Here is a 123,174-nt window from a genome sequence, read left to right as displayed (position 1 = left end):
CATTGATTTACATTCACCTCTCACAAACTGACGTGTACAGTGTAAAAACACAAACTTAATAACCTTAAAATACATAACCTTAAATTACTTAAGTATTAAATGTAACCTTTATCAAGGCGAGTCAATTAAGAACAAATTCTTATTTACAATGACGGCCTGGCCAGTGACGACTGGAAGTAGCCTAAGACAAGTTGTAGTTTTGTCAGACCCCATGCACAGGCAAAATGAATATGTCCACAGAGTAGGGGAATGTCTTGAGGGGTTTCATAGTCTACTGGGCTGAGTGGGGGCTTCCACTTGGTCAGGTTCTTCTGTACAGAGCAACTCCCCAAGTGTGCCTTTCATTTAGACAGAAAACATGGCTACTACAATACCCACTGGGCCAGGCACACCACGTCATTTCAACGCAGATAATTGCATAATATTTGGTTGTTGATCAATGACATTACAACCTATATTCACCCACTCAAAAAGACAGCCAAAAGTTAGTTGAATTTCCAATGTGTTATCACTATGCTTTCAACCATCTAACAGCAAAACCCAATTCCAATGGAAAAACAATGTCTGATTTTTGGTTGAGTCACCCAAATGTCTATCACTACGCTTTCAACCATTTAAAAGCACAGCAAAGTTCAAATGGGAATACAATGTCAGATATTTTGTTTATTTTTACAACAGATTGTGTTATCTAATAGCAGAACCAAATTACCTGGATTGCAGTTGAGATTACATTAAAAGTACATGTTGCAAGTGATCAACGCTGTTCAAGATTCTGGCAGATTATTACAGGAATTGTGAAGATCTCCACAGACCTGCAACTGCCTATGCATGCTACAGGTAACTGCCAAAATAAACTGAAACATAAAGTGTCTTAATAGGGTATTGGGCCACCACAAGCCAGAACAGCTTCAATGCACCTTGGAATAGATTCTACAAGTGTCTGGAACTCTATTGGAGGCATGTGACACCATTCTTCCATGAGAAATTCCATTATTTGGTGTTTTGTTCATGGTGGTGGAAAATGCTTCCTCAGGCGCCGCTCCAGAATCTCACATAAGTGTTCAATTGGGTTGAGATCTGGTGACAGACGGCCATGGCATATGGTTTTCATGCTCATTAAACCGTTCAGTGACCACTTGTGCCCTGTGGATGGGGGCATTGTCATCCTATGGGGGCATAGCCATGGGAGCCAAAATAATGGCCTGCCCAGCATTTTTATACATGACTCTAAGCATGATGGCATGTTAATTGCTAAATTAACTCAGGAACCACACCTGTGTGGAAGCACCTGCTTTCAATATACTTTGTATCCCCTCATTTACTGAAGTGTTTCCATTAGTTTGGCAGTTACATGTATCTTAAACATGCACCCTTTATATGATTACATAAGAACAAATGTAGAGTTACAGTAACCTCAAAATGTGGCCATGGACGTGTTACTAATTTGAATGTTACATTAGTTTGTAAAATAGCCTTAACTTTAGGCTATCTACTGTATTACAAAAGTAATATTGAATTGTGTTTGGTTGACAACACAACAAAATGTCAACATTTGAAGGAGATGTATCTTCTGCTTGGATAGTTCCATATGTGCTGACTTAGTCTGGCTTTAATTCCAGTTTGTCTACAAATTAATAATTGATATGTTGGATTCACGTCTCCATCTCAACCAAAAATGCACTTTAAATCAAGTTTGCTTTGATGTAGTCCTATTATTTGACTTCGATTTTTGGTTGAGATGGAGATGTGAATCCAACATATCAGTTATTAATTTGTAGAAAAACTGGAATTAAAAGACAGTGGCACATATGGAACCATAGAAATATAATGTTTTCTATTTCTATGAATGGAACTATAATCTGGGCAGTGAGCTGAACAAATAGACATAATTTATTTAGAAATATAACAAGTTTTTAAAAATCGCTTTTTAGTGTCTTAAAACAATAGCTTTTTTGGTAATCATAAAAATACACTTCAATCAAATCGTAGCCATATAACTTGACACCTAACAAAACATTCTGATTGCCAGCATTAAATATGTATTTGTTTCTATGTTCATAAAGCTAATAACTTGAAAATGTGCAGGGTCCTAGCATTTTGGGGGCCCCAAGTAAGATTTTTACCCACCTCGCAGGAAAAACATTTTAGTGGCCCCCCACTTGGCTGGCGGAGAGAAAAATGTGCTACTTTGAAGTTAATGTCCTGCAATTCGACACATTTTCCATGGGGCATGGAGAAAATGTTGCAGTGTTAAAGCAGATTTTCTGGAGGTCAAGGCCTCTGGGCACGTGCCTTGGGTGCCCGGTCAGTAAATCGGCCATGTGGTCCTCTGTAGCTCAGCTGGTAGAGCACGGCGCTTGTAACGCCAAGGTAGTGGGTTCGATCCCCGGGACCACCCATACACACAAAAAAATGTATGCACGCATGACTGTAAGTCGCTTTGGATAAAAGCGTCTGCTAAATGGCATATTATTATTATTATTATTATTATTATGATTACAACAAGATTTAGATAGCTGGCTAGACTAACTTACCTAGCAATCTATAAAATATTAGCTGACATGGGCTAATTGATTGACTGTCAATGACTGACATAACAAGAGGAAAACTATTGATGCACCACCAAATTTCGAAATTGCACATTGTGTATTCTACTATGCTATCTCTAAACAGTAAGTTGAGACCCCGACTGACTTGATAAAAAAATAAAAAATAAATAAAAACACAAGCCACAGTTTGGTCAGCCCTGCTGTAGATAGATCAATTATCCAGTAGGTGCTGCCCAGCCTGTAGTTTCTTTTTCCTGATAGTGGACATAACGTTGAAGATCTGACGTTGTTTTAAAGGTACAAATTCAACATATTTTATACAAGGTTTGTCTATGTTGAAATTTGGCTACTATGATGACATAATCCTGTGGTTGACATTTCACACTCAAAACAACAGTGGATTACTTTCTTCAAATCCAATGTATTTTCCACGTAGATTCCACATCACAATACGTTGTCTGTCCTGTCCTCAGGCTTTGCTCTTATCAGGAGGATCCTCCCGTATGTCCTCCAGCTCCACCGTGGTCTCAGGGATGTGGTAGTCTCCTGCCACCAGGAGAGTCTGGTCCATCACATCTGTCACAATGAAACCATGCCCCACCACACCCAAACCCTGGGTGGAGAGCACCTCCACCTGGCCATGTCCCTGTCCCACCCCAACCTGGGGAAAGCCCACCTGGCCCTGGGTAAGGCCCACCTCTACCCGGCCTTGGCCTACCACACCTTGGCTCTGAGTTAAGCCTACCTCCAACTGGCCAGGCCCATGCCCCGCCACAGCCTGGTTAAAGCCCACCACCATCTGCCCTTGGCTGGACACCACCTCCTCCACCAGGGGCTGGATAACCACCCTGAGGATGTCACTGGCTCCTGGTACAGTTCCAGGTCCAGACACACTGAGTCCAGGTATAGGTCCAAAGACAGGAACAGGGACACTGGGTCCAGAGACAGGTGCCGACCCCTCAGGTGTCCCCTTCTCAGTGGGTTGTGTTGGTGAGGGGCTAGTCTCATCCTCCTCCTGCAACCCCTCATCCTTTACTATCAGGTTCCGTAGCTTCCTCTCCCGTGGGTTGTAGTTCTCTGTACGATTGTGGACCTGAATATGACGTCGTAAGTGGGCCTGGAGGAAAAGAGAAGAGACTTCAGTATTCAATTGACATTTTATACAGCTTAATTTATCCCCTCAGTGGCTGGGTGAGCATTAAACATGCATGGAAATTTGAGGAACCAAGCTAGCATACTGGAAATACATGGCCTACCTGTCTGGTGAACTTGTAGCCACACTTTTCGCACTCAAATTTCCTCATGCCCTGATGGCGACGCACATGGACTCGGAGCTGCTCGATGGCTGGAGGATTTAACAAACAAGACAATAAGAAAACAGACAGTAAACTTGTTTTGTTGCATTTTGTTCAACTAAAGTCAGGATGGAATCTTTTCAGGAAGCAAACTACTGATTAGATTAAAACATGACAGAAAATATTATTTCAACTGAAAAGGTAGTATGAATCATATCATCAGTGATGCCACAATCTCTTGTCAACCATGACAGTTCCTCTCTCACCCTTGAAGGTCTTGCCACATATCTTACAGCAGTGGGGGCGGTCGTCCTGGTGCTTGCTGGCGACATGGCGGAGCATTGGGCCCTTCTCTGTGAAGCGCTGGTTACAGAACTCACAGCTATAAGGCCGCTCTCCCGTGTGGGTGCGATGGTGCTTGTCAAGACTGGCTGGAATGACATACAAACACACACATAGGCATTGGCACAAGCACAATGTTGAGTGTTGGTATAGGCAGTGTGACAGCTCACTGGATGTTAACATGAGAGTTTATGTGTTAGTCTGTGAGACAGAGTGTGTCTACTCTATCTAAATGATATCTATGAGACTAAATCATACTATATGATCTGTGCAGCTATGTTTGTTGTTAGAAATTGGTGTGTCCTGCTATGGTATCTGCAGGGCCTAGTGAGAGGATGGCAGTTTTACCCTGTGTCCGGAAGGTCTTCCCACAGAGGTGGCACTGATAGGGCTTCTCTCCAGTGTGAACCCGCAGGTGCATGTTGAGGTTAGCCTTTTGGGTGAATGCATGGTTGCAGTACTCACACACAAATGGACGCTCGTTTCTGAGAAAGTAAGACAAACAAACAGGGACATCACATTATTTGATACATTACGTCACATTATACGACAGTAGGCTATATCGGTTGCATCAAACAATCTAGAGCCCCCACGGTAACAAACCCCTCACCCACTACCATGCCCAGTCTCAGCCCCACCTGTGAATGGCTTTGATGTGCATCTGCAGGCCGTTTCGACTGGATGCTCGATGGCCACACTCTTCACACACAAAGAGCTTCTCGCCGCGATGCTTGGATGCCTCATGCAGACGCACCTCCGTTTTAGACAGGTAGGCTTTGCTGCACAGAGAGCACTGTGGGGAAAATTCATCACAGGTTAGAGGGTGATCAGCAAGCAAGCAGTCATACATCTTGACAATAATGCAGAAGCAATAAAGGTTTGAATACATGAAAAGGCAGACCAATTAACACAAAGGCGAGAGAGAAGACTTACTGCATGTGGTTTGGGTGCACCATGGATTTTGATTTCGTGATTTCTCAAATCTTTTTTACGCATAAACTGTTCCGAGCATGACATACACTGAAATAGATACAAGATCAAGTGATAATATAAGTCAATATGAGTTTGATACAAAATAAACCAGAGAGAGAAGTCTTAAAATGTAAATTAATGACATGTTCAAAAGGGTTGGGGTCAATTCGGAATGTATTAATTTAATTTAATGAATTTTAATTGGCCACACCCCAAAGGAAGCAGATTTTAAATTGAATTTGAATTGGAGGAAGTATAATTGAAATCAAAGCAATTAAAACTAATTCAACTGAGACGTTCATTTGACAAATATTTTATCAAAAGGATATGCCACTTATTAATGCAAATAATACACATACCATTTCAAATATTAGTTTGATTATTTTTATTTGACATTAAATGTTAGATTGTTCCCTTCCATATTGCAGTGTTTGAACTAATGCAATCTGGGAAATGTATTTTTTCTGATATTTCAAAACAAATTGATGAATTATTATAGACAACCCACTACATAATCTTACAATATTTCCAGACCACTGTAATTAATTAAAATTGTTTTAGGAGTTTTACAAATGGAACTGTTTCAACCTTATGCTACAGTACATGGTATTGGTAACCATACACGATGTCAAAATAATCATTACTATGGTGATGTGTAGAATAAATAAACAATTAGAATTTTATTGAATTAAATTATACTTATTTTAACTCAAATTCAATTAAAATTATGCTTATTGTGGTGTGTGGCCAATTCAAATTCAAGAATTGGATTGGAATTAAAGAGCAATTCGCAACTCAATTCAGACTTGACCACAACCCTGATGTTCACGGTACTGTGTGCTTGTTCAAGGATGTGAGGTGGTAGGTGCTGGACCTTATTAGGCATTTCCCCTGTATGGGAGACCGTGTGCAGACGTAGATCCACCACTCTGTCAAACGACATGGGGCATTGAAGGCAGTTGTGCACCTGTAGTAACAACAAGAATACACACATACAGTACATGAGGGAAACGTAAGGTATTGTATAATTTAGGGCACACAGTGTCAAAATGTTTTACAACCGAAAACGAAAATATGCATTTCTTATTGGACAAGTCATGGTAGTCCCTACCCTTTATACTCAGTTTTCTTCCTTTTGGTGCGGACATTACTTTAGTCTGATCACTCACCGCTTTTACTTTTTCACCACATTTGCAGTTCCGGGCCTGGTGGTCCAACAGATTCTCCTTCCTGTAGTACCTCTTCCCACACTTAGAGCATGCAAAGGGCTTCTCACCCGTATGACGCCTGGTGAACAGTGGAAGAACATAAATAACACACTAACACTAGTCACTCAATAATACCAGTCTTTTCATTACTCAGGTCTCTCTTGCAAGATATTTTTTTATCTCAATAGGACCAACCTTTAAAAACAAAGATTGTATAATAAAGACAGAATCAATGTAAAGTCAATGCAATGTGATAGCAGTGAGTTGCATACCTGTTGTGTACTTTGAGATAGTACTTGCTGAGGAAGGTCTTTCTGCAGGTGGGGCACTGAACAGAGCCCTTTTTGGAGCCCTTGGCCGCCCCTTCACTGTTCTCTTTATTGACAGCTTTACCTGGTCCTTTACGTCTGCCTTTGGGGCTGGAGGTGGTAGTCGGCTGAGCATGGGGCACATACTCTTCATCAGTGTCCTCATCCACCCCCTCCATCAAACCACCATCATCATCGTCGTCATCATTAGGCTGCAGATGAGAATTAGCTTTGTAGCTAAAATCTGGTACAATGCCGGTGACCATGTCTGTTACCTGTCAAATAAACAAATACAACAAATCATCATCTCTATTGTCATTCATCACATCTTCTGGCCCATCCACCTGCAACTGCATCATCCATCATATTGTAGCTATAGCCTAAGCACTTGCAGTAAGGTATAGGCCTACTGCAGGGGTCGACAACAGGCGGCCCACGGGCCAAAACGACTGTAAAATCACCAGGAATTCAGCAAGAAATATGTTTAATTTTGGAAAACTGTTCCCAAGTATTCCCACAAATAAAAAAAGAGATGTGATTGTGTCTTAATATAATCAAGGTATGAAATTATTGTATTTGAAAATACAATCTCTTTTTGGGCATAGTCAATTTGCAGTGTTTAATATTTTCCGGCCCCCCGACCATCTGCTCTGACAAAAATCGGCCCGCGGCTGAATCTAGTTGCCTACCCCTGACCTACTTTATAGTTCTAGTATAAAACCTACAAATCTGTAGGCCCATTCCCTCCTAACTTATTCTTACATTAACACTTTAGGATAAGGTTATGTATTCTAGCCTACCTCTGTTGTATCTGTAGGCTGAAGGAGGCTTTGTCCCTCGTCCTCAGCCCCATCACTTCTATCCATTAGGCTGATAACTAGTTGTGGTGCTCCCCTGATGGTAGTCCCCTGGGGCAGGAGCTGTGGCCTGGGGCCCTCTCCAAGCAGTCTTCTGGAGACCTTCACCTTACGCCCAGAGCGAGTTGTGGTGGCGGTTGCTTCCGTTGGATCCTTCTTACTTGAGCCACTACTAGGGGTTTGGGATTTTTTGGGCCTCCCTCTTTTTTGGGGGGGCCTCCCCCTTTTTAGGGGGACCTTGGTTTCCGTAGAAGTTACAGGTGGGATTAGGCCATCATCTCCAGCCAGAAGATCTGCAGACTGAGGTTCTTCTGGAGAGACTGTCCCTTCTGTGGCAAACTGCTGACAGAGAGCGAGCGCATCTGGTACACATAGGCTGTCTGCAGCCTGTTGCACATTCTCCAGATTCAGAGAGTCAAGCTTCAACTCCCCTGTGTAGAAAAAGTCTAGAAGCAGTTCCAGGCCGTCAGTGGGGCACTCCTCTGGGAGGGAGACCTCCTTAACCACGGTAGTGGTTGGCTCAGATTCCTGGAAAAGCTTACTAAAACAGGCCAGGATGTTGCGATGGGCATTGTACGCCCTCCCATCTCCTCCTACAGTCAGCTTGGCATCACAGAACCAGCCGAGACCCCTCTGCTCATTCAGAAATGACAACACCCGTTGGGCATGGGAGCAGCTCACCTGTGTAAGCATCTCTCACCCTTGACAGTAGATTGCTGCTTCTCAAGGGACACTGGATTCAGTGTCAGAGTTGCTTGAAAGAGTCAGAAAACAGATGACAATTGACAAGAAAATAATAGAAAATAGGCTACTGTCTGTAACTTCTATTAATATCACTAGGCTATTAGTATTCTTGCAATTGTATTGCACTCTTAAGTCTTAACTACAGCATCATCAGTCATTTATAATGCATAGTCCAGACTTCAGATACATTATTAGCTAGATATTCACTTAAACCTGGTATGGGACATTTGCACAAGGGGTTGAGTAGTACTAAATATACCAACACATATGGCTATATGAGATAATAATACTGAAATAAATAGAATTTGTTTAAGATTAGACAAATGCATTACTCAGAAATTAGTAGGTAGGCCCCTAACTAGCTACGCACCTCGACGTTTCCGACATTATACAGACGCTCCCTAAGCTCTCATCTGTCCAGTAGAAACAACAGAGACGCGACTTACCTTTTCAGGATGCTGGCAATCGTGTCACTGCTATCAGTTTTCGTAATGGTGCATTGAATTTAATATCATTTTTTAACAGTTATTTTGACTAACGTATCAGGAACATGTATTGCGTTATGTCTCGTCCAGGCCAGGCGGTAGGGACCGGATGTGACGGTTAAGCTAGCATCATGCAAGCGCGCTAGCTAACTAAACAAACGCTGTGAAATTGAATGGTGGGTAGCATGTAAGCATCACGCTCAAATTACACGATTGTGTAGTTATATCATTGCATTATTTTGGGTTTGACTAACTAATTATATTTCGAGCTAATGTTCCCTTTGAAGGATGCATGCTTAGCTGTCTACGCGAACAGCTGAGCATGCGTGAACTCCGTGAAGGTATTCACTGTCCATCCTGTTTTATCGATATCCCCCACAAAAAAATAAAATAAAATTGGGCGGTCTAGCTTAGCTACAGTTCATATTTTGTATCCAGGTCGCGTGAATGTAATAAATGCCTATTTTAGGTATCTGTAACTAAGGTAGGTAACTGCAAAACGAACTTACTAACTTGGAAGCAAACGCTGTAACCGCCGCTGTGGGATACCGGTTGGCCAAATAATTTACTCAGATGGCGTCTGGCTGGCTCACATGGTGAAACCACTAAGCTAGCTAGCTAACAGTATACTGTAGCAAGACGATTTGTATTTGTTCGCTATAGAGGGCCTCCAAGCATATTTTTGAGAAGCTACGGAGAGGTACTGCTTGGGATGCAACCTTCGTCTTGCTGATCGTGGGATATACTCTCCAATACAACAGTAACGTTTGTTGGCTAGCTAACTAATGTAACAAAAGCTATCTTAGCTAGCTAACCAGAGGTTCATTGACATCACAGTAGTATTGGACAGCAGCTGTATTCATTCACCTTAGCGAAGAGAAGTTCAATTTGTTACTACTAGTAGTTAGTGTGAGCTAAGTTAGCTAGCTAGATAACTTACCTAGCTAACGTTTTATCTATTTACACTAACGTTAGCTAGCTAACAACAATCAATGTTAGCTTGCCTGCTAGTAGAGTATGTACAGCTAGCTATATCGATGCTTGCCCATTGCATTAGTTGTGTTCATTTTGTACTGTTCTCTCTCCAGGGTTCCCCCCTTACATCTTAATTGCAGAGGGAAAGCCATAAGGAACCATGAAAGTGCACAAAGCTCCCCCCAAAACCAAACAGACGTCCAAGAGGCAACAGTGTAAGGACAAGTGGTTCAAGCCCAACAGAATTCCCCAAAACTCAAACTCTTCAAACCTCAGCCCAAGCACTGCCATGGCCAAGCTAGAGCACCACGTATCTAACCTTAGAAAGGACAAGCCTAACCTGAAGCGACTGAAGAAGAAGGCCAAGGCTGTGTCCTTCAGACAGGTCAAGACTCCGGCGGTCAGGGAGAGGACCCCCTCTCGTCCCCTGACTAACGGGGGAGCAGGTGGACCAGACCAGGGCAGTGACTCAGACGAGTCCCAGGACTGGAGCTCCTTTGCCAAGTCTGTTCTACATCAAAATGGTGGAGAGAGTATGGAGGGCCAGGAGAGTTCTGTCTCAGCCAAAGCAGCGCCTGGCAGGATAGAGGAGGAGGCTTTTGTTCACTGTGCAGAGCGAGACTACATCCATAATCGCACAGTGCTGGTCATGCAACAGGGTCAGGTATTTACGCAGTCTTTTCAGCTACACTTTTGACTTTTCAGTGGCAACTACACTCCCCGCTATAAGCTACTTCCTGTGTTTTTCACTAATGCCTCCTGCCTTCAGTGTTGTGTTTTGTCTCCTATAAATGGTATTATTAATTTTGTCCATGCTGTGGGGATTAAAGTTATTCTAAGTAATCTTGATCTCTTTCTCCTGCAGACCCTGTGTTTTAGGGGGAAGTGCCTTCTGTCATGTCTGTACGGTCGGGTGGAGGTGCATGGTTTCACCCTTGAGGAGGGTCAGCAGTCCTACCCACTGTTTTCCCCTTCCTCACATTGCCCCCTCACCGTCACAGCACTGGGGGACTCCCCTAACCCCAGCAAAACCAAGAAAGCGGGACGTCTAGAGGCCAAAGCCATTGTCCGCAAGTACCTCTCTACAGGTAAGGAGAGCCTTTGAATGAGACCATCCACCCTTGAAATTATTTGCATGATACTTTCGTCAGCTGCCTTCTTTTAGTGATTGTTTCCAGTTATAGGCCTAGTTAGATCACCCTTGAGGGAGTAAATTGTGTAGTTTTGAGTTTAAATGCTGCTCGTTTGTAAGGTTGCTCCTATCTTTATTTTCTGTGTTTTGTTTAGAGACACGTAAAAGGTTGTTGAGCGAAGTAGATTCAGACTCCTGTGTGATCTTGCTGGAGCCCCTGGACACCCCTCTGACACGGTTCCTTGCAAGTTTCCCAGACCTCAAAGAGCTGTTTGGACTCAGTTCGGTGGGTTGACTCTGATAATCCGATGTTGTCATCTATCTACAGCACGTTACTACTGGCCTTTTCATACAGACTTTTATTGTACAGCCCTCTTCTTTGTAGAGTTACTGTAAAGCACCTTCTGATGTAAAAATGGCTTTATAAATACATTTGATTTATTTGATTGATAGAGGGACATCCGAGACAGTTCAGCCATGCTGGACACTCCGCTCTCTGGCCTTGGCATGATCCCACTGCGGAAAACGGCCGAAGGCATGGTTATGTCACAGACCTACAGGGAGGCTCTCAACGGCCTGGTTAACGCCTGTGCAGGTAAACACACACACAGCCCTGCTATCTTAAAGAGAAGCTGAACCCAAAAAATGACTTCTTACTAATTCTACTGCCAACATTGACTACAAAGTGTAAATAGTATAATTTTGGTCATAAAGTCAGTATCTTCCAAAAGGGAGGTTTTGCGACATTTATGGAAAACTATTACGCTCCTAAATGAGGGTTGTGTTTTGATTTCAATCACGCCCAGTCTTGCCCACTAACGCAGGATGGTAATGCTTAGGGAGAATTGTTATGCACGGCGAAACGGTTGCGCTGAGTGTGCTCTATCTAATTGTAGCAGCAGAATCAACCTACAGTAAAACCATTAGCTTGAAGCGCCTCAGACTTGTTTACATGAGACAACAATATCATTGCGAATGTTATGTTGAAAGAACAAGACTTGGTGTTTATAAAGGCTTTGGGTTTTTTCCAACTCAAACATCCTCACATTCGTTAGCATCACAAACACAACTGTCATCAAAGATACTGATACCAGAGAAGGTACAGAAAGCAGGAAATGCTCTGAGCTTTGTAGTCTTGACCAATCACGTTCATATGCTGTGTCACCAGGCCGCGTTCAGCAGGACACAATCTTTTGCAATGTTCAAATAGAAATATGTAATATAGAACAAAACATGCCTCTCTGACATGTAGACCAGGCAATCATGTTGGCTCTATTCATTGCATTTCTATCTGCAACGTTCAACAACGTTTGTCAACTGAACGTGGCCCAGGTTACTAAGCCATTTGTCATGCGTATGGTGGCTGTGTGGGATATTTCAAGTAAAGAGCACACAATGTTAACGAACATAACACACCCACTTCAAACTCGCATTGCTTCTAGCATTTCTTAATGAGGACGTGGAAAAGTGAGGCGAAATTAGTGAGTTCAGCCCCCCTTTTAACATGACGAACAGGTCCCCTTCAGTTATTTTCTATAGACAAGCATGTTATGTTTCTGTTGTATTCCACATGATGGAGACCAAGATATTTCAACCTGATGACCTATTGACTGTTTGTTTTTCATCTACAGAAGAGCTAGATGGCTGTCCAGTTATTCTCGTATGTGGTGCTAAGAATGTTGGAAAGTCCACCTTCAACCGTCACCTCATCAATACCTTACTTAACCAGTGAGTAGTGTGTTTTTGATATGTTTGTTTGGTTGAAAGGTTCTGCAGTGATACAATGCTTATAGCAATAACCCACCCTGTGTGTCTGTGTGTGTGCAGCACTGCAAGTGTAGAATACTTGGAGTGTGACTTGGGCCAGACAGAGTTCACTCCCTCAGGTTGTCTCTCCCTGTCTACTGTCAGAGAGCCACTGCTGGGTATGTATTGTAACGCCTTCATTACAATCATGTGTTCAATACATTTTAGTGCAGTGAGTAAGTGAGTTTCCAATGTTTTCATTACACATGGCAAATACACTAGAACTACCTGTATTTCCCAATATTTTCATGGGTCCTATTAATGTTTGGGGTCTTAACTAATCCAAACTAACCCTGGTCTGTCTGTCATGTTGTTTCCAGGTCCCCCCTTCACACACCAGTGGGCCCCAGAGCACATGATCTTCTATGGCCAGTCGTCCTGTGAAACAGACCTGGACCGCTATCTGGAGTCCCTCAAGTCCCTGTGGCGCTTGTACAACAGAGAGACGCCCATCGTCATCAACACCATGGGCTGGGTCAAAGGTCAGTAACACAGTTTCCTGGCAACCTGGGGACAAAATTCCTACATTTGTTCCAAACTGCCATGTTCATGTATAGCCCAATCTTTAAAAAGAGGGGAAAGCAAGCACACATTTAAACAAATAAATAATGCATAGTAATTCATACTTTTATCATTTTCATACTGCCATGTTATGTGCCTGCTTCTTCAGGTTTTGGCTTTCAGTTGCTGGTGGACATCATTCGTCTCTTCTCCGTCTCTCACGTGGTGCAGCTCAGTAGTGGGGATAAAGTCATGTGCCGCCAACTCACCCCTGAGTTCCTGAGGTCATCCCATGGCTGGCAGACACACCCTCCTGTCCAGTCAGCTCTGGGGGAGGACAACTCTGGAACCCATCCTGCCCAGCGGAGTTACACTCTATTCGGTATTCACTCAGAGTTTGAAGGAGCGGGGCGCTCGGGCGAAATGTAAGAGTCCTAACAACACAAAAGCTTTCTTGGTTGCCATGGATATACATTTTTCTGCTGAAGGAAGATACTTGCCCTTTTGTTTAGAGAAAAGACAAACCCACTCTGCACTTCTTGCCAGGAACACTTGTTCATTAAGCTGACGTATCAGCCTTCGTCTGAACTTCTCTTACCCTTTTCTTGCCCTACTTCTCTGACTTCACCTCTCTCTCCTCTGCTGTTTGTGTTATTCTTCCGCAGGAGACTCCAGCGCAGCAACGAGCAGCGTGACCTGGCTCTGCTGGGCTACTTCAGCCAGCTGCAGTCCCCTGAACCAGCCCCTGTCAGACCCCTACACTGCTTCATTCCCTACCAGGTAAGAAATCTAAATCACTTTTTTAAGAAGAATGTTGCCACAATCGGAAGCTCTGATGCAACCCATTCTGAAGTGTCGTGTTCCGCCGGCCTGCTTGCGCCAAATCAGGTTTATTTATGATAAGCATAGGATTGAACTCTAATGTTTTTATCGTTAAATGCTAATTCCACTACGTCCATCCCTTGTCCTCTCCTTGCAGGTTCCCCATTCAGCAGTGGCTGTGGGTGTGACACACTGTGAGGTGGCACCAACTCACGTGCTCTACACTGCTAATGCCAGTCTGGTGGGGCTGTGCTGTCTGAATGAGAAGGTATCAGGCAGGGGAAGCCCAGTACTGCTCTCCCAAACCCCTGTCTGTCCCTGTGTGGGCTTTGGTACGTGTATATAAACTATTACCTATATACACATTATCTCTCAGTCTTCTGATGTTTGGTAACAGGAATACATGTACACTACTGTTCAAAAGTTTGGGGTCACTTAGAAATGTCCTTGTTTTTGAAAGAAAAGCCATTTTTTTGTCCATTAAAATAACATAAAATTGATCAGAAATACAGTGTAGACATTGTTAATGTTGTAAATGGCTATTGTAGCTGGAAATGGCTGATTTTTAATGGAATATCTACATAGGCGTACAGAGGCCCATTATCAGTAACCATCAGTCCTGTGTTCCAATGGCACGTTGTGTTTGCTAATCCAAGTTTATCATTTTAAAAGGCTAATTGATCATTAGAAAACCCTTTTGCAATTATGTTAGCACAGCTGAAAACTGTTGTGCTGATTAAAGAAGCAATAAAACTGGCCTTCTTGAGACTAGTTGAGTATCTGGAGCATCAGCAATTGTGGGTTCGATTACAGGCTCAAAATGGCCAGAAACAAATAACTTTTTTCTGAAACTCGTCAGTCTATTCTTGTTCTGAGAAATTAAGGCTATTCCATGCAAAAAATTGCCAAGAAACTGAAGATCTCGTACAATGCTGTGTACTACTCCCTTCACAGAACAGCGCAAACTGGCTCTAACCAGAATAGAAAGAGGAGTGGGAGGCCCCGGTGCACAACTGAGCAAGAGGACAAATACATTAGAGTGTCTAGTTTGAGAAACAGACGCCTCACAGGTCCTCAACTGGCAGCTTCATTAAATAGTACCCGCAAAACACCAGTCTCAACGTCAACAGTGAAGAGGCGACTCTGGGATGCTGACCTTCTAGGCAGAGTTGCAAAGAAAAGCCATATCTCAGACTGGCCAATAAAAAGAAAAGATTAAGATGGGCAGTCTGGGATGTGGCTTTTTCTTTGCAACTCTGCCTAGAAGGTCAGCATCCCGGAGTCGCCTCTTCACTGTTGAAGTTTCAGAAGAAAGTTATTTGTTTATGGCCATTTTGAGCCTGTAATCGAACCCACAATTGCTGATGCTCCAGATACTCAACTAGTCTCAAAAAGGCCAGTTTTATTGCTTCTTTAATCAGCACAACAGTTTTCAGCTGTGCTAACATAATTGTAAAAGGGTTTTCTAATGATCAATTAGACTTTTAAAATGATAAACTTGGATTAGCAAACAACGTGCCATTGGAACACAGGACTGATGGTTACTGATAATGGGCCTCTGTACGCCTATGCAGATATAAATCTGCCGTTTCCAGCTACAATAGCCATTTACAACATTAACAATGTCTACACTGTATTTATGATCAATTTGATGTTATTTTAATGGACAAAAAATTGCTTTTCTTTCGAAAACAAGGACATTTTTAAGTGACCCCAAACTTTTGAATGGTAGTGGATATCAAACGTAGAACAGTAACAGTTTGGCATCTCCACATGGATGACTACCTCCTTGGATGGATGACAAACTGGTGAGAGCAATCTATTAAGTAGTGTTTCTCTCTGTTCTGCAGGTGTCCTTCGAGGTGTGGACATGGCACGGGGCCTGTACTTCCTTGTTACACCTATAGCTCCCTCAGTCCTCCGTCAGGTCAACTGTCTTCTGCTGGGGGCTGTCCCACTGCCCAACACCCTCCTCACAGGCCAGGTAAGACGAGAGGATACCTCCCACACACTAAGCACTCTGAACACTGCAGCGTCGTACTCTCTGCTCCTCAGTCCTCTGTCTTTGTTTGACTTTCGCACACGAATATCAGCTATAATAAAACATGAAAAACTGTAAAATCACAACTGCCCCAAACTATTCAAATATTTTTCAGACTGATTTGTTGTCCTGTTCCTCTCCATCGGTGTAAGCTTTTACCTATCAAGGTATTTGGGTTCAGTCACTCATGCTTGCTTCATCTTAGTCCACATCCTCTTTCTGTTACAGACAGGAATTGTGGGAGAGCCTCCCTACGTCACAATGGACTACAGCTTTGAGCTAACCGGGGCCGGGAAGCTTCACGTCTTCAAGGGGCTTGCAAGACCTGGCCAGATGAAAAACGCAAAGTGATTGTTTTTGTTTTTATGGTTTCACAGCAAGAAATCAGATTTTGTTTTGTTTTTTTTGTTTACTGACTTCAAACACCAAGGCCAGAGTCAAGGCCGTTGAATGTACAGAACAGAAGAGAAGGTTCAGGAGACGGGTGGACCGTAGAGTTGGCGTGAGTGATTCGAGGCGTACTCGCGCTCCAGACCAGACTCTTGAAGACGGCCCAGGCTGTGGAGGTCAACTCCCTCTTGTATGCGTCAATTGGGTTGACCTTGGTCTACAATAATGACATCATTTTTGGTGGCGATATTCAATAGTTTAGGATGTTAGAAACACGTTCAATCACATGGACAATATCTAGACATGCAGGTAAACCTCCGTCTGCATCTGAAATGGCGCCATATTCCCTAGTGCACTGGTCAAAGGTAGTGCACTAATGTAAGGAATAGGGTGTCATTTCAGACATACTGTGTTTGTCTATTCCTTGTGGGTGACATTTCAGACACATACTGTGTTTGTCTATTCCTTGTGGGTGACATTCCAAAGCCAAGATTGTACACATGATCAAATATAAAAAAAAATTGATATACTTTTTGTTGTTGAAAATGTGAGCTTTTCTTGTCACTGTCAGGACTTCCTAAAATCTGTTTGTTAACCTTTGGTCTTTTTAAATGTGGCCCATCTTATGACCTGTCCCTAGCAGATGTGGTATCACGGTTAAATGTTCGAATTTCCATGTCATAATATACATAGTCTTGAAAAGTGGTTGGAGGACAATGTGTGAAGTTATGAATCCATACCCCCCACCCCCCAGTAAAAGTGATGATAAACAATTTGAGTTCATGTTAAATGTCTGATTTGGCCATATTACAGATTGATTCACTCTACAAGTGATATTAATGAATAGCCTGGAGTAGGACATGAAAGTGCTTGCAGGGGTATTCTCTGACAATGAAAATCATTAAAACAAAAGAAAATGTAATGTCACTTGCTCAACAATCCATCTATAGTGCTATTGGATAACACCTGTCAATATAGCCCAGAGCAAAAAAAATTAGAAACCTGTACACACATTGTAACTGAATGGTAGTGCACTACGAATTGTTACACAGTATTCCATCCATGTCTTATTTACCATAGTAGTGGCTATAGATGCTTCAAGTAACATCTGCATTTCTGAGAGTACTAGACATTGATTTACCTATTTATTCATCTGACCTTGGGACAAAATATGAACTATGGCATTGATGGTGCGATAAAGGACCGAGTGGAAATGAGAACTACAGGCAAGAACTGTTACCAGTCCTCTCTTCTTTTTTTCCCATTTTGTTTGTCTTTCTCTCTTATCCCTTCTGTTCCATCAGGACTTGTTTGACAGAAGTTCGTAAATAAAACTTCCTTTAAGTTCTTTGTTACTTGGGTGTGTAGGATCTTTGTGTCCTGAAGAAGGCAGTGATTTACAGGGTCACATTTTTTTCTCTTAACTTTTTATGGGAGGTTTACGTTTCAAGAAACCTCATAGTCATACCAGAGTGGATCATACAGTGAAAGGAGATCCAGTGTGGGAAAAAAGTATTTAATACCCTGCTGATTTTGTACGTTTGCCCACTGACAAAGAAATGATCAGTCTATAAATTTAATGGTAGGTTTATTTGAATAGTGAGAGACAGAATAACAACAACAAAAAATCCAGAGAAACGCATGTAAAAAATGTAATTTTTTTATTTGCATTTTAATGAGGTTAATAAGTATTTGACCCCCTCTCAATCAGAAAGATTTCTGGCTCCCAGGTGTCTTTTATACAGGTAACAAGCTGAGTTTAGGAGCACACTCTTAAAGGGAGTGCTCCTAATCTCAGCTTAATAGCTGTATAAAAGACACCTGTCCACAGAAGCAATCAATCAATCAGATTCCAAACTCTCCACCATGGCCAAGACCAAAGAGCTCTCCAAGGATGTCAGGGACAAGATTGTAGAACTACACAAGGCTGGAATGGGCTACAAGACCATCGCCAAGCAGCTTGGTGAGAAGGTGACAACGGTGTGATTATTCGCAAATGGAAGAAACACAAAATAACTGTCAATCTCCCTCAGCCTGGGGCTCCATGCAAGATATCCCCTCGTGGAGTTGCAATGATCATGAGGAATCAGCCCAGAACTACACGGGAGGATCTTGTCAATGATCTCAAGGCAGCTGGGACCATAGTCACCAAGAAAACAATTGGTAACACACTATGCCGTGAAGGACTGAAATCCTGCAGCGCCCGCAAGGTCCCACTGCACAAGAAAGCACATATACAGGGCCGTCTAAAGTTTGCCAATGAACATCTGAATGATTCAGAGGAGAACTGGGTGAAAGTGTTGTGGTCAGATGAGACCAAAATCGAGCTCTTTGGCATCAACTCAACTCGCCGTGTTTGGAGAAGGAGGAATGATGCCTATGACCCCAAGAACACCATCCCCACCATCAAACATGGAGGTGGAAACATTATGCTTTGGGGGGTTTTCTGCTAAGGGGACAGGACAACTTCACCGCATCAAAGGGACGATGGACGGGGCCATGTATCGTCAAATCTTGGGTGAGAACCTCCTTCCCTCAGCCAGGGCATTGAAAATGGGTCGTGGATGGGTATTCCAGCATGACAATGACCCAAAACACACGGCCAAGGCAACAAAGGAGTGGCTCAAGAAGAAGCACATTAAGGTCCTGGAGTGGCCTAGCCAATCTCCAGACCTTAATCCCATAGAAAATATGTGGAGGGAGCTGAAGGTTCGAGTTGTCAAACGTCAGCCTCGAAACCTTAATGACTTGGAGAAGATCTGCAAAGAGGAGTGGGACAAAATCCCTCCTGAGATGTGTGCAAACCTGGTGGCCAACTACAAGAAACGTCTGACCTCTGTGATTGCCAACAAGGGTTTTGCCACCAAGTACTAAGTCATGTTTTGCAGAGGGGTCAAATACTTATTTCCCTCATTAAAATGAAAATCAATTTATAACATTTTTGACATGTGTTTTTCTGGATTTTGTTGTTGTTATTCTGTCTCTCACTGTTCAAATAAACCTACCATTAAAATTATAGACTGATCATGTCTTTGTCAGTGGGCAAACGTACAAAATCAGCAGGGGATCAAATACTTTTTTCCCTCACTGTAAGAAGTCACACTAGAATTATGAGGTGTTGTCTTTTTGTGTCCTGAAGATGGCAGTGTTGTTGAGGTTTATTTTTCTTATTAATCAACATTAACCTCAGTCCTAGGAGATTTTATGGGAAGCCACACGAGTATTATGAGTGTATGGACACAGTTTAGGAGCCTAATGACAAACACACATTTTATAGTCTGCGCAGATTGAGTAAACCCAATAATTTCAAGTGATTACACAGGTGGGACTCAAACAATAAAGACCCTAAATTAGTCGCCCATCCCCTACACATCTGCATGCATGTCTCTTTACAAGAAAGGCTCTTGTCTTGTATAGTTTTGTGGTCATTGATTGTTTTGACTTGGAAGAGGGAACAAGGACTCATTGTGAGCATACTGTACATTCACATACAACTGTGGAGACTTGCTAATTTGTTGTGGGCCATTTATATCATCAACCTATTTGCCATCTTGCTTTGCTTTGTTTACCATTTCCCTCCCCTTTGTTGGGGATGGGAGCATGCAAACAACTGGAGCTGCATTGTGGTCACGTCATTCTTTTAGCTTTGTCAGGGCAGACATCTTTCCTGAGAGTCCCATGCAACCCAATGGGAAATCTCCCAAGATGGAGGTCCCACCCAGACAGTCCAAATAGAGTCTAAAGCCTGGGAATAAACACATAGCATTTGTCTGATGAAATCTGCTGCTCACACTAGTAGACTAAACCATTGGGCCGTTTGTCATGATTAATGTAAATGGAGATTGGTGTTAATGTGGAAATAGAGGAATGCATTTAGTATGAGGGCATGTTCTTCTTGCCCAGTGGTCAATCCATCACAGTTCAGCCTAAGTATGGTTTAGCCTTCTTGTCTTGTAATGCTGGTGGCATTGGCACCGTTGAAGTCAACGGTTTACAGTAAACTAGAGATTTGTCATCTGATTATATAATTTCCCACCACCCACAAAGGGACACATGGACTGATATCTGCCTTTTCTTTAATTGAAACAACTGACCAATCCTTCTGCGTGGAATCCCTATACAACCACTAATATGAATAAAAGGCTTAGGACTGAAAGGCCTTCTTGAGTCTCGAATGTCATCTAAGAGAAGTGTAAAGACATGAGAGGCTAGATCATGCAGATTCTAGGCTTTTTTGCTTGTGAACCATTGGTCAATCTTGGGAATAACCTTTCCCTAAACCAATCTGCCTAAATCGGAATGGCATGTGACTGTGTGAACTACTGGCTTTCAATACAAACATCCAAGCACAACAAGAAATTATTGTTAGTTTCAAAGTGTGCATAATAAACATAGAGACAATGGGTATGTAAGGGGGTACGTCATAGCCCACAATGGCAACTTCTGTCCCAAAAGTAGCAGAGTCCATGGGAATCATGGACTAATCATGGAAATCAAATATAATATTTTGCTAAAACTAAATGAGGCATTTTTTCAATGTAATTTCCAAGGCCAATCAAGTAAGGGACAATCAATCAAGGGACAATTGCATGCATCAAATGTATCCATTGCTATATAGACCGTTAGCTAAAGCAGGGGCCTTCAACGTTTTCTTGCCATGGACCCCCTTTCAGGCAAACCAGTGACCCATGGACCCCATCATACGTTAGCAAAACATTTTGTCTTGTCTTATCATCAGGTGAATGATAATGGCAAGGATAAGTAATCAACATTTAAACATTTATAGACTTGGTAGATAGATTTTTATTATTTTGACCTCCCCACATAATTGGAAGAGGAAGTGTAAACTCTAACATAGCCTATTAGCTAAGAAAGAAACAAGATATTCTCCTCTCTTTTAATGATTTATTCTGTTATTGCTAGAGATATTCATAAAAACTTAGGGGAAAGTTTTTCCTGAGTTAAAGGAATGTTCTTCTTTTTATATACACTACCATTCAAAAGTTTGGGGTCACTTAGAAATGTCCTTGTTTTCCATGAAAACATACATAAAATGAGTTTGAATAGGAAATGTAGTCATTGACAAGGTTAGAAATAATGATTTTTAATATAAATAATAATTGTGTCCTTCAAACTTTGCTTTCGTCAAAGAATCCTCCATTTGCAGTAATTACAGCCTTGCAGACCTTTGGTATTCTAGTTGTCAATTTGTTGAGGTAATCTGATGAGTTTCACCCCATGCTTCCTGAAGCACGTCCCACAAGTTGGATTGGCTTGATGGGCACTTCTTTCGTACCATACAGTCAAGCTGCTCCCACAACAGCTCAATAGGGTTGAGATCCGGTGACCAGTTGACTGCTTCTTCCCTAAATAGTTATTGCATAGTTTGGAGCTGTGCTTTGGGTCATTGTCCTATTGTAGGAGGAAATTGGCTTCAATCAAGCGCCGTCCACAGGGTATGGCATGGCGTTGCAAAAATGGAGTGATAGCCTTCCTTCTTCAAGATCCCTTTTACCCTGTACAAATCTCCCACTTTACCACCACCAAAGCACCCCCAGACCATCACATTGCCTCCACCATGCTTGACAGATGGCATCAAGCACTCCTCCAGCATCTTTTCATTTGGTCTGCGTCTCACAAATGTTCTTCTTTGTGATCCGAACACCTCAAACTTTGATTCGTCTGTCCATAACACTTTTTTTCCAATCTTCCTCTGTCCAGTGTCTGTGTTCTTTTGCCCATCTTAATCTTTTCTTTTTATTGGCCAATCTGAGATATGGCTTTTTCTTTGCAACTCTGCCTAGAAAGTCAGCATCCCAGAGTCACCTCTTCACTGTTGACATTGAGACTGGTGTTTTGCGGGTACTATTTAATGAAGCTGCCAGTTGAGGACATGTGAGGCATCTGTTTCTCAAACTAGACACCCTAATGTATTTGTCCTCTTGCTCAGTTGTGCACCGGGACCTCCCACTACTCTTTTTATTCTGGTTAGAGCCAGTTTGCACTGTCCTGTGAAGGGAGTAGTACACAGCGTTGTATGAGATCTTCAGTTTCTTGGCAATTTCTTGCATGGAATAGCCTTAATTTCTCAGAACAAGAATAGACTGACGAGTTTCAGAAGAAAGTTATTTGTTTCTGGCCATTTTGATTCTGTAATCGAACCCACAATTGCTGATGCTCCAGATACTCAACTAGTCTCAAGAAGGCCAGTTTTATTGCTTCTTTAATCAGCACAACAGTTTTCAGCTGTGCTAACATAATTGTAAAAGGGTTTTCTAATGATCAATTAGCCTTTTAAAATGATAAACTTGGATTAGCAAACACAACGTGCCATTGGAACACAGGACTGATGGTTGCTGATAATGGGCCTTTGTACGCATATGTAGATATTCCATAAAAAATCAGCCGTTTCCAGCTACAATAGCCATTTACAACATGAACAATGTCTACACTGTATTTATGATAAATTTGATGTTATTTTAATGGACAAAAAAATTGCTTTTCTTTCGAAAACAAGGACATTTTTAAGTGACCCCAAACTTTTGAATGGTAGTGTATCTATCTATCTCATATATATATATATATATATATATATATATATATATATATATACAGTGGGGGGAAAAAGTATTTAGTCAGCCACCAATTGTGCAAGTTCTCCCACTTAAAAAGATGAGAGAGGCCTGTAATTTTCATCATAGGTACACATCAACTATGACAGACAGAATGAGAATTATTTTTCCAGAAAATCACATTGTAGGATTTTTTATGAATTTATTTGCAAATTATGGTGGAAAATAAGTATTTGGTCAATAACAAACGTTTCTCAATACTTTGTTATATACCCTTTGTTGGCAATGACACAGGTCAAACGTTTTCTGTAAGTCTTCACAAGGTTTTCACACACTGTTGCTGGTATTTTGGCCCATTTCTCCATGCAGATCTCCTCTAGAGCAGTGATGTTTTGGGGCTGTCGCTGGGCAACACAGACTTTCAACTCGCTCCAAAGATTTTCTATGGGGTTGAGATCTGGAGACTGGCTAGGCCACTCCAGGACCTTGAAATGCTTCTTACGAAGCCACACCTTCGTTGCCCGGGCGGTGTGTTTGGGATCATTGTCATGCTGAAAGTCCCAGCCACGTTTCATCTTCAATGCCCTTGCTGATGGAAGGAGGTTTTCACTCAAAATCTCACGATACATGGCCCCATTCATTCTTTCCTTTACACGGATCAGTCGTCCTGGTCCCTTTGCAGAAAAACAGCCCCAAAGCATGATGTTTCCACCCCCATGCTTCACAGTAGGTATGGTGTTCTTTGGATGCAACTCAGCATTCTTTGTCCTCTAAACACGACGAGTTGAGTTTTTACCAAAAAGTTCTATTTTGGTTTCATCTGACCATATGACATTCTCCCAATCCTCTTCTGGATCATCCAAATGCACTCTAGCAAACTTCAGATGGGCCTGGACATGTACTGGCTTAAGCAGGGGGACACGTCTGGCACTGCAGGATTTGAGTCCCTGGCGGCGTAGTGTGTTACTGATGGTAGGCTTTGTTACTTTGGTCCCAGCTCTCTGCAGGTCATTCACTAGGTCCCCCCGTGTGGTTCTGGGATTTTTGCTCACCGTTCTTGTGATCAGTTTGACCCCACGGGGTGAGATCTTGCGTGGAGCCCCAGATCGAGGGAGATTATCAGTGGTCTTGTATGTCTTCCATTTCATAATATTTGCTCCCACAGTTGATTTCTTCACACCAAGCTGCTTACCTATTGCATATTCAGTCTTCCCAGCCTGGTGCAGGTCTACAATTTTGTTTCTGGTGTCCTTTGACAGCTCTTTGGTCTTGGCCATAGTGGAGTTTGGAGTGTGACTGTTTGAGGTTGTGGACAGGTGTTTTTTATATTGATAACAAGTTCAAACAGGTGCCATTAATACAGGTAACGAGTGGAGGACAGAGGAGCCTCTTAAAGAAGAAGTTACAGGTCTGTGAGAGCCAGAAATCTTGCTTGTTTGTAGGTGACCAAATACTTATTTTCCACCCTAATTTGCAAATAAATTCATTAAAAATCCTACAATGTGATTTTCTGGAGAAAAAATATCTCAATTTGTCTGTCATAGTTGACGTGTACCTATGATGAAAATTACAGGCCTCTCTCATCTTTTTAAGTGGGAGAACTTGCACAATTGGTGGCTGACTAAATACTTTTTTCCCCCACTGTATCTATCAATTTAAACATTTTGCAGTAAACTATTTTTTCACAACCATCCATTTCATAAATGGGAGATGTGAAAAACATGCTTGTATTTGGTTCTACCTTGGGTAGGGTTATCTCAAAAATGTGGTGGCCTTGCCACAAGCCTATTAGACTAGAGCGTAAATTTAGGTACTTTCCACCCCTATCTTAGTGGTCGGTCTTGCGACAGTAGAGGTGAGAATAGATCATTCTCAATTTGTCTGTCATAGTTGACGTGTACATATGATGAAAATTACAGGCCTCTCTCATCTTTTTAAGTGGGAGAACTTGCACAAATGGTGGCTGACTAAAGACTTTTTTCCCCCACTGTATATATATATATATTGTTTGTTTTTCATGGACCCCCTGCAGTACCTCCATGGATCCCCGGTTAAATGCCCCTGAGCTATGGAATGTTTCCTGAGCTAAACAAATGTTTGATTGAATGAAAAGGTATCTGAATTTTGAAACATTGTTTATTGTTTAAAGTGAAACATTGCATACTTTTTCCTCACTGTCAATTTGTTACAATAACCATGTTTCCATACAACCTTTTGGTGAGTAAAGTAGCCTACATGTCAGATAAAAAATCTCACGACAGGACTGATGGAAACAACACATTTGTAGGTAAACTTTCCGAATGTCAAAAAAACAAAATATGGGATCCAAAGTGGGATCTTTTTGTGTCTTTAAAATTAATTATGCGATAAATGGTGGTGGAAATGCCTTAATGCGCAAATATTGATATAATAACCATTATATCCATCCAGGACATCTACAGGTGTCACAGGAAGGCCAAAAACATAATCAAGGACTTCAGCCACCCGAGACACGGCCTGTTCACCCCGCTACCATCTAGAAGGCGGAGACAGTACAGGTGCATCAAAGCTGGGACCGAGAGACTGAAAAACAGCTTATATCTCCAGGCCATCAGACCGTTAAATGGTCACAATTTTTTACATTTGAGTCATTTAGCAGACGCTCTTATCCAGAGCGACTTACAGTTAGTGAGTGCATACATTTTCATACATTCACCACTAGCCGGCCTCTGCCCAGTTAGTACCCTGCCCTGTTACTAGCCGGCTACCACCCTGTACTCTACCCCAGGGTTTCCCAAACTCGGTCCTGTTCGATTGGGTTCAAGTCCGGGCTCTGGCTGGGCCACTCAAGGACATTCAGAGACTTGTCCCGAAGCCACTCCTGCATTGTCTTGGCTGTGTGCTTAGGGTCGTTGTCCTGTTGGAAGGTGATCCTTCACCCCTGTCTGAGGTCCTGAGTGCTCTGGAGCAGGTTTTCATCAAGGATCTCTCTGTACTTTGCGCCGATCATCTTTCCCTTGATCCTGACTAGTCTCCCAGTTCCTGCCGCGGAAAAACATCCCCACAGCATGAGGCTGCCACCAGCTTGCTTCCAGACGTGATGCTTAGCATTCAGGCCAAAGAGTTCAATCTTGTTTTTTTCAGACCAGAGAATCTTCTTTCTCATGGTCTGAGAGGCTTTAGGTGCCTTTTAGCAAACTCCAAGCCGGCTGTCATGTGCCTTTAATGAGGAGTGGCTTCTGTCTGGCCACTCTACCATAAAGGCCTGGTTAGTGGAGTGCTTGCTGCAGAGATGGTTTTCCTTCTGGAAGGTTCTCCCATCTCCACAGAGGAACTCTGGAGCTATGTCAGACTGACCATCGGGTTCTTGGTCACCTCTCTGACCAAGGCCCTTCTCCCCCGATTGCTCAGTTTGGCCGGGCGGCTAGCTCTAGGAAGAGTCTTGGTGGTTCCAAACTTCTTCCATTTAAGAATGATAGAGGCCACTGTGTTCTTGGGGACCTTCAATGCTGCAGAAATGTTTTGGTACCCTTCCCCAGGTCTGTGCCTCGACACAATCCACTCTTGGAGCTCTACGGACAATTCCTTCAATGTCATGGCTTGGTTTTTGCTCTGACATACACTGCCACCTGTGGGACCTTATACTACACAACTGATTCAAATAATTAAAGCTTGATGATGAGTTGGTTATTATAATCAGTGGTGTAGTGCTAGGGCAAAAAACTAAACGTGCACCCAGGACCAAGCCCCAGGACCAAGTTTGGGAAAGCCTGTGCTATACCCGCACTGTATCTGCGAGCTGTTGGCTAGAGCAGTGGTTCTCAAACTTCTCCTCGGGGAGCTCCAGCCATTCCATGTATTTCAACTATTCTAGAGCTAGCACACCTGATTTAACTTGTCAACTAATTATCAAGCCCTTGACTAGGTGAATCAGGTGAGCTAGTTCAGGGTTACAACTACATTGTGAAACGTCTGGGGGGGGGGGTCCCCAAGGAGAGGTTTGAGAACCACTGGGGTAGAGCGCATGTGCCAAGACCAGAGTGGCACATTGGCTATATAACACAACATTTTTATTGACAAGACAAAGCCATCACTAGCACGTTAGAGGCTGCTGCTGCCTATTGAAATCATTGGCCACTTTAAGAAATGGAACACTAGTCACTTTAATAATGTTTACATATCTTGCATTACTCATCTCATATGTACAGTGAGGGAAAAAAGTATTTGATCCCCTGCTGATTTTGTACGTTTGCCCACTGACAAAGAAATGATCAGTCTATATTTGAACAGTGAGAGACAGAATAACAACAAAAAAATCCAGAAAAACGCATGTCAAAATTGTTATAAATTGATTTGCATTTTAATGAGGGAAATAAGTATTTCACCCCCTCTCAATCAGAAAGATTTCTGGCTCCCATGTAAAAAGCTGAGATTAGAAGCACACTCTTAAAGGGAGTGCTCCTAATCTCAGCTTGTTACCTGTATAAAAGACACCTGTCCACAGAAGCAATCAATCAATCAGATTCCAAACTCTCCACCATGGTCAAGACCAAAGAGCTCTCCAAGGATGTCAGGGACAAGATTGTAGACCTACACAAGGCTGGAATGGGCTACAGGACCATCACCAAGCAGCTTGGTGAGAAGATGACAACAGTTGGTGCGATTATTCGCAAATGGAAGAAACACAAAAGAACTGTCAATCTCCCTTGGCCTGGGGCTCCATGCAAGATCTCACCTCGTGGAGTTGCAATTATCATGAGAACGGTGAGGAATCAGCCCAGAACTACACGGGAGGATCTTGTCAATGATCTCAAGGCAGCTGGGACCATAGTCACCAAGAAAACAATTGGTAACACACTATGCCGTGAAGGACTGAAATCCTGCAGCGCCCGCAAGGTCCCACTGCTCAAGAAAGCACATATACAGGGCCGTCTGAAGTTTGCCAATGAACATCTGAATGATTCAGAGGAGAACTGGGTGAAAGTGTTTTGGTCAGATGAGACCAAAATTGAGCTCTTTGGCATCAACTCAACTCGCCGTGTTTGGAGAAGGAGGAATGCTGCCTATGACCCCAAGAACACCATCCCCACCATCAAACATGGAGGTGGAAACATTATGCTTTGGGGGGTTTTCTGCTAAGGGGACAGGACAACTTCACCGCATCAAAGGGACGATGGACGGGGCCATGTACCGTCAAATCTTGGGTGAGAACCTCCTTCCCTCAGCCAGGGCATTGAAAATGGGTCGTGGATGGGTATTTCAGCATGACAATGATCCAAAACACACGGCCAAGGCAACAAAGGAGTGGCTCAAGAAGAAGCACATTAAGGTCCTGGAGTGGCCTAGCCAATCTCCAGACCTTAATCCCATAGAAAATATGTAGAGGGAGCTGAAGGTTCGAGTTGCCAAACGTCAGCCTCGAAACCTTAATGACTTGGAGAAGATCTGCAAAGAGGAGTGGAACAAAATCCCTCCTGAGATGTGTGCAAACCTGGTGGCCAACTACAAGAAACGTCTGACCTCTGTGATTGCCAACAAGGGTTTTGCCACCAAGTACTAAGTCATGTTTTGCAGAGGGGTCAAATACTTATTTCCCTCATTAAAATGCAAATCAATTTATAACATTTTTGAGATGCAAGTTTTTGAATTTTTTTGTTGTTATTCTGTCTCTCACTGTTCAAATAAACCTACCATTAAATCAGTAGGGGATCAAATACTTTTTTCCCTCACTGTATATTTTATTTATTTTTTATTTAACCTTTATTTAACCAGGTAAGCCAGTTGATAACAAGTTCTCATTTACAACTGCGACCTGGCTGTATACTGTATTCTATAATATTCTACTGTATTTTAGTCCATGCCGGTCTGTCATTGCTTGTCCATATATGTACATATCCTTAAATTCCATTCCTTACTTAGATTTGTGTGTATTGGGTATATGTTGTGAAATTGTTAGATATTACTTGTTAGATATTACTGCACTGTTGGAGCTAGAAGCACAAGCATTTCGCTACACCCGCCATAACATCTGCTAAACACGTGTATGTGACAAATAAAATGTAATTTGATTTGATTTAGAGTTGAAAATGTATGGAAGTCCATTCCCGCCACCAAAATAACATACACATGTCAATACTATCTCAACATTTCTAGATGCGTAAGTCAACATTTTGAGATACAGTACTATCTAACATTTCCGAATACTATCTAAAATTTTTGAGATACTAAGTCAAAATGTCGAGATACTACATATAGGATATGTTTCCTCATTTGTTGCAATTTCCATCTATCCACGTTGCAGAGATCAGCACAGCATGGCCGGCTGGCGAGCTGACATTTGCCCCAACACTTTTGATTCGGTTTAATAAAACCTATTGACACAAAAGCATTGAAAAGAGGGAGAAAGTACTGTTGTTTAGACTGATTTGCTTCATGATTTGTCAACTCGTGCACAATTAATCTGTGCTTCAGTCTGACGAACTGTAGCCTACTGATAACAACCACAGCTGCAGGTAGCCTAGCGACGCCTATGCACTCTGATCTCCTCTGACCAGGTGAAACGATGCAGTAATGCCATGTATTTATAGCATAAGCTATGTATTTATAGCCTAAAATATTTGTGTTAAGAGAAAATGTGAATGTGATCAAATTAGCTTTATATTCAAACTTCGGGTGGCTAGGCTACTTAGACCTTATCAATCCAAAATGATTGACTGGAAGTAATTCATCAACACACAAGTGATGGCATGCTGTGTGAGTAACTTTGAAATTACAAATGCAAAAGTCTACATGATGCAACCCTGCATAAAGCAAGCTCAGCCCTGTTAGTTATATTGTCCAATCGCAGTTGTTGTCTATTTTTTTTAAAACATATGACCTGACTAGAATAAATCTGGACCCATCATAGCCCATATACAACTGTTTTACAGCTGATTTATTCTATGTCATAGGTTGGTTATTCTATATCAGGGTCTGGAGGTTGGTTAAGTAGCCTACCAGATCATTAAAAACTCTGGGGACCAGGAAAACAACTCAATCAATTTTCTTTGTTAGTATCTGGTAATGTTGACTTACATTTTTTTTAAATGGACTTAGTATCTGGACATTTTTAGATAGTATCTCGAAATGTTCACCTATGTATCTCAACATTTCGATTTAGTACCTTGATATTTTGAGATGGTATAAAAACAATTTTTCGTGGCGTGAATGAGCTTGGTTCCCTAGCTGCAACATAGTGCCAACTTTTAAAAGGAAAAAAAAGAAGGTGGCATTAATGAATGGAAAAGGCTATTGATGGTTGAAAAGTGGAGGGACAGACGACGAGACTAGGCGGGGAATTATGTTTCCATCTTCAAGTGCCTTGCCGAAAGCAATGAAGAAGTCAGTGGCGGAAAGTTGCAACAGAGGAGCCCGCGTGCTTCACCCATGCAATAACGGATGATTAAAACAAAGCTTATCGTGAGCGGGTTAGAGGGAGGGACTAAAGCTACGGTGGTGATTGGACAAATATTATATTTCGGACCTGGACATCGAAGAGAATGGTTTTCGTGCAACAATAGGTTACCGCTGCATAGCGGAGTAAACAAAAACAGCGGCGTTCTAATGGCCATAATGCAGAATTTACCTTTTAGTAGGCGGTGTTTATTACTTGAATGAGACCTATTCTCCACCAGTCAGCCATTTGCCTGGGAGTCATACGTGTGACAGGTTAGTTAGTCACGAAAGGTTGGATTACTATTTCAATGCATTGTTTTTTAACAGGTTGATTGCTCTCAAACTGATCTACAGAGAACGTCTTGCACGAGCACGGGGGGGCGTTCCAATGTAGAACAACATAATGTGGTCTACAGGAGCTACGATAAAGATGATGCCACCTGGGCGGAATGGGGAGTGATAAAATGGCAAATTCAAGTTAGATTCAAACTTCAAGACAAGACCATCGGAATCTACCACCATTCATTGAGAACAGACATGAAGATGACCAAACATTGATTTTGGCGAATTTTCAGCATAAGAACCAAGAATAGGACCTAAATGGTTCCAAACAAGTGGACCATGAATTCAGTTCTACAGCACAAGTCACCGCAAAGGAGTTGGCTTGGTCTCCGACTACGACTGAGTAAGTAGATTCTATACTCAGTCACATTTCTCTTCTCTCTTTAATAAATAATTCATAATCACATGTATTATCCTTCCATGTCTCATATGCATGTACTCATATGATTTGATGTTAAAGGATTGCCTTTCCTGGTATGCCCATTTTAGATACTTAGATTTTTTTTACAGTCTTGTCATCTAGGCTATTCCTTTGTGGAATAATTTCCGTGCACTGGTCAAGAGTCCTCCATTAGCGTGTTTCATGTTAATTATAATTGATGTAAGAGAAGTGCACATACAGATTGTTTTATCCCTAGTTTAATAAAGTATGACTAGTGCTTACAGAGGATGGATGCTGTTTAGTTGGTCTGAGAAGACATTAATCGGAACCAGACTCTGATAGAGCTTTGGCCAAGAAAGTCAAAGTAGGGTTAGCCTAGGTAAACAAGAACACCTTGTCACTTTGGCCCAAGGGCACCAAGTCTTTGCTTGACACAGTTCAGTTTTTGAGCTGGTCAGCACCAGTTTACCAAGGCAAGTAGCCAACACCTCCCTAAGTTGATGCCTTTCCTTGGCAAATGACCAGAGGAGGGATGGCCGAAGTATTTTGGTCTCCGATTTGAGCTAAAGAGGACTTGACGTCACCCACGATGATAGTCTACTGGGAAACAGTGATGTTAAAAGAAGATGAATTAGATTAACCTGTTTGTAGATCTCCCTTTAATATTATTTATCGCATTTCCCCAAAATGTTTGTTTTGGCCTGCCAGCACACCTTCTCCCAAGCACACGTCTGAGCGAGCAGGTTAAGTTTGCATTGGAAAACATTCTCGACTTCAGTCTACTAGATATTCTTTCATTTATACAATTCTGCAAAAAGCTGATTCTTACAATACTGCAATGCAAGTATTTTCCTTTATCCTAATGCCCTCTCGTTCACCCTTTGTCCTATAGAATGTACATCCAGTATATGATGGTTTCCATGAGTGACTGTGGGTTTGAAGTTGTGTAGCCTAATTGGTTGTCTCAACTGTCAGTGTTCCAGGTCTTAAACCTCTGCATTTAAACACACTGGTCTAATCTGGGACCAGATGTCTTGTCTGGATGCTCTGTGCACAAGCACAACAAGAAATATACACAGTTAATTATGGATAGAATTATGAATGTACACATAGGCTACACTATATTATGGACAAAGTGACATAATCTATGATACCTGTGTGTGTGATTGTAAAGTCACCAACAGTGTGGTTTTAGTGAAGTCACCAACAGTGTGGTTTTAGTGTACGATGTAGAGCCTGGAGGGGACATTTGGAGGTTCAGTCAGTGTTCCACGCACAGGAGGTTGGTGGCACCTTCATTGGGGAGGACAGGCTTGTGGTAATGGCTGGAGCGAAATTAGAGGAATGGTATCAAACACATGGTTTCCTTGTGTTTGATACCATTCCATTTGCTCTGTTCCGGCCATTATTATGAACCGTCCTCCCCTCAGCAGCCTCCACTGGTTCCACGCCATGGGACATAAAAGGATACTTTGGGATTTTGGCATTGAATCCCTTTATCTACTTCCCAAGAGTCAGATAAACTCATGGATACATTTTGTCTCTGCATCCAGTATGAAGGAAGTTAGAGGTAGTTTCGCAAGCCAATGCTAACTAGCGTTAGTGCAATGAATGGAAGTCTATGGTATCTACTAGCATGCTAGCAGCAATGCATTTGTTTTTGGGTGTCAATTAAGTACCTTACTGTGATTGTTTTAAATTACAATGGTAAAAAAAAAAGCTTCTTAGCAAAGAGCAATTTCTCAATAAATAATTTTGCTAGGACTGTCTGGGAGTAAACTGAAAATTAGCTGTTATTGGCAGAAAGTTTTATAACTCTTTGACATTGGTCAATTAACTAATTTACCTCCTGGTGATGTCACCAGGCAGGCCAAAACTCCATCCCACCAAAACAGGCTGAAATTTTGAGTAGGATCTATCTGCGGATCGGTGTGTAGTAGTGACAATCTACTACACACCGCACCCACCAAGTAGTGCCACGCGAGAGTTGGGTTCAATAGGGTCTGGCTCCAGCAGATACAGTATGTGTACTAGCTAGCTAGCTAATGTGTACTAGCTAGTGTGTTTTAGCTAAATAGCTAGTGTGTATTACCTAAATAGCTAGTGTGTATTAGTTAGTGTGTATTAGCTAGATAGCTAGTGTATTCTAGCTAGCTAGTGTGCATGTAGTGAAGTAATGCTTATATTGGCGTAATGCTAGTGGGCGCGGCATGTACTTTTACAAGTACCCTCTATGGCAGTGGGCGCGCCGTGTGGTTACTGCAGTCCGCAGATAGATATTATTGGACATTTCAGGCAGTCTTTTCAAACAGCTCTTACACTAAAGCGCCATTATCATTTTCCCAGTATTATTCCAACCTCATAGTGTGGAAATACACTCACCAGCCAGTTTAATAGGTACACCACCCAGTTCACGGAAATGGTTCGCTCCTCCAGACGGTGAGTCACGTGGTCGTGGCTTGCTATATAAAACAGGCATCGAGACATTCAGTTATTTTTCGAATGGACAAAACAAATGACCTAAGCGACTTTGAGTGTGGTGTGATCTTCGGTGCCAGGTGCGCCGGATCCAGTATCTCAGAAACGGCCGCCCTCCTGGGCTTTTCACGCACGACAGAGTCTAGGGTTTACCGAGAATGGTGCGACAAACAAAAAAACATCCAGTCAACGGCAGTCATGTGGGCAAAAACAGCTTGTTGTTGAGAGAGGTTGAATGAGAATGGCAAGAATCGAGCAAGCTAACAGGCGGGCCACAAACAGATAAATAACGGCGCAGTACAACAGTGGTGTGCAGAAGGGCATCTGGGAATGCATAACTCGTCGGTCCTCGTTACGGATGGGCTATTGCAGCAGACGACCACATCAGGTTCCACTCCTATCAGCTAAAAACATTGCCTGGTCCGACAAATCACAGTTCCTGTGACGGCAGAGTCAGGATTTTGTGGAAGCAGCATGAGTCCATAGACCCATCCTGCCTGGTGTCAAAGGTACAAGCTGTTGGCGGTGGTGTACTGGTGTGGGGAATATTTTCCTGGTACACGTTAGGTCCCTTGATACCAATTGAGAAATGATTGAACGCCACAGCGTATCTGAACATTGTTCTTGACCAAACCCAATAGAGCAACTTTGGGATGAGATGGAATGGGCTGTTCGCAGCATGAATGTTCCATCTGCAGCAACTGTGTGATGCCATCGCGTCTTCATGGACCAATATCCCTGTGGAACGTTTCCAACACCTTGTAGAATCCATGCCCCGAAGATTCGGGCTGTTCTGGAGGCAAAGGGGAGTCCGACTCGGTACTAGAAGGGTGTACCTAATAAACTGGCCTGTGAGTGTATATAAAACACAGGAAAATCACGTTTTGACTGCACTTGGCCTTTAAGCTAGTCTTTAAACACACTGTCTGGTGTAATCTGGGAGCAGATGTCTGGTCTCTTTTGTGTTTGGGGGTCACTGGCTCTTGGCTTGTGACTCGTTCTGGTTTCAACATCCTCCTTTGGACACGTGTATGTCTATTGTTCCACTTTTTCTCCAGTGATTTCCTTTTTCTTCTCCTACTTTTACTTTCCTGACACTTGCTGCTGCTCTCTCTGGTCTAGTGGTGTTTTGTTCTGTTATTTCTTTATTTTTGTATCTCCTTTCTTCCACTGCAGAAAAGGATTGACCATGGGTATGTGACTGTGACTGTTTAAACCCATTGCTTTATCTTTGCATGATACCGATCTGTTCCAGAGCCTCCAAAGTTTGTGACTACCAGTGTGTCCATTTCCTACTCAACATAGGTCCGTGTAACTGTGTGGAGGAACCCTCAAGAATGTTTTGACAGTTGAAATTGATGCATTCAGTTTAAATTGCCATCTAGGTGCTCTGACAGTCACCCCCTAATGTCAGGAAAAACAACCTATGAAACAATTTATTAAAAATTAAATGTTGATGATATGACTGATGTAGCCTGCCTACCAAGTATTGTGGCAAAGGTGGTATGGTCGAGTCGGCTTGGTTGGTTGCTGTCTCTTGTCTCTTCCTCCCTGCTCACTGTGTCACTCGCTCACAGTACGGCCCCCTTACCCCACCTGCTAAAACAGCACCTCTCTCCCTCCTCTTGCGCTTTATCAGCTCCGGTTAATAAAGTATCTCGGACCGGGTCTGGATCTGACCAGGTCTATACGGAACGGGTCTAGTTGTCCTCGGGTCCATTCGGAACGGGGCTCTGTATTTCAAAAATGTATTAATGCATATCGGCTCCGGGCAGTGCTTAATTTGTAAATCGGAGGTGCCGTAACAAAAAGTGAGCGCGAAAGGGGGGTGACTTGGGGAGCTCTGAGGTAGAAATCACCTTTATAATAAACAGTAGAGTAGAGGCACTTACAGAACTTGCACACACGGGGAACATTTAGGTAACCTATGGTCCGGGGAAAAAGTGGCCTTTTTATAAATGCATTTCATGCAATTCTACATCATTTTACATGACTGGAGACTTCGGCAAAATCTTTTTTAATACCGCACAAATGATTGAAATGACCGGCTACTTTGACACTGACAAACTGAGAATCTGAGATCAATAGAAAACGACCTTGAATCTATCAATAGCATAGGCCTAGGTGTGTGGAGATGCATATTGTAGGCTACAATATGAGGAGGAAATTATAGTCCTAAACATGCTTTCCTGTTTTACTGACTCACCCAATGATGCGTAGCTCACTCTCCGGTGATGGCCGACGCATTCGTGCCAAAAACCTATTTCTCGCTCTTGTTTTACTTTGGAAAACAATATTTGGAAGTTGATCAAATATGTTGTTAGCCTACAGCAGACAGTCTTCTCTTTTCAGCAGGAGCCAATTTGGTTTCCAACCGGTGTATTCCCTGCGATTTGTATTTGAAATATTGCAAATGGCCTGTTTTGTCAGCATGCTGTTCACTGACAGATTTGCCGCGCGTTCCCGACTGTAGGCTATGCATGCCTTCTTATTGTGCTACACACAATCCACAGCTAGGCAATTAAAATAAGCTATTGATCCTCTGTGGCTAAATTATGGGCATTTTCATGGTGTAGTAGGCTCTTCTGAATTATTTAATTAATTTTGAACAGACAGCAGTTATTCTATAACTTTGGCAAATGTATTTCAATTTATCAGGGGTGGTGCAGCTCCTCCAGAACCCTTCGCGCGGCTATGATTCTATAAAGAAATAAACTATGAAGTGCGCTGCTTGAGAGATGAGTTGCAGGCTCATGTCTATCAGAGCAGAGAGCGGGAGAGCGATCATATAAAGTGAATCTTTCTTTATTTTTATTTTATTTCACCTTTATTTACATTTACATTTAAGTCATTTAGCAGACGCTCTTATCCAGAGCGACTTACAAATTGGTGCATTCACCCTATAGCCAGTGGGTTAACCACTTTACAACATTTTTGTTTTCTTTTTTTTTTTCTTTTTTTTTTTGGGGGGCTAGAAGGATTACTTCATCCTAACCCAGGTATTCCTTAAAGAGGTGGGGTTTCAAATGTCTCCGGAAGGTGGTGAGTGACTCCGCTGTCCTGGCGTCGTGAGGGAGCTTGTTCCACCATTGGGGTGCCAGAGCAGCGAACAGTTTTGACTGGGCTGAGCGGGATCTATGATTCCGCAGAGGAAGGGGAGCCAGCAGGCCAGAGGTGGATGAACGCAATGCCCTCGTTTGGGTGTAAGGGCCGATCAGAGCCTGAAGGTACGGAGGTGCCGGTCCCCTCACTGCTCCATAGGCAAGCACCATGGTCTTGTAACGGATGCGAGCTTCAACTGACGTGAGAGAACTTGGGAAGGTTGAACACCAGACGGGCTGCTGCATTCTGGATGAGTTGTAGGGGTTTAATGGCACAGGCAGGGAGCCCAGCCAACAACGAGTTGCAGTAATCCAGACGGGAGATGACAAGTGCCTGGATTAGGACCTGTGCCGCTTCCTGTGTAAGGCAGGGTCGTACTCGCCGAATGTTGTAGAGCATGAACCTGCAGGATCGGGTCACCGCCTTGATGTTAGCGGAGAACGACAGGGTGTTGTCCAGGGTCACGCCAAGGCTCTTCGCACTCTGGGAGGAGGACACAACGGAGTTGTCAACCGTGATGGCGAGATCATGGAACGGGCAGTCCTTCCCCGGGAGGAAGAGCAGCTCCGTCTTGCCAGGGTTCAGCTTGAGGTGGTGAGCCGTCATCCATACTGATATGTCGGCCAGACATGCAGAGATGCGATTCGCCACCTGGTTATCAGAAGGGGGAAAGGAGAAGATTAGTTGTGTATCGTCAGCGTAGCAATGATAGGAGAGGCCATGTGAGGATATGACAGAGCCAAGTGACTTGGTGTATAGGGAGAAAAGGAGAGGGCCTAGAACTGAGCCCTGGGGGACACCAGTGGTGAGAGCACGTGGTGTGGAGACAGCTTCTCGCCACGCCACTTGGTAGGAGCGACCGGTCAGGTAGGACGCAATCCAGGAGTGAACCGCGCCGGAGATGCCCAGCTCGGAGAGGGTGGAGAGGAGGATCTGATGGTTCACAGTATCAAAGGCAGCAGACAGGTCTAGAAGGACAAGAGCAGAGGAGAGAGAGTTAGCTTTAGCAGTGCGGAGAGCCTCCGTGACACAGAGAAGAGCAGTCTCAGTTGAATGACCAGTCCTGAAACCTGACTGGTTTGGATCAAGAAGGTCATTCTGAGAGAGATAGCAAGAGAGTTGGCTAAAGACGGCACGCTCAATAGTTTTGGAAAGAAAAGAAAGAAGGGATACTGGTCTGTAGTTGTTGACATCAGTGGGATCGAGTGTTGGTTTTTTGAGAAGGGGTGCAACTCTCGCTCTCTTGAAGACGGAAGGGACATGGCCAGCGGTCAAGGATGAGTTGATCAGCGAGGTGAGGTAGGGGAGAAGGTCACCGGAGATGGTCTGGAGAAGAGAGGAGGGGATGGGGTCAAGCAGGCAGGTTGTTGGGCGGCCTGCAGTCACTAGTCGCAAGATTTTATCTGGCACCGCCGAATACAAAAGTAACCTACAATAACTACACAACAACTACCCACAACAGCCCACGATGCCTACCTATACTACTTAATAATATACAGCCCACGATGCCTACCTATAATACCTAACTACAATCTAAATACATAGTTTAAGCCTTACTCGACAAAGCCCAAGCTATGTATAAAGCCAAACTGGCAGACTGCAATCAGTAATGGTAATTAAGTACAGCAGCTACCAACCACCTAACGTTAATGCCTCGGATAATGAGGTTTGAAAAACAGCTGAATGGTGGCAGCTAGCTGGCTCAATCACAGGTACTCTTAAGCGTGAAATAACATTGGAAACAACTAACCACAGTTGCTAAAAGTTACCAGTAGCTACCCGCTAGCTAGCTAGCTAGCTTTGTTGGTCCAAGTAGTGGGTAAGCTAGCCTCGTGCTTCGCCGGGGTCCGCCGAATACAATACTTACCTACAATAATTACCTACAATAACCTACAATAACTACCTGAGTAAACTACCTATAATACCTAACTACAATACCTACCTACAATCTAAATACATGGTTTAAGCTTTACTCAACACCATATAAGAAGCCAAGCTTACCTCCTGCTAGAGAAAACACAACCTCTCCCGTCTCCTCCTGTTGCTTTATTTAACCAGGTAAGCCAGTTGAGAACAAGTTCTCATTTACAACTGCGACCTGGCCAAGATAAAGCAAAGCAGTGCGATAAAAACAACAACACAGAGTTACATATGGGGTAAAACAAAACATAAAGTCAAAAATACAACAGAAAATATATATACAGTGTGTGCAAATGTAGCAAGTTATGGAGGTAAGGCAATAAATAGGCTATAGTGCAAAATAATTACAATTAGTATTAACACTGGAATGAAAGATGTGCAAATAGAGATACTGGGGTGCAAATGAGCAAAATAAATAACAATATGTGGATGAGGTAGTTGGGTGGGCTAATTTCAGATGGGCTGTGTACAGGTGCAGTGATCGGTAAGGTGCCTGATGCTTAAAGTTAGTGAGGGAGATACGAGTCTCCTGCTTCAGAGATTTTTGCAAATCGTTCCAGTCATTGGCAGCAGAGAACTGGAAGGAATGGCGGCCAAAGGAGGTGTTGGCTTTGGGGATGACCAGTGAGATATACCTGCTGGAGCGCATACATCAGGTGGGTGTTGCTATGGTGACCAATGAGCTAAGATAAGGCGGGGATTTGCCTAGCAGTGATTTATAGATGGCCTGGAGCCAGTGGGTTTGGTGACGAATATGTAATGAGGACCAGCCAACAAGAGCGTACAGGTCACAGTGGTGGGTAGTGTATGGGGCTTTGGTGACAAAACGGATGGCACTGTGATAGACTACATCCAATTTGCTAAGTAGAGTGTTGGAGGCTATTTTGTAAATGACATCGCCGAAGTCAAGGATCGGTAGGATAGTCAGTTTTACGAGGGCATGTTTGGCAGCATGAGTGAAGGAGGCTTTGTTGCGAAATAGGAAACCGATTCTAGATTTAACTTTGGATTGGAGATTCTTAATGTGAGTCTGGAAGGAGAGTTTACAGTCTAACCAGACACCTAGGTATTTGTAGTTGTCCACATACTCTAGGTCAGACCCGTCGAGAGTAGTGATTCTAGTCGGGTGGGCGGGTGCCAGCAGTGTTCGATTGTGAAGAGCATGCATTTAGTTTTACTAGTGTTTAAGAGCAGTTGGAGGCTACTGAAGGAGTGTTGTATGGCATTGAAGCTCGTTTGGAGGTTTGTTAAGGGCCAGATGTATACAAAATGGTGTCGTCTGCGTAGAGGTGGATCTGAGAGTCACCAGCAGCAAGAGCGACATCATTGATATACACAGAGAAAAGAGTCGGCCCAAGAATTGAACCCTGTGGCACCCCCATAGAGACTGCCATAGGTCCAGACAACAGGCCCTCCGATTTGACACATTGAACTCTGAGAAGTAGTTGGTGAACCAGGCGAGGCAGTCATTTGAGAAACCAAGGCTATTTAGTCTGCTAATAAGAATGCAGTGGTTGACAGAGTCGAAAGCCTTGGCCAGGTCGATGAAGACGGCTGCACAGTACTGTCCATTATCGATCTCGGTTATAATATCGTTTAGGACCTTGAGCGTGGCTGAGGTGCACCCATGACCAGCTCGGAAACTGGATTGCATAGCGGAGAAGGTACGGTGGGATTTGAAATGGTCGGTGATCTGTTTGTTAACTTGGCTTTTTAAAAAGGCAGGGCAGGATGGATATAGGTCTGTAACAGTTTGGATTTAGAGTGTCACCCCCTTTGAAGAGGGGGATGACCGCGGCAGCTTTCCAATCTCTGGGGATCTCAGGCGTTACGAAAGAGAGGTTGAACCGGCTAGTAATAGGGGTTGCGACAATTTCTGCGGCTAGTTTTAGAAAGAAAGGGTCCAGATTGTCTAGCCCAGATGATTTGTAGGGGTCCAGATTTTGCAGCTCTTTCAGAACATCAGCTGTCTGAATTTGTGTGAAGGAGAAGCGGGGGGGGGCATGGGCAAGTTGCAGCGGAGGGTGCAGAGCTGGTGGCCGGGGTAGTAGTAGCCAGGTGGAAAGCATGGCCAGCCGTAGCAAAATGCTTGTTGAAATTCTCGATTGTTGTAGATTTATCGGTGGTGATAGTATTTCCTAGCCTCAGTGCAGTGGGCAGCTGGGAGGAAGTGCTCTTATTCTCCATGGACTTTACAGTGTCCGAAAACTTAGTTAGTGCTACAGGATGCAAATTTCTGTTTGAGAAAGTTAGCCTTTGCTTTCCTAACTGCTTGTGTATATTGGTTCCTAACTTCCCTGAAAAGTTGCATATCACGGGGGCTATTTGATGCTAATGCAGTACGCCACAGGATGTTTTTGTGCTGGTCAAGGGCAGTCAAGTCTGAGGAGAACCAGGGGCTATATCTGTTCTTAGTTCTGTATTTTTTGAATGGGGCATGTTTATTTAAGATTGAGAGGAAATTACTTTTAAAGAACAACCAGGCATCCTCTACTGACGGAATGAGATCTATATCCATCCAGGATACCTGAGCCAGGTCAATTGGGAAGGCCTGCTCGCTAAAGTGTTTTAGGGAGCGTTTGACAGTGATGAAGGGTGGTCGTTTGACCGCGGACCCGTTACGGACGCAGGCAATAAGGCAGTGATCGCTGAGATCCTGGTTGAAGACAGCGGAGGTGTATTTAGAGGGTAAGTTAGTCAGGATGATATCTATGAGGGTACCCATGTTTACGGATTTAGGGTTTATCCTGGTAGGTTCGTTGATAATTTGTGTGAGATTGAGGGCATCTAGTTTGGATTGTAGGATGGCCGGGGTGTTAAGCATATCCCAATTTAGGTCACCAAGCAGTACGAACTCTGAGGGTAAATGGGGGGCAATCAATTCACATATGGTGTCCAGGGCACAGCTGGGGGCTGAGGGGGGTCTGTAGCGAGCGGCAACAGTGAGAGACTTATTTCTGCAAAGGTGGATTTTTAGAAGTAGAAGCTCAAACTGTTTGGGCACAGACCTGGATAGTATGATAGAGCTCTGCAGGCTCTCTCTACAGTAGATTGCAACTCCACCCCCTTTGGCAGTTCTATCTAGACGGAAAATGTTGTAGTTGGGGATGGAAATTTCAGAATCTTTGGTGGCCTTCCTAAGCCCGGATTCAGACACTGCTAGAACATCAGGATTGGTGGAGTGTGTTAACGCAGTGAATAACTCAAACTTAGGAAGGAGGCTTCTGATATTTACGTGCAGAAAACCAAGGCTTTTACGGTTACAGAAGTCAACAAATGATAGCTCCTGGGGAGTAGGAGTGATACTGGGGGCTGCAGGGCCTGGGTTAGCCTCTACATCACCAGAAGAACAGAGGAGGACTAGAATAAGGATATGGCTAAAGGCTTTAAGAACTGGTCTTCTAGTGTGTTGGTTACAGAGAGTAAAGGGGGCAGATTTCCGGGCGTTGTAGAAAAGATTCAGGGCATTATGTACAGACAAGGATATGGACGGATATGAGTACAGTGGAGGTAAACCTAAGCGTTGGGTAACAATGAAAGAGAGAGCATCACTGGAGGCACCGATTGAGCCGGTCTCGGCGTGTATGGGGGGTGGAACAAAGGAACTATTTGAGGCAGTTTGAGAAGGACTTGGGGTTCTACAGTGAAATTGTATAATAACAACTAACCCAAACAGCAATAGGCAAGGCATATTGACATGGGAGAGAGCAATAAAGCTTTCACAGGTGTTATTAGAGAGAGCTAAGACAACAACTGGTAATGGCGATAAAGTTTGGGCTGATCTAAACATAATAAACAGGACAGGGTACCGTGTAAAGGAACAGTCCAGCAGGCATTAGCTGTGCAGCTGAGTGATCATAATTTCCAGTGAACAGCAATATGTGAGTCCGAGAGCAGTTCAAATTGGTGCTTCAGCACAGCGAGCAGGAAGCACAGTTGTAGTTTGTGTGTGCTAGTGGGCCGGGGCTAGCAGATGGATCTTCGTGGTCATCGCAACGGGAAGCCTGTTGAAACCACAGACGATTACGTCGGCAGACCAGTCGTGATGGATCGGCAGGGCTCCGTGTCGACTCTAGGAGGTCCCGTCCGGTTGACAGAGAGGTAGATAGCTGGGAGATGTGCCTGACTCAAGGCTAGCTCAAGGCTGATTAGCCAACAACAACGTTCATTTGGTTGCAGCTAGCTAGTTGCGATTATCCAGTGTTAATGGGCCAGTGATTCAGAGATTCCGGCAGAATATCCGATAGGTTCTGGGTCGATAACTCGCTGTGCAGACAGTGCAGACTGGCCGATAATAGTCCAGGCTAGAGCTGGCTGGTAGGTAGTGCAGGCCACGGACAATGGTGAAAACCGGTAACGGTGGCTAATAGCAAGTAGCTAGTTAGCTGGTTAGCTGGCTACTCCCGTCCGGTAGACAGAGCGGTAGATAGCCGGGGCTAGCTCAAGGCTCAAGGCTAACTGGTGCTACGGGGGCAGTGGTGATTAGCCTACAGCAACATCCTTTCGACATCCATTCGGTTGCGGCTAGCTAGATCCGGTGTTATGGTCCAGTGATTCAGTTATTCCGGCAGAAAATCTGATGTTCTGGGTGAAAACCGCTAACGGCGGCTAATAGCAAGTAGCTAGTTAGCTAGTTAGCTGGCTGGCTAGTTTCAACTGGAGATTCTAGATAAAGGTGAGTAAATAATAGAATCCGTTCCGCATTGAGTGAGGCGGGTTGCAGGAAAGTATATTTAGTAGAAGGATGAAATGTGTGATAGGAAAATATATACGTAAAATACAAAAAACTGGCTATTTACATGGACACACAAGAGAACACGACCGCACTGCTACGCTATCTTGGAAAATCTCATTCTAGTTCTAGGCGCGCTACTCACACAGCCATGGCCACACATTGGTCTGAAACAGGTTGCAGTGTTACGCAAACCATAAGCCCTTAGAATATCAGGCCCGGGCTGAAAATGTACTTTTTCACATTCCGTTTCTTTTTTCTTGTCAAAGTATTTAATAATTCCTTTAAAATGTTTTTATTCAAAATTATTGCGTTTTTTTTAACGTTTAATGTAAATTATCTAAAAACATGTAAACTCCGATTTGATCAATTTAGCAGGTACATCATTGATATTTTAAATGAATTTACATTTTAACTTCAAATTACTACCACAAAGATGGCTGCTTGTCCACCCACCGTCGAATGTCAACTTAAAAGGGGAATGTATATTCTATTATCTATATTTCTATGATTTCAATAGGTTTCCTACGGAAGATTGACAGTATAATTTAAAACAGTTTATATTACCATCCAAGTCAACATTCTCTGATGTGTGGACCTCCAACCATCTTTGTGCTACCATTTGAAAGTGGAAATCTCAATTGTATTTGTCCATTTCCATGTAAAAGGACCTATGAGCACCAACATGTGAAGTTCATAGGAGCACATCAAATATGGTGTCAAATGAAGGAAGAGTCTATATATATATATATATATATATATATATATATATATATATATATATATATATATATATATATATATATCACAGCTCAAAAAAATAAAGGGAACACTTAAACAACACAATGTAACTCCAAGTCAATCACACTTCTGTGAAATCAAACTGTCCACTTAGGAAGCAACACTGATTGACAATAAATGTCACATGCTGTTGTGCAAATGGAATAGACAACAGGTGGAAATTATAGGCAATTAGCAAGACACCCCCAATAAAGGACTGTGACCACAGACCACTTCTCAGTTCCTATGCTTCCTGGCTGATGTTTTGGTCACTTTTGAATGCTGGCGGTGCTTTCACTCTAGTGGTAGCATGAGACGGAGTCTACAACCCACACAAGTGGCTCAGGATGGCGAGCTGCGAGCTGTGGCAAGAAGGTTTGCTGTGTCTGTCAGCTTACTGTCCAGAGCATGGAGGCGCTACCAGGAGACAGGCCAGTACATCAGGAGACGTGGAGGAGGCCGTAGGAGGGCAACAACCCAGCAGCAGGACTGCTACCTCCGCCTTTGTGCAAGGAGGAGCAGGAGGAGCACTGCCAGAGCCCTGCAAAATGACCTTCAGCAGGCCACAAATGTGCATGTGTCTGCTCAAACGGTCAGAAACAGACTCCATGAGGTGGGGGTTGTGCTTACAGCCCAACACCGTGCAGGACGTTTGGCATTTGCCAGAGAACACCAAGATTGGCAAATTCGCCACTGGCGCCCTGTGCTCTTCACAGATGAAAGCAGGTTCACACTGAGCACATGTGACAGACGTGACAGAGTCTGGAGACGCCATGGAGAACGTTCTGCTGCCTGCAACATCCTCCAGCATGACCGGTTTGGCGGTGGGTCAGTCATGGTGTGGGGTGGCATTTCTTTGGGGGGCCGCACAGCCCTCCATGTGCTCGCCAGAGGTAGCCTGACTGCCATTAGGTACCGAGATGAGATCCTCAGACCCCTTGTGAGACCATATGCTGGTGCGGTTGGCCCTGGGTTCCTCCTAATGCAAGACAATGCTAGACCTCATGTAGCTGGAGTGTGTCAGCAGTTCCTGCAAGAGGAAGGCATTGATGCTATGGACTGGCCCGCCCGTTCCCCAGACCTGAATCCAATTGAGCACATCTGGGACATCATGTCTCGCTCCATCCACCAACCCCACGTTGCACCACAGACTGTCCAGGAGTTGGCGGATGCTTTAGTCCAGGTCTGGGAGGAGATCCCTCAGGAGACCATCCGCCACCTCATCATGAGCATGCCCAGGCGTTGTAGGGAGGTCATACAGGCACGTGGAGGCCACACACACTACTGAGCCTCATTTTGACTTGTTTTAAGGACATTACATCAAAGTTGGATCAGCCTGTAGTGTGGTTTTCCACTTTAATTTTGAGGGTGACTCCAAATCCAGACCTCCATGGGTTGAATAATTTGATTTCCATTGATAATTTTTGTGTGATTTTGTTGTCAGCACATTCAACTATGTAAAGAAAAAAGTATTTAATAAGATTATTTCATTCATTCAGATCTAGGATGTGTTATTTTAGTGTTCCCTTTATTTTTTTGAGCAGTGTATATACTACCGTTCAAAAGTTTGGGGTCACTTACAAATGTCCTTGTTTTCCGTGAAAACATGAAATGAGTTTGAATAGGAAATATATCAAAATGCATAGGAAATGTAGTCATTGACAAGGTTAGAAATAATGATTTTTAATATAAATAATAATTGTGTCCTTCAAACTTTGCTTTCATCAAAGAATCCTAAATTTGCAGCAATTACAGCCTTGCAGACCTTTGGCATTCTAGTTGTCAATTTGTTGAGGTAATCTGAAGAGAATTCACCCCATGCTTCCTGAAGCACCTCCCACAAGTTGGATTGGCTTCTACGGTCAAGCTGCTCCCACAACAGCTCAATAGGGTTTTAGATCGGGTGACTGTGCTGGCCACTCCATTATAGACAGAATACCAGTTGACTGCTTCTTCCCTAAATAGTTATTGCATAGTTTGGAGCTGTGCTTTGGGTCATTGTCCTGTTGTAGGAGGAAATTGGCTCCAATCAAGGGCTGTCCACAGGGTATGGCATGGCATTGCAAAATGGAGTGATAGCCTTCCTTCTTCAAGATCCCTTTTACCCTGTACAAATCTTCCACTTTACCACCACCAAAGCACCCCCAGACCTTCACATTGCCTCCACCATGCTTGACAGATGGCATCAAGCACTCCTCCAGCATCTTTTCATTTGGTCTGCGTCTCTTTGTGATCCGAACACCTCAAACTTTGATTCGTCTGTCCATAACACTTTTTTCCAATCTTCCTCTGTCCAGTGGAACCAAACCAAGATGGCGTAGCAGTGCGGTCGTGGTTTTATTCTGTGTCCTAGTGTAAATATCCAGTTTCTTGTTTTTTTTGTCTATTTTGTATATATTTCTCAATTTTACTTTTCATTCTTTAACTAAATATACTTTCCTGCAACCCGCCTCACTCAACGTGGAATGGATTCTATTATTTCTTTATAACTTTCATCAAGAACCTTAAGCTGAAACTAGTCTAGCTGTAACTGAATGGCTACTTGTTATTAGTCACCGTTAGCGTCTTCACCATTGTCCGTGGCCTACACTATCCACCAGCCAGCTCTAGCTCTAGCCTGGACAATTCGTCGGCCAGTCTGCACAGCGTGCTATCGACCCAGAGCATATCGGACTTTCTGCCGGAATCACTGGACCCTAGCGCCGGATCACCGCAACCAGCTAGCTGCAACCTGTTGTTGGCTAATTACCATTGCCCCATAGCAAGCACCAGTTAGCCTTGAGCTAGCCTCAGGCCCATCTCCCGGCTATCTACCGCTCTGTCAACGGGACGGGACCTCCTAGTGTTGACACTGAGCCCCGCCGATCCAACACGACTGGTTTGCCGACGAAATCGTCTGATGTGCTTTCAACAGGCTTCCCGTTGCGACGACCACGAAGATCCATCTGCTAGCCCCGGCCCGCTAGCACACGCAAACTACAACTGTGCTTCCTGCTAGCTGTGCTGAAGCACCAATTTGAACTGCTCTCGGACTCACATATTGCTGTTCACTGGACCTTATGATCACTCAGCTGATGCCTGTTGGACTGTTCCTTTACACGGTACCTTGTCCTGTTTATTCTGTTTAGCCTCAGCCCAAACTTTATCGCTATTACCAGTTGTTGTCTTAGCTCTCTCTAATAACACCTGTGATTGCTTTATGCCTCTCTCCCATGTCAATATGCCTTGCCTTTTGCTGTTTGGGTTAGTTGTTATTATACAATTTCACTGTAGAACCCCAAGTCCCTCTCAAACTGCCTCAAATAGTTCCTTTGTTCCACCCCCCATACACGCCGAGACCGGCTCAATCGGTGCCTCCAGTGATGCTTTCTCTTTCATTGTTACCCAACGCTTAGGTTTACCTCAACTGTACTCATATCCTTCCATATCCTTTTCTGTACATAATGCCCTGAATCTTTTCTACAACGCCCGGAAATCTGCCCCCTTTACTCTCTGTACCCAACGCACTAGAAGACCAGTTCTTAAAGCCTTTAGTCGTATCCTTATTCTACTCCTCCTCTGTTCCTCTGGTGATGTAGAGGCTAACCCAGGCCCTGCAGCCCCCAGTATCACTCCTACTCCCCAGGAGCTATCATTTGTTGACTTCTGTAACCGTAAAAGCCTTGGTTTTCTGCACGTAAATATCAGAAGCCTCCTTCCTAAGTTTGAGTTATTCACTGCGTTACCACACTCCACCAACCCTGATGTTCTAGCAGTGTCTGAATCCTGGCTTAGGAAGGCCACCAAAAATTCTGAAATGTCCATCCCCAACTATAACATTTTCCGTCTAGATAGAACTGCCAAAGGGGGTGGAGTTGCAATCTACTGTAGAGAGAGCCTGTAGAGCTCTATCATACTATCCAGTTCTATGCCCAAACAGTTTGAGCTTCTACTTCTAAAAATCCACCTTTCCAGAAATAAATCTCTCACTGTTGCCGCTTGCTACAGACCCCCCTCAGCCCCCAGCTGTGCCCTGGACACCATATGTGAATTGATTGCCCCCCATTTACCCTCAGAGTTCGTACTGCTTGGTGACCTAAATTGGGATATGCTTAACACCCCGGCCATCCTACAATCTAAACTAGATGCCCTCAATCTCACACAAATTATCAACGAACCTACCAGGATAAACCCTAAATCCGTAAACATGGGTACCCTCATAGATATCATCCTGACTAACTTACCCTCTAAATACACCTCCGCTGTCTTCAACCAGGATCTCAGCGATCACTGCCTTATTGCCTGCGTCCGTAACGGGTCCGCGGTCAAACGACCACCCCTCATCACTGTCAAACGCTCCCTAAAACACTTCAGCGAGCAGGCCTTCCCAATTGACCTGGCTCAGGTATCCTGGATGGATATAGATCTCATTCCGTCAGTAGAGGATGCCTGGTTGTTCTTTAAAAGTAATTTCCTCTCAATCTTAAATAAACATGCCCCATTCAAAAAAATACAGAACTAAGAACAGATATAGCTCCTGGTTCTCCTCAGACTTGACTGCCCTTGACCAACACAAAAACATCCTGTGGCGTACTGCATTAGCATCAAATAGCCCCCGCGATATGCAACTTTTCAGGGAAGTTAGGAACCAATATACACAAGCAGTTAGGAAAGCAAAGGCTAACTTTTTCAAACAGAAATTTGCATCCTGTAGCACTAACTCCAAAAAGTTTTGGGACACTGTAAAGTCCATGGAGAATAAGAGCACTTCCTCCCAGCTGCCCACTGCACTGAGGCTAGGAAACACTATCACCACCGATAAATCTACAATAATGGAGAATTTCAACAAGCATTTTGCTACGGCTGGCCATGCTTTCCACCTGGCTACCACTACCCCGGCCACCAGCTCTGCACCCTCCGCTGCAACTTGCCCATGCCCCCCTACAAATCATCTGGGCTAGACAATCTGGACCCTTTCTTTCTAAAACTAGCCGCCGAAATTGTCGCAACCCCTATTACTAGCCTGTTCAACCTCTCTTTCGTAACGTCTGAGATCCCCAGAGATTGGAAATCTGCCGCGGTCATCCCCCTCTTCAAAGGGGGTGACACTCTAAATCCAAACTGTTACAGACCCATATCCATCCTGCCCCTGGAAAGTTTTTGAAAGCCAAGTTAACAAACAGATCACCGACCATTTCGAATCCCACCGTACCTTCTCCGCTATGCAATCCAGTTTCCGAGCTGGTCATGGGTGCACCTCAGCCACGCTCAAGGTCCTAAACGATATTATAACCGCGATCGATAATATACAGTACTGTGCAGCCGTCTTCATCGACCTGGCCAAGGCTTTCGACTCTGTCAACCACCGCATTCTTATTGGCAGACTAAATAGCTTTGGTTTCTCAAATGACTGCCTCGCCTGGTTCACCAACTACTTCTCAGATAGAGTTCAATGTGTCAAATCGGAGGGCCTGTTGTCTGGACCTATGGCAGTCTCTATGGGGGTGCCACAGGGTTCAATTCTTGGGCCGACTCTTTTCTCCGTGTATATCAATGATGTCGCTCTTGCTGCTGGTGACTCTCAGATCCACCTCTACGCAGACGACACAGTGCCCTTCATTGGACACTGTGTTAACAAACCTCCAAACAAGCTTCAATGCCATACAACACTCCTTCAGTAGCCTCCAACTGCTCTTAAACACTAGTAAAACTAAATGCATGCTCTTCAACCGAACGCTGCTTACACCCGCCCACCCGACTAGAATCACTACTCTCGACGGGTCTGACCTAGAATATGTGAACAACTACAAATACCTAGGTGTCTGGTTAGACTGTAAACTCTCCTTCCAGACTCACATTAAGAATCTACAATCCAAAGTTAAATCTAGAATCGGTTTCCTATTTCGCAACAAAGCCTCCTTCACTCATGCTGCCAAACATGCCCTCGTAAAACTGACTATCCTACCGATCCTTGACTTCGGCGATGTCATTTACAAAATAGCCTCCAACACTCTACTCAGCAAATTGGATGTAGTCTATCACAGTGCCATCCGTTTTGTCACCAAAGCCCCATATACTACCCACCACTGTGACCTGTACGCTCTTGTTGGCTGGTCCTCACTACATATTCGTCGCCAAACCCACTGGCTCCAGGCCATCTATAAATCACTGCTAGGCAAATCCCGCCTTATCTTAGCTCATTGGTCACCATAGCAACACCCACCCGTAGTATGCGCTCCAGCAGGTATATCTCACTGGTCATCCCCAAAGCCAACACCTCCTTTGGCCGCCATTCCTTCCAGTTCTCTGCTGACTGGAACAAATTGCAAACATCTCTGAAGCTGGAGACACTCATCTCCCTCACTAACTTTAAGCATCAGTTGTCAGAGCACCTTACCGATCACTGCACCTGTACACAGCCCATCTGAAATTAGCCAGCCCAACTACCTCATCCCTATATTGTTATTTATTTTGCTCATTTGTACCCCAGTATCTCTATTTGCACATCATCTCTTGCACATCTATCATTCCAGTGTTAATACTAATTGTAATTATTTTGCACTATAGCCTATTTATTGCCTTACCTCCATAACTTGCTACATTTGCACACACTGTATATATATTTTCTGTTGTATTTTTGACTTTATGTTTTGTTTTACCCCATATGTAACTCTGTGTTGTTGTTTTTATCGCACTGCTTTGCTTTATCTTGGCCAGGTCGCAGTTGTAAATGAGAACTTGTTCTCAACTGGCTTACCTGGTTAAATAAAGGTTAAAAAAAAAGAAAAAAAGTCTGTGTTCTTTTGCCCATCTTAATCTTTTCTTTTTATTGGCCAGTCTGAGATATGGCTTTTTCTTTGCAACTCTGCCTAGAAGGTCAGCATCCCGGAGTCGCCTCTTCACTGTTGACGTTGAGACTGGTGTTTTGCGGGTACTATTTAATGAAGCTGCCAGTTGAGGACCTGTGAGGCGTCTGTTTCCTAAACTAGACACTCTAATGTATTTGTCCTCTTGCTCAGTTGTGCCCCGGGGCCTCCCACTCCTCTTTCTATTCTGGTTAGAGCCAGTTTGCACTGTTCTGTGAAGGGAGTAGGACACAGCGTTGTACGAGATCTTCAGTTTCTTGGCAATTTCTCGCATGGAATTGCCTTTATTTCTCAGAACAAGAATAGACTGACGAGTTTCAGTTCTTTGTTTCTGGCCATTTTGATTCTGTAATCGAACCCACAATTGCTGATGCTCCAGATACTTAACTAGTCTCAAGAAGGCCAGTTTTATTGTAATCAGCACAACAGTTTTCAGCTGTGCTAACATAATTGCAAAAGGGTTTTCTAATGATGACTGATGGTTGCTGATAATGCAGGTCTGTGAGAGCCGGAATTCTTACTGGTTGGTAGGTGATCAAATACTCATGTCATGCAATACAATGCAAATTAATTACTTAAAAATCATACAATGTGATTTTCTGGATTTTTGATTCCGTCTCTCACAGTTGAAGTGTACCTATGATCAAAATTACAGACCTCTACATGCTTTGTAAGTAGGAAAACCTGCAAAATCGGCAGTGTATCAAGTACTTGTTCTCCCCACTGTATATCTTAGAAGTAAAGCCTTTCATTTCTGGTCAAACAGATGGATAAAGGGTCTTAGAAAACATCTAACAGAAAAAGTCTTAAGGTATTAGAAATGCATCAAAACATAATAATGTTGAAGTTTATACCCTTGACAACTAATATCAACATTTGTTTAATTCTGCAGAAATGATTTGCCTTCTGTAAGTTTAAGAAATATTGTCATTCTGTTACAAAAACCCCACTTCTTTAAGATATTTTCTAATTTCTCTCCCTCATGAGAAGGGAGGATAATGAAAGTCCACAGAAATAAGTAAAGGCTAAAATGGGAAATTATAGTAGTCACAAACCACACAGTTGGGTCACCTGCTACTGTCCTTCCTTCCACTGGCATACTGTTATGTTCAGCTCATAATGGACAACCCCTTCTTCTCTCCCCATCCCCGTCCCGCTCCCATTTCTCTCTCTCTCTCTCTCTCTCTCTCTCTCTCTCTCTCTCTCTCTCTCTCTCTCTCTCTCTCTCTCTCTCTCTCTCTCTCTCTCCAGTTAATGTCACTTCTCCCGACTCTTACTGACACCTACCCATGAGCCCACCCTCTTTCCATTTACTGTAACCAGCATCCTCAACCATTGAGCACTGGACATCCATGGATGTTGAAAAGTATGTTTGGACAGCACAGTACAGTACACTGTTTTTTTGGGAAACTTGGTCACATTAGAAACGGAGGGAGATTTGACCATCGTTCTGTTTCGAAACGTTACATCCTGATCACTGTTCTTCAAGTAAATGTGTTTTTGTAAAATTTTCAGTGGAAATTGTTGAAATTAGTCCCCGTGCAAAGTTTGTTTAACTTTGCAGTCAATGGTTTTTGTTTGGCATACATAGACACATTAATATATATATATATATATATATATATATATATAATGTGTCTGTGTCATTCTGTTAGCATTGAATTGCCCATTCCCATTTTAGTACACTTGTCAGCCAAAACATGACACCCACCCTGTATTCAAGAGCATGCTGTGTCTCATCTGATAGCAGGCACAACACAAACACCTCCGATTATGTAAAATAGGGTCTAAGCTACAACGAATGCAAAAAAATGAAATAAAGGAAGTTTATGCGCTTTTAGATAATTTACGTTAAAAGTTTATAAATATTTTTTTTTTATTAAACTATTTTCAAGAAATTAGAATATAGTTTGACAACCCTGTTTTTAAGATTTTAAATTATATAAAACTCAACCATTTATATTTTACATTGGTATGTCATGGTGGGGAATGCAAAATAGGTCAACTTTGAGCACCTCTGTCTCCTAAATGTTTTGGCATTCAGGTCCAAAAAGTTACTTTCAGACCACTTCTACCATGGGCAAATGTGTACAGAAAGTCAAAAAGTGATTGAAATAAAATGGAATGACCCTATTAGCCTCATTTTAGATGGGCTGTTCTTCAGAGACCCAGACCTGTTACTGGGGGATCTGGGGTTTGAGTTACAGGTGACACAGCCTTTTACCCTCAGGGAGGTAGAGATACTCAACCTCTTTCAATCAGATTGGACGTGCGTCATTTGTTAGCAGAGACTAGGTTATTGGGTTTGACGATGCAGTTGTTTTCAGATTCTCTCATCAGAGTTGTAGTTTTGTGCCAGATCATTCTGATTGTCTATTAATTCATTAATGGAGCAATCCAAATTAATATGTGGTATAGGTCCTGTGCTGTGCTCAATCTGTCCAGCTGAGCATTTCGTCTTGTTTTAGTTTGGCCTGATTATGGGGGCACATAAAAACAGTTGTTTAATTACCACACTTTGGGTAATGCATTTCAAATGAGTCGATGGTCATGGTGACTATTAATTCTAAACCATCATCATTCTCCGCTGCTCTTGGAGAGAACCACACCCTGTTAAATTGGACCTGTGGCTTCCCTGCTCTTCAGAACCTAGTGGATAATTACAAGGGGCTAGCCTAAGGTCATACACATGGTGCTTCGTGAAGTTAGTAGATATTGGAGGTAATGTTTACCTCTGAGAGTGTCCCGCTATAAACACACACACACACACACACCCGCCCAAATGACTGTTTATCAACATTAGAGCCCTCCTGACAATAACCGTATATTCAGTCTGAGAATGAGTGTTTTGATTTCTGTGAGGATTTCAGAAGGTAGACGCCATGCCGTTTCAATTAAAGGATTCTTCATATCAACAAGCTGAAGAAAGCAATACCAGTTGTTTGTCCCTCTTAACTGGTGGTTTAAAGATGGACTTTTAAATTGTATGTTTGATAGCAATTCTCTCTGCGGGAATGAACACACACAGTCACACCCTTTTTTTGCGGCACATGAATAGCGGGGTAGCTGATGTACTGGTGTCTTTGATTGGGATGAATGTATTTTGAAAATATCTCAGTTTACAAATAGCTTGTCCTGTAAATGTTTGAGAGGATACATTTTTTTTGGGGTGTTTGTGCGAAAGGGAGGGTTGCTCTCTATAGCATATCCAGTGGAAAGGGCTGCCTCGCCAGCCTGTGCCAAGGCCTGTTGCATTGTCTCTGAACGGCACAGCACATGCTCATTGACGTAGAAGCACAACAAAGACCAGGGTGCAAAGTTTTAATCTGTATCACTACTTCTGCGTGTGGAGTCAGTGGATGTGCTGCTGCTCTTTATGAGCAGAGTCCATAGAAGGCAGCACAGGCCTGTCTCTGCAAGCAGCAGTCTGAATGCTTTCTCCTGGACAGACAAGCTTCCCGTTTCTTAATGTATTGGAGTTCAGCACACTTTTTTTTTTTTTTTTGTCGGAATGTTATTCTTAATACTAGATGTCAAAACATATTTTTGCCCCTGAAGGACGAAGCCATTGGATGTACTATATTTACTGTAGTTTGTGTCCAGATGCTCTGATAGGATAGGCCTCCCTTCACTTCCCTGGTTCTGCTCTTTGCAGCTGGCCTGGCTGGTGAAGAGTTAACCAGTCCCTCTATGATGGGCCACCTTTCTAAATATAACCCCAAACCTCCTCCAGATGGGCACGCACAAGCCCTTCGGCTCGACTGCACTCCCTCTGTCAACACTCTCACTCACACACTCCTTCTCCGGCACACACACACAGATACACTCCCCCAGTTACAGTTTTGTACCCGCATTCAATCAAACTCATTCCTCCTCAAGCTCCCCATTAATACTTCAAAGTTTACCGAGGAGATGATTCATATAGACTATATAGCTGGTAGTTAGTATGAGTGATTTCATTTTACTCCCCTGGACAAACGACTATTCAATATTGTGTGTTTCTCAACTACAAGACAACTGGATGGGCAATCTGATTGGATGTAATTTGCAGAATAATGACATGTCCCCTTCAAAAGACTGATATTTATTTAGAATAGGTTGGTGACCTGATTTGCGACATGATGAAAGGGATGGGAGACTACTCGTCTAAATGCCTCCTCTAGTAGTTCCTTTTGTTATGCTGCAGCAGGCACTAGTTCTCATGCTGTAGCCCATGACTGGTCTCATCATTAAATAGCAAGCAGCAGTGCGCTCAAAGCTGTTCCAGATGATTACCATATGTCTGCAAAGCCTGGAGCAGCAGAGCAGATCGGCTCCCATCCTACCCTCTAATTTCTCATCCCAAAATTGGACATTTGGGTCTTTGTGTGACATTGTCCCTCCCTTCCATGGCTAGCACAGTGCGTTCTCACAGTATTTCATTATATTTTCTTATTATAGATGTATACTAACAGTGAATCAACCTTTTGAGCGACGTTGAGAAAATGTTTTGTCAATAGATTTGATGACTTACTGGTGTGGTTTTAAACCATCCTCGATTTGCAGAGTGGAAATGTTCTATCTTCTGTCTGTGGCCTCTTACAAAAGGGCCTTGGTTATACTACATCTGTCTTCTCTCTCTGAGAAACAGTTCTCCAATGTCTCTGTATTGTACTACTGTACCTCCGCAGAAATAGCTGAACGTAGCCATCAGACTTGTTGCATTCATAAAAAAATAATAAATCTTTCCGGAGACAGAAAGCGCAAGGTTCTAGCCAGCCTAATTAATGCAGAAATATTTCAGGCTTTTACAGTTTGCGCAAAACATAAAGAAAGTTCTGCTCTCTGTGTAGGAGTATGTTTAAAAGAGATCTTTGTGTTGTCCAGTTAGAAAGCCATTGGCCCCAGACTGCCAATCCCAGCATGCATTGCAACTCACCTCTGTATGAATACATCGCTTGTCTGATGGAGTGGAATGGGTCGAATGCCCCCCTATCGTCCACACATCCTACACGGGCTATGACACTCAACAGCTTGTCGACTTGTCGCACAGGATAAGTTTTTGAAAGTTGGGAAAACGTTATCATGGATGAAGGAAGGATGATGACAACATAATTATTACTAGGTTGCAGTAACAAAGTACTTTTACCTTGGGAAGATGGAACTGTGAGATTTTAGAAGTAATCAAGGCATGTTTTGACGTCCACAGTAAAGTCAGGAGCTCAAGCTAATGGCTTGGAAGGGGACGATGGAAGGGGACTTCTCTTTGTTTGGATGCTTATAACGCCTTAACCCCTGGAGGACTGAAGGAGCAACAGGAAGAGACAAGTTACCAAGACCATGGAAAATGTCTTTAGTTGATGGTTTTGGATTATGAGGATCTGATGTTAGGTTCTTCAAGGAGTTGGAACCGGAGCACAGTTGGAGTTGAGGGTTTAGACCAGTCTTCTTCTGCTGGGTTGGATCTTCAATACAGATCCTGGAGGGCATTGATAAAACAGGTGTCAGAGCTGTCTGTTTAATGTTAGTGATCTGAATAACAGACTGTTTCAAACCAAGACAGTGGTTTGGTTTCTTCAGAGAGCTAATTAAAACCCAGTTTAAAATGGAAATCTTGACTCATTTATGCCCAGTTGGACCTAAAGTGAGCAGCTCTGGCGCATGGCTTGGAGAGAAGGTTCAAAGCAAGTGTTTAGTGGTTGAGCTGGATGAGGTAATATAGCCTAGTTTTGCAGGTGCAGTTTTTGAATGAAGTTGAATGAGCTATTGGCAGAGTTGAAGAGTTTGACTACATTGGAGAGTTGGAGTCTGAAGATGGATTTAGAGATGTGTTTGATGTAGGGAAGATGTAGGTAGTTGTTGGTAAAATAATGCGTAATGTCGGTGTGGCATTAGGGTCAGTCGACTACAGTGATCGGGGACAGGATTTGAGGGTTGTTTAGGTAAGGTTGAGGAGTTAAGGTCCATAGTTAGGGTTGAGAGTGAGGGAGACTTGGGGGTTGGTCACCATGTTCCTGTATTGGAGGAAGAGGGGGGCGTATGAGCTGGAGACCCTCCCCTCCTACCTCACCGAGCACGTGGCAGAGCACTACTCCTGGTCTTCCTCTCTGGACGTCATCCATGACCTGTGCGGTAAGTGTTAGGATCTATCATTTACATTTTACATTTTAGTCATTTAGCAGACGCTCTTATCCAGAGCGATTTACAGTTAGTGAGTGCATACATTTTCATACTGGCCCCCCGTGGGAAATGAACCCACAACCCTGGCGTTGCAAGCGCAATGCTCTACCAACTGAGCTACAGGGGACATCCTATCAAACAGGATAAGAAGTACACACATCCAATATATTCAAGGGCTGGACCATTGACCTAGCTGATTGTGTGGTATATGAGGAATAACATGTTCGTTGCATGCTAACTTCCATTCACACTGAATGGCACTGGCAAGAGGAATTTGATTCCATTGTAAGATGATCATGGTAACTGACTCTACAAAGCCTAGCATTTGACATTTACCATGAGGCCTATGATGTTGTATAATTGATCTGAATCAGCCACATTGTCATATGACACTGACCGACTTGAAGAATGAAATGTAGCCCGTTTCTCTGCTAGCAGATGGCGATGCCATGCCATGTGGTTATACATCAGAGATCTGACCTCAGCATTTCAGCACCATCATGGAAAGCTTTTTTTCCCTATTGCTCTCTTCTTCCGTTCAGTCCGTGGAAAGCACTCGACACTCAGTGACCTGGCATAGAGAGCACCTCAAATGAGAGTAGCCGTGAAGGGAATGGGGATAGGAACAGCTGCTGCTGTGGAGATGAAATATTTACCACAAAAGAAGGAGTGAGTGCATACTGTCTGGTTCCGTTCCAAATGGCACCCTATTTGTTATATAGTGCACTACTTTTGACCAGGCTCTAGTCAAAAGTAGTGCACTATATAGGGAATAGGGTGCCATTTGGGACTGACACTAGGACAGCTGAATTGCGTTATTGTCATTCTCCACTCAGTGCTTCTGCTTTTTGAAGCTTGAAGCAGCACAGGCTTTCTGCTTTCCTCCATCCACTGTCCTCTATGCCATTAGTGAAAGGGAAAAGGGATGTAATAACTTTGGGCTAGGGCTGGATACAGGAATGCTCTTATCCAATCGTCCCAGCCAGGCCAGCAGTTTCTTCTGCCTCCTCTGCTCTGTCTGCTGAGTCGCTGGGCAGCTTAAGGTGTCCGCAGAGCTGAGTAGGCCTTTGTGTTCTAGAAGAAGTGGAATGTCTGACTGCCACAGATAGAACAGAACGGCGGGTCTTTGATCCCCACCTAGTCCCACAGTCCCTGTAATTAAGCCTCAACTCAACTGCTACTGAAAACATTTCTCAGCTAGGCTAGGGAACGGGTTGCCTTGGGCCGGGGGCCTAGGGGATTGCACTCTTTATACATAAAAAAAAAGTCTCTACCTGGAACCAAAAATGGGTCTACTACAGGGTCATCCGAGGGACACTTTTTAAAATGATTTTAGGTAGCCCTTTTGTTTTCTAAGAGTGTGGGGCTGGGGCTGGAGGTATAGGACTGGGGGGCTTGGGCAGTCCTGTCCGTCTCCCCTTATCGCCTGGGCAGCAGAAGTACACACTACTGTAGCATTCCTTAGGCTATAATCAGGCCGCAGGCTCCAATAATGAAGGAACATACCTCTCGCTCTGTGCCATTTCATCCCATAGCACTTAAAGAAAATGCCCTGACACGGGATCAAATCACATTAAATAATCAACTGAAATGACCTATTGTTGTATGGTGCTGCTCAGTTAGACATTAAGGCCCTCAAACATTCTGCTTATGTAATGAATTATCCCCACATGACTCTCTTAAATATGGTTATAAGAGTATTATAAGCTGGTGCGCTAATACTCTTACTTTGGACAGAATTATGCTTTCAGTTTTGTGGCGTTTGGCACTTTGATTACGGGTCTTAGACTTCTCGGCTATGTCTCTTGCAACATTTGATTGAACTGAAAATGTTTTTCCCCTTTTCAGCTATGTTGTTGTACACTGTTGTCCAGACAGCCTGAATCTCACAGAAACAAATCAGTGAAATAAAATCTGTTCTATTGTTTTTCTCCATCCAAATAGTCATCTGCCCTCCACCGTCTGCCCATCTTCTGTTCTGAATAGTTTCCACTTGTTGTGCGCTGCTGGGGACTTCAGTAGTGGAGGAAGCACTGTGTTGCCATGTTTTAGATTTGTGTAATACCGTGTGTGTGTGCCACTACAGGGGTAAAACAACATCAACAGGATGGCTTTGTTCAGGCCCCACTGACTGCCACTAAATATGCTGCTACATTAATAACAGCTGGTCCGTGGTTTGTTCTACTGGAACAACAAGGCCCAGCCAGGCAGCCCAGGCCACCATTTCAGCTGAGTGTACAAGAGTACTTGCCTGGTCCCAGATCTGTTTGTGCGGTCTTGCCAACTCCTATGAAATTGGCAAGGCAGCACAAACAAATTTGGACCAGGCTACAAGAGTGCCAGGGTTTCAATAATGGTGGTGGTCTAATTAACACAAATCTAATTTTATTTGTCACATGCGCCGAATTCAACAGGTGTAGACTGTGAAATGCTTACTTACGAACCCTTTCCCAACAATGTAGAATTAGCACAAAAAAGGGGGGTGTAGAGTCCAGTGAGTGTGTATAGAGCTGGTGCAAGAGAGTCAATGCAAATAAAAAGGGGGTCAGTGCAAATATCAGGGTAGCCATTTGATTAACTGTTCAGCAGTCTTATGGCTTGGTCGTAAAAGCTGTTCAGGAGACTTTTGGTCCCAGACTTGGTGCTCCGGTACCACTTGCCGTACGGTAGCATAGAGAACAGTCTATGACTGGGGTGGCTGGAGTCTTTGACAATTTTTAGGGCCTTCCTCAGACACCGCCTGGTATAGAGGTCCTGGATGGCAGGAAGCTTGGCCCCAGTGATGTACTGGGCCGTACGCCCTACCCTCTAGCGCCTTACGTTCGGATGCCAAGCAGTTGCCATACCAAGCGGTGATGCAGCCAGTTAAGATGCTCTCAATCGTGCAGCTGTATAACTATTTGAGGATCTGAGGGCCCATGCCAAATCTTTTCAGCCTCCTGAGTGGGAAGATTCATTGTCGTGCCCTCTTCACGACTGTGTTGGTGTGTTTGGATTATGATAGGTCTGTAGTGATGTGGACACTATGGAACTTGAAGCTCTCGACCCGCTCCACTACAGCCCTGTTGATGTGAATGGAGGCATGCTCAGCCCTCCGTTTCCTTTAGTCCACGGTCAGCTTCTTTGTTTTGCTGATGCTGAAGGAGAGGTTGTTGTCCTGGAACCACACTGCCAGGTCTCTGACCTCCTCCCTATAGGCTGTTTCATCATCGTTAGTGATCAGGCCTACCAACATCATGTCGTCGGAAAACGTAATGATGGTGTTGGAGTCGTGCGCGGCCACACAGTCGTGGGTGAACAGGGAGTACAGGAGAGGACTTAGCACGTACCCTTGAGGGGCCCCAGTGTTGAGGGTCAGCGTGGCGGATGTGGTGTTGCCTACCCTCACCACCTGGGGGCGGCCTGTCAGGAAATCCCGGAATCACATATCCCACTCACATTTCCCATCCTAATCTTTGCCTCACACAGTGGTAGCGCTGAGAAAAGGTGTTTGTGATTTTATAGCAGATGCTCTTTAGTGTTAAGACACATCTTAACAATGTAATGTATTTGTAATGGGGCTTCTTGCTGGGACAATTTGGCCCTGATGCAGAGTTCCTTCCCAGTGCCTTCCAGCCTGCCTCCCACACTGACACTGAAATAAGCTCTGCTGACACATGCAGTGCAATACAGTGCAACACAACTCCGCCAGCCCCAGGCCTAGGAAACACCTTGTTCCCTGGCAGGGCAGCAGCTCACTGCTCAGCAGCTCTCCGTCTGCCATCTGTCTTTTGTCTTCTAGGAGACGGTCGACGACGGCCATTGCATAATAATTATCTTCCTGGCCTGGCCGTGGGTTATGTTAACAACAGCCCTCCCTCCATCCCCTTCAAATGAAAGAGGGGGAATAAACCTGAACAAACGGAGAATAGCTAAGCCTCAAACGCCCTATGTGCCACGGCAAAGCTCAGCAAATTGAACGCAGGACTGAGGCATTCTTAACATTCCTTATAAAAGCGTGCTTAAGGCTCGCAGCTAAACGTGCTCTTGGCTCTGCCTCTCTCTGCCTAAACATGGAGCTGTGCTGGTGAGGCTGTGAGGGTCTGAAGGAGAATGAGGTGATGTAATGTAAGGTTTATGGGTGAGTGAGGTAGAGGTAGTAGCCTGGTGGTCTAGTCTAAGTGCTTTATCCAATTCCTTTTGGCCATGATGTAGGCCTTTGGTTACAGCACACAGTATCGGGCCAGGCTAGTGGGTCTTCAGCCAATTGTGGCCATGGTACAAAATATCAAGTTTTCATTATTACGGCCTTACACATCCCTTTCTATTTATTGGTGTATAAAGGTTGCTTGCTTGCCACTGAATGCTGTGTCTTTATATATTGATGTTATGTCTAAGACTTTAGGCCCTGGGAGCTGTAGAGAGGGCAAGGGAAAGGCTGTGCAGACTGAACGCTCTGCTGTCTCTTTCATGTGCATCAACTCATTGTCTGCTGTCACATGTGGGCTTGTGTTGAGTGTGTGTGTGTGTGTGTTTGTTTTTGGCTTAATCAGCAGTGCTGAGTTCAGGAATTCCTGTTCATCAGAGAGAGCGAGAGAGAAACACACAGGCGGAGAGGGGCAAATAGGCAGAGAGCGAGAAAGGGAAAAGTGGAGTGCGAGGGGATAAAGTGATCCAAAGCAGGATAGACAGTGTGAGCTGGAGAGACGAAGGGGAAGACCGAGGGCGGAAAGAAGAGAGTCCCATAGTAAGGCTATGGGATACAAAGGGATAGGCAGCTAGCTATATGAGAGACAGAATAACATGAACTTCACAGGTGAGAGAGTGTTGCTACAGGGTGCGCGATCAGAGATCCAGAAACAGACCCCTGGTCGGCCATTACCTGGAGCTTGGGTCACTTCTGTGGCTTGGTGCCTCTGCGGACCTCGTAGTGGGGCTTTTCCATTTCCTCTGCACTGGCAGAAAACGGTTCTGCAGTGCAAAACAACATTGTTGCCTCTAGGACTAGACAAGTGTCATAAAGACTTGTCATTTGAGGCAAAGTGCCCCTGAAGGGGAAAAAAGCTCAATAAAAGTGTGTGGCTCCCTGGGCAGTGTGCTGCCTGTATACCCAGAGGGAGTCATTAACAGAGGAGGTGCTGGCAGAAGGCCAGGGTGAGTGAGAGCACGTCTCGGCTTGCTCCCAGGCAGGGCAGGAGGGACAGACTCTGGGAGGGAGTACCCCTGCCCTGCTGCCTGTAGTGGAAGAGCAACAGGTGTGTTTTGGGGGGTTTTAGTAAGTTATATCGCAGCCCTTGATCCAGACCTGTTTCTTGGCTTGAGTGAGGTGGGTTTAAGACTTGTTTTGTCTCATTTAAGAAGGTTAATAGGTACTTTTGAGGTCCTCTCTCTGTAACTCTCGGTTTGTACATGAGCTTACTTTTGGACTCAGAACTGGGTATGTTTTAGTTCCTGGTTGCTTCTGTGGTTTTGTGATGGAATCACTTTGAGATTGAGATTTCGTCAGTCTGTGTGCTTCTTATTCAAAACAGTTTTTGGCTGGCACTAGCCACTCACCACTTGTCTTTATATTGATTGTAGTTTGCTAGATAGGATAATCGTCTTCGAGCCTGGAGCCTGTTGTTGAACATATTATATACACAAGATGGAGTATAAGAAAGAGAGAGAGACAGTCGTCATTGTGGACAGGTCTGCTATTCCAAGGTTCTTGGAAAGTTATTGCAGTACAGCTCGGTCATGTCTGGACACTTTTGGCAACAATGCCTATCTCTCTGTCTCTCAATTACACTCTTACACCCTATAAATGGGGCATTCTCAGGCCTTATGGGTTTACAATATGTTTTGACACATTTACTAGGTCTATTTGTTGTTGATCTTCTACAGAGGTGTGTGTTTCTGATGGTCTTTCCTCTGCTGTGTTCCAGACGAGAAGCCTGTTCAGGAGGAGGACTGGGTGGTGTGCCAGCATCCTGAGTGCCCTGACCGTCGACAGGCCTCGAAGGTAAGACTCGCATCCTGGGATGGGCCGGTCAGTCAGGGATTATCCGTTTGAACCTGAAGGCTCTTTAGCCCAAATCATGGTCCAATAAATCTACAGTGAGGAGAGATCAGTGTGTAACTTTATTTCATTTGGACAGAACACTCAGGCTACATGAGGTCCAGCTTGACCCCATAAGACCCCTAAGTCATTTACCCCCCAGCCCCCCCTAGAGGTAGCCAGACTATTGAAGCTCTATGGTGAGGTCCTGCTACATACAACCTGATCAGAGGATTAGGGAGAGACTCCTTTTCTTCTGCTAGGTGTTAAAAGGGTGTGAGGCAGTGTGTCTGGCCACTAGACTGTGAACGGAATTATTCCTTTGAAGCCGCTGCTTTCTGAAAACGGGACCATAGCCAGGCAGCCAGATGAACCAAAGCAGTGTCTGTCTCTGTCTGGTCGCTCGGCTCTCCCCCAAACGGTCCACTTCACTGGAGCCCTTTCTCTCTCTCTTTATCTGTAGAAGCTGTATTTCACCCTCAGTTTCTGTGACTGAGAGCAACCGGCCCTCCCTTTCACTAAAAATGGAAATGATGGGACTGAAGTGAAAGAGGGGAAAATAATAGAGAGAGAATGGATGAAAAAGAGCACAAAGCTAGGGAATTAAGATGACACAGCACGGGGAAGGATAGTTATAGACAACAAGGCTAGTTATAGCAATTCACTATTGCAACAATGTATAAGAAAGTGAAGGCACAAGGAGAGCTGGAGAGATGAACCTGTAGTAGTCTAACCTGTCTCAGTCTCTCAGCCTCACTTCAGCTTCACACGTTATTAAGCAGATCCCTCCCTCCCCTCCTTCCCGTCCCTCCCCTCCCTCCCTCACTCCCTTCACTCCCATCCTCTCCTCCCCTCCTCCCCTCCCTCCTCTCTATCCTTCCCCTCATTCCCTCCTTCCCCTCCCTCTTCCTCCCCTCCCTCCCTCCCTCCCTCCCTCCCTCCCTCCCTCTCCTCCTTCCCTCATTCCCCTCCTCCCCTCCTTCCCTCCCCTCTTCCCCTCCTCCCCTCATTCCTCTCCTTCCCCTCCTTCCCTAATGATAGAAACACTACAAGCACTCTTCTTCTCCTCACTCATGTTATAACAGGCAACAAGGATCTTCTACAGGCCTTTTAGGATTTTGTTTGTAAAAGTTGAGCAAGAGCCAGTTAATGTACACATTGGGTGAAGTGTCTACATCACGTGTCAAACTCAAGTCCCACGGGCCCATTCAATGCAAAACGTTTTTTATTATATTATAATGGACCTACATTATACAGTCTCTTCACTTTTTCCAGGTTACTAAGAATCACGTAAACGAAAGCTAGATAGTCAGGGAGCATCGAAAATTCCAAAAGCGATGGATAGAGGACAATTTTTTGCTAACTTTGGCGGTAAGGAAATATTTAAAAAAATCAGTGCGTCCCTCTGGACCTTGGCAAAGACCGAATGCGGCCCATGGCCAACATTTGTTTGACAACCCTGGTCTGCATCGTGTGTGTGTTGACCTGTGCACCAGGGGGAGGAGGACATTTGGGACAAAGCCTGTCCAACTGACGCAACCTGTCTCCTTGGCCGAGGTCACGGGCTGACGTTATGCAAGGAGATTAAGACGAGGCCTGTTAGTTATGGGGACTGGACTGGGATAGGAGGAGGGGAGGAATGAGAAGCTCGCTGGTGACTGGACCGGGACGGACGGGAGGGAGGGAGGGAAGGCTTGTTTTCAACAGCCCAGTCCCAGCCTCAATCTCTCCCCCGCTCTTCTTTTTTGCTGCCTTTTTCTGTCTGATTTCCATTTAATCGTCTACATCACTCCAGTCGGTTGACAAACTCATACCTTTCAGAGGATGGCACATCAAAGCCTTCTTCCCTAACTTGTGCTTATGTTGTCTTCAGTTGGCAGACAGAGCAGCAGAGAAATATCCATGTCTCCTGTCTGTGACAGGTCTGGTCTTAGTCAGCAGGGGGCACTAATGAAGCAGGCCAATTATGCAGTCCCATCTCTTCTTATACCCTCTTGTTGAGTTTAACTCCAATTGCCTGCATTCCACAAACGTTTTAGACATGATTAGAGCTTTTTAAACATACCCTTTGTATTATATCCCATGTGGTTTTAAATAAACTCATCAAAGAAGCCATTTGACTCTGAACCGAAACATTCAACTTTTTATATTTCATTTTAAGAGTATTTTAAGGAGCTTGAACGATCCCTTTGAACTGAGCTGCTTTTGGCAACAGGACACGGGAGAGAGTGGTTCTATCCACTGGACTGCAGTCTCCTTCCTCACGTTATTTCTCAATTTTATTTGAAAGTGCTTGGTCTTTATAGCTCTTCCTTTGGTCCTACTTCATAGTATTATATCAGTTCCGTTCTGCGGTAACTCAGCTCCCCAAAGGCATTTGTGAGTCTGTTCCAGTCACAGCATGAGACATGAGCCCTGGCATAGCGTTAGTCAAGTTCACCTGTCCCATAATTCACTGAATCAATCCAGGTGTCCCAGTAAGTCAGGTACTGACACTACCTACTATAGCTGTCTACGAGTAGAGTCATCATCACATTACACAACACTACCTGTGCTGAGGTTAGCCTTAGAATGTGTTTCCAAAGGGTTTGCACTATAGTCGTATGAACCTAATTTGAACCTTGTTGTAGGTCTGTGACTGACTGACTTTTTCAGGCCGATAGCTAGGCCTTAGTTCTGAGTTAATACTGTCCTGACTGACTGACTAACTGCCTGCCTGACTGTGCTATAGGGGTTAGCAGCAGGGCCATGCATAGACCTGCTATGACAGTACTGTTGATATTTAAACTACAGTGCCTTGCAAAAGTATTCATCTCCCTTGGCGTTTTTCCTATTTTGTTGCATTACAACCTGTAATTTCAATGGATTTTTATTTGGATTTCATGTAATGGACAGGCTGTATCACAACCGGCCGTGATTGGGAGTCCCATAGGGCGGCGCACAATTGGCCCAGCGTTGTCCAGGTTTGGCCGGTGTAGGCCGTCATTTTAAATAAGAATTTGTTCTTAACTGACTTGCCTAGTTAAATAAAGGTTAAATAAAAATAAAAATAAAAAATACACACAATAGTCCAAATTGGTGAAGTGAAATGAAAAAAATTACTTGTTTCAAGAAATTCTAAAAAATAAATAATGGAAAAGTAGTGCATGCATATGTATTCACCCCTTTGCTATGAAGCCCCTAAATAAGATATGGTGCAACCAATTACCTTCAGAAGTCACATAATTAGTTAAATAAAGTCCACCTGTTTGCAATCTAAGTGTCACATGATCTGTCACATGATCTCAGTGTATATATACACCTGTTCTGAAAGGCCCCAGAGTCTGCAACACCACTAAGCAAGGGGCACCACCAAGCAAGTGGCACCATGAAGACGAAGGAGCTCTCCAAACAAGTCAGGGACAAAGTTGTGGAGAAGTACAGATCAGGGTTGGGTTATAAAAAAATATCCGAAACTTTGAACATCCCACGGAGCACCATTAAATCCATTATTAAAAAATTGAAAGAATATGGCACCACAACAAACCTGCCAAGAGAGGGCCGCCCACCAAAACTCACGGACCAGGCAAGGAGGGCATTAATCAGAGAGGCAACAAAGAGATCAAAGATAACCCTGAAGGAGCTGCAAAGCTCCACAGCGGAGATTGGAGTATCTGTCCATAGGACCACTTTAAGCCATACACTCCACAGAGCTGGGCTTTATGGAAGAGTGACCAGAAAAAAGCCATTGCTTAAAGAAAAAAATAAGCAAACATGTTTGGTGTTTGCCAAAAGGCATGTGAGAGACTCCCCAAACATATGGAAGAAGGTACTCTGGTCAGATGAGACTAAAATTGAGCTTTTTGGCCATCAAGGAAAACACTATGTCTGGCGCAAACCCAACACCTCTCATCACCCCGAGAACACCATCCCCACAGTGAAGCATGGTGGTGGCAGCATCATGCTGTGGGGATGTTTTTCATCGTCAGGGACTGGGGAAACTGGTCAGAATTGAAGGAATGATGGATGGCGCTAAATACAGGGAATTTCTTGAGGGAAACCTGTTTCAGTCTTCCAGAGATTTGAGACTGGGACGGAGGTTCACCTTCCAGCAGGACAATGACCCTAAGGATACTGCTAAAGCAACACTTGAGTGGTTGAAAGGGAAACATTTAAATGTCTTGGAATGGCCTACTCAAAGCCCAGACCTCAATCCAATTGAGAATCTGTGGTATGACTTAAAGATTGCTGTACACCAGCGGAACCCATCCAACTTGAAGGAGCTGGAGCAGTTTTGTCTTGAAGAATGGGCAAAAATCCCAGTGCCTAGATGTTTCAAGCTTATAGAGACATACCCCAAGAGACTTGCAGCTGTAATTGCTGCAAAAGGTGGCTCTACAAAGTATTGTCTATGAGGGGGTGAATAGTTATGCACGCTCAAGTTTTCAGTTTTTTTTGTCTTATTTCTTGTTTGTTTCACAATAAAACATATTTTGCATCTTCAAAGTGGTAGGCATGTTGTGTAAATCAAATGATACAAACCCCCCAAAAAATCAATTTTAATTCCAGGTTGTAAGGCAACAAAATAGAAAAAATGCCAAGGCGGGTGAATACTTTAGTAAGCCACTGTAGGTAGCTTGCTACACACTCGACCGCTGACCGAATTTCAAGCCATGCATGTTTGGATACCAGGCGGACATGCATACTCCATACAGGGCAGACTGGAAAAAAGGCACAAGTGGCGCACATGAGCTCCATACAGTCGTGGTGGGGGGTGGCGAACTTGACGATATCACGACAACTTGGGGGCAGTGGGTTCAGAACAACAACGACAAACTGTATACAAAAAAAAGAATGAAAGTTAGACCACCACCCAAAAGGGAACTTGGTGAGTGGGAGGGCAAAGGGGCAGGTGCTCGGGCACAAGTAGACCCCTATTTGTGCAAGTGACTGATTTAACGGCACCAGCAGCAGTCTTGGTACAGTAAGGAGATGAAGAGGCCAGTCTGAGCTCGCTCTGTGACACAGGTCTCCCACATATTCAGTTAAATACACCCCTCCCCCTCTCCATCACTACGGGAACGGGACAGGACCAGACAGGGCCCCGATAGGTGTGGGTTCCCATGGCAACGTGCCCCTCCTAGTACAAACCGCTGCAGGGAAGGTGACGGAATGGAAGGGAAAGAGAGGTGGGGCAGACTGGAAGAGGAGGACAGAATTTTCCATCAGCTGACTGACTTCTATTCTCTTGTTTTTTTCAATTTTTTTCTTTGGTTTCATTGTTCACTTGGATGGTTTTCACCTTTCTTCCTGTCCCTCGCATATTCATTTGATGACTAATTTCGCTCTGATGTTATTATTTTTGAGGAAGTAGTGACGCTATTTGGAAGTAATATTATCCACCCTTTAAAGCTAGTCACTAACTAAATAATTGTTGTCTGAAGGAATACAAAAACAACACAGAAGGTCACGCAGTCAGCGATTCAACAATAATATATAGCGTGACTGAAACCCAGGTATTGAGGTACAGATGTGTTAAGCCTTAATTCCTTACCGAGATACCTAATGATGCTTCCCTTCCCTGGCCTGCTTGGCTCTCCTCAGCCATGAGTCTGGCTGTAGCTGCCTCTTGGCACCGACAGATCAGAGGACTATTTAAAGCAGCTGTGCACATCCTTTTAATTTTCATACTGCTCTTTTTTTGTCCAGGGCTAATGAGGAACAGTCTGTTTTTGAAAAGGTATTGGACATGAGGGCAGCCAACACTGGAGCAAGATTTATTGATGTACTGTGAATAATGGGAGGTAGAATTATCTAGCTGTAACACGTGTGTGAGAGAGAGCATTTGCACGTGTGTATGTGCGTTTGCATGTATGTTGGCACGTGTGTTTTTGTGCGTGTGTGTGTGTGAGAGAAGGTGTGTGTGTGTGTATATGGGTATACCCATGTGCAAACCCTTTCATTTGCATTAAAAGTAGCCCCATATTCTACATGCTCAGAGCACTGTGTCCTGGTTGTCTTTGGCTGTTGATTTGTGAATACACAAATACTTCTACCATCCAGTAGGTCACTCCGCTATGGTGATTTAATATTGCTTGGAGCAATAAAATATGTACATAACTCACGCTAGATTGTCATCCAAATATTCCTCACAGCTTGCATTGCCGTTATATAACAAGCACCAAAATAAATATAGCTTAAGTAGACACGTTATGAGTCGTAAGGAGAAATGAGAAAGAACAGAGTCTCCGATCGGGGTTTCTTAGCAGGAAAAGGAAGGAAGGATGACCTCACTTTCTGTGTAAGAGCCCAGAGGAAAGTTTACCCTGTATGAGAAGTCAAAGGCTTTGTCACTAATGGCACCCTATTCCCTATGTAGTGCACTACTTTTGACTAGGGCCCATAGGAGTCTGTTCAAAAGTGGTGCACTACACAAAGGGAGTAGGGTTCCATTTGGGACTGAACCAGAACCACTCCGGCTGGCATGGGTGGGATTTCTGCTGTGGTGGTACTGTGATGTTAGCCTACCAAGCAGGATTTGGGCATTGGGATTGCTCAGGGAAAAGTAGGCTAATGGTTTTTCAATGTGAAGGACATAGAGAAAGTTAAGAGCAGTGTCTTTGATATGCCTGTTAAAGACTGGAACTCCAATCATCTTTACAGAGAAACCAATAATGCTAATGATAGCGTTCATTTCAAGCCATTTTCTTTTTTTCACCTGACATGATTTATTAAAACGTATAGAGCAACAGAATTAAAGTATTTCTACAGCATAGCCTACATCTCACTTCTGTGATAGTATGGGTGAATTGGCTGAGGACATGAAAGCATTTGCGATCTGGAAAGTGATTTCATCCCATAAAGCACAGGCCTACTGTATAAGCTCAATGACACATAGAGCACATTTGAAATACATTAACTATCATATTTTCCACTCCAGTGGATGTACTACTTCAGGTAGTATGATGTCCCCTGTAGCTCAGTTGGTAGAGCATGGCGCTTGCAACGCCAGGGTTGCAAGTAATCTTACAGTAATCTTACATTATGTCTACAGGCACACTCTGAGGGTGATTGAGTAAAGATAGTCTCTGGTGGAGGCTATAACCAAGCAGGAAGCCGCAGGTGACCTGCATACCTAGATCTAGTAAACAGTCTGCCTCAGAAGCAAGCTACAACAAGCTTTTCACTCCACAGAACTTCAACGCACAGTCGTCATCACCGATTAGCCAATCAACAGCATTTTGTCATACTGTATTTTTCCACCATTCTCTTGAAGTGATGATGGTAAAACAATGGGGAGTTTCCGAAGTACTCTCGTCTGCAAATCGTTTCGACAGTATTCCGATGGTAAATCGTTCTCAATGACAGTGGCAGATTTTATCTCCATTGTGTTTTTACTTGGTTTTCCTTGAAATAAGTTTAGAAAAATCGTCTGACGAAAGTAGGGACCCCATCAGTCTTGAGTAATTCATTTTCAATCATGAAAGGAGAGACAATCAATGATGCAAATGGGGGCAGTTATCAGATTCTAGTGCTCTGCTGCTCTTCATGGAGATACTTACCTTGCTTGGTAGGCTTGCATAAAAAAACAACCAATGTCACAGCAAAACAATGTCACACATAATGTCATTGAAATGCGGAAAAGAAAGGGGATGCCCCTGTATGTATAGAAATTAGGCCTAAGGATTTGACATGCGTGGATGTTGCGTGCCGATCAGTAGAATGTCGTGTCAGGAAGGTATTCAAAGCCAGAAGGAGGAATCCATGAGATGGTGATGCCAACCGCAAGCCACATGAGCCTCTTTGACTGGAAGCAGACAGTGGAATAACAGGAAGAGGGCACCTGACTGAACAACACCAATGACCAACCGACACTCCAATGGAAATGGCCTTGGGACGACAGGGAGTGAGGGACGACCAATGTAACTGCATGGTTCATCAAAGTCTTTAAAACGAGGCCCCCAGTGGCGAGATGATGGGTTGAAACAACATAACATAACAAATCCAAATCCCTCCTCGCATGTGAAGCTCTGCTCTTCTTCATGCCAAACCAAACTAAAGCCTACATGTGTAATTATTGGTTAGGGCTAATTTCTGAGGGAGGGAGTCAACAGGGCGGTTGAAGCTAATGAACTGTTTAAGAATGACGGTCTGTCTGTGCCTTCAATAAGAAAAGGACCACTGTTCTCTACAAAATCTCCCAAATCCAAAACATGTTATTATCGCGGATAAGATGAGTAATAGTAGGCGACTTTGTAAATCAGTCGAATGTATTCCCGAACCAAACTCACAACCCCTGGAACTTCCAGCAGAATTCATGGTGAAATAATGAGGCTATATTTATCCTTTTTATTACCCTTCTCACTTGCTCTTTACTCTCTACACACTTATTTTTCTCTTTGTTTTATCTCTTTGTTTTATCTCGTTGTCTCTTGAACTCACCTTGTGAAATAATTTCTGGACTTATCGGTCAGGGAGGGGTTAATGCCAAGGTCAGGCATCAAGGGAAGGTCACCTCTACACAGTACACACTCTGTACACAATGACATTGCCACTAGAAACGAATCCTTCAGGGTAATTGCATGGCTGCCGCCCCATCTTTTAAACATAGACTGCTGTAATTGAGGTTGACAACAGCGGGTGGTGGGGTGGGCAGGACACCCATACTTTGACTTGTTTTGAAGAGGAGAGATGAGTTTGGGCTTACCAACCGAACAGAACTGACCTCTCCCTCCCCAAGCTGTGCCTCCAGGCAGTCTCTCCAGCCTCCTGCAGCCATGGGGTCCTGAATAGTTTTTCTGAGTTGGCTAATTGTAGACTCCTCTAGGCTTAGGTTGAATGACAAAAGATCAGAGAGCAGTGTACTGGCCCATGTTTGTGGACAGGGCAGCACAGTAGACCTAGCGAGACATGGGTCATGAGGGGAGGCATTAGTTTTTGATATTTCAGCCACCAGCAGTTTCAACAGTATTGAGGTTAACTTCCATGTACAGGACGCCCATAGGATTAGAATATTCCAATATCATGTCATCAAGATTGAAATCATATACGTAAGTGAGTTACTTTAATCTGATATTGAAGTAAGCAAGTGCAGTTTTCTAACACTACTTCTTACACTGTTCCCTCCCATTGATAACTTATTTTAATACATAGGAGAGAACCACTAAAAACACCTCCCCCGCTCTTTTTCCTGTCAGCGCTTTTTAAAGCACATATACTCCGTCCTGTGTGCTACTCTCTGACCTTGTGCCACTGAGAGGTCAGGGGTCAAACACAGGGACAAATGGGAGGGAGAGGTGAATACGAAGCAAGATAGACATGAGTAGAGAGAACCATAGAAATTGTGTGAATTTCCGTTGGTAGTCATTCCATTTCTGTGAAGACAACCCAGTTCACTGAAGTGGTGACAAAGCTGAGAAACACATATTACAGGGCTCCCGAGGGGGTGGGAACATGAGATGTTTAGAATAAGGACTGGTTTCTATAGAAGTCAGTAAGTCAGTCTAGGATGTGTGTATGCTTGTAGGTCTGTGAGTGGAGGGAGAGGCTGATGGTGGTGTGGTGTGGTGTATTGGGGGGGCGGGTATTGCAAACACAGCAGAGGCAGCTCACGTGTTCATGCTCATTCTAGCCTCGTCTGTCAGGTTATCCTGTGGCGTTCTACTACCTGGGAGCTCCTCCTGCTCATAGAGGTCTAGGGACTTTAAAACACTTTCTCTCACGCTCCCTTACTGACGGATAAACTAGACTAGAGTGAAGCTTCCATCGAGGGTGGGATTTTAACTTCTGGTCTGCCGGCCACCGACCTACCGACAGTTGTGACCTTGGAAGTATTTGTCACTTTCCCATCGAAACTGAGAGCTTATTTTTGGGAACACACTTTTTCCCAGCACATTTTGTTTGCAAACTGGAGGTGAGTGATTGAGAACGTCCTACCCCTCTCACAACCTCTTCCACTGTCTGCATTAGTACTGAGGTTCAGTGAAAGGAACCCAGCATGTTGTGTTATTGTCTGGGTAGTTTATGGTTGATCTTACATTTGGTTCACAGCTAGGTGTAATATATAGGGACAGGTGGGAGAATGGTATGGCAAAGGGATATCATACCTGGCTGAGTAGATACACAGCCAGAGTGAAGTTGAGTGATATTTTGTTCCTCAGTGAGAATGCTAGTACAGTGCATCCTCTATTTATGTATTGACTTTTAAACTATTTTGTTCCTCGGGGAGCATAGATCATCAACAAACTTCCTTGAGCTTTTTCAATCAGCCTCCAAGTTCTCCCTATCTCTACAGTCGTGGTCAAAAGTTTTGAGAATGACACAAGTATTGGTCTTCACAAAGTTCGCTGCTTCAGTGTTATGAGATATTTTTGTCAGATGTTACTATGGTATACTGAAGTATAATTACAAGCATTCCATAAGTGTCAAAGGCTTTTATTGACAATTACATTAAGTTTATGCAAAGAGTCAATATTTGCAGTGTTTTTGTTTGTCCACCCGCCTCTTGAGGATCGACCACAAGTTCTCAATGGGATTAAGGTTTAAGGGATTAAGTTTCCTGGCCATGGACCCAAAATGTTAACGAGAGAATCACTGACATGATTGCAGCTGGTCCTTTTGTGGCTGGGCTGAAATGCAGTGGAAATGTTTTTTGGGGATTAAGTTCATTTTCATGGCAAAGAGGGACTTTGCAATTAATTGCAATTCATCTGATCACTCTTCATGACATTCTGGAGTATATGCAAATTGCCATCATCAAAACTGAGGCAGCAGACTCAAAAAATTAGTATTTGTGTCATTCTCAAAACTTTTGACCACGACTGTACACTTCACTTCCTGCTAGTGATAATGTCATACACACAGAAATCAAATGCAGAATTTGGGGGCCTTTAAGTCTCTGTTTTTTGTCAGACGTCGGCATATTCCACATCTGGTTCTTATATCAACAACCCAAGATCCTCAGCAGCACCCGCCAGCCCAGCCCAACCAGTGTCCCCCCTCTCCATTTTCTTCATACCAAATCTAAAGTGGCTTACAAACTATTCATTTCCAAGTCGAAATTGGAACTGCCTGTGTCCAAATCAGCAGTTAGCCTAATTTGTCTCTAGGAGCTTCCAGCAGCTCCCAAAATAATTTTATTTTTTCTCTCACTTCCTCCTTTTTTCGTCGTGCACACCGCCTTCCTGCCTATCTGTCTCTTTTCCTTCCCTGAAGCTATGGATAGGAAGCCTGGTTGCATCACAGTCCAGTAGAGCAGCCTAAGACAACGGTCAGTGCACTTGACTGCATTAGATCGGAGACAGACCAGCTGCTGGTGAGTGGGTCTTTAGTTTTCTCATGTGGTCACACCGATAACTCTTGATGTTTGTCTGTAAGAAAAAGTTGCCCCTCATTTTGCGATCCTTGACAGTTCAGTGTCCGGTGAGGCCAACAGCAAATCTGCAGTTTTATAATTGTTTCTTTAAAAATGCCTGAGTAGATACGGTATATCATATGGGTATAGGACAAAAAGGCTTGACTTTACCTTTTAGGGACAAAAGGCTTGACTTCAGGGTGGTCTGAGTCTCTTGCTAGTTGAAGTACTAGCCTATTTCTCAAGGTGTGGGTGTGAAATCTGTACATGTTTGTGCAGTTTACTGTACAGGCAAGGCTCTTCATGCTGCATGTTGAAACACGCTTTTGGTGGAATGTTTCCTTTGTAAAAAGAGCTAGGCTATTTCCTGTTAGGCTGTGTTCTGTTAGGTGGATGTCCTTCACGTTATCTCTCCTAGAACAGACAACTCACAAACTCTACTATACAACCACTGACCAAACACAGCTAATCAAATGGACCGTTGACCATTGAAGAAGTCAGGTCTTAGTTTTTGATACTGCGTAATCTTGTGATTTGTGATTTCTGTTGGAGAAGCAGTTTTCTGTTGGAGAACGCTATATTCCACACTTGTGTCAGGTCCCCTCTCTCTAGTCTGGACCTGCTTCCCTAGTGTACTCTCCAGAGTGTGTACATTTGGAGAAGCCAGTCCTCTCCTAAGACTTACAGTAGGATATGTGTCATAGGTTTGTCATCATTACGAAACACTCCATGTGGTTTTCCCCCAGTCTGCCTGACAACTCCTTAAAATACATATAAATAGATGACAAGTCACACAGTTTAGTTTGACCAAGGACTTTCCCACTGGTGTGATCAGCTTTTAGGCCTGTGGCTCTGGCCATGGCCGTTTGGTTGGGAGTGTTCAACCCAGCCTGGAAAAAATGCATCAACATTATTTGACTGAATTTAAACTGAAAAGCAGCAGGCATCTTCGTACAACACTGGACAAATTACCTAATCTACTTCACTAATACCTGCGGCATTGGCCTGAATGACATCATATCCTTTATCATATACAGTGAGGGGAAAAAAGTATTTGATCCCCTGCTGATTTTGTACATTTGCCCACTGACAAATAAATTATCAGTCTAGAATTTTAATGGTAGGTTTATTTGAACAGTGAGAGACAGAATAACAACACAAAAATCCAGAAAAACGCATGTCAAAAATGTTATATATTGATTTGCATTTTAATGAGGGAAATAAGTATTTGACCCCCTCTCAATCAGAAAGATTTCTGGCTCCCAGTTGTCTTTTATACAGGTAACGAGCTGAGATTAGGAGCACACTCTTAAAGGGAGTGCTCCTAATCTCAGCTTGTTACCTGTATAAAAGACACCTGTCCACAGAAGCAATCAATCAATCAGATTCCAAACTCTCCACCATGGCCAAGACCAAAGAGCTCTCCAAGGATGTCAGGGACAAGATTGTAGACCTACACAAGGCTGGAATGGGCTACAAGACCATCGCCAAGCAACTTGGTGAGAAGGTGACAACAGTTGGTGCGATTATTCGCAAATGGAAGAAAGCAGCGCCCGCAAGGTCCCCCTACTCAAGAAAGCACATATACAAGCCCGTCTGAAGTTTGCCAATGAACATCTGAATGATTCAGAGGAGAACTGGGTGAAAGTGTTGTGGTCAGATGAGACCAAAATCGAGCTCTTTGGCATCAACTCAACTCGCCGTGTTTGGAGGAGGAGGAATGCTGCCTATGACCCCAAGAACACCATCCCCACTGTCAAACATGGAGGTGGAAACATTATGCTTTGGGGGTGTTTTTCTGCTAAGGGGACAGGACAACTTCACCGCATCAAAGGGACGATGGACGGGCCATGTACCGTCAAATCTTGGGTGAGAACCTCCTTCCCTCAGCCAGGGCATTGAAAATGGGTCGTGGATGGGTATTCCAGCATGACAATGACCCAAAACACACGGCCAAGGCAACAAAGGAGTGGCTCAAGAAGAAGCACATTAAGGTCCTGGAGTGGCCTAGCCAGTCTCCAGACCTTAATCCCATAGAAAATCTGTGGAGGGAGCTGAAGGTTCGAGTTGCCAAACGTCAGGCACAAAACCTTAATGACTTGGAGAAGATCTGCAAAGAGGAGTGGGACAAAATCCCTCCTGAGATGTGTGCAAACCTGGTGGCCAACTACAAGAAACGTCTGACCTCTGTGATTGCCAACAAGGGTTTTGCCACCAAGTACTAAGTCATGTTTTGCAGAGGGGTCAAATACTTATTTCCCTCATTAAAATGCAAATCAATTTATAACATTTTTGACATGCGTTTTTCTAGATTTTTTTGTTGTTATTCTGTCTCACTGTTCAAATAAACCTACCATTAAAATTATAGACTGATCATTTCTTTGTCAGTGGGCAAACGTACAAAATCAGCAGGGGATCAAATACTTTTTTCCCTCATATACTGTATATACATCAAGTAACTCAAGCGAGCAGTAAAATCTGATAACAAATAAATAAGATAGAACAACACCTCACGGCACAACAGGGACTGTGAAGAGACATGCACACACACTAACACACACACTCTACACACACACACACACATTGTAATATTGTAGATTTGTAGTGATAGAGAAGTGAAGTAATGTTTTGTTTATGATGTAGGCTTGTTACATTTTGTTGTGATGTGGTTGTTTTAATCCTTTTTGGACCCCAGGAACAGTGGGGATCCTAATAAATACAAATACAATACAATTATCCTGTCAAACAGACACTTACCAGTCACTCAGCCTCAGGTGTGGGCTTGGACGTTTCGCTCTGCCAGTCATCTCCTTATTACAAATAGAAAACAAGCCTCCCTACAGTACAAGCCTTTATACATGAATCATCCCATGTGTCCCAGAAACACATGCACGCTCACTCTGCCCTAGCTTTGAACACTCCGACACAACAAGTGCCTCTGTTTGAAGAGGTCCATATGTGTGTTTGAAGAAAACCATTCCAAAGTAAAGGGAGGGGGTTAATAGGAGACAGACACGTCAGGCTGGCGTTGTGTAAGACCTCCTGCTTTAAAAGCTCCGGCCTGGTTCTGGCACTCTCTCAGAGCCCAGCTAGAGAAACGGACCGATGGCGGGAGAAGAAAGAGAGAGCGGCGGTACTGTTCTCCCCTGCCTCTTCTCACAGACTCGCCCAAGTTTTATTTATTGAAAAATAAATGATCAGATCTGGCCCAGTCCTGACCTGGCGCTCTGATCTATCCCTTTGATCTAATTTATCCATCCATCCCCCCACCTCTCTGTTTCCACCTAGCCTACCAGTCACAGACAGAACTAAAAGGGTACTCTCAGTGGTGTAGTGGTGCCTAGAGAAGTGGGTATACTCTAATTTTGCCAAACATTTTCCAAACGACCCGCCCAGCAAAGGAAAGGCTCCCTGTGTGAAAGATTCTATGAGAAACAGTGATAAATGATCAATCCCATATTGGTCTTTCACAGTCAGGCCAACCCAAGCTGTACTGTGCAGTATGATAATAGTAGGCCTACAATTGAAACAGATAATTGAGGCTGAGATCAGAAATTCATAGGTTTCTGATTTTAAAATAAATAAAAATCTGGTTTTTGCTGTAAGTCACACTTTTTAAATAGAACATCCAATTTTGTTGTTTTTCTAAGTCCACAACAATGCTTAAACCACATCAGGAGACAGCTTTTGAGGTCTTTTAAAAATCTATGAAATTTAGATTTTTAAGTGTACTTACCCTTTAATTCAAGTGGCAGGCACCTAGCACTGTTGTTTGGTTAGTGGTGTTTCTGTAGCACATGAGATGGAGTTTGCAAAACAAATGGCCACTGGATTGATGCAAGTAATCATGATATCATTCTGCCAGGTAGGCATAGGCTACTTTGTAGCTAGTTAACATTTAATTGAGAAGGTTTTTAGGAAGCCTTTCCATCTACCGGAAGACAGTTAGGCCTATAATTAGCATCACTATATTATTCCTGTTCCTTAATTGTTTGAAACCTGGACTTTTTACTTCATATATGAGGCATGTCTTATCTTGCTTCAAAGTAGCCTATAACATTTAACATTTTTTTTTTTTACATTTTTTGTCATTTAGCAGACGCTCTTATCCAGAGCGACTTACAGTTAGTGAATACATATATATTTTTTTTATACTGGCCCCCCGTGGGAATCGAACCCACAACCCTGGCGTTGCAAACGCCATGCTCTATCAACTGAGCTACATCCCTGCCGGCCATTCCCTCCCCTACCCTGGACGACGCTGGGCCAATTGTGCGCCGCCCATGAGTCTATAAAGACTTCCTTCTATGCGTTCTCCTGTTCTATTGGTTTTCTTTCAACTTTCTTTCATTGTCTACCAGCCAAAGGCTTGATCCTAGTCATATTAGCAACCCATGATAGTTGTTGCATCTCTCTTAATTTCGAATGAATATTTCCATATCTGGCCATGAAACCGCTCGCATGTGTAGTGCGCATTTTAGAGTGGGGTTTTCTGCAAATTGCATTTTGGAACATTTACACCGTTCTAGGCCTACCGTCGTGTGCACATTGCTGTACTGAAAATGTGAAGAAATAATAGTTTATCAGCATTTTAAGCTAAACATTCTGATCTGTTCCATCAGCCTTATTAATTGATATGGCGTATACCTCCACTACACTACTTTGATACGCATCCTGGGGATTAAGAAGTGAGTATATGCAATGCCCACTGAAAGATAAGTGGGTATGCGGCATATACCTGCATTTACCCTCCACTACACAACTGGGTACACTGAGGCTACATCGTGTAATGTTTAGGAAACCAACCTCTACAGTGCACCCATGGGGCCCCCAGTCGCGTGCTCAACTCCCAAGAGGGGCATAAAAATGTGTTCTCAGTAAACGGTAACTAAAAGTAATGATAGCCTAGATGGCAGGCCCAAGAAGTAGTTATTTAGCTGTCTTTTTGATGTAAAGCATACTCCCTGGGTATTTAGTGTTTAGCATTTGCGTACCAATCCATCATTCTGAATTAAAACCAGGATTGATACGATGTCCCAATAGTACAGCTAGCTGTAGCATTACGGTGAGTGCTGGCCTCCCAGGCTGTAGCTGTATATTTTTTAAGTGGTGTGGAGAGATTCTGCCGACGGAGCATGGCGACGGAGGCAGAGGCTGTTTGAGTGAAGTCTGAACACGAGTACCAGAACAGAACAGACCAGGATAGGAAGGACTGGGAAGGGTTAGAGAGCAGAGAAGCTTTTCAGGTCTGGAACATCTGCTGTGGCAACAATACTTTTCCTAGATCATAATCAATAGATAGATTTTATGGTCAGGGGGACCTGATCCTAGATCAGCACTCCAGAGAGACCTTTTGAACACAGGCCCTGAGTTCTAAGCTTATGAGTGGACTGAGTGCTGGTCAATAATGTGTGTTTGTGTCATTTTTTTGTCTATCAGCCTTTGTATACATGCTTCAAATGAAGAAGCCCAAAGATGCCGGGTTTGTGAGCAGGACAAGCTTGTGAATAAGTTGACATTATTGCTTTTCAGGGAAGGAGTATGAGCCATTAATATTGTGTACTTTTGTTGTTTACTTTTTTTCTGTGTTTGGGATATATACTGAACAAAAATATAAACGCAACATGCAACAATTTCAAAGATTTTACATATAAGGAAATCAATCAATTCAAATAAATTCATTAGGCCCTAATCTATGGAGTTCACAAAACTGGGCATAGGCCCACCCACTTGGCAGCCAGGCCCTGGCAATCAGAATGAGTTTTTTTCCAACAAAATGGCTTTTATTACAGCCGGTCTCAGTTGAGGGTGTGTAAGTGCACAGAACAAGCTTATTATTTGTACAAGACTGTACATGACTGAGTCCAACCAATCATTTGTGTGTGTGTGTGTCTCTTTTTTGTGTGTGTGTTAGTGATGACGTGTCATCCAAAGTCGGTAGACACCAGATGAGCCTAATTTGCGATCCAAGCCAGGGGTGTGTGTGCGTGTGAGTGTGTGTGTGTGATTCAGTACGTCTTACACATTCAAATGACTGATGATGGGAAGGCCTATCTGCTAAGGTATCTAACGCTAAAGGGTAATCTCATCTTCAAGTTGCCAAATCAAAGATGTCTAACATGTTAGGGCCTGGTCCTGAAGTAACCTTTAGTGTGGGGGTGGAGTGACGTTATAGTGGAATATTTCACTGAAACACTGCAGCACACTATCAACTGACTGTAGTGTTAACAAAGTCAATTACTGAAATTAAGGCTTTATTAGAGTACTACACACAAGTAGCCAAGTAGCCATATTCAAATGTCATCGTGACTGTTTGGTCTGTGCTCGACCTAGCTAAACACAATTGTCTGTCTTGACTGAACATGCGTCATAGCTGTTCAATGGTGTGTTGATTTAGGCTGCCTGTGATTGGCGTGTGTGTGTGTGTGTGTGTGTGCGTGTGTGTGTGTGTGTGGAGCAGTAAACGAAACACAAGGGCCCTATTTTCTTTTAGAATTTCTCTCAATAACCAGTCTCCTTCTACCAATATCCCTATTTTCCAGTGAGCACCACTCAATCACTCTCTCACACACAATGACATTGCACAGGCACTCATTGCAACATTCACTGACACTATTAACAACCTTGTTACACTACACACACACACACACACACACACACTCACAGAGGTTGGGATTAAGTGTGCTCTGGCAGGAGAGGCTGTTCAGATTAAAGCCAGTCAGTCGGGGTGGGGGACCATCCACGGTGGAGACTGGGAGAGAGACTGTTGTGTTTGATGCAGTGCTGTTGGCAGCCTGGCCCTGCATTTTATTAGTATTTTCCTAATGGCAAAGGGGGATGGAGGGGGATCAAACCTTATAACGCCGACCATAGTGTGTGTGAGTGTGTGATCCAGACTCCGAGGTAACAGTGCTGAATCACCTCAGGAGAACCCAGTCATCTCGAAGTGTGGCAGCTGTAGTCGGTGAGAGGAATGTTCATTCAATAGAGGTCTACCTCCCATTGATGGGTTGGAAGTTGGAATGTAACAACTTTGTTCACATGATTGTGTGTGTAGGCTACCACGTGTGTGTGTGGTATTGTGTGATGGCACCTTGGTAGTGTGTGATGGCGCCTTGGTCGTGTGTGTGGTATGCATGGCAACAAGTGTGTGTAAGCAGGTACCACATGGCAGTGATGGTGCTAAGCCTGAGCGAGGGGCGCAGAGGGGCCTGTGTGTGTTCACAGCTGTCAGAGGGCTTGAGTGTGTGTCGAGTGTGTGTGTGTGTGTGTGTGTGTGTCCGTGTTGCTCCAGCCACAATCACTGTTCCACCTTGAAACCCACCGCTAATCCCCTTTACTTGATAACACGCTTCTGGACAACACACACACACATCCATACTCCCAGCTCCCGATCCCCAGCCAGCTGTCTTTTGACCATCAGCCTCCCTCAAAGTCACAATCCACTCTAATTGGCCCATTAGTACCAGTCACCACCACCATCAAGTGTGCTGTGCTCTCATCTTCACTCTTAGGTGACCTATTGTTCGAAATACTATTACAACCTTGTATCAATCGCTGAGATAAAATGGTAACAGAACATACAAAATTTCAGTGACAAAGCCTTTGAGTCTTATCCTCTGAGTATGTTCATATTTAGTCTGTTTCTTCTTTTAAACAAAACTCTCAGACAGGTTTTGGGACTGAATGTGTGGCTTTTGGTCCAGGAGAGAAGAGGTAGAGGAGAGCTTTCCTCATCCGAGAGGCGACACATTTATTTGTTTTGGCTCGGCCAGGCAGCAGATATATTCAGCAGCTTTAGTCCCGACAGGAATGCAGCTGCCTGGACACCCGGCCCATGCTTGAGTTGTCGGTTACCTTGCTGAGCCTGCCGTGATCGAAATATGGCATTTGATTTGCTCCTGTTTCACCCGTCTGAACGCACGCACGCACACACACACAATGTCTGTCTCCACATTTCATTAACACCATGTCAAGTCTGTTAGTTCTGTGGTTGTGCTGAGGGAGTGCTGTTGGGCTACAGAAGTCTTGTCTGTCAGCTATTTGTGTTTTGCGTGTGTGATATGACTTCTGAGGGGAGAGGTTTGTTATTTCCAGGAAAACAAATTGAAAGCAGTACTCTTTTGATTTCTCCTGACATGCTCGTGTTGTTACATAGCACGATGCTATGTATTTTATTTAACAGCGAGAGAGAACAGAACGAAACATTCCAACCATGGATTAATATAACTAGCATTATACCATCACACCAATGTTTAGAATGAATGGAACAAGGCCTTTCTTTTAAGTTGCATTTGAATCTCCCGTCCAACAACCAGAGACATGCTCCATCTAAAAACATGAAAGCACCAACACACTTAACTTAATTGTGCTTTTGGAGGAGAGCATATCATGTGCCTATTACAGTAAACAAGGGCCATTCTCTCTCTCTCTCTCTCTCTCTCTCTCTCTCTCTCTCTCTCTCTCTCTCTCTCTCTCTCTCTCTCTCTCTCTCTCTCTCTCTCTCTCTCTCTCTCTCTCTCTCTCTCTCTCTCTCTCTCTCTCTCTCTCTCCCCTCCCCCAGAGCAAGCTGTTAATCCTAGACATGTGGCTGGGTTAGGGTGTAGACTAGACGTCCCGAGGAAAGGAAAGGAGGAGCGTCAGAGAGGACCCTGACTGGCTGTCTGAGAAATGAGAGAGAGGCCCCTGGTTTAATCTCCACCCTGCCTGCCTGCCGACGGAGCGTCAGATGGCTCTGACAGAGTGAGACCAGACCAGCCCACTGAGCCCAGATTAGGGGGCTTTGGACTTCTTAAAGCTGCTCGCTTCTTTTTTCTCCTCCTCCTTCACGTTTATCTCTATACTGGGATTCCTTCCTTGGCTTGGCCGGTCTTCACCTCACAGCTACCCCTCCCCCCGGACCCGAACCAGTTCCTCAAAATACTTACTGGTACTTAACCTGGCTAGACATTGAGAAGAGTGGCTTAATTAGGCAGCTTGTGGCTGTTTCCAGGGTGGAAAGAAAGGAAAGGACTCCGTTAGTTAGCGTACTGTAGAGTTGGTTAGCGTACTGTCGAGTTGGTTAGAGTACTGTAGAGTTAGTTAGCGTACTGTAGAGTTAGTTAGCGTACTGTCGAGTTGGTTAGAGTACTGTCGAGTTGGTTAGCGTACTGTAGAGTTAGTTAGCGTACTGTAGAGTTAGTTAGAGTACTGTCGAGTTGGTTAGCGTACTGTCGAGTTAGTTAGCGTACTGTAGAGTTGGTTAGAGTACTGTCGACTTGGTTAGCGTACTGTAGAGTTAGTTAGCGTACTGTAGAGTTGGTTAGAGTACTGTAGAGTTGGTTAGAGTACTGTCGAGTTGGTTAGAGTACTGTCGAGTTGGTTAGAGTACTGTCGAGTTGGTTAGCGTACTGTCGAGTTGGTTAGAGTACTGTCGAGTTGGTTAGCGTACTGTAGAGTTAGTTAGCGTACTGTAGAGTTGGTTAGAGTACTGTCGAGTTGGTTAGCGTACTGTCGAGTTGGTTAGAGTACTGTCGAGTTGGTTAGAGTACTGTCGAGTTGGTTAGCGTACTGTAGAGTTAGTTAGCGTACTGTAGAGTTAGTTAGCGTACTGTAGAGTTAGTTAGCGTACTGTAGAGTTAGTTAGCGTACTGTAGAGTTAGTTAGCGTACTGTAGAGTTGGTTAGAGTACTGTCGAGTTGGTTAGCGTACTGTAGAGTTAGTTAGCGTACTGTAGAGTTAGTTAGCGTACTGTCGAGTTGGTTAGAGTACTGTCGAGTTGGTTAGCGTACTGTAGAGTTAGTTAGCGTACTGTAGAGTTAGTTAGCGTACTGTAGAGGTGGTTAGCGTACTGTAGAGTTAGTTAGCGTACTGTAGAGGTGGTGTAGGACGGTGGTGGATTTTGTAGCTGAAGCCCTGGGTGCTGGAGTTGGAGCCTGACTGTATGGCTGGTGGACAGTGCTGCTCTCATCCACTCAGCTGGACGGTAGGAGGAGGGTGAGGGCAAGACAGGGGCACATGCCTGTACGCTTCAATTAATTAAACCAAAGCATTCTTGACTGTTTTCCAGGGATTTAAAGTACAGCTTAATGGGCCTAGCAGAACATATGGTATATCTATGTTTGTGGATAGCTGGAGTTGACATGCTGCATGTTTTTGTTGACACATACTTGATATCCGTGCATGGAATACAAAGACTACAGGTGTATTTATTGGCTTGTCAACATAGTAAGAACATCCAACAGGGCTGTGTGATTATTGTTCAACCTGAGTGACTGGTATCTTGTGGGAAAACACTTGTTGTTCTGCTTGTGTGTGTCTGTGTGTGCTTGTTTACATGAAGGCCCCCCTAGACCCCCCTACACACACACATACACACACACACACACACACACACACACACACCTCCAGTCCTGAGCAGAGCACAGAGAGACAATGACAGGAAATACATTAGCAGGACCTCCATTGTATCTCCCCATACGTCCTCATTTCCTGTATAGGAGTCAGTCTGGGTTGTCGTGGTGCTGGGGGAGGAGGAGAGGCTGGAGAGGGGAAACCTCTACCCATGTCCTCCACCCCCTGGAGCTGCTGTCCTCTAGAGGGGCTAGATGAGGGGGGGGTCTGTCTCGGTCTGGCCACAGGTGGAGAGGGCGTAATCCAGCTCCCTTCTGCTGCCTGTCTGCCTGCCTGACTGGATGGGTGGCTGGCTGGCTCTCTGGCTGTCTAACTCTAGTCAGAAGACCTCTGTGCGCTGTGTGATATCAAACTGTGTCTGCTGCTTCCATGCCCCTGTGATGGGATAAACAATGGCTTGGGTCCTGGAGCATTAGGCTGTCTGTCCTGCCGTCAGGCTGATGTGTACATAGCGTTATACTGTGACCTGTCTCTCTGTTAGCCTGCTTGACCTCCCCAGGCTAATTGCGAGCTTGGGGAGGAAGTGTCTGGTGCGTGAGACTACTGACCAGGCTGTACTGACCCTCACCGCTCTCCCTCTCTCCAGGTGTGCCACCACCCAGACTGCTTGGACCTGAACAACAAGAGCCCTCTTCACCTTTGTGAGTCATGTGACTCCCGCTGCCACCTGGAAGAAACAGACATGCACTTTGACCGGCACCCCCGCTTTGACCTGCAACCCCAAGGTACACAACACTACCCACCACAACAGTTACACACCCAGACTTCCTCCCCACTACATTTAGTGCCCAATCCTACACTCAGGTCAGGTCATATGCAGTGTTGGGAGTAGTGAACTACATGTAGTTCAATTAGTAATTTAACTACATTTTGTAGTAGCTTGGTGGTAGTTTAACTAAATTCACATTTTGGTAGTGTTTTCAGTAGTTAGCTACACCGCTACATGGCAGAAAAGTGACTAACTACTGGAACTACACACTACTTTTTTTTTTCAAGTAGGCAATCATTTCCTTTCTTTTTTGGCATCAGACCTGCCTAATTCTCACTTGAAACAGTTTTTGTGTTTAATAGACTAAATTACACATTCTGTCAGCATCTGACTCCAGAGTGATCTGTTCTTGCAATTTGTAGTCTATGACATTTCAGAATTGGATATGATAATTTTTCACCAAGTAGTTTGGATGTAGTGAGCTACTTTTTCTAAGTTACTTTAGTTAAATAAGCTATATTTTTCATAAGGGTAGCTTTAGTATAGCTTCACTTCTTCCAGTGTGAAGTAATTGGTAGCTTGGTAAACTATTTTCAGAGTAGCTTACCCAACACTGGTCATATGACAGGTCAGGTCAAGGTTCCCAGAGCAACACTTGCATCGAAACCGTTGAGTCTAAGAAATGGATTTCCCCCAACCATAATACATGCATGAGAATAAACGCTAGAACATCTTCCTGTTCAACCACTGACTTCCCAGTTAGTCGTGACTGCCTTCCACAGTTAGAAGAATTGATAAAAGTTTAGAATTTCCTTTTAGTATTTATTCAGGCTAGATTAAACTGTGTTATTAAGGAAAAGTGTTATTAAAGAGTATTATTAAAGATCTCTAACAGATATTCTGTGTAACCCCCCTGAAAGGTTCAATCCTGGCCCGGAACGTTTCGACACGCTCCTGTCCCCCCCGCACCAGCCCCCCCTCTGACCTAGAGGAGGAGGACGAAGGGGGCAACGACCGAGGGTATGTCACTCCCGTTATGTCAATGATCCAAACATCATCACTTTGTCTCTGTCTGTCTGTCAACATGGCGCTCGTCATTTTGGTTTGAAGGACAAAATGTACACTAGACGAGTGAGGGGAGTCATCTTTGACAGCGCTGCTCTATTAATATACAATAGTCGTGGTTATGTTTCAGTTAGTGTTGACCTGTTATTCCATAGATCAGGGGTGTCAAACGTCCGGCCCGCGGGCCGGATCAGGCACGCAAGCGGGTTTAATCCGGCCCGCGAGATGATTTTGTAAAGTATAAAAATGGGCTGCAATTTTTCTATAAAATAAACTGCTGTTCCAATTGCGTCCACTGGATGGCGCAATAGCAATTGTGTTAAGCAAGCAAACTGTTTATACCGGGGCAGAGCAAGTAGGTCAAGCAACTGCAGCCAGTCCGGATGAGCTACTTTGTTTTGCCCACGATATTTATTACGGTTTCTACTTTTAACATTATGTGCTTTGGCACCCTCATTGCCCCAATATGTCTCTGTCAAAAAGAGAAAAGTGGACGCAGAGTGCAGTGTTCCAAGAAAAATGGTCATCCTCCTATTTATTCACGGAATTGAATGGGAAAGCTGTATGTTTGGTGTGTTCACAGCATGTTGCAGTGCTGAAAGAATATAACCTTCGTCGCCACTATGTGAGTCTTCATGCCGACAAATATGACAACTTTCAAGGACAGCGGAGAAGAGAGAAGGTGAATGAACTGTTGGCGGGTCTGAAGAAACAGCAGTCTGTGTTTACTCACAGCCGAGACATCAGTGACGCTGCAGTGAAAGCTAGCTACCTCATTGCTAATGAAATCGCAGTGGCTTCAAAACCATTTAGTGAGGGTGAATTTGTAAAAACATGCATGATGAAGGCAGCGGAGATTGTGTGCCCTGAAAAGCCCCAGGCTTTTGCAAATATCAGCCTGACAAGAAACACAGTTGCAGACAGGATTTCCGATCTTTCAGTGGATTTGGACAGCCAGTTGAAGCAAAAAGTAAAGTCATTTATTGCGTTTTCGGTTGCAATTGATGAAAGCACGGACATTACATTGTCATCCGCGGAGTTGATGACACATTGACCGTCACCGAGGAGTTTGTGGAGTTGGTGCTGATGACAGATACAACGACAGCAGCTGATATTTTCACTGCACTCGTCGGCGCGCTGGACAGGGTCGGAGTGGACTGGTCCCGCGCTACAGATGGTGCGCCCTCAGTGATCGGGAAAAAAGCAGGCGTTGAAACAAAGTTCAGAGAGAAAGTGCAATCTGCAAATGGAGGACGTGATTTTTGGTCTTTTCACTGTATTTTGCACCAGGAGGCTTTGTGTTGCAAGTCATTAAAGATGGATAATGTTATGAAGGTGGTCATCCAAACTGTTAATTTCATCCGATCCAGAAGCCTGAATCACTGTCAGTTTGACAGCCTTCTCAGAGAAAAAGACCACATCTATGGCCTGCCATACCACACTGAGGTAAGATGGTTAAGCCGAGGTGCTGTGCTGAGGCATTTCTTTTATTTACGAGAAGAAATTGAACAGTTCATGGAAGAAAAGGGCAAACCAGTGTTAGAATTTCATTCCGCAGAATGGATGCAGGACCTTGCATTTCTGGTGGATGTTACAGAGCACCTGAATAACTTGAACAAACAGCTGCAAGGGCGCAACAAAGTTGTCACGCAGTATTATGACAGCATACGTTCTTTCAAGTTGAAGCTGTCATTGTGGGAGACGCAACTCGCCGGTGGCGATGCAGCTCACTTCCCTTGTCTGAAAAATGTGTGCGCAACCCAACATGTGGCAGACATGAAGCGGTTCAAAGATAAAATAACGGGTCTGTTACGGGAGTTTGAGCAACGCTTTCAGATTTTTGGTGAACTGGAGAAAGACTTCAACGTTTTTTGCTCGCCATTCACCGTGAATCCCTCTGATCTGCCCGTCAGCATCCAACTTGAAATAATAGACTTGCAGTGTGACTCGGATTTGAAGGGCAAATTTGCCGCAGCTGGCTTGGACACATTTTATCAGAATCTCTTGCCAGGCTACCCCAACTTGACAGCCCTCGCTGCAAAACTGTTGTGCATGTTTGGAACCACATATCTTTGTGAGCAAGTTTTCTCTGTAATGAGCATAAATAAAACAAAGCTGCGCTCAAGGCTCACGCACAAGCACTTGAATCACATCCTGAAATTGGCTGCCACTAAGGATGTGACGCCTGATATTGATGCGCTGGTGAAAGCTAAAAGATGCCAGGTATCAGGAGTCAAATAAACTATGCAACCCCACTTAAAGTGCTGCATGAGACACCCTGATATAGTTCTGTGATCTGTGATATACTTCTGTGAATCACTGAGGCATTGTGTGTTTGTGTGTTCTTTTTCTTTAGAATTTTCAAATAAACTTGGTGTTTTATGATTAATAGTGATGTTGTGCTTGTACTATTTTGGACACACTGTCCTCAGGCTCCAGCTTTATGTTTTATGTTGATCGTATTAAAACAAAGAAAACAATCTGAAGTTGTTGTTTTTAAGTTATATATACCATGATTTTACCGGTCCGGCCCACTTGGGAATAGATTTTCCTCCATGTGGCCCCTGAGCTAAAATGAGTTTGACACCCCTGCCATAGATGTTCCATTACACTATGGGGGTTAATGTGTGAATGATTTATTCAATATTTGTGTAAATTAATGTGCATATGACTGTTGGTTTTTTCCAGGGAACGTAAAGTTGGGGGGTTGAAGTTGGTGAAGAAGAAACCACGCCGACGGCACACTGATGTGAGTATTGATACAGCCGGGCAGGGGTGCGACATAGAGATACACCCCTAAGGAAACCACATCTCTCTACCTCAGTTCCTAATAGTATTGGGTCAAGTCTGTTGGTCTTATTGTATGTGGTGAAAAGTTAGATTGTATGATGATCACAGTGCCAACAGGATTCTCTGAGGCCGCGTTAGTTCTCTGTGGCAGCCAGGGAGTGATGTATAATGGTCTCCAATGGTCCGTTCCTGAGTGTTCTTAGCCAGCCAGCCTGCTAGTAAAGGGCCTCCCTGTGTATCTACTGAGAGACAGATCACTATGGGAGTTCTGACTGGGCTCTTCAGTTCGACAGCCATTAACTTCCACTGTGTCTGTCGCCCCCTGCAGGACCCCAGCAAGGAGTGCTTCAGCCTCAAGTTTGATCTGAACGTGGACATCGACACAGAGATCGTCCCCGCTGTGAAAAAGAAGACCCTAAGGTGAGAAAGAAGGCGACTGGGGAGTGGTGGGATCATTATGAATGGTTTGACTAAGCCTGTAAGGCAGGGATCATCAACTAGATTCAGCCGCTGGCTGATTAATTTTTTTCTTGAGCGGATGTTCAGGGGGCCGGAACATAATTACAAATCCTTTGTAGACTGCAAATTGACCGCAAGAAGCCCAAACGGATATAATATTTGACTAAAACAAAATAATTTCAAACCTTGCTTACATTTGTATATGATCACATATATATATCTCTATTATGCATGGGAATACTTTGGAACAGATTTCCAAAGTAAAAATCACTTGGAGCTGGATTGCTAGTGTTTTTACAGTCTTTTGTGTCCAACAATTTAAAAACCAGTTGGGAAACCCTGCTGTAGGGTTTGGTCTGGCTTGTCCAAGCCATGGTACCATAGTGATATACAATATAATACCGTTCTACTGTTCTATTCTTTGGATAGGACACACTGTATTACATAATATGCTATGAATGGTCTCTGTTAACTCTATGCTCTCTATCCTGTGTTTATATAACTGTATTGTGTGAATGGTCTTTGTTAACTCTGTTCTCTCGGTCTTGTGTTTTCCTCTATTCCAGGGAGGTGATGGGTCCTGTGTTTGAGCGTAAAGGTATTGAGTTATCCCAGGTAGATCTGTTCCTGGACCAGTCCAACACTCCGCTGTCCCTCAACTTTGAGGCTTACCGCTTCGGGGGGCACTATCTCAAGGTCAAAGGTAACTGCATCAGAGGACCAGTCAGCATACACCAGAACACCACATCTTATTTTGGTTCCCTCAAGTTTCACAATGAATAAACTAGAATAGAATATATTAACTATATTTTCCCATTGAATCTACCTCTGTCTGTGGATTTATGGGTGTTTTGAGTCTAAACCAACAAAGGTACAATGTGTTTAAACTTTTGATTACTTCCCAGCACTGACAACTAGATTTTTAGGGATGACAAAACATGAAACAAACACCAATCTAATGAATTGGCCTTTATTAGAGAATATTTGGCTTCTCTTTTTACCCCCCAAGCATAAACAATCCCTGGGTGGGACAGATTGCAGGGCCTTAGTTTCCTGTAACTCCCTTGGTTCAGAAGAAACTGGACATGGCGTCCCCCATCTTGGATCCCTGCATGAGACTATTATCTGTAGCAGCAAATCATCAAATATTTTTTGGGATTTGTCACGTGCCGAATACAACAGGTGCAGACTTTACCGTTAAAATGCTTACTTAAGAGCCCTTTCCCAACAATACAGAGTTAAAAAGTAAGAAAATTAGCAAATGAAAATAGTAACACAATAAATAACAATAATGAGGCTATATACAAGGAGTACCGGTACTGAGTCAATGTGCAGGGGTACGAGGTTGTTGAGGTAATATGTACATATAGGTAGGGGTAAAAGTGACTAGGCAATCAGGATAGATCAGTGGAGGTTCTTAATAATGGCTGGAACGGAGCGAATGTAATGGCATCAAACCATGTGTTTTATGTATTTGATACCATTCCACCCCTCCTCACCTCACTGTCCCCACCTAGTCTGAACTGAAGAAACTCATCTAGTGCAATCTGCAGCATTTTAGCCAATCATCTTAAAACCTGGCCTTGAAGGAGTGTCTTTACACAATCCAATGTTTAAGTGGGATTTAAGACTATCCACTTGATTAGAGGTAATGTTTTAGAGCCTGTGGAGAGAGAACTTCAACAGGAAGCTAGAGCAAAAAAAAAAAAAAAAGAATGTTATGTTTTATGGGATGTATTTTTCTATTTCAAATAACTAGCTTCAATAAAGATAATTTTTAAACAGGAAGCTAACCCTCCATGTTGGTTCCTCCTCAGCGCGGCCAGGTGATGAACTGAAGGTTGAGCAGGGGGTGAAGGACCTGCGGTCGCTCAGTCTGCCCAACATGAAGCCCTCTTTGGTGGACCAGGGTCCCTACATCCTTACCCCCGGTAGTGAGACGGTGGAGCACGGCTCCCTTGGACGCAAGGAGGGCAACGTCGACCTGCTGGTCAGTGCAGCCTCTACAGTATGTTCTCACTCACACACTACACCCGATGTACACCAAATCTCTTTCTCTCACACACAAACCACACACACATTAAACACACACACACATACACATACACAAACATATTCATGCAATAGCTAAATACATTCATACAGACACTTGTAAGCACACTTAAACTATAAATCCTATCTGACACTACCTCCTCATCTCTAAAACCTCTTTAAACTTTTGTTGTGACTTCCTCCCACTTTCCATAATCTCATCCTTCATCCTGTGATGCCTTTTCTTCATGTAGTGGATAATTCTATGTAGTGATAATAAGCCAGTCATTACCATTACCTCATCCTCCATTACCTCTCTATCTTTCCTCCCATCTGAACACTTAAACCCTGCTTATCGATTTTATCTCATAACTTCTGTACTGTGCCAGCCTACACTATGTTTCCTACTAGCCCGGGCTGTGCCAGCCTCCACTGCAGCCCTCTGAGCCTGCTGTGAGACTGGTGACCTCACACAGGAAGAGGCGCTGCCTCTGGCTGCTTCCTGCGACTGACAGGAAGGACCAAGAAGTGTTCACTTTGGGCTGGATAAGATGTGCTGAGAAAGGGTGGCTGGCTGCTCTGTTGGACAAGAGGTGAACTGGTACTAAACACAGGCATGCTTTCCATAGCTGTGTATCGAGTGACAAAGAGAGAGGCTTGAATTATCAGGCTCAACCTTCCCTCAAGATAATATCTATGGTTGGTGCTATGCTCTTTCTCTGCCAGTGCACATTGCTTTGAAGCTTGTGTGGACTAGCCCTCTGTGGTTACATAGCGAAAAACAAGTCAATGGGTGTGAACGGTGAAGCGCCTTCCAGACAAGTCTAGACCCACTCAGCACTTGCACACGCAGGTGAGACGAGGTAGCGTTGCGTGCACTGAAAACATAGGTGTGATGTCATTCCGACCGTGCCCCTGGGCTAGGAAACAGGTATAGGCGGGGATAGAGCTGAGGTTGCTGTAATGTAACAGGGCTTTAGTGTCCGTCTGTCTGTGGATGGGCAAGTCACCAGCCTCGGACATTAATCATGGGCCTGTCTGATTAGTCAGGAGTTTGGTCATACTGTTCCTCTCCATTCCTGTCTTTGTTTAGTTAGAAGTGTCTCATTCAGTCAGCAGTTAATGCTTGACAAGTCCCCTTCAGTAAAATACATAGGCTCTTCTTGGCTACTAAAAAGCCATATGCTAAGAAATGTTGCCTGGTACAACCTTTTTCAGTACATGTAATTAATTGTTGTAACATCAGCTCAAACGGACAACTCTTGGAACTATAACGACTGCAGCAGTTCTCACCATGTCCTCAAGGGGGAGATAACTAGTAGAGAAAGGCTACACACTTTCCATCCTGTAGAATCAAATCAAATCTTATTGGTCACATACACATATTTAGCAGATGTTATTGCGGGTGTAGAAAAATGCTTGTGTTCCTAGCTCCAACAGTGCAGTAGTATTTAACAATGCACAACAATTCACAAATCTAAAAGTAAAAGAATGGAATTAAGAAATATGTAAATATAAATATTAGGACGAGCAATGTCGGAGTGGCATGTTATTGACTAAATACAGTAGAATATAATACAGTATATACATATGAGATGAGTAAAGCAGTATGTAAGCATTATTAAAGTGACTAGTGTTCCATTATTAACGTGGCCAGTGATTCCATGTCTATGTATATAGGGCAGCAGCCTCTAAGGTGCAGGGTTGAGTAGCTGGGTGGTACCCAGCTAGTGATGGCTATTTAACAGTCTGATGGCCTTGAGATAGAAGCTGTTTTTCAGTCTCTCGGTCCCAGCTTTGATGCACCTGTACTGACCTCGCCTTCTGGATGATCACGAGGTGAACAAGCTGTGGAGCGCTACACTGTGCTATGCATTGCTTAATATAGTATTCCAACAGAGCACAGGGTCTGGGAGAGATTGAGGTCAAATTAAACATGCCGGACCTTATGGGTGCTGACCTCAGCCCTTTAAACTACACACTGACCCTTCCAAGCCTGCCTGGCTGGCTGGCTGGCTGCTCTGTACCGTACAGAAGACTTTGCTCCAGGTAGTTTAAATATTTATCTAGCAACAGGATACAGCTTGGCATAACGATGAATTGAGCCAGGCAGGCTTCAAATAGAACAGACAAATTCTGCTTCTCTTAAAGGAGCGTCCGTTGTGTATGAATGGAATATTACAAGTTTGTAATATTATGTGTGCCATAGAGCTTGGAAAGTTATAGGTACTGGCAGCCTATGATTTGCCTGATGACTCGCACTGAATTCTTCCTCTGCTCTATCGTTCGCTACATACTTCAGTCTGAATCTGCCGTCATTGAATTTGTTTGTGGTGCTGAGGGGCATTGTACAAAACAAAGTCATCAGTGTTTGGATCGTCTCTAACCAATCAGAGCATCAAAGCCAATTACGAATGTTGAAAACGTCGCTTTACCCACGTGTGTTCTGGATCTGGCCCAACCCATCGGTTTCTGTTTTCACATTGACCTTAATCACGAATACAGATTAAGCCTGTTCACCCATTTCCCCCTCCCCAATTACCACTGTTGATGTCTCTCACCAGACCAGAGAAACCAAAGGTCTGGGATGGGCAGGGCTGTGTAGGGCTCATTATCGTGTGATGGCACGTAGATACTAGATACTCAACCTCTCATCAAATTCTGTGCAACACTCACACAGTCCCAATGCAATCCCCATGCCCAGCCAGAGCATAGCACTAACCCTCTGCCTACCTACCTAGCTAGCTCAGAGGTAGAGGTTTCCTTTCTCCAGAGGTACTGGGCAAAGATTACTGGCACCTGGAATAACCCATGGCACAAGTGGTGGTAGACTGGCAGGGCTGTGTCAAAAATGTGTTTATAAAAGTTTGACCAAAGGTGAAATTACTATTAGTATAATTGTGTCCAAGAGTTGGAGTTTCATATTGTACAGGCTTTGGAAAATGCTAGTCGCTGTGTAGGCCTAATGGAACTTTCGAATAATAATAATAATAAAATAATAAATAATAATAAACCATTTTATTGATCATCTAAGCTGTTGGCGGCAACAGTCACCTGGTTTACAACAAGTACTTCAAACAGAATGCGGTGGACGCTTGGTATCATTTGATTTACAGTACCTATCTAGATCACATCTATAACAGTGATCTTTGGACATTTTATAAGGCCTTTATGTAATTTGCACCATTTGGTTGCCATAGATAATAATAATAATAATAATAAAAATTACAATTACAATTATACAACATTGCCAAGGTGGGAAGATACGATTCACCTGCTCAGAATGAACGGCGTTTGACATATAGACAGACTCATTACAAAGCCTTGTCACTGTGAACTCATCTGACCTTGGGTAAGATAGAATAATATTTTCTTATAGCAGTTGATTATTTTCAGTCTGTTGTATCCCATAAAAGTATTTGATTGGATATGCCAAACCCATCTACCAATGACTGTTGTGAAATGTGATGGTGCACGAATTCCTGATTTAAAAAGAAACGAGAAGAGCAGTCCAGTACAATAGAGCACAGATGGGAATATGATTCAGAAGGAAGACTCATGGGAATCTCTCTACATCCTCACATGTCCATCCGTCCTTGTCTGTCGTAGAAGGTCAGTGGACTCCCTTATCTAATAGAGTTTCAGATGACCCCCATTCCCATCAGTCAGTCACTCTGTAAACTAGATGCTGACATGGGCTTGCAATAATATAACCAGTAGAAACTCTACACACACACACACACACCAAGTCAACCAGGGCTTGTGTTCCACCCAGGTTTATAGTAGAAGGTGAAATGATGGTCTACCCTAGAGATGTCTGTGGAACTGGAGTGGCCAGAGGGAGGGGGAAGAGTCTTGTGTAATGGACAGGTAAGTAGACTGGGGGATGGGGAGAAATATTACAGGAGTTGAATAGCCTGGAGGGTTCAAGGAACCATAACGCAGGCAGCCCTCATCTTTTAGAGGAAGTGGCTCGCGGGCATTCCACTGCACACCCTCTCATGATAGAGACGCTAAACACATGCACTCACACACACACACACACACACACACACATTTACGTCATTTAGCAGACGCTCTTATCCAGAGCGACTTACAGTTAGTGCATACATTATTATTTTCATACTGGCCCCCCGTGGGAAACAAACCCACAACCCTGGCGTTGCAAACGCCATGCTCTATCAACTGAGCTACCTCCCTGCCTGCCAATCCCTCCCCTACCCTGGACGACGCTGGGCCAATTGTGCGCCGCCCCATTGGTCTCCCGGCTGCGGCCGGCTACAGCAGAGCCTGGATTCGAACCAGGATCTCTAGTGGCACAGCTAGCACTGCGATGCAGTGCCTTAGACCACTGCGCCACTCGGGAGGCCACACACACACACACACACACGCACACACTTAATGATACTTGCACACATAGACAATATTGAGGTTAATCATTATAATTCAGACATGCATGTTTGGTTATATTATACAGTATTAATTTAAATGTATTATTAACTGACTTCAAAAACTGTAGGACTACAGTGTCCTGTGTATTGATGAAAGTGCTTTGGTGATGGTAGCAGGAAGTAGGTTAAGGGGAAAAACAGTTGTCATAATTTATTTATCTTTCACTACACAGTGTGATATTCCCCACTAAGCACAGAGCTCACATGCATGTCTTTCCCCCTAGACTACAGTAGTGATTGTTCTGCTCAGAATAGGCTAACAAAATGAACAGCTCATTCATTTCAGGCCATCAAACCTCTGTGTGAAATACACAATGAGGACAATCAGCAATTTGCGCAATAGTCGTTTGAATGAAAATGGGGAGGAGTCGCATGCACTTGCACTCCTGTTCAGTGAAATGAATACCCATTCATTTACATTTACCTCATTTAGCAGACACTTTTATCCAGAGCGACGTACAGGAGCAATTAGGGTTAAGCGCCTTGCTCAACGGCACATCGACAGATTTTTCACCTAGTCGGCTCGGGGATTCGAACCAGCCACCGTTCGGTTATTGGTTCAACGCTCTTTACCGCTAGGCTACCTGCCACCCCGTTCACACATCTCAGCTTCACTAAGAAGAAACAAATTGACATATTAATAACTTTAATGTTTTTGTTCTTTGATAGACAACTCCGCTGTGAAAATGCTAGATTTTGTTCGATTGATATTTCATTGCTCTTGGATATTAGATGCTGAAATATACAGGCTGTAGTGTAGATGTGGTCTGCATTGGTGATTCAACCAAGTACTGTAAAGCAGTGTCATTAAATATTGCAATGCTGAACCATGACCTCAATTGAAACCCAAGTTGTTTATCTAACAATCCCTACCTGGCATATGCATGTCTTATAGAAGGTTTGTTTATCCAGCGTGAATGAGGATATTTCTGTGTACTAAGTGTGGTGTTATGTGTAAAATAGGCCTACTGTGTTGTTGAGCATGCTGGGCCAGGTGGGGACTAATGTCTGCTGTTTATGTCCAATCGGGTGGGAACTCAGGTATGACTGGGAGGGGCTAGGAGCCAGTTGAACTGCTGCAGGAGCAGTAGGTGTGTGTGTGTGTGTGTGTGTGTGTGTGTGTGTGTGTGTGTGTGTGTGTGTGTGTGTGTGTGTGTGTGTGTGTGTGTGTGTGTGTGTGTGTGTGTGTGTGTGTGTTTAATGTGTGAGACTCGGACAGTAGAGTGTGTTGAGGCTTGAGGAGAGAAGGGAGGACACACAGCATTTTTATGATCCAAGTGTGAACATTGACCTGCCAGGAGACACAGAGAGTCAGGCACTACTGCTCTGGTGACCGACAGAAGAAGTAGCTACAACCTTCCTCCACCTCAGCACTTCACTGTGCTTTGGACTTCTTCCTATTTTTTTTGAGCTGTCATGTTTTTTTTTATCTTGTAGAGACTTTTGGATTTCAGATCTTCCTAAATGAAAGTTTACATTTGTACTTTCTTTGGACTAGTTTTGCATCTACAGTAAGTGAGGATTGAGAATGGTGCGTTTTAATCGCCTCTCATCCTGGTATAGCTGGGACTTACTGCATGTGGAGGGTATTCCTGAGGGTCTTCCTGAATCAGCCCCTCTCCAGAGCCCAACGCCAACACAATGTCAGGTGAGACAGACAAACAGAACCACTAGGTCTCTGTACCTCTGTGGTTGCAGTATTTAAGTTGATATTAGACAAAATGCCATTGTAATGAATGCCATCTTAAATGTAATGCTTAGGCAATGATTGCTGTAGTTTTGATCTGACACAAAACTTTACAGAATTAGCTGCATGAGCAGAATTCTCAATCTGTAACCTTAGTCAAGGGGGAGATTGTATCTGATTATTGATCTCTTGGCCATGGGCATGATGGAAAACCCCAGCAGGGTTGTGTGTGTGTGTGTGTGTGGTGAACAGTGGAGACACCACTCATGCTGGTGGCCTCTTGTAGTGACACATTTGGGTCCCATTCTGACCATTGGCCTCTATTATCAGTGATATCTGGCTTACCAGGTGATTCATCTCTTCCCCTTTATGTCAATGCTTCTTTGTATCCACCGTGGCACTGGCTATGGTCGTGTGTGCAAATACGTGTTTGCTTTTTCCCTGTATTTGAGTGTGTGTGTGTGGGTTTGTATGTGTCCATGAGGCTAGGAAAGTTAATGTCACACTGTTTTCCCATTGTTAATCAGCCTGCCTGATCAAGGGGCCTCTTATCGCTGAATAACAACAGACCTGATAGGCCAGTAGCACTGTAGAGGGAGAGGGTGGAGAGAGTGAGTGGGGGGGTTGCTGCTACTGCATGATCGCTTAGCTACTTTCAATACAATCCTCCACCCAGGCCCCTCAGGGGTTTTGGCACTTAAAGATTTTCCCCATCCAAACCAAGGTTAAGACCACAAACGGCAGAGATAAGATAAGGAGCTGACTCGACACAAGACTTGATATCATTAACCTGCTTGGAGCTGACCGTGACTGCAGACTGCTGAGGGCCACCAACCCTAGTTCCCAGACCTGTCAGTAGGGTTTTAGGTCAGGGTCCTCTCTGTTATTAATGGAGGGTGACTGATAGGTCTACACAGAGGCCAGGTGAAACTCGTGTAAACACCATAGCTTAGAGAGGGCTGGTTTGATAGACAGGGCCACACAGAGATGTCGGTAAAACAATAAACACCATCTGTAAGATGGGGCTGTTTAGTCAGGTGTTGACTGCTGCTCTTTTGAGTAGAAGTGTTCTGTAATATCTGCTGTTTTTGTAAGTAGACTACCATTACAAATGGATCATTTAAATAGCCTATGTTGAGAAATACAGGAGATCAATGCTAAAAGAAGGACAGGAATCCCAGTTGATAAGATATTACCTGAATTTGATGGCTTGTAGTTGATCTGCCATGTTTTGAGAAAGTGTTTGCTTAGTCATATCTGTGAAGAATAGGTAAGCACACTTTATTTGTTGAAACGGGCACTACAAGGGATTTTCCCCTTCAGGTCAGTACTGGGCATTTGTTTCCTTGTTACATTCAACCAGGAAAGCGTTGTGGAATGTTGTGTGTACACGGGCAAACCAAAACAGAGTTGATTGAGGAATACATCGACCTAATGTGTGGGGAACTTTGGTTCAAACTAGTGATGGGTCGTTCATGAACGAACAGCTCCATTTTCGGTGAATGTCAGGAATCGAATCTCATCTGTGAAAGAGCCAATCATTTGGCTCCCTGATTTGCATACTGCTATACTACTTTTTGAGCTCCAGACTAGGGCTGTGACGATCATGGAAATTTGGATGACGATCATTGGTCATTGGTACCATTATAACCATGCGAATAGCAACAATAAAACATCTGATGCACATTTTCTCCTTTCCTTTGCTCTTGACTGCTGCTGCAGGGATGTGGGCATTGCCTAGGCAACTGAAAACTTGTTTGCTACAACACCTTGCTTGTTTTAGCAAGGAGCAACAAAGTTTCATTACATTTACGTCATTTAGCAGACGGTCTTATCCAGAGCAACTTACAGGAGCAATTACGGTTAAGTGCCTTGCTCAAGGGCACATCAATAGATTTGTCACCGGGTCGGGGATTCGAACCAGCGACCTATCGGTTACTAGCCTAACACTCTTAACCGCTAGGCTACCTGCTGCCCCTTTGTCACATTGTAGAGTCCATATTGCCGCCCCCTTCTGCCGCCCACATCAGAAGTTGTAGAGTCCATGTTAGAGCAGAAACGGACTAACCTATAAATGCCCGGCCGTCCCATCTTCAGTCAGCTCAACAACAAAAATTCCACACAAAAAAACGTATCATTTTTAACGGTTATGACCAGGGCATAAAATTAACTTTTTGATCCATCAGATTTAAAAATCTACCAGCCACTCAGATTTTTTTACCAGCCTAAATTATTTTTTTGTTTGCTAAAATTACAACAACAAAACAAAAAACGGATGAGCATGCTTTATGTTTCTAAAACAATAAATGTATTACTAGTAAGAAGTAATGTGGTAAATTGTTTAATTTCATTTGTCTTTTAACCAAAATATCATGAGACAAATGTTTACCTGCCCCTTTAAGGGCATGAGGTTACTGTGGTAGCGTGACTTGAGTCATGTTTGTGCCTGTGAGATTGAGTCTGACTAGTAGCAGCTTGTCTTCTCTTCCCTAGCAGTTGAAACAACCTAGCTTGTGAACAAAACAATGTAAATAACCAAGAAACTTTTATGCCTGTGTGCAGAGCTTCTAAAAATGAATATTTCACTCAGCTCTTCACTTGCGCATAGCCAGGCAGTGTTGCAGGGCGAGGTGGAATAGGCTATATAGGATTCATAGTTCTTTGACTTTGTGCGATTTAATTGACCAGCTGTGAAACAAAACGGCAGAAATACTTTGGAAACAGCTACTGCAGCATTTATTTTACTATAAATGTGATCATACTTGACTATTGACGAGTGAAATGCTCGCACTGTGGAGCCCTGACCACCCGCCAATGTGGCAGGTGAAATAGACATCTTACCCGCATTTGGCAGGTGGCAGGTGTTAATTTTAGGCCCTGGTTATGACGGTCTTCATCCATAACCGTCGGTTACATGGTTATACGGTAATTGTGCCAGCCCTACTCCTGATTATCTGTAGATAAGCTATAAAAACATTATCTGAAAATGGTAATTCCTCACTGCAGGAGCAATTGGTGGTGAGGAGAGAGCCTCATTCTTGTCCACGCTCCATTTATGCAGTGTGTTAAAAATATAGATATTGTATTTGAACTCACGTTTCACGAGCTGACATAATGGTAGTCAACCTTTTAGGCTTTACATTAGACATGTGCTGTTTTCATAATTTTTTTTTAAGCACTACTTTATGAAGAGCCACTTGTGAGGCAAATTAATGGCTCTTTTAGCTGAACGGAGCCAAAAGATACGTCTCAATGAAAAAGCTTGGAATGCCCATCAGTAGTTCAAACTACAATAGAGCAAGACTTTGTCGTCATTTCACTGTGGTAAAGGCCTAACTAAGGCTCTCACCATTTCAGTAATACATGCTTTTTTAACTCGCTCATTGCCTCTTTTTTTTCTACCCCTGGAGACATTCCCAGATGAATGTCTATGTGACAATCTGCTTTGCTCCCAAAGGCAAAACTGTCCTTGTGAGTCTGTTTCTATATGCCTGGTACATGCGTCATACCAGGGACGGCCTGAATACATGTCTGTTCTGTACAGCTGTAGACTAACAGTTTCATTTACAATCAGGAGGCATGCCAGATTTGAATGATAAAGCTGCAAAGCTGTCAGTCAGTTTGGAGAGAAATGCATTGGTTTAAAAGAAAAGGAAAGGGGGGGGTGTTGTTGTTGGAGTCTGTGGGGTATTCAGAACAGTCAGAACAAGGAAGTTGGACGTCAGAGGTGGCTCTAAACAAAGGGCCAAAGAGCCACTATGAACAGATGAACAGTTGGCAAGTCTTCAGCAGCACCAGGATGTCTGTTCTCTTCTACCCTGCAAGCTGTTGTTCTGTCCACGCCCCCTTTATGCAGATCAGCGACACACACACACTCTCACACTTTTCCTGAAGCCCCGCCTCCTCTTCCTTTCCTCCTCAACACAATGGGGCAGGCAGGATCCTCCTGGTTGCTATGACTCCTGGACAGTGGCTGTGTGAAATTCTAGGCAGGCAGCAGGCTCAGTCATCACAGCAGGCTTCACCTCTCAGCGTTAGGACAGCGGGACTTGAAGGACTACCACAGAGTTCAAAGATGAGTCCTGGGGTGGTGCTCATGGTGTGTTCATGGAGATAGAAAGGACACAAGAGCCACAAACATCAAAACCTGGACTCTTTCAACTTGAGCAGGACATCTCCGCTCATAACTTGACTTTAGAAGTGCTTTTTTGATGGGGAACAACTTCTCGTTGTTGCAGCTGTCGCTCTCTGGGGCTTTCCCCTCTTAGTCTTAGGGCTCTGGCTCTCGTGTGTGTGTGTATCGGAGAAGGACGAAGAGAGGTTTAACTTGAGAGAACACTGCAGCTAGGTCCGGTCCGGAACGGGCTGCAATCAATGAGTCTCTAACTGAAGGATTAGGATGGTTTTTGTAATCTTTGACATGCCGCTGGTTTCAATGGTGAGTACTATACTGCTTACATTGTGTGAAACTTCAGGGAGCCTTTCCCTTACTGTATCTCTGTTAGACGTGTACATCGATCTGTCAGGGAGAATTAGACATCCCAGTTTAGACAGCAAGTCTTGAAGTCACATTAGGGTATTGCAGTTGTGGTAGCAGAGGCTTAGCCTACTTCTCTTTGGGGTGGTGGGCATAGTGCCAGGACTTTGTTTTGTGCTATAGTGTATTGAAACTCATGATTTCAGAAATGTCCTGCAAATGACTGATACTGTGTCGTTTTTAGTTTTGGTAAAATGTTCGTTACCATATACTACTCTAAAAAGCATGTCGCTAAAACTAGAATCACATTTTTCTCACCTACCATGCTCTGTGTATCTGTTGCCAGAGCATTCCCGTGCTAAGCTAATAGGAATTTAGCCTCTCTGGTCTAGCCCAATGAGTCCAGAGTCTCTCTCTCTCTCTCGCTCTCTCTCTCTCTGTGTCCACTTCCTGCACCTGTGTCCTTGTCCTCTTGGCCAAAATCCCCCTGGTCAGAGCTGGATGAGAGGCCACAATGTTTGCTCCACTGAAGCAGTTATATCTAAATATAGTGGATGGGAAATTATGCTTGAGTCATTTGTTACTTTCCCTCTCGATCTTATCCCACGTTGATACTAAAACAGAGGAGGAAAACATCCCCAGATATGAAGTAACAGTTCATACTACTTTGGATAGGAGGAGAAGATTGTAGTGTACTACAGAGATTGGTCTAAAAGTGGTTGCTGCATGAAAGCCTTTAAAGAATCCCGAAAGGTAATACATTTTGAACAGTATTGTTTATAGATGGGTACAGTAGATAATGTGTGTCTGCAGAGAGCGAGAGAGTGGTTTGCTGTTGCTCCTCTCCATCTGACAGTTTACCACACCACTTGTCAATGCTAACCTGCCTCTTTGTGTACATTCTCACTATGGATCATGAACTGTAGACGGAGACCTCTCTTTTTCTCTTATCCTCTGCCTATGGTTTGTTAGCCACCCAGAATGGCGTGAAAGGGAAATAGTTGAGATTGAGAGCAGTGGATAAGAAAACAGCAGTCAATACCTTGGAATTGATGTACCTTTCTACTGTGACATGAACTGAACACGGGTCAATGGCCCAGCGACTCCCTAGTCCCCACTAGCAGAGTACACTGCACTGACACACTGTCTCTCTCTGATGGTAAAAACAACTGTTTCCTCAGATACTGAGGAGGCCCATGTTTGTTTGGTTTCCCAGGCGGACAGTGCTCGTAAAGTGGATTGAGATTGCATGTTTAAGGCGCACAGGCCGGCGGAAGGGCTTGCTTGCTGACAGGGTAACAATACCCTCTGTATATAGCCTCCCTACTGTTGTTTTATTTTACTGCTGCTCTTTAATTATTTTTAATTTAAATTTTTTACTTATCTATTATTTTACTTAACACTTATTTTTCTTAAAACTGCATTGTTGGTTAAGGGCTTTTAAATAAGCATTTCACTGTAAGGTCTACACCTGTTGTATTTGGCGCATGTGGCAAATAACATTTGATTTGGTTTTTGATTTGGAATAGTGATGGCACAATGGAGTGGATTGACTCCAGCCGTCCGCCTGTTCTTATGGAACAGTCTTCTTCCCCCCCTGGCCTGTTCTCTTTCCCTCTGTGATGTAATTAGTGTTCCGTCTCAGGAAGAGGCATTCCGTCCCTGTGGTCCTGTTTGTGTCTGAACGACAGTTAGGATGTTAGGATTGCTTTAACAGCTCTCCTGCTGATGTCATCCTTCACTTCAAAAATTCCCTCTGATTTCCTGTTTATTCTCCTCGTGTATTTGACTTTTTCCTTCCTGTCTTTCCTCCTCTCTTTTCGGATGAGTTGATATTCTTCTTACCCTCTCTTTCTTCTCTTTCTGTTTCGCTCTCTCTTTTCTTTTCATGGTGACTTCATGTAAATGCTTTAACACGGGTCTCTCCTGGATGTTGCAGGGTCAGGCACGTCGCAGGAAGAACATGACAGAGTTCCTTGGGGACGCCAGCATCCCGTCTCCGGACTCCCTGACCGTGCTGAGCGGCTCTCTGTCCAGTATGGGGGTTGGACCGGACAGCTGGAAGAACCGCGCTGCCAGCCGCTTCTCTGGCTTCTTCGGCTCCAACGCTGGAGCAGGGGCCTTTGGCAAGGTGAGGGTAAAAGGCCATATCCACTCAGCTCCCAGTGAGATCACTTCCCTCCTCTCCAAAGCCTCTGAGTTGGCTCACATAGCAACGTTCCACTAAACAAATACGCTAAGTAGCTGTGGTGGAAGTGACCTGGAAGAACAAAGGATTAACATGTTTGAGTAATGTCTATTCAAGTCCCTACTATGATAATAACATTCCACACACAAGAATGGAAAAATAAGACACAAAAATATGAAATGGCAATAATCATTCACCTTTATCTCTTAAGACTAACAAAGCACACACACACGTACATTGTCCGCGCTCCCCTGAGGTCATATCCTGCACAGTAGCAGATGTCAGAGGGAGACTGTCTGTCACTCACCTGTCAGCTCCCAGGTCATCTCTATTCACCGTGGCCAATGGCCATCATCTTTAACCCTGTCAGTGGCAGGGCTGGGTGGGGGACCATAGAGACCTGCCCCCTCTCCTCTCCACAAAGCAGAGGTGAACCAGGGTCAAACAACCAAATCCTGTACCCCCTTCAGGGGATAGGTCCCCAAAGCACAGTTAGCTTTGGGGACCTATCCCCCCCACCTCCTCTATTGTCCAAATGATCTCAATGCACAGAGCTCATTTTCATACGTACACATAAGGCTGCCCTGGCAGGACAATAGTCTGGGTAGCTGTTAAGATTTAAGAATTCAGTGGACTATGCTAATGCAGGAGGTCAATCTGGCATACAGTTTTCTTTAAGAGTGTAATAACCTCTATTGTAATATTATAATACAGTTAAAGACACTGTTCCTGCCTCTCCCCTTCCTAAAGTAATACTGACCTTATGATTTCATCTAAATGTTCTGTGCATGTGAATTACTTTCTAGTGAAGCAGGAATACTTATTTTGCCCAGGATCTGTGTTCATTAACATGTATGTGTTTTTACCCATTCTATCAGGAGTTGGACCGCATGGAGCAGCTCCAGAATAAACTGCACTCGTACACTCTGTTTGGCCTTCCCAAGGTTCCTCCTCAGTTCTCCTTCCATCACGACTCCTGGGAGGAGGAAGAGGAGGAGACCAGCTTCACCCTGGAGGACAGCTGGACACAGCTACTAGACAACCATGAGGTATGGTAACATGAAGACACACACACACATGAATACAGGCACGCACCAAAACATAAACTCACCGAAACACACACTCATTCACTGACACATAACCACACATGCTTGATCACATACACATAGCTACTCACATTCATTAGAATGCACACGTTGGCATTTTTCGACATTTCAAAGAATGCAAACTACTCCCATATTAAGTCATAAACTGTTCACAATCAGTTCCTGTTTTGGCCTGACAATCTCCCGCCCATCCAGTCCAGTGTTTCCCAGCAACAGAGGGCTGATAATGTTTACAGACAGTGTTATACAGCTGTTATTAAGGTTGATATGGAGTTATATAAACGTTACCAGATTTAGAGGTGGGCTCAGGTAATCAGACAAGATAGACCGATGTCTGTGTGTGATAAGATACTGTGTGATTAGGGATCAAGGTTCGTGGGATTTCAGTCAGTCACTCCAACTCAATCAGTGTTTGATTGAGCTCAATCTTGATGGTATCATTTTTACATAATCTTATGAGTGTGTGCGCTGATGTTTGTGGGCAGACATGTAACATAAAGCCGTTATCTCGTGAGTCTGTTTCGTGCAGTATGTTCTCAGACATGCCTTATGGCTTTTATCCAGTGGTGTAAACTACTTAAGTAGTTTTTGGGGGTATCTGTACTTCACTTTACTATTTATATTTTTGACTACTTTTACTTTTACTTCACTACATTCCTAAAGAAAAGAATGTACTTTTTACTCCATACATTTTCACTCACACCCAAAAGTACTAGTTACATTTTGAATGCTTAGCAGGACAGGAAGATGGTCCAATTCATGCACTTATCAAGAGAACATCCCTGGCATCTCTACTGCCTCTGATCTGACGGACTCATTAAACACAAGTGCTTCCTTTGTAAATGATGTCTGAGTGTTGGAGTGTGCCCCTGGCTAACCATAGAAAAAAGAAAAGAAAAAATGGTGCCGTCTGGTTTGCTTAATATAAGGAATGGTTTACTTTTACTTTTGATACTTAAGTATATTTTAGCAATTAGATTTACTTTTGATACTTAAGTATATTTAAAACCAAATACTTTTAGACTTTTACTCAAGTAGTATTTTACTGGATGACTTTTACTTGAGTCATTTTCTATTAAGTTATCTTTACTTTTACTCAAGTATGACAAGTGGGTACTTTTTCCAACACTGCTTTTATCCTATGAGTGTGTGTGTTGCTACTTTGTATGTTCAGACCAAGTGTAAGGCGGTTAACTCATGAACGTGGGGGATGTCCTGTGTTCTTATATGTGAGTGTTCACATAGATGTGTATGAGGCCATTATCTAATTGAGTGTGTTTGGTTGTGTGTGTTTCCAGACGTTGACCAGACGCCAGTTCCACCAGCAGGAAGCTATCTGGGAGCTCCTGCACACTGAGGCCACCTACATCAATAAACTACGAGTCATCACTGACGTAAGTGCCCTTTACAAAGTAATTGCTTTTCTCCCTTACACACGTTTACCCCTACATCATTTTTGGAAGAACACCCTAACCCTGTACTCTATGTCAAGTCCAAATGAACTACTTCAATGAATCCTCTTTTGGTTGGGTCTGCTTTCTGAGTGCCGTAAGTGACACATATACACAGTGTACAAAACATGCTCTTTCCGTGACAGACTGACCAGGTGAATCCAGGTGAAAGCTATGATGCCTTATTGATCTCAATTGTTAAATCCACTTCAAATCAGTGTAGATGAAGGGGAGGAGACAGGTTAAATAATTATTTTTAAGCCTTGAGACAATTGAGACCTGGATTGTGTATGTGTGCCATTCAGAGGGTGAATGGGCAAGACAAAAGAGTTAAGTGCCTTTGAACGGGGTATGGTAGTAGGTGCCAGGTGCACTGGTTTGAGTGTGTCAAGAACTGCAACGCTGTTGGATTTTTCACGCTCAACAGTTTACCGTGTGCATCTATCAAGAATGGTCCACCACACAAAGGACATCCAGCCAACTTGACACAACTGTATGAAAGCATTGGAGTCAACATGGGCCAGCATCCCTAGGGAACACTTTCGACACCTTGTAGTCCATGCCCCTGACGAATTAAGGCTGTTCTGAGGGCAAAGGGGGTGTAACTCAATATTAGGAAGGTGTTCCTAATGTGTTGTACACTCAGTGTAGGTTGTCTATCTCTTGTGCAGTACTCTCTAGATGTCCTATATGATGTCCCATATTGCAACCTGTTCTCCCATGTCCTATCTTCCTCCAGTTGTTCCTGTGTGGGCTGTTGAACCTTCAGGAGAGTGGTCTGCTGACGGAGGTGGAGCCTGCGCGTCTCTTCAGTAACATCCAGGACATTGTGCGTCTGCATACGGCGATGTGGAACCAGGTGATGCTGCCTGCCCTGGAGATCGCCCGGCAGGCCAGGACCCTCCTCAACCCTACAGACCTCCACCACGGCTTCAGGACGTTTGGCTCCAGGTTCAAGCCCTACATCCGTTACTGCATGGAGGAGGAGGCCAGTATGGAGTACATGAGGTCACTACTCAGGGAAAACGAGCTCTTCAGGATCTACGTCACGGTGAGTTGTAGTCAGTCTGTCCTCCCGATCTTTCTGTTTATACTGACAGTGTAAAGTTAAACAACTGCCCACCAAAGACTATTTACTCATCTCACAAATAGAGCAAAATCTACCAATATCAAATACCACTATTACATTCTACATGCCACTTTTCAGTGTTGTTCAGTAAGTTCCTAGCCACATTTTCTTTAACCTCTAACTCCTGGTCTCTCTCCCTGCACAGTGGGCTGAGACTCATAAGCAGTGTAACCGGCTGAAACTAGCTGACATGCTGGCCAAGCCTCACCAGAGACTCACGAAGTACCCCCTACTGCTGAAGGCTGTCCTCAAGAAGACTGACGACTCATCGTCCCGTGACGCCATCAACAGCATGGTGGCGTGTGTGGAGGGCTTCATCAACAGTGTGGACTCTCAGATGCGCCAGCGGGAGGAGCAGCAGAAGCTAGCCGCCATCTCTGGACGTATCGACTCCTACGAAGCAGTGGAGGGGAGCAGCGAGGAGGTGGAGAAGGTGAGCACACGCCATACTCAGGGCTAGCTTCCTGGATATACTGCTGCAAGTCTACTGCTAGACTAGAATCTCTATTGAATGTGATTTTTAGTCCAGGTTGAAATTGTGCTACATGTTGCTTCAAGAGGCTTGTGTTTCTGCTTGGTGTACAACCCTTCTTCTTCTCTCTCTCCTTAGATCCTGCGTGAGTTTAACCGCTTCGACCTGATGGCTCCTATGAGAGGCACATCACCAGAGGAGACCAGACAGCTCCATTTGGAGGGGGCACTGCGCATGAAGGAGGGCAAAGACAGCAGGGTAACTGCTTTTATCTCATTATAACTGCTTATAACTGTTGCAGGCTGAGAACTACCCACTGAGAACTACCCATTGTCATTGTGATAGAATAAGTCAATGACCAGGGTGATTATTTTCATAATATTTACCTATTTGATTTAGCCTAGTTATTGTACTAGAATGATGACAATAGACCTGAAATTGACCTAGAAGTATTTCCCCATCCTTCCGTCCTCAGATGGACGTGTACTGCTTCCTGTTCACAGACCTGCTGCTCATCACCAAACCAGTGAAGAGGTTAGAGAAGGTCAAGGTGATCAGACAGCCCCTCCTCATCCACAATGTCATCTGCAAGGAACTCAAGGACCCTGGTGAGTACCAGCATGCAACTACATTTAAACCAGGGTTCAAGGTATTTGTTTATTTCAAATACTTCAGCTGTGCTTGATTAAGCATGTCTGCCGCAATGGAACCAATAGAAAAGTCCTAAAAGTGATATTCCTTCCCATCTGGCACTCCAGACAGGCTCAAGCAAATGCTTGCGTAGTGTTTGAAGTATTTCTGTTTACTAGCTCTGTTTACTCAAACATGTTTTGATTAGCTGTTCTCTCTTCCTATAGGCTGCTTCATTCTCATCTACCTCAATGAGTTCAAGAGCGCTGTGGCAGCCTACACTTTCCAGGCCAACAGCGCCACCCAGGGGCGAAGCTGGGTTGATGCCATCTGCAACGTCCAGAACCAGCTCCAGAGAATGCGGACTGAGGAGGTTCTCAGGCAGCAGGTCTCCCTACAGCGCCGGCTAGATGGAGAGGAGGAGGGCGACGAGGAGAGCAGCAACTCCACTTCCAGCTCCTCCTGCATGAGGCACAAAGATCAGCAGGGCCCAAGGTACAAACCCAAACAACTACTTAGATATAGTAGAGCCTCACTCTTCTATAAAGACACTGTGTAGATGTTGATCAGATCTGTGCAAAGATTATTTCATATAAACGTTATACATTATTGTTATTGTTTATATTACTAGAACCATTGTCATCATTCTAACATTTTGTTCTCTTTCTCTTCCAGTCATTCGGATGGCTCCACAGAGACCCTGTCAGTCATGGACATAGGAGAGGATTCAGGAGAGCACCAAAACCCCTCTGCCCCAAACACAGACCCAGTAGGACCCTTAGAGAAGAGCCCAGACTCGAGCATAGTTACCCCACCTGTTGGCCCTGAGCACCTGCACTGCAACCCTGCCAGCACCCAGGACAACCATCCCGACCGGGACCATGAGCCAGAGCAGGAGGTGGGTATGGAGGAAGGGGAGGTTGAGCTGGAGCCTCAGTGTCGTTCTCTGTCCATGGACAGTGCTTACGGTACCCTCTCCCCAGAGTCCCTACTGAGAGAGCTGGACCTGCAGACACGACCAGGCCAGAGCAAGGGAGAGGAGACTGAAGAGGAGGGAGAGATAGAGGGCCACGAGGTGGAGGTGGAAATGGAGAACGAAAAGGTGGTAATGAAACTGGTGGAGGAGGATGAGGAAGTGGAGGAGGATTCAACCTCTGTTGGTTCCCAGCTGTCAGTGGTTCAGTCTCTGAAGCCTCGGCGACGCCCCCCGGTGACGGCCCGCCTCCACTGCCTCCAGAGCCTGAACATCAAGTGCCTTTCAGAGGACAACCTTCTGCAGCGTTTCCGTGACAACGCCCCTGTCTCCCAGATACAAACCCGCAGCCCTACATCCCAGGACCAATCAGAACACAGGAGAGAGAGTGCGGAATGCCTGGTCCACAGTAAGAGCCTATCAGCCCAAGACCTTACGGGGCTGTTTCAGACTGACCTAGACTCAGAGCCTGAGTATGAGGACTTCCTCAACATGAGCATGCCTTCTGGTAAGCTCTGTGACTCCCTGAGGAAGGCGGAGGCCCGGCAGGTCCAGAGGGCTCTGGCTGCATCTGAGGCCTGTGAAGGCAGCAGGAGCCAGGCTAACAGCAGCGGCTCAGATGGGGAGACTGTGGTGGCGCCCTCTGGAGGACAGGGGGGGAAGTGCAGTGAGTCGTTCTCAGCCGGTTGCCCAGAGAAGCAGTCGTCGCCTAAAAGAAGGAAGGCCCAGCAGCACAAGAAGCTGACCCTAGCCCAGCTCTATAGGATACGCACAACCCTAGTGCTCAACTCTACTCTCACCGCATCGTAAGTCACAGCTCACTTTATACATGGGTATCATCTCTATACACCTGGATGTGCTCTTTGGTCTTAAATGTAGGCTTACAGTATTTGATTCTCTGATGTTTCTGCCAAGTTGACACAATGCAAGTTGTGGTTGTTTACACTGAAATCACTACCAAAGTAGAACCCACAGAGGAACTCTTTGAGCCAAAGTTGTATTTTACTCTCTACAATACCAAAGGCCTTGTGGTAATCAATAGCTGTTGTGTGTTTTCTGTTTCTAGGGAGGTGTAACCACTCTGGCAGACAACCAACCAACTAGTGGCAACCTGACCACGAAGAGGAACCATACTCTATGGAGTCTGCATAGAGGGGACTGAATTCCTTGTGACACACATGCACTCTCTCGAGCTGCCTTCTCCCTTCCCATTGCCTGTTGGACAGTGTCTGCTGAACGGTTTTGCAATCGGACAATAAGAACCTTCTTTGCTGTTGCATTTGGTTTCAGTTTGTGTGGGGTGGGAGGGAAAAGGCAAAGAGACATTTAACTGCTTGCACTTTGTAACGGACGGACGGACGTAGCGTTGAGGGGAGCTGAGGCTGGGACCTTTGGGTGGACTAGACAGTTACTGGTGTAGGGTAACAACCTACCGGCCTACCCTCTAAAAAGAGACTGAAAGAGGGGTAGTCCAGGCATAGATCTGCATGCTTCTCTCTGCAATGGACCGGAGAGAATCAGAGATGATCTAGGAAAGGGTGGCCCAAACACTCTTAACTCTTAAAGATGCACTCCGGGATCCAAATTCATAACATATTGCACAAATTGGATTCATAACATATCACACGAATTGCAACATTCGTATGATATCATACAAATTGCAAAATTCGTATTATATCACACGAGATGGATGACACAGTACACAATTGGATGACATAGTACACAAAAAACATGGACCACTTTTGGCTCGTGAGCACCACTTTCAAAACTACTGGCTGAAATGATACAAAAGTTGGAGAATGCATCTTTAAGTAATGAAAAGAAAAAGTCACAATGTCTGAAGAAAATAGCTCTCTAAAATGTGTTTGGTGAATTGCAGCAACTAAGATGTACTGGTATTTGTTCTACTCCTAGTTTGCTTTGATAAAACAAAAACAATAAATATTATATCTTTGTTAAATAGAAGAATCACTAAGGGGATAACTTTACATTCACAGTGCACACTTTGAATTGGTTGTGTGTGTGTCTGTCTGGGTGGGTGTGTCTGTGTGTGAATGATACATTGTCCTAAACTCCTGACTGAACCAAAATTATTTCCATCATGATTTTCATCCTCTGTGAGTAACATACCCAAAGATGTAAACACCTGAGTACCAAGTAGATTCTGAACTAAAGGTATACATAAAAACAGTGTTCCAGCAACAAGTAACAACCACATATTGTGTTATCAACTGCTGTGTATTTTCAAACGTACAGAGCCAACAATTTATTTTCAAAATTGCTGCATCTAAGATTAGCATAGACACAGAGCAATTTCTGGGCTTTATATTTTCTACTGTGCTGAAGCCATTTTTTCAATCAATAGTGGTGGTATGATTTAACTATAAAGACTAAGATGATGAAATGGTTTTCCATTCTTAGTGTTTAGAAGCAGAAAGATGAACCCTTGGTTATTAGGTGGAATGGAGTTATTTTGGGAAACATAACTACACTAATGTCGAAAGATTTGAGCATGCACTCACAACGTGCAGCTTACATAGAACAAATACAAGGTAGAATATGGTGATTTGTAAAAGAGCAGTCTACACTAAAAAAATATTCCATGTAACAATGAGCTTGAAACACCTTTTGAGACATTGCATATTTTGTGTTTCTTTAATGTAACACATTAACACAATGCAGTAACTAAGAGACTGAACAATGGTTTGGGGTTGCATATGATTTGTGAATCAGTTTTCTTTGAATGACTTTCTGTCCACACTAATAGGAAAAGTGATTCGGCGGGAGCATTGACCACCATAGTAGATTAACATGGTCAAACTGACATTCAGCTTGTTCTTATTGATGATTTAATATGCGTTCTCTAAACCCCTCCTTGTCAAATATTGCCCAAACCAAATAGTTTAACATTTGTTTACTTTACTAGTTTTTGTTTATTTGTAATATTTATTAAGCTTGCCATGTTTTATATATAAAATATTGTTTATATTGTTTGATTTCATGCCTTGTACATTTTGTGTCGGTGTAGACTTAATAATTTGTTTCTTGTTTTTCATATCAGGCATGATGAATCTGCTATGAACCAAAACTATTTCATCTCCCTTTCAGGAATGTCTCTTAAGTGTCTTACCAAATAAAAAAGCATCATCAAACATTTCGTTTTAGAGTACATAGTGTGTACATTGTGTGTAGTGAAGTACACCATGGATATTACCTTTTTTTGCAGGACGGCAGGTAGCCTAGCGGTTAGAGCGTTGGGCCAGTAAGCGAAAGATCACTAGTTTGAATCCTGAGCCGACAAGGTGAAAAATCTGTCTGTGCCCTTGAGCAAGGCACTTGACCCAATTGGTCCAGGGCCGCCGTGGATAATGGCAGACCCGGGCCGTGACCCCACTCTCCGAGGGTGTCTCAGGGAGAGTGGGGTATGCAAAAGACACATTTCCAATTCACACATGTAAATATAAGCACCCAGCAAATAATAATAGTCATTATTATTATGTCACTTAATAAATTAGCATTTTGAACCACAAAATATGAGGAGCCTGACCTCAGCTTTGAGAAGTGATTTTTGATGTTCTTAATGAACAGTAATGGGTGGGCTGTGTCTCAGATGTCTGAAATGGAGTCGATTCACAGCCTAGCACACCTGGATTAGCAAGTAACTTCACATGTATGTGTTATAAACTGCCAGCAGATGGCATTAACAATCTTTGGTGCTACAGTACTTTACATTTGACATTTTAGTCATTTAGCAGGCGCTCTTATCCAGAGCGACTTACAGTTAGTGAATGCATACATTTTTCATACTGGCCCCCCGTGGGAAACGAACCCACAACCCTGGCGTTGCAAGCGCCATGCTCTACCAACACAGTGCCTTCGGAAAGTATTCACACCCCTTGACTTTTCCAAAAAAAAATTGTGTTACAGCCTGAATTAAAAATGGATAAAATTGAGATTTTTGTCACTGGCCTACACATAATACCCCATAATGTCAAAGTGGAATTATGTTTTTAGAATTTTTTTACTAAAAATAAATTTTGAAATGTCTTGAGTCAAGTATTCAACCCCTTTGTTATGTCAAGCCTAAATAAGTTCAGGAGCAAAAATGTACTTAAGAAGTCACATAAGTTGCATGGACATTTAACATGATTTTTGAATGACGAACTCATCTCTGTACCCCACACATACAATTATCTGTAATGTCCCTCAGTCGAGTGAATTTCAAACACAGAATGAACCACAAAGACCAGGGAGGTTTTCCAATGCCTCGCAAAGAAGGGCAGCTATTGGTAGATAAAAAAATTAAAAACAGACACTGAATATCCCTTTGAGCATGGTGAAGTTATTAATTACACTTTGGATGGTGTATCAATACACCCAGTCACTACAAAGATACAGGCGTCCTTCCTAACTCACTTGCCTGTAGAGGAAGGAAACCGCTCAGGGATTTACAAATATTCCAAAACATGCAAGGCACTAAAGCAATACTGCAAAAAAATTTGGCAAAACAATTAACTTTTTGTCCTGAATACAAATTGTTATGTTTGGGAGTTGCTTACCAACAAGACAGTTCCTGAGTGGCTGAGTTACAGTTTTGACTTATATCTGCTTGAAAATCTATGACAAGACTTGAAAATGGTTGTCTAGCAACGATCAACAATCAATTTGATAGAGCTTGAAGAATTTTGAAAAGAATAATGGGCAAATATTGTACAATCCAGGTGTGCAAAGCTCTTAGAGACTAACCCAGAAAGAGCTGTAATCGCTGCCAAAGGTGATTCTAACATGTATCAACTCGGGTGTGAATACTTATGTAAATTAGATCTTTCTGGATTACATTTTCAATGCATTTGCAAAAATTCCTAAAAACGTTTTCACTTTGTCCTTATGATGTATTGTGTGTAGATGAGTGAGAAAAATATATATTTAATCCATTTTGAATTCCGTCTGTAACGCAACAAAATGTGGAATAAGTCAAGGGGTATGAATACTTTCAGAAGGCACTGAACAAAAATATAAACACAACATGCAACAACTTCAAAGATTTTACAGAGTTACAGTTCATATAAGGAAATCAATCAATTGAAATAAATTCAATAGACCCTAATCTATGGATTTCACATGACTGGGCAGGGGCGCAGCCATTGGTGGGCCTGGGAGGGCATAGGCCCACCCACTGGGGAGCCAGGCCCAGCCAATCAGAATGAGTTTTTCCCTAAAACGACGTTGGAGGCGGCTTATGGTAGAGAAATTATCATTAAATTCTCTGGCAACAGATCTGGTGGACATTCCTGCAGTCAGCATGCCAATTGCACGCTCCCTCACAACTTGAGACATCTGTGGCATTGTGTTGTGTGACAAAACTGCACATTTTAGAGTGGCATTTTATTGTCCCCAGCACAAGGTGCACCTGTGTAATGATCATGCTGTTTAATCAGCTTCTTGATATGCCACACCTGTCAGGTGGATGGATAATCTTGGTAAAGAAGAAATGCTCACTAGCTGGGATGTAAACAAATTTGTGTGCACAATTTGAGAGAAATAAGCTTTTTGTGCGTAAGAAAAATGTATGGGATCATTTTTTTCAGCTCATGAAACATGGGACTAACACTTTACATGTTGCGTTTATATTTTTGTTCAGTATATTATGTTTGCATCATGCACCCAAACTTTGACCTCTCTACAGATTTCAGATAAGTTTACTGTACATAACACAATACCTCTTCTATTGAAGTATGCCTATACTTTTTATGAGGTGTACATCCAGTATTTATTGCTTGGATCTGATATGCTGTACCCTTTACTACAACCTCTTGGATCCTTGTATTACGCATAAGATTATCTAAAAGCCTCCTAATGTATTTTCAGAGTATAGCTGATGTTGCTGTTTCTAGAATTGGTGTGACAGGTTGAAGAAAGCGTTGGATCTGTGGCGTTGCGTTAATCTGGGTGCCAGTCTGTTTCTGTTGCTCTCTTGCCAACTCCTTATGGAATTATCATGCTCGACAATAACAATGGAGTAGTGAAAAGCACAAACAGATCTGGGACCAGGCCTGTGTTAGGTGCGTAAGGCCTAGATTCAATTTGTAGAGCGGAAGATACCTGTTATAGCGCAATTGAAAATTAAAGGCAATGTTCCCGCGTTCGCGGAGACTGCATTCACGGTAAACGCTACATATGTCAGCTCAATTGGAAATTACCTTAACATTTAAATCGCGCTGATCTTCCTCGCTACGGATTGAATCTAGCCCTTATTTAATAACCAAAATGTTCTTATTTTATACTGGCTAGTCTTTACAGAGGCAACTCCTGCTGAAGAGGTCTGAACTCCTGATGAGGTCATGCTATATACATCTGGTTGACTGGCCTCTCCTTTTCCTCAGAACTTCTCCTCAGCATATGAAACGTGTTTTCTCTCATTGACTGCATCCACATATTTCCATAACAAGCTTTGAATAGTGGTTCACGGTCCACGCATGTGTGGCAGACCTTACAGAGGTATGGCAGGAAATGTGTAGGCCTACACACACACACACACACACACACACACACACAGACACACACATACACACACTTCCAGGAAAGGCTGGTCCTGTCCTGTCCTGTCCTGTCCTGTCCTGGCTGTAGTGTGCGCAGGCCAAGGTGTATTTACAGGTGATTATCAGCTAATCGGTGGATTACAGCATGTTGATTCCACACAAGCCCCTAATCCGCATTGGAAAAGGCACCATGGCCCCTCTGGGATTGTCCCTAGTCTTAATCTGATCCAGAATCCGGTCAGTCAGTGGGCGGTGGCCCCTCCCGTGTTCACATCTGGCCCTGTGGGATTTAATGTTATTTTTTATTTTTATGCTTTAGTGCGGATACGCTGGACTTTAATTATTGAAATGCAGCTTTCATTTTGAACCACAAAGTAATTAAACAACCCCAGCTATATAAACTCATCTTCATATGTTGTGTGTGTGGTTGTGGTATACTGCTTGTAGTAGTCTATGGTGGCTGGCTGCTCTCTGGACACTGTACTCTGGTGTGCTCATCTTCACAATTATAGTCTAAGGTGAAAGACATTGCATAGAAAGTGTTTAATGTAACTGTACTTGAATCAGGTTGGATTCTTTGATACTGTTGGTACAAAATTATTTTGTCCAGAAATATAGGATTAAAGTATGAAAGAAGGCATTGTTATGCTCTCCTAAATTTGATTAGTTTTTCTTCAATTTTGGAATACTTCCTAATACTATACTGTGTGGTGACAGTAATTGTGTGCTGTATTTGGGAATGTGGATGCATTGTCTATGATGAGATCCTTTTAAATGTACAGTATTATCATCCTGGTTGTTCTGTTTAGTTCCAAGCAGCTGGGGCATGTGAGCACTCCTCCCTGTGACAGATGTCAAAAAGCATGCTGTAAAAAATGTCAGATTAACACAAAGGGGCACTTTGCGCAAATCCCGATTATGGAGAGCACTTTCATTTATTAAATTCTGCCAATCCCTACCATCTTTTGGAGCCAAGATTAAAATCAGGTAGACACCATTGTCTGTCTAAACAATCCCCTCTCTAAGCTCTCTCTCCCTCCCTCTCTCAGCCAGTTTTCTCTGGATGGTGTAGCCCAGACCCAGCGCTGGCCGGTTGGCTGAATATAGAGGCAGCAGGGGCTTAATTATGGGTCGTCCGCTTGATAATACCGCCACCACCGATTCCCATTAATCAACCTCATTCCCTTTAGATGAGCTAGGTGATTGGATTTAGGACATGACCGAGTGGCGCAGCGGTCTAAGGCAGTGCATCGCAGTGCTAGTGGCGTCACTACAGACCTGGGTTCGATCCCGGGCTATATCACAACCGGCCGTGATTGCATTGCCATTAGACTAGCCTAGTTAAATAAAGGTTAAATATAAAATAAAATATGGGGGGGACAGAGAACTAAAGTGTTTACAAGGTCTGTGCTGTGAAAAGGCCTGCAGCCATATGGAGTGGATCACCATGTTAGTCATAGTGAACAGCTGCCCTCTATCAGAGCCAACACAGCACCAGTCCAACGCCACGCATTGCCATTAGTTAGAGACTGATTGACCTTCATGTTTTTGGAGACTGGGAGGGCCACAACTAGCTTAATATCCCTCAAGGCCCCAAAGGTTTAAACAGACAGATGATGGGTCACTCTCTGTGTGTTTCCTGGTCTGGAATCTTTCTGGTCATACATCCCGGCAGGTAGCCTAGCGGTTAAGAGTCACTGGTTTGAATCCCTGAACCGACCAAGGTGAAAATTCTGTCGATGTGCCCTCGAGGAAGGCACTTAACCCTAATTGGTCCTGTAAGTCGCTCTGGATAAGAGCGTCTGCTAAATTACAAAAATTTAAATGTAAAATGGAATCCCCCAAGTTACACCTTAGGAAGTTAGACTGAGAGTATATTGTTGAGAAAATGTTTTTGGGCGATATAGCTATTTACTGCAATGTTTGTCTTTCCTTTTACATTGTTTCCCTATCGCAATATGTTAACGTCACCCTATTTATGGATATAGTCTGTACAGACAAATTCTACCTACTATACATTAGGATGTGTATCCTCAATACTGTGATTACATGTACTTTGAAAGTACTTTCCAAAATTGCTCCATAGTGTGAGCAAAGTAATTACATGATTGCTACATATGATTTTCCCTCCACACAGTGAATTTCGGTAATGGCGAAGTGATTAAATATGTTCTCAGCTTCTGTCTGGTACTTTACAACACAAAGACATGACATATGTCAGCGGATCATCATTCTTGACCCTCATAATAAAGGGTGATTTTCTAAAATGGCAGAGCATAAGGTTCACATTTTTTTATGACATGCAAGATTAGTAGCGACTAGGGCCTACTCCCCTCTATAATTGTATCAGTTTATAAGGAGCTTATTGTCATCTCAATATTGTATTTTTTGTATGGTAAAACATATGAAATTGAAATCACAAGCATATTTCTTAATGAAATAGAAATTCATTTAAAGAGTAGCTCGCTACAAGTGGAGAAAAAGGGAGAGTGAGATTACTAGGGTAAATCAAACACATTTAATATTCAGAACGCATTGACACAATTAATCTGACATTGTGTTTTAGGATAATACCTTAACTGACACTAGCCATCCACTACACTGGGGCTCTGACTGAGCAGGATGGGCCCTCTTGCTGTGGGGCATGGTTCCACACCCAAGTAAAGAACCTGGTCTCAGAGCATTTCGTATTATTCTGTACGTAAATCAAGACACTCCATTTAGTATGATATGTTAGTATGGTATATAGTAATTTGTGGATATCCATCACCCATTTCGTATAATCTATCACAAATTACAATTCCTATTATAAAACGTACAATATGTTACGAATTTGGTTAGGCGAAGGGTTAGCTAAAAGGGTTAGGGTTAGTGGAAGGGTTAGCTAACATGGTAAGTAGTTGAAAAGTTGCTAATTAGCTAAAATTATCCTTGATGAGATTTGAACTTGCAACCTTTGGGTTGTTGGACATTTGTGTTATACATCCACCCTGATCAACCACCGTTTTTCCGTTAAGTAACCACAGTGGTGTAAAGTACTAAGTAAAAATACTTGAAAGTACCACTTAAGTAGTTTTTTGGATTATTTGTACTTTACTTTACTATTTATATTTTTGACAACTTTTACTTCACTACATTCCTAAAGAAAATTATGTACTTTTTACTCCATACATTTTCCCTGACACCCAAAAGTACTCGTTACATTTTGAATGCTTAGCAGGACAGGAAAATGGTCCAATTCACACATTTATCAAGAGAACATCCCTGGCCATCCCTACTGATCTGGCAGACTCACTAAACACAAATGCTTTATTTGTAAATTATGTCTAAGTGTTGGAGTGGGCCCCTGGTTATCCGTAAATAAAAAATAAACAAGAAACTGGTGCCGTATAGTTTGCTTAGTATAAGGAATTTGAAATGATTTATACTTTTACTTTTGATACTTTAGTACACTATATATAAAAAAGTATACCCCCCCCCCAAATTAGTGGATTCGGCTATTTCAGCCACACCCGTTGCTGACAGGTGTATAAAATCGAGCACACAGCCATAGACAAACATTGGCAGTAGAATGGCCTTCCTGAAGAGCTCAGTGACTTTTAACGTGGCACCGTCATAGGATGCCACCTTTCCAACAAGTCAGTTTGAACAAGTCAGTTTGTCAAATGTATGCCCTGCTAGAGCTGCCCCAGTCAACTGTAAGTGCTGTTATTGTGAAGTGGAAACGTCTAGGAGCAACAACGGCTCAGCCACGAATTGGTAGGCCACACAAGCTCACAGAACAGGACTGCCGAGTGCTGAAGCGTGTAAAAATTGTCTGTCCTCAGTTGCAACACTCACTACCGAGTTCCAAACTGCTTCTGGAAGAAACGTCAGCACAAGAACTGTTCGTTGGGAGCTTCATGAAATGGGTTTCCATGGCTGAGCAGCCGCACACAAGCCTAAGATCACCATGCGCAATGCCAAGCGTCGGTTGGAGTGGTGTAAAGCTCGCCGCCATTGCGTTCTCCGGAGTGATGAATCACGCTTCACCATCTGGCAGTCCGACAGACGAATTTGGCGGATGTCAGAACGCTACCTACCCCAATGCATAGTTGCAACTGTAAAGTTTGGTGGAGGAGGAATAATGGTCTGGGGCTGTTTTTTAATGGTTCGGGCTAGGCCCCTTAGTTCCAGTGAAGGGAAATCTTAACGCTACAGCATACAATAATATAATATAATATGCCATTTAGCAGACGCGTTTATCCAAAGCGACTTAGTCATATGTGCATAGATTTTTACGTATGGGTGGTCCAGGGGATCGAACCCACTACCCTGGCGTTACAAGCGCCATGCTCTACCAATTGAGCTACAGAGGACCACACTACAGAGGACCACAATGACATTCTACATGATTTTGTGCTTCCAACTTTGTGGCAACAGTTTGGGGAAGGACCTTTCCTGTTTCAGCATGACAATGCCCCTGAAAGTTCCATACAGAAATTGTTTGTCGAGATCGGTGTGGAAGAACTTGACTGGCCTGCACAGAGCCCTGACCTCAACCCCATCGAACACCTTTGGAATTAATTGGAATGCCGACTGCAAGCCAGGCCTAATCGCCCAACATCAGTGCCCGACTAATGCTCTTGTGGCTGAATGAAAGCAAGTCTCCCGCAGCAATGTTCCAAAATCTAGTGGAAAGCCTTCCCAAAAGAGTGGAGGCTGTTATAGCAGCATGATTTTGGAATGAGATGTTCGACGAGCAGGTGTCCACATACTTTTGGTCATATAGTGTATATTTTAGCAATTTAATGTACTTTTGATACTTAAGTATATTTCAAACCAAATACTTTTACTCAAGTAGTATTTACTGGGTGACTTTCACTTTTACTTTAGTCATTTTCTATTAAGGTATCTTTACTTTTAATATGACAATTGGGTACTTTTTCCACCATTGAGTAACCATCTGTCTTATGTAACCATACCAAAGGTAACATACAGTATCATACTAAATAGTATTACGTACAGAATAATACGAAATGCTCTGAGTCCAGGTTGCAACAAAGGTAGGCCTAGTATTAGGCATAGAGAACAATCTGAGACAAAAGTTGTAAGGAGAATGTGTTATTTTAAATCTCCAAAAACTCATTTTGCATCAAATCATAGACAACGCATCTCTCTAAAAGCCAGTATAGAAATAGCCTAAACAAAAACAAGATATTAGCGGATTCGGGGGGTATCCCCACCGACAATCGAACCTGGGTTTAGCGACTATCAAGCTAACACCGTCCTTAACCGTTACGCCAAGCAGTCCGCTTCACGAGGTCGTTAGGTGTTGGCAACATACACTTGAACGGCCCTTCAACTAGTAATTACTAGTGGGAAACTCATCTATCTTCCGGAGCTCCCATTTCTCCCGCATGCTAACATCTGACGTCATCTACTAATGCAGGGATCATCAACTAGATTCAGCCGCGGGCCGATTTTTTCTTGAGCGGGTGGTCAGGGGGCCGGGACAAAGAATTTGTATACTGCAAATTGACCGCAAGAAGCACAAACAGATATAAAATATTTGACTAAAACATAATCATTTCAAACCTTGCTTGCATTTGTATATGATCACATACAGGGGTGTGATGCACAACAAAAATCGGAGGGTACAAAGTATGTGTAGATGGCTGGGGGGCGGTCCAGACTGAGGCTAGGCCGCTGTCCTGAAGTTGGAGAATTTTTCAAACACCTGAAACAGCTTTTTCCTGCAATCTAGAGCCATAATAATTATGCTTAATTCTATGTCCCAAAAAAATAAAGGTCTATTTTTCTGCATATCTAAGCATACCTCTTGAGCTGTCTGTATCCTCCTGACTGGTGTTTTTTTTTTTTTTTAAGATATCTGCATCTCTGCTAAAATCTGGGTAAAAGATTCAAAGGAATGTGAGTCTTATTCAGTACATTTAATTGCTTTTTTAAATTGCTTTTCTAAAGTCTACCAACCTTGTCAGCAGGCATGCCAGCTAAGATAGTTAGACAAGCTAGCTACTCACATTTGATTGACAGCCTGAAATGGCTTGGTAGCTAGTTATGAGGTTGGGAGATTGGGAACCTATCTGGGCTAGCTAAAGCCAACTTCATAAAATTGCTAGGTG

At 43.7% G+C, this 123,174-nt stretch overlaps 3 protein-coding genes across 16 annotated transcripts; 2 read left to right on the top strand and 1 right to left on the bottom strand.

The window, feature by feature from the left end:
* Positions 1-2,655: 2,655 nt before the first annotated feature.
* LOC121545767 (telomere zinc finger-associated protein-like) lies at positions 2,656-8,795 on the bottom strand. Its single transcript, XM_041856578.2, has 11 exons — positions 8,722-8,795; positions 7,475-8,285; positions 6,639-6,949; positions 6,328-6,445; positions 6,033-6,125; positions 5,120-5,206; positions 4,825-4,979; positions 4,535-4,671; positions 4,111-4,275; positions 3,806-3,894; positions 2,656-3,666 (listed from the first exon to the last, which is right to left on the bottom strand). The coding sequence occupies exons 2-11, from the start codon at positions 8,222-8,224 to the stop codon at positions 3,019-3,021; spliced, it is 2,553 nt and encodes an 850-aa protein (XP_041712512.1). The 5' UTR covers positions 8,225-8,285; positions 8,722-8,795; the 3' UTR covers positions 2,656-3,018.
* On the top strand, positions 8,639-17,782 carry nol9 (nucleolar protein 9). 6 transcript variants are annotated; one of them, XM_041856583.2, is made up of 14 exons: positions 8,867-8,936; positions 9,048-9,101; positions 9,849-10,399; positions 10,601-10,823; positions 11,023-11,153; positions 11,321-11,462; positions 12,499-12,595; positions 12,695-12,792; positions 12,994-13,155; positions 13,344-13,599; positions 13,840-13,954; positions 14,154-14,328; positions 15,847-15,980; positions 16,266-17,782. In XM_041856583.2, the coding sequence occupies exons 3-14, from the start codon at positions 9,896-9,898 to the stop codon at positions 16,386-16,388; spliced, it is 2,160 nt and encodes a 719-aa protein (XP_041712517.2). In that variant the 5' UTR covers positions 8,867-8,936; positions 9,048-9,101; positions 9,849-9,895; the 3' UTR covers positions 16,389-17,782. The 6 variants fall into 6 exon arrangements, with proteins under 6 accessions (XP_041712518.2, XP_041712516.2, XP_041712517.2 ...); XM_041856584.2 differs by lacking the exons at positions 8,867-8,936; positions 9,048-9,101 and adding an exon at positions 8,639-8,769; XM_041856582.2 differs by lacking the exon at positions 9,048-9,101 and having other exon boundaries at positions 8,850-8,936.
* A 12,660-nt stretch (positions 17,783-30,442) lies between these two features.
* LOC121545770 (pleckstrin homology domain-containing family G member 5) lies at positions 30,443-113,667 on the top strand. Of its 9 annotated transcripts, none has more exons than XM_041856587.2 (18): positions 30,445-31,097; positions 63,056-63,132; positions 85,479-85,617; positions 86,522-86,621; positions 89,355-89,415; positions 89,785-89,876; positions 90,482-90,618; positions 91,733-91,905; positions 104,501-104,692; positions 105,628-105,798; positions 107,154-107,249; positions 108,046-108,357; positions 108,581-108,868; positions 109,046-109,165; positions 109,383-109,515; positions 109,765-110,032; positions 110,213-111,316; positions 111,577-113,667. In XM_041856587.2, the coding sequence occupies exons 1-18, from the start codon at positions 31,013-31,015 to the stop codon at positions 111,584-111,586; spliced, it is 3,558 nt and encodes a 1,185-aa protein (XP_041712521.2). In that variant the 5' UTR covers positions 30,445-31,012; the 3' UTR covers positions 111,587-113,667. The 9 variants fall into 9 exon arrangements, with proteins under 9 accessions (XP_045065405.1, XP_045065404.1, XP_041712521.2 ...); XM_041856585.2 differs by having other exon boundaries at positions 30,446-31,097; positions 91,733-91,923; XM_045209470.1 differs by lacking the exon at positions 111,577-113,667 and having other exon boundaries at positions 30,443-31,097; positions 110,213-111,320.
* The last annotated feature ends 9,507 nt before the right edge of the window (positions 113,668-123,174 follow it).

The sequence above is a fragment of the Coregonus clupeaformis genome, chromosome 30 (assembly GCF_020615455.1).
Source record: "Coregonus clupeaformis isolate EN_2021a chromosome 30, ASM2061545v1, whole genome shotgun sequence".
Taxonomy (NCBI): Eukaryota; Metazoa; Chordata; class Actinopteri; order Salmoniformes; family Salmonidae; genus Coregonus; species Coregonus clupeaformis.
This window is presented reverse-complemented; position numbering and strand designations above follow the sequence as displayed.

Bases quoted from the DNA above. Each gene is read 5' to 3' on its own strand.
- LOC121545770 (XM_041856585.2), top strand. From the start codon at position 31,013: ATGGTTCCAAACAAGTGGACCATGAATTCAGTTCTACAGCACAAGTCA. The intron at 31,098-63,055 runs GTAAGTAGATTC...GCTGTGTTCCAG, and splicing joins TGGTCTCCGACTACGACTGA to ACGAGAAGCCTGTTCAGGAG. The intron at 105,799-107,153 runs GTATGGTAACAT...GTGTGTTTCCAG, and splicing joins AGCTACTAGACAACCATGAG to ACGTTGACCAGACGCCAGTT.
- nol9 (XM_041856584.2), top strand. From the start codon at position 9,896: ATGAAAGTGCACAAAGCTCCCCCCAAAACCAAACAGACGTCCAAGAGG. The intron at 12,596-12,694 runs GTGAGTAGTGTG...GTGTGTGTGCAG, and splicing joins ATCAATACCTTACTTAACCA to CACTGCAAGTGTAGAATACT. The intron at 14,329-15,846 runs GTACGTGTATAT...TCTGTTCTGCAG, and splicing joins CTGTCCCTGTGTGGGCTTTG to GTGTCCTTCGAGGTGTGGAC.
- LOC121545767 (XM_041856578.2), bottom strand. From the start codon at position 8,224: ATGCTTACACAGGTGAGCTGCTCCCATGCCCAACGGGTGTTGTCATTT. The intron at 6,446-6,638 runs GTATGCAACTCA...ACTGTTCACCAG, and splicing joins TATCTCAAAGTACACAACAG to GCGTCATACGGGTGAGAAGC. The intron at 3,667-3,805 runs GTAGGCCATGTA...CTTTTCCTCCAG, and splicing joins GCTACAAGTTCACCAGACAG to GCCCACTTACGACGTCATAT.